Genomic DNA, 116,166 nt, shown 5'->3' with positions numbered 1-116,166 from the left:
GTCAGCAATAACAGTAAAAGTTTGATTGACTTGAGATAAGAAAATTTCGTCAGATCGACCGAAACATTAGAACTATAGAACACAGAAAATAAATCCTATGAGAGAACACAACTTTGAATTTTTACGATGCAAATTCAACTTTTATCGGGAAAATAATAAAATATATCACATAGATGTTTTTCAAGTTTCTCTACATCGAACTGATGGAATATAGATTTCCTCATGATCATCGAATTGCTGAAATCATTGAAAATTAATATACAGATCCAAATTTCTCGGTCTGGGTTGGTTTTATATTTACACCTACTTCACCTAAGATTGGAGTTGACAGAGCAACATTGATTTCATTTTTCTTTATTTTAGCATCTTTTCTTCTCAACAAAGAATAACAAGAGAGCATTATGAAAAGAACCAACTTATTGTTAAAAATTAATTACATTGAAAGGGGAGGTAGCACAATTGGCTAGGAAAATGTCCTAGAGTTGTTATACCCAAAGGTCGAGAGTTCGATTCCCCCTCACGAACCTTGGTAGCTACTACCAAGTTTTCAATAAAAATTAATTACATTAAAAATGAATAAACATTCAACAAGAATATGGGGGGACTTTTCCCTTCACAAACTTGCAGCCTGAGAAGTGGACCAGCAAGACTTGGTGCCACAGAAAAATTTTGGATCATCTCTTTCTGGACAATTTCTTCGGCATTTGGGCATGTCTTGCTGTAGTAATCAGTGCTCAATTGTGCACTTGATGTCCCCAAAATAAGAAAAAAGTGTGCAAAAAGAACCAAAAGCAGGGGATAAGCTCTTGATTCCATGTTAAGAAGGATCTGTTGTTTGTACTGGATGAAAGAGGCAGGGTACTAATGGTGCTTATATAGTGGCAAAGGGAATTGCTCAAGTTGTGATTGACTGGGATACCACAATATTACTTCAGTTTTTCTCCTTCCTTGATTAGTTTAATAATATATAGAATGATTAGTGAGGTGATATGTAGGAGGAATGTTTCAACCATGCATGTGCACCTTAATTGAAAAAAATGTATAATAACATTGAGTTCCTGTTTTGGCTCTAGAGAATAATTGTTTTTCTTGTAGCTATGCATGGATATATATGAAACATTTTTCAATATCTTGCGGAAGGTCAGAATTTGTAGATACAAAACCCAAAATAATGTAGAAAGTTTTTATATACTTCCAAACCTATAGTTTTACTTATTCAGTAAAGTTAACTTAAATTTTCATATATCAGTAAAAATATGGGGTAAACATATTATATTTGTAGGGTATAAATTAGTTTTAGGATTCACATATAAATAACTTTTGTGGCAAGTATAAATACTTCTGAGATGCAGATAATCGGTACAAGAATAACTTTTTTTTCTTTAACTTAGCAGAGGCTGCTCTTTTATTTTTTTTTTTGACAAAGAAAAAAGGGTCTAGCCCTTGTTTCATTAATCATTTTTGAGTTACAAAAGATATGTAACTAAATAAGAAAAGCAATAAATTCTGCTCAAACATTTGAGCATAATGCAAATGAAAAGAAACTAAAGAAAACATAATGAAATAGAAAATAAATTTAAAAAACCAAAATTTAAGTATTAAGTCAAATAAGCTAATTTATTCTTGGTGAGCTCCTGTTAATAAACTATATCTCCATTGTGCTTCCACTTGTTGGGATAGTTGCAGTAAATTGCAGTATTCTTCTCTAAAAGTTCTGCTACAGCGTTCCCTCCATATTACAAATTGTGTGATTAACAGGATGGATCTTTCTTTCTTGCTGAACTTTGATTCCTTGAGACTCACTACAGTGTTTTCATTTCCATATGTTATTCCTCCAGGTATTTTAACCTTCATCCTTAATTCTATTATCCTGTATAATAGCTTTGCTTGCACACATTCACTGAATAAATGTGAAACCGATTCAGATTGTACCTTGCACATGATACATCTGTTAGTGAGACACCATCCCCGTCTATTTAAATTATCGACCGTCAGTATTTTATTGAAGCACAATAACCATGCAAAAACCTTGAACCTTGGAGGCGCCTTCAATTTCCATATTCTATGGACCGTTTCCTTTCTACTCGGTCTGTTCATTATCGCTTGATATGCTGATTTCACTGTAAAAATTCCTCCTTCTGTCCATCTCCATTTAATTCCATCTTCTGTTTGTGATAACTGCACCATTGATGTAGTGATTGCATTCTCTAAGTTTATCATTTCACTTGTTGCTTCCTCTGAAAGGTTATGTATGAAGCAATTTTGAAAAGAACCCGAATTGAAAACTTCTTGCAGTGTTGTTTCGTTATCCAATGCATATGTATATAAGTTTGGATAATCTTGGCATAGTAATCCTAAACCCCAGTTCTCCATCCAGAATCGTATGGTAGAACCATCTCCTGGCAATCTTATCATTGATATGATAAACTTGGAATATATACCCTTCAGAGTTTTATTGAAGAAGTATGAGTTCGGATAAGGCCTTTGCAAACCATTTGTGATCTTGAATATTGTCTTCCACAATCTCTGTTTCGGTTCAATCCATTGCCATAACCATTTCATTAGCAATGCCTCATTAAACATGGCCAGATCCATCACACCTAAACCGCCCATCTTCTTTGGTTTGCATACCATTTCCCAATTCGCTAAGTTCAATTTTTTTGTTGTTGGACTTGCACCATGCCACAAGAAACGCCTCCTTATCTTATCAATTTCTTTTAAAACCCATTTTGGTAATACAAAAACCGTCATGTAATATATTGGCAGAGAGGAGAGCACATTATTAAGAAGCACCAATCTTCCGGCAATTGACAATTGCTTTGCTGACCATCCCGCTAATCTTCTCTGAAATCTGTTTATTAAGGGAAGAAATGCTTGTTTATTTAATGATTTGTAGGATAGAGGAAGACCCAGATATGTGAATGGGAAGCTACCCAGTCTACATCCAATCGTTTGTGCCAAAACTGGTCCCTGTGTTTCTGAGTTTTGTGTGAGCAACAGTTCAGATTTTTGTAAGTTTACTTGAAGACCCGAGATATTTTTGAAGGCCGCAAAAGCAATTGCAAGTATCTGTAGTTGTTGAATCTCCGGTTTGACAAAAAACAATGCATCGTCAGCATATAATAGACACGGCTTCATTCCATGATATGGCAACCTTATCGCCCCATTATTTACCAATTTTTTAAACCACCTCGAGATAAAATCCATAGAAATAATAAACAAAAATGGCGACAATGGATCACCTTGTCTCACCCCTCTCTTGAGATTAATCTTCTTTCCTAATAAGCCATTAATAATAACTTGTGACGTGCCCTGAAGTACCGCTTCCTTAATTATTGTAAGCCATCTTAAAGGAAAGCCGAGATTGTGCATGACTTGTGCTAAAAAATTCCAGCTTATTGTGTCAAACGCCTTTTGGATATCTGCCTTGAAAATTGCAAGCGGTATATTCTGATCTTTGCAATTATGAAGAACTTGTTGTGCATATATAAACCCCTCTGTTATTTGGCGACCCTTCACAAAACCTGTTTGTGATATATCCACGATGTTGTGTATATGCTGTTGAACTCTATTTGCAAGTATCTTCGAGAAAATTTTTTGAACAGCATGTATCAAGCTAATTGGCCGAAAAGCCTCTGGTCTAACCGCATGCTCTTTTTTCGGTATAAGAACTATATAAGATGTGTTGAGAGGCCTGAGAGATATTCCTTCATGAATTACTCTTTTGAAAACTTGATGAATATCTTTTATTATAACATCACAAAATCTTTTGAAAAATTCTCCCGTGAATCCATCCGGACCCGGGCTTTTATTCGATGGCCATTGATGTATGACATCCTTAATTTCCTGAGTTGATATCTCTTGTACCAAATGTTGTAGATTATGCTTACTTGGATACAAATTTGTCCAACAAATTTCTGGTACTGGGTTTGATTCGGCTCCCATTAATTTGATGTAGTGTTGAAAGAAGGCTTCTCCCTTAGCTCTTTGATCTGTATATTGAACACCATTATACTCAATCTGTGGTACTGCATTAATTCTCTTTGAGTTTGACGCAAAAGAATGGAAGTATTTTGTTCCCTTATCACCATGCAATTCCCACTTTGTTTTTGCTCTCTGTCTCCATAAATCTTCCTCATAAACGGCCAAGTCTGCATATCTTTTCTTGATTAAAGCTGTTACTAGCTTCTCTAAATTTGTTGCTGGTCTAATTTCTTTGACTCCATCCATCCATCCTAGAAAATTTCTGCAACTTCTGATTTGGTCCTTTATTTTCCCTGTTCTTGAATTTGCCCATCCTTTAATATCTTGCTGCAGCCTTTTTATTTTTTTGCTTAACTGATTCGGGTCTGTAGCAGTTCCTGTTGATTCCCACGATTGTTTAACCACTCCTTCTAGTTCATCAAACCTTAACCATACATTTTCAAATCTGAAAAAGTTGGTCTTCATAAAGTCTGTCTTTGCCGTGTAAAGAACAGGACAGTGATCCGAGGAGGTATTCGGCAAAGTTTTCTGAGTTGAATTTGGATATATGTTATTCCATTCTGTGGAGACTAGGAAACGATCTAGTCTCGCCATAGTTGCTTGATCCTGCCCATTTGACCATGTAAATTGTCCACCATGTAAAGTTGTGTTTAACAAGCCTAGTGAAGAGATGAAATTTGAGAACTGTAGAGGTAACCTCCAATTAGAACTGCTTGGATGATTTCTGTCATGTGCTTCAAGTGTCATGTTGAAGTCCCCACATAAAACCCAAGGAACATTGTTAGAGGGTTTTAGTGCCGCTAATTCTCGAAAAAAAATTTGTCGATTGCTGCCTGTTGAAGGTCCATACACTCCAGTGAACAAAAATTTTTTTCCATCACCATTACTTTGTAGTAAAACTGAGACAGAATGTTGTCCAATTTCTGTCTGTAGAATTGAGAACTTTCTTGATTGAACCGCCAAAATTATACCTCCTCTTGTGCCTATTGACTCCAGGACTCGATATGTATCAAGTCTATAACCACAAATTTCCCTAGTAATCTGATCAGAAATATGTTGCAATTTTGTTTCTTGAAAAACTACCACATCCGGATTCTCTAGTATTATTGTTTGTCTCACTGCCAATCTCTTGGTACGCTCATTAAGACCCCGAACATTCCAACTCAGAAAATTATATTTTTGTTTGTAATTCATGGAAACTTTAAATAACAACATCCTTTGACAAACTAAAAACATCTCATTAATACTTTCAGTGGCTGTGAAGCTAGTGCCACTATGATATAACTCAAGACTTTGACTTGAACCTGTTGACTACTCCCACCTTTCCCTTGCAACATCAGAAATTTTAAACCCTCTAAACAGATTCGGGTACAACCCAACTTGACATAATTTAAACTAATCATTTTAAACCTTAAAAAAACTCCAGACCCCACTAGACGGGTACTACCCGTTATTACAATTCTAAACCAATTATTAAGTGCCCTGATGAGCATCCTTCTTGAGAGCTTCCTCAATTTCCTTTTGCACTTCATCAGAAATTTGTATCCCAGCTGTAAAAACCACCGCTTCTGCATGTTCTATGGTTAAAGGATTGGAGGATTGCATATATTCTTCATTCTTCAAGTTGTTAGATTTTATCTTCCTCTTCTTACTTTGCTTTTGGCTTGAAGCATCACCAGCATATCCTTGAGTAATCTGCGCCTTTTGTATAGATGAAACATAAACACCTTTGTTCTTTGATGATAATCTTACAGACCTCCTTGGTTGATTGCAATCAGCTTGTCCTTCTTCAATTCGTGGTGATTGTTCCAGTAAATTTTCTTGCATGATCTCCTTGTTGCGGTTTTTCAAATCGGCTGTAGGCATTTGTATGTCGCCTCCTTCATCTCTATTTGAAATTTGTTCACCTTCATACCTGTTTGAGATTTGTTCATCTTGAGCTGATAGGATAGACCCCTCTTCCTCTCTATTTAACATTACCTGCTGCTGGACCGTTGCATTTTCAAAAGAGATTGATAAGCCTTTTCCCTCCTCATCCTTGTCATCAAGGCCCGCTGGGCTGCTGAGGTAAGAAAGCCATTCTTCTTCTTCAGCATTTAAAGTCTGCTCAACTGCTGGGTTTTCAGCCTGCTCGGCTGCTGGGTTAACTCGGCCTGTTGGGCTGTCAAACAACTCCTCAATAACTGGACCAGGTAGAGAGACATGGCCCAGCTGAGTAGATGCTCCTTCATTAATTGAATTTTGACTGTTGTAAAGTCTCGCCGCAGACCAAGAAATTCTTGCTAGTTCCCCAGAATTTCCAGCATCAACATTGACCCCTTGGTTGGTGGTTTGAATTTTTGCCTCTTTGTTGTAAAACATTGCGTTTAAGATCACACTTCCCAGAATTTCCAGCATCAACATTGACCCCTTGGTTGGTGGCTGCTCTTTTATTTTAATATCTGCCTTTCCGGGTTTCAACTTCCAAAAATTACCAGCTTTTCTTATGCGTATTGTATTTGATATGCATAATATTTTTTCGAAGGTTGATATGAATAATACAGTCACTATATAATATTAATTTTCCTTATTTTATTAGGTCAGAACACAACTAATTCATTTCATATCTGTTCCCTAATACGATAAATAAGATATATTTTTAAAATAATAACCCAAAACGATGCATGACATTTTGTTATATTTATGGTTGCATCAATTAAATAGTCAAATATTTTTTTGTCCTTTAGTATACTCGTTAATTAATTTCTTTGTTTTTAACTTTGTAGGATAATGCATACTTGTCTCTTCACTAGTACAAAAAACCCCTTCACCGACCCTTAATCACCGACTCTTTTAAGCAAAGCATCAGTGTTGCTCACACTATACTGACCCTTTTATTAAATAACAGTCAGCGTTGTTATTCAACACTGACACTTTATAAACAGTCAGTGTTGGTTATCAACACTGACTGTTTTTCAAAAAAGAGTCAGTGTTGAACACCAACACTGACTGTTTTTCAAGCGTCAGTGTTGATTACCAACTCTGACGCTCTAAAAACAGTCAGTATTGGTACTCAACACTGACTGTTTTTCAAAAGAGTCAGTGTTGAGCACCAACACTGACTCTTTTTCAAAAGAGTCAGTGTTTGTACTCAACACTGACTCTTTGTAAAGCGTCAGTGTTGAGTAGCAACACTGACTCTTTAAAAACAGTCAGTGTTGGTACTCAACACTGACTCTTTTGAAAAACAGTCAGTGTTGGTACTCAACACTGACTCTTTGTAAAGCGTCAGTGTTGAGTAGCAACACTGACTCTTTAAAAAGAGTCAGTGTTGGTACTCAACACTGACTCTTTTGAAAAACAGTCAGTGTTGAGTACCAACACTGACTCTTTTTCAAAAGAGTCAGTGTTGGTACTCAACACTGACTCTTTGTAAAGCGTCAGTGTTGGGTAACAATATCAGCAGATGATGAAATTTATGATTTTTGTATAGCAAATAATATGAATAAATTCCAAAAAAAATATTTCCTACTTTTATACATAACTTGTGACCAAATAATATTTGTAATTATCAATTTCATATAATTTCATCAATATTTGTTCAAACAAATTGAGCTAATAACTGTGGACCGTTCATTTTCTTATGAATAATCAACGGGTGATCTGCAATCAAATAATTCCTAATTTATTTTAAAATGATCATGTTAGTACCAGGAACCTTAAAAACAAAAAAAATAATTGGAGTTCCAACAATTGTAAGCTTCGATCCAATGTGTAATGTTTATAGCCTTACGATCTCGTTATATTCTGTCGCTTGGATGGATGTGTAAATGAACATCAAATTAGATAGCATTACATGCATGTTGCATATATGAATTTTGCATAAATTAAGGTGGGTTGTTCTAAATTCAATTTAATTCTAACTTCAAATTTTGCATAAAATTATTCTAATGTTGTGTATATATTTATTGCAGAAAAAATTGGATTCACCTCAAAGGGAAGCCAACAGTTGAAATTATGTCAAACACAAGCAAAACAGAGAGCATGCTAAAAGAATTACCATTCAAATTGGATTCACCCCAAATGTCGTCCGTGGGTCGATTGGAACCGTTTAAATTACTAGTACAATTGTTTAATTATTTAATTGTTTAAATTGTTTAAATTGATTAAGTAGTATGATCTTTCGTATAACACACTAAAAGAATTATATTAACATGAAATTTTGACTTTAATTATTAAGCTTTTTATCGTATACAATATGGTTTTTATTTTACATAATAAATTTGTATTTATAAATCTGTCTAAATTTGGAAGATATTTAACAATTATGTATATTTTTCATATTTTTGTTTGTTTCATTTTCCATTCTAATTTATATTTTTTCCTTAATTATTTTTTTTCAAATATAATAATTAAAAATATACTATTTTGGCTTGAACATTTCATTGAACACATGTAATACATTAAGTTACTTGAGAGGATATGGACTCCCACCCACAATCTCAAAAATGGTCACCTCCTTTGAAATCAAGACCATTCATCTCCTATCAAACGGATATAAATTTACAAATCTAAATTTAGGTAATAATTGTACAGAAAATAGTATGAAAAGAATTAAAAATAAATATTTTATACTCTTTTTACATCTTATATGTCAAATAATGCTTATAAATGTCAATTTTATATAATTTTATCGTTATTTGTCTCTTGAAATTGAGCCAATAATTTCATATCGTTCATTTTTACGTAATCAATCAACGGTTGATGTGCAATGAAATGAAATTTTATTTTCATTTACCTATCAATCAAGAGGATGAAATATTGAAACATCGAAGCACTATAAACACTTCTAGTTGGATTGAAGCTTAGACATGATCGAACTTCGAAAAATTTATTTTGGTTATGTTTAATATTTTTTATCTCATTTTAGTTGAAAAAAAAATACTTATTGTTTTTACAAAAAAAAAAAAAATATACTGACTGTTTTTGTAAAAACAGTCAGTATTAGCTGCCAACACTGACTTTTTTTGGCAAAAACCGTCAGTGTTGCTGCTAACATTGACTGTTTTGGCAAAAACCGTCAGTGTTGCACTCAAATACTGACTGTTTTAAAAAAAAAATAGTAGCCGTCGGTGATTTTCGCTGCTCTGAGTTTGATTTCCCGGGTTTGTAACTCAAAATTTCGATCAGCCGCGAACATTTCCTCTTCTAAAAAACTGCGAAGTTCTGAGAACCACGAAGCATACCTTCTAAATTTCCTCTTCTAATTGTGCTGTCTCTATCCCGCCTCAGCCTCTCTTTTGCTGTCCTCCTCCGCCTTGCTCTCCGCCTCCGCCTTGCTCTCTCCCTTGCTCTCCGCCTCCGCCTTGCACAAACCCTTGCTCTCTACCCCGCCTCAGCGCCCCTTTGAAGAGTTATTTCGTAAGTTCTGTCACACAGGTCTTGCAAAAACAACTCCAAAGCTTTAGTTATTCATCAATTTCGTTTGGGAGAAGGAGATGGAGCTCGTGCTCGTCGTTGATTGAATTTGGTTTGTTGAGTTGATTTGACCAATCAAAGATGGAGCTCGTGGTCCACCCACCCGATTCAAGCCCATGGTCTCTTTCCTAATTTATATTTATTTCTTACGGGTTTTTTTTTTCTTCTTTGTTTCAGTTGAAAGGTCTCAACTTTTGAGTTTATGTATATATCAGTACTAACGCTGACCTAAATATATACAAGGAATGTGCACTAGTTCAAATAGGCAAACTAATTTATCTACTATCATAACAAGAAACAGTTCATTATGAATTAATCTTAGTTCCAAAATTTCTGGATTATATTAGTGTGATTGGATTTAGACCAATTATTGTGCACTGCTTAATCAATGTTACAATTTTTTTTTTTTAATGTTGAAGCCTGGGAAAACACTAAGTGCGAGAAGATGGCATGCTTCATTCTCACCGGATGGTCACTTAGATACTCTTCTAAACAACGAAAGTGTTCCCCCTGGTAAGAGATACTCTTCTAAACAACTTATTACCAAACAAAAACAAGCAGGACATGAGGTGAGCATGTAACACAGTTGTAAAGTTCATCCATAGAAGACCCTTTGGGGATTTCTTTTTGAAAATTTGAACTAATCTTACGTTTTTGTGATCTTCATCCATCCTTACTGAACTGTTCTATAAGACAAGGTTTCATTATGGTATACTTATTGCTTTGTTTTTTCTTCTATTATTACCAGTGCTTATCGGACACCAAACACACACAAAAAGGATGTTTCTATCTATTTGGTACCTCCTGGTAACCAGCATCAATATTATGGCACCACTAAATCAGACCAAATTTTTGGTACTTTTAGCTTTCCTAAACTAAAATTTTTGGGGCTAGCAAGGGAACTTTACTCGGAGCCTCCTTATACTGAATATGTCTCTACGAGATGGTAAGTTCATTATTTTTGTTCACTAAATGCTTTAAAGTTTGACCCTTGAAATTCTACTGGTACCTCAAAAACCCCAAATGACCTTCTGTGACAGATCAGCCAGTGCAGGCTGAACAGGAGTCCAAACCAAAAATCCACATGAACAGTCAGATAGAGGACTCAAAAACACACACTTTAGACCCAAATTTTGCATTCATAGCATTTTTCTATGATTTACTAGCTATTTTTAAAGTTTGCTTTCTGAATCTCCAAAAAAATGCTGTTCTCTGCATCTTTTACCAATCTGCCCCTGCATTCAAGCATCTGTAAAAATAGTTAGAAAATTACTAAAATCCTGAAACTTGGCAAGCATGTAGTTTAGAATTTCCTTTACATTTCTATAAAAAGAACAAAAAATTTGACTTTGTAGATTGTCCAGAATGAATTTTTAAAGATTGGCTGACAGCAGCTAAACTCAGATCTGGGTTGGTTTTCTTTCCATTGATCTATCTCGATCTTCTCTTCCTACTTTAAATCTGTTTCTTTTCAATTGCTAAAACAACATTGCTTATGTTCTTAATTTTGCTTAATGGGTGAGCTTGCATTAATTTGAGAATAATTTGCAGAGTGAGTTTGCATGGAGTGAATACACTTCTACGGTATATTGTCATACACTTTATCATTGTGATATTAAATTTAAAGGCACAAATTCTAATTTTCACTAATTGCTATCCGTAGGTTGTACTAGGTGAAGTGGTAATGGGAGGTTGATTACGTTGAATAGGCCTCGTCAATTGAATGTCATCTCTTCTCGGGTGGTACTATCCTTTGTATTAGTTATGGGTTGCAAGAAAGAGAAACATTTTTTATTTAAGTCAAGTAAATAGATTTTTGATGGAAATTAACTTGGATAATTTGGTGTCTTTTGTGTGTTTTGTGGATATATGGCATGTAATTTGGATAACATGTAATTTGATAATTTTTAATGGCAATTAACTTTTTTGTTGTCTTTTGTTTGTGATTGTGGCATATTAATTTTTTAATGTCAATAAATGTTGAATGGTAATATATGGCTAGCAAAACAGAATCATGCCAACACAGAAAAACAGTCGGTGTTGATGCACAACACTGACTGTTTTGAAAAGAGTCGGTGTTGGTGCTTATCACTGACTCTTTTTGAAAAGAGTCGGTGTTGGTGCTCAACACTGACTGTTTTTCAAAAGAGTCGGTGTTGGTGTCAACACTGACTGTTTTTCAAAAGAGTCAGTGTTGGTGCTCAACACTGACTGTTTTAAAAACAGTCGGTGTTGGTGCTCAACACTGACGCTTTAAAACAGTCAGTGTTGAACCCAACACTGACTGTTTTTAGAGAGTCAGTAAAAGGTATTCTTTACTGGCGCTGGTTTTACTGACGCCGCTATAACAGTCGGTGTAGGGGTATTTTAACAGTCAGTGAAGGGATTTTTTGTACTAGTGCTTATATTGAATAATAATGTTATCTGATAACTAAGATTATTGCTCGCACTCCACTAAGTGTTGCAAATAACAGTATGCGTTTGTGGGATGGATAGGCTACTGTCAAACAATTAAGAAATTTTACAGATAATTTTGTGTTTTTATTAAAATTATGTATATATACTCATAATTTATTAAAAAAATCTAATAATTTAACTCATCAAACTTATATAAATTAACTTATTATAACTTAGTTTCCTTATTAATTAATAAAATTTCATCAAATTGCCATTTAGAAAAAGTACAGATAAGACAAGACAAAGCATGTAATGGAGTAATACAAACAAATCGGTCAATTTGATGGACTAAACATCCCAAAATATAATAGATCATGCCCAATAAATAACTGATTAAAAGGCCTATACTACTAATGTAAATAAAAAAAACTAAACGGAAAATAATAATCATGAATAATTAAGAATAATTGATCGTACTTGATGCTCATTTGTAAAAGAAGTATCCATTAAAATTGTTATTTACTTGTGAATTAATTGCCATGCGACTTATTCCTATCATGCATGATAGAGGCAGAAGATATGGCTAAAATGAGTTGTACGTACGTACCATGTTACTTCAACTAAACTACATGTTCTCTAGTTTCATTTTTAGTAAGGAAACAATCAAACAAATATTTTAAAATGGGGTTTTGTGCCTTCGAAGTTAGAAGTAGGAAAGTTTTTTTTTAATTAAAGAAATAGGTCAAGCCACACACAGTACAACTACACCAATAAGAACTTCTCTTATTAATTTCTTTGCGCCAGACATATTTCAATAGAGCACATATATTCTTCCACTTCATAACATGTTTGGTACATATATTCTAAAATAAGAACTTCTCCAAAGGTCAAAGTCGTCAGGATGACATAGTTAATTAATGTCCTGTACAAATTCTTTGAAATTTTTTTTTAAATCTTAGCAGTTGCTGCTAATTATGTAATCCTTTGAAGTTTCATTCTTAATTATATTTTTTTGAACATCAGTGACGGCTTAAATGAACAATGTAAGTGGAATTTCTTTTAACAGGAAAAATAAAATTATGAAATACGTACGAGGGAGTTTAAAAATGGAGTGTCTCATTTTTTATATATTGAAGAGAATTTTTGTATTAAAATAAGATATGTACATAGCAAGAAAAGTTATATATTTGTTCACAGAAGGAGAGATAGGATTTGATCAAGTGTGCCTGGGTTTGGTTGAACTAGTCATTTGAAAACGGGTCAGGTCAGGTAGGGTCGGTCCGGATCTGGCCAGGCCACGGTTCCCACGGTCATCGGGTCCAGCGGATCTAATTTGGAGGACTTGATTCAAACCCGTGCTAGATCCATGGTCCAAAATTCACACGCAGGTCGGGTCTGAATTTTGGTTCGACCTGATCCGAACTAACCCTAGGGATCGTGGTCCTACCAGGCCGAACCGTGGACCGGACCCAGACTGACCCGACTCTTGCTAGAGCCCTCCGGACCTGACCGGACTAACCCTAGGGTTTGGTCTAGCAAGGATTTGGACTGGTTTTTTCCACTAGACCCCCCCTCCCCCCCAAACTCGACCTGCCCAAACCTGAGACCCGCCTAGACTCGGACTAGACTAATCCGATACCCACCTAGACCCGGACCTGACTGGACTAAACAAAAACAGACCTGTTCCGGCCAGAAACATAACTGTTTCGGCCAGGAACAGGAACAGTCGACTGTTTTTTCTAAAAAAAAAAAACAGATCTGGTCTAGACCCGAACCAAGATCTGGATCCGACCCGGACCAACCCGTGTGAATTTTGGATCATGGGTCTAGCACGGATTTGGGCCAAGTCCTCCAAATTAGACCCACCAGACCTGACCCGTGCTAACCCATATAGACCCTATCTGACCCAATCCGTTTTCAAATGACTAATATAGAATGTGAGATAAATTACCTGAAACAAATTTATTTTAACTTTGTAAATAAATTTGCTGTCTTCAACATATACGAAGAACAATCTGGAGCAGAGCTTCATTGTGTTAGAGGAGGCATTATGGATCGATGTGCTTGTTCTTAACATTTATTAAGAAGAAAATATAATTTAGCTCTAATTAAATTTTCAAAGAGCACATCAATTGTATCCAAAAAATATAAATGACGAATTGATCCATAAAACGTATCGCCTATATATTTTAGGAAATTTATTAATCTCTGCCAGGGGAACAGAAATATATAGCTAATTAACCCTACCAACAGAGAGAAGGAGAACCACCGTTGTGGTAACACAGTTGGAAGTGGTACAGCTCTTCATTCAGAAGGGCATAGGATCGAATCCTGCAGTCCGCAGGTAATTACAAGGGAGTGAGTTGTGGGGTGAGTGTGTGTTGAAAGTTAATTCAAAATTATTTTTAGATAATCTCTGCATTGGTTTAGTTTAGTTAGAATCATTTTTTAGACGTATGAAAACTGCAATGACTATTTTAGGCATTGGTTATTTTAAGCATAGTTATTTTAGGACAGTAGGCATAGTGGGTGCTTAATTTAGGGAAGTTGTGGGTGCTTATTTTAGGAACATTGTATTGCTTTAAATACTGCATAACTTTATGTAATTGAGTAAGAGAGAAAGGAAATAAAGTGTTGTTTCTATTCAGAAAAATATTCTTCTCTCTTCAATCTTTTGCATACTGGCACAAAGCAGTGCAGTATTGCTGAGTTTATCCCAACAGTGTGTAGCCTGAAGGATGTGTGTTTTGAAAGTTATCTTTTAATAATAATTTATGTGTTGTTCATGATTTTATTACGAATATTATTATTCTTGTTCCTTGAGATTTATATGTTATATCTTTGGAAGTATTCAAGAAGATGCTCTTGGTATTGAATCATAGAACTCCTAAGATGAGAAACATTTAATCACTAAATAAGTTCACAATCGTGGTAATTAAGGAGGAACATTAATTACCGAGGAAGATTGTCATGTAGATTAAAGTACATTGAAGTTCTATAAATGTTGATAAAAGATTATCATTTAATTACATGAATATATAAAATGTGTATTTTATATATTGAACATGACCTAAATGAATGGAACATTATATGGATTGTGTTTTGTGTCATTAATGTTTCCATTGTGTCTTTAGAATCTTAGATATGAGAGGTGTAGGTTTTTCACATGAGAAACATATAATGTGATTGCTATTTAAATACTATCTTATGATAGGAATAAAATAGCAGTTCGTTGTGTACAACTTGTGCGGGAGAAATCTATATGTTAATATTATCATTGTCCCTCAATTTGAGTTATGATATTACTGGGCTCCTTGGTAAAGTGGAATTATATCGCATGCAATATAACTAATGTAGTTATAATTATAATTAACTTGAGAGACCAAGAAAACGAATATAATGCAAAAATGACACGATCCTATTTTGCATATTATTCATAATATCATGAGACAATGATAGACACAAAATTAGTGGATTGAGTAAATGATTACTATGTCGTTTGGATAACTATAATGTAATGATAGAACCTCTTATAGTCAATAATATAAAGTTTTATATTATTGCCAAGATGACATAGATCCTCTATACGGTCACACCAACTGAAGAGAAACAACAAGTATTTTACATTTCATAATGATGTATAAGATAAAATACATGTGATGAAATGCTAAAATAAAATGTCATAATATGACATGCTTAGACCATAAATAAATTTATGAAGTTATGCAAATATTATTTGGTATAATGTTTGAATACATTATAAGAATAATATAAATATTGTATAATAGAATAATATGAATAATATTATTTGTTCATAAATTAATTTATTGAACCAACCATAAGATGAGATTAAAGAAAGCATGAGATGGCTAAACAAGGCTAGTGGCATTTGTGTAATTGATTCAAACCTTACACAAAGGATTGCCCTAACCCTTGCCTATTTAAGGGGGCTCATTTGGGAGAAAAATAAGCTAATTTTCTGCCTATAATATTTGCCAAAATCAGCCCCTTTGAGCAGCCACGTTTTTCTTTCTTCTTGACCGAAAGTTGAGAAACTTGCTCTCTCATCTTCTCTTGTTAGGTTTAGCCACCAAGAAATCAAATAGTTTGTTGATTTAAAGATCAAGAGGTGGTTGTATCTAAGCCTTGAACTCCACATCCATCTATCTAAGAGGTGTGGTAGTTCGTTGTTTAGGTTTAAGGTGAACCAAGAGGTGCTTTCAAGAGAACGGCGGTTCCAAGAGATCTAGAAGGGAAATCGATTTCCCTCTAACAAGAGATTTGACAATCTCTTTAGGTATAAGTTATTATCTCCTCTTGTATAAGAAATAAATAAATTTATTTATTTTTATTTAGTACACATTAGGTGCTTAATGAAACTATTAAGAAGTTTCTTGTTTGCTATTGTCATATAAATAACGTCCTTTGTGTATTGAGCCAAGTGGTGATTGGAAAAATTTTAAATTCTCACCACATAGGCATACACATGAAATCCTTACATAGCCTACAGGCAGTGATAAAAAAAAAATTAAAAAAAAACAGAGAAAAGGAGAGAGATAAGCCTGCTGGAAAATGAATCCATGCATGTGAAAACATAAGTTAGCTAGGTAACGCCGCGTGATGTTTAGTTCATTAATATGAAATGAAATTTGAAGAAGATTAAGTAGTTTGTGATCTTCTATGGCACCCCACTCAGTAACTAATATCTCCATTTTTTTTTAGGAAAAATAATGGTCGTGCTCATATTTAATTGATGTTTGCGGTTACAGAGTGTGTATCCACGGTTTGTAAAAATTTAAATGCTCAAAACAAAATCAAAGAAAAATGCTAAGTTAAAAATGATTGAAAACTAAATATATGTAGCAAAAACTAACTAAAACAAAATACAAGAAATAAATGCCAGTGAGTCCTGTTTCTTCTTCCTTTGTGTAGTTTTTCTCTTGTATCAGTACCAGTATCGATCAGTAATTCCTTGTACCGGTCCATTGCCTTTTCCTTTTTGTCGTTGCCCTTCTCCTCCATGGTACTGAAAGAATTGAATTTGCCACCATATTTCATTAATCAATTCCTCCGTATCGTTTGTTGTTTCCTTGAATGAAATTGCGATCTCTCTCTCCAACTATGAAATTAATGCATGATCAGTAAAAGCACTCTCTGTCCCTTTGTGAGCAAACCCGCCTGATCCTTGTCAGTGATGATGAGTATCCGTCTTGCTGGCCAGTTAGGAGACGGCTGCCTTATTGTAATTAGTCTCCTATATGTATACTTCTCTGGTAAAAGCACAATTTCGGAATAAATGTTTTACCGATTCACCAGCTGCTTTACACAATGGGCACCTGGTTAGAATAATGCAACCTCTCTTCTTCAGATTATCCTGCACTAGGATTCTATTTCTTATTGCCAACTATCCAAAGATGATCATTCGTGGTGGTGCTTTTAATTTCCAAATGTGCTTGAGTCTGAAGTCATCACTGGTCCCCCTTTCATTCCCCTGTATGCTAACTGTACCGAAAATGTTCCCATACCAGTAGGCTTCCACAAAATATCATCCAGATGTCCCCATTTTATTTTTGTATACCATGTACAAATCTTCTAGTGAAGGATGACGAGATAAAGAATAGATGGAGAGCATACTTCAACAAGCTATTTAATGGAGAGGATGATAGCACCACGATCGAGTTGGATGACACTTTTGATGACACCAACAGAAGATTTGTTCGGAGAATTCAAGAGTCTGAGGTGAAGGAGGCGTTAAAAATGATGAAAGTAGGCAAGGCGTTGGGGCCTGATAACATCTCTATCGAGGCGTGGAGGTGCCTTGGAGACGTAGGAGTAGCTTGGCTAACTAAGTACCAATCTTCAAAAATAAGGGAGATATTCAAAGTTGTACAAATTATAGATGAATTAAGCTTATGAGCCATACAATGAAGCTTTGGGAGAGAGTCATCGAGCATCGCTTAAGAAAAGTTACAAGCATTACGAAGAACCAATTTGGTTTCATGCCTGGGAGGTCGACCACGGAGGCGATTTTCTTGACGAGACAACTTAATTGTTTCATGCCTGGGAGGTCGACCAAGAATGATTTACACATGGTATTTATCGACTTGGAGAAAGCGTACGACAAAGTACCGAGGAATGTTATGTGGTGGGCTCTTGAAAAGAATAAAGTTCCAACAAAGTAATCCTCATCAAGGATATGTACGATGACGTTGTGACTAGTATCAGAGCATGCAATAGCGAAACCAATGACTTTCCTCTTAAGATAGGACTACATCAAGGGTCAGCTTTGAGCCCCTATATTTTTGCTCTGGTGATGGACGAAGTTACAAGGGACATACAATGAGAGATCTCTTGGTGTATGCTCTTTGCTGATAATGTGGTGCTAATCGACGAGAGTAGGATAGGAGTTGATAGGCAACTAGAGTTGTGGAGACAAACTCTAGAATCGAAGGGTTTTAGACTTAGTAGGACTAAAACCGAGTATATGAGGTACGAGTTCACCGGTGTCCGGTCAGATGATGGAGATGTCACTTTGGCCGGACAAGTAGTGCCTAGGAAGGACACCTTTCGATATTTAGGGTCGATGTTGCAGAGTGATGGTGAGATTGATGAAGATGTTAGTCATAGGATTCAAGCGGGGTAGGTCAAATGGAGACAGGCATCTGTCATTCTATGTGACAGAAAAGTCCCCCAAAAGCTCAAAAGCAAGTTCTACAGGACGGCTATCAGACCTGCGATATTATATGGTGCAGAATGTTGGGCTACTAAAAGGTAACATGTTCAGAAGATATGTGTAGCAGAGATGCGTATGTTGCATTGGAGTTGTGGGCATACAAGACAGGATCGCATCAGAAATGATGATATACGTGACAGACTTGGGGTAGCACCGATTGAAGAGAAGATCATCCAAAATCGTTTGAGATGGTTTGGACATCTCCAAAGGAGGCCTCCTGAAGCACCGGTGCGTACTGGAATTATAAGGCGTATCGAAAACACAAGGAGAGGCAGAGGTCGGCCACGATTGACATGGGACGAAGCAGTAAAAAGAGACTTGAAGAAGTGAAATATAGCTAAGGAGTCGGCTTCGGACAGGAGCGCGTGGAAGCTAGCGATCCACGTACCAAAACCATGACCTAGTGCTGGTTAGGAATTATTTAGATATAGTATTATAGGTCTTAGGTCATAGGAGTAGGAAGTTGGAGTCTAGAATGTAAACTTAGAACTTTGACATCTACGATTAGGTAGAATATAGTTAACATTAGTATTAGTATTATTACTATCACTTTCACTTTCACTTTTATTTTTATTACTTTTATTTTATGACTACTTTATTATTACTTATCTTTATTGTTTGATTGTGATTAGGTTTCATTTCTAGCCTACCCCAACTCGTTTGGGACTAAAGACTTGGTTCTTGTTGTTGTTGTATTCGATCAGTTTATCGGATTCGAATCTGATCCAGAAAACACAAATAACACTATTGTTTCATTTGGTAAGATTTAAATTACAATTAACTTGTCAAATATATATTAGTTACAGATTTTAAAAATATTGGTAGAATCTAACTTAACTCACACGATAATGGCCTACGGACGTCTAAGAAAAAAAAGAGAAAAAAAAAAAAACTAACTCCCGTGATATTATTGAACCTAGATCTCTCAATAATTCTTAGGAGATTTAAATACACTGATTTAGTCAATATAATTCTAAAAATAAATTATGTAGATGCATCTATTTTATTATATTTACGTTCTTATGAAAGTTCGTACGTAGGTAATATTTGATGTTTGTTTCAGTGGTTCTTGCATTTATTACATTTTATATCATATATTAATTCCATGTAAAAAAAATTCTGACTCTGTGTGGCACTTAATACGATTTTGATTACACAACTATTTTATTCATTAATCAATTAATTAGTATTCTATTAACAGTAAGGATCCTAAAGGAAGTATATATATAGATGCATGAGGTGGCATTATGCAGCAATGACCATCCATTAATGATGATACAAGTAGATAATGTCAAGAATTAGCCTTTGTCTAGTGGCAAAGACAATATCTCCATATGAGAAGTTGCAAGTTCGAAACTCGGATAGTAGATCCTTAATTTGTGGATATTTAATAGTTGGATATATGACTTGATCTTCAACTTTGCTAATAAAATGTACACACGTAATGCCGCATAGGTTATGTATTAGAAAGACCAAGGCTAGCTACTTAACTGAGACATTATGCTCATAATCCAACTTGTAACGGTAGTTACCAAGGGTCGTTGAATGATACTTGCACCGCCAATACAAAACAGAACATGTTCAACCATGTCACAAGAGTGCAAAGACGATGCCAATACATTAATGCTAATTAAGTGTTTACCAAGTTAAACAAATGTTAGTTCTATATTACTTAATTTAACGTACAGTTTTAGACCAATCCTTCCACCCGGAGTGTGTGTGTGTTGTATTTCAGTCCATTGATTGTTTGAATATATGCACCAGCTATAGATTAAAACTGAAACAAAACTTCATAAAAGACAAGAGAAAAGAAGAAAGACACTACACTCTCAGAAATCTCCCTGTCCCTCCCAATTTTATTACTCATAAGAATTTAGTACATTGTATATCTTTTTACACAACCTAGGCATTCTTTTTTATACCCATCAGTATAGGTAAAATAAAAAAGTATCACAAGAATTTTTCTGTATATCTAGCATAATAATGTCCTAATACAAGAGAGCTAAAAACAAGAAATAAATCCAGAAGATGCCATATTTGAGAAAGATTTCATACCATTGTTGTTTCACACTAGCACATACTTGCCTTATAACAAATCTTGCCTTGTAATATACATAAATATAGTAAGCAATATTTACCATTCCTTAACAAAAACAACGGCAAATGGCTGTCAAAGAAAGGGAATGCTAGCTCACAAACAATTTCACTTTTGTTGGAAGATTAAAATTTTCCTTTGAATTGGTGTGAATTCCTTACAAGTTTTATGTAACACAGGTTCTAGTTTATTGAAGTGGAGAATTTAAAAAGCTCTATAAATATAGGTACAAAACTTGGGATATGCATTTTGTCCTTTTTATATATTCAAAGTACACAATCAACAATTAATTTGTTATTGGTATTGATAATTAAAGGTACAACAGCTAAAATTTGCTTATTAATTAATAGTCTAGTCAGTTAATGGAACAATAGGTTACGCGCGAGAAGAAAAACAGTAATCTTCCTAATATTATTTAGGCTGATAAACAAATGTCTTTAAAGAGGGACAATAATAATTTATCCTGTTAAGAGTTGGATACCCATTAATTTAGCGGCTCAGAAACAGACAGTACAGTAGGCCTTGTTTCAGGCTAGGATCACTGAAAATTAGTTCTGGTTAACAGCATAATTACAATTTACAGTATCTGATAGTTATCTGCCCCTGGTTCATGTTTGTCATGCCTGTCAATTAAAAGGCCACCAACCAGACATGAAAGTGCATATTAGAAAGCAAGGAAGCACATTTTATATACCTTTTATTAGGTTAGGTTCGTGCTTTTTCACATTTTTCTGATATCAATACACTGGCTAGAATATATATCATTTGCCAGGAAATGTATCCCTGATGTACTCTTTATGAAGTATCTATAAAATGTGCCTACGGACTTTCAAGCCAAAATAATAAAAAAAAGTTCGACAGACCCAAGCATAAGAAGAATAAACACAGTAGATAAATCCTACGAGAGAACGCAACATTGAATTTTTGTGATGTAAATCCAACTGTAATCTGGCAAATGCATCACAAATATTTTCATCAAATTTCTCTCCACTAAACTTAAAGGATGCTAGATTTCCTTGTGATCATCAAATTGATGAAATCTGTGAAAATTAGTACACAATACACATATTCAAATTAATTTTATAGGCCTGAGTTGGCTGTTATACTGATGTGAGTTTCAGGGCAGCGTCACTTGTTGCAGGAAACAGCAGAGGTATATATATTTATTTCTTTTTGTTTTATTTGTGGGTCTTTTGTTCTCAACTAAGAAAAATAAATTGCAGCATTACACAAAAGTACATATTTATTATTAAAATTAATTACATTAAAACTGAGTTAACATTCAACAATACCATGGGTCTGCTTTTCCCTTCACAAATCGATCAGTTTCCCTACAATTCAACACCTTGCAACTTGCAAGGAACACTATGAATATCAATAATTAATCCCGTACCAACCGACCAAATTTCTACAAAAGAAAATAAAATAATGAAATAAAACAGAACTAGAGGAAAAAATAAAGATAACCATTAACGATCAGTTAATAATAGAGCATGTCTTTCTGATTTCACCCTGGCTTCCGGTAAGCACACCAACATTTCCCATCTTGATCATCGACTCGGCAAAATCTTGGAAGAATTCATCCTCGTATCCATTGGCATGCTTCAGGACATAGTCTCTGGTAAACTTGTCTGTCAGTAGAGCCCAGTCAGAATGGAAGGCGGATCTTCTTTTAGCCACTTGTTTGAAATAGCTCATATCAAATGTCTTGTAACTGCCAGGATCCATCTCAATGAGTGTCGTGGTATCTGTCGGGCTACATTTCGATCTCAGTTTGGCTATGTAGTATGGGTCCAGAAATGGGTCGACATCATTCAAGTTGTTTTGGCCGGTGAAATTGTACAAACGATCTTTGATGGCTGCACAGTGCGCTGTTCCAATTGTGTGGCCAGCTAAATATAGAGATAAAATTAATTAAGTACCTTCTGTTAGAACTATACATTAGAAATGTAGACCTGACAGCTTCTGTCATGGAATTTCAAAAAAAAGAAATGTAGTCTTTCAAAAATATGTCATTAATTGAGCATGTAGGAACTAGGAAGGTTGTCATAGGTGTGGATTTGAGCACAGATTTGAATGACTGCATTTATTGGTCTTGCATTTAAAATGGATCAGGTTCTTCAAAGTCTAGTGACGTACAAAACAAATGATTGATCCAAGATAATTTTAATATTGAAAAATGTTGGAATAATGTATTTATTACCGGAAAGAACAACAAGGTCCTTGAGATCCAGGCCCTTGACAGCAAACATCTGAATCAATTGAGTGAGATTTGCTGTAGGTGGTGGAAGCTGCATGGTCTCATTTTTAATAGAGATCCTGCCATCTTTCCTTCCTAGCGACACCGGCCATGTGGGCCCCTTGCTCTGAAACAAGTAAATTCCATTTTTAGTCATCTTAAAAGCGTATTTATTATACTGCACTACCTAACTAATAACGTCACAAGTGCATAAAACAAAATTCAAACAGAAATAGGTAATTAGAAAGGCACTTACCAACCAGACAGAATCCCGGGCCATCAATGCGAGAACATCAGCACAGGAGACTGTGTTTGGGCAGGCCTTTTCCAACTTAGCTTTCACCCTCTCAACTGAACCAAATCCCCGAAGGCTGAGATTAGGAGGTGCAGCTTTCTCTGCTTCATTGTCCTTGGTTGAGTTCAATAGAACAGAGCCGTCGCAACCCTATGTCAGATGCATATTTAATGATTAATTTAGTCTCTATTTATTTATTATTTATATTGCAAGACAGTTTCTTCATTACTAGAAGCGTTGCCTCAGCCACTTTCCGGACATGATAAGTGATAACAACGTAATAGCAATGGCTATTGTCGTAGTAGGACTATCAAATAACAAGGTTTTAGTAACACCAGGAACAAATAGTATAAGTAAATAAATAAAAATAAAATGATACCCGAACAAAACAATCGTGGAAATGCAGCCTGAGAAATGGACCAGCAAGACTTGGTGCCACAGAGAGAATTTGGATCATCTCTTTCCGGACAATTTCTGCGGCATTTGGGCATGTCTTGCTATAGTAATCAGTGCTCAATTGGGCACTTGTTGTCCCCAATATAACAAAAAAGTGTGCCAAAAGAACCAAAAGCAGTGGATAAGTTCTTGATTCCATGTTAAAAAGGATCTGTTGTTTGTACACTGCATGAAAGAGGCAGGGGTACTACCTAGTGCTTATATAGTGGCAGAGGGAAGCTCAAGTTGTAATTAACTGGGGTGCCATGATTACTTCAGTTTTTCCCTGTCCTAGATTAGTTTAATGATGTATACTATGATTCGTTAGGTGGTATGAGATGAATGTTTCAACCATGCATGTTCATCGTAATTGAAAATATTAAAGAACATTGAGTGCCTGTTTTGGCCCCAGAGAATAATTGTTTTTCTTGAGGAAGGTCAGAATTTTGTAGATAGAAAACACAAAATGGTTTATAATGTGATATAAACCTGAAACGACTTTAATTTTGTAAATAAACTTGCTGTCTTCAACATATAAATGGAAAAATCAGGGCAGAGCTTTATTGTGCCTAAGGAGGCACTTCCCATCCCCTGCATCAAAAAAGTTGCAAAGAAGGCCTATAATTACATGTATTCATTGAAATTAACAAATTTATTAAAAATATAATTCTTGCTAAATAAATGTTGCTGTTTCTAGAGATATATTTTAGGAATGGAAAACCTATTTTAGAACTTGTTTGATATGGTCAACTTGTTAATTTGTGTATATAAAGAGGGCATCAACTTCAGCATTATGTATGTACATGTTCTTACCATTATTAAGAAGGAAATATCATTGAGCTCTCATTAAATTTTCTTGTAATTAAGTAGAAAACATTGAAAGAGCACATCTCCATTGCATCCAAAAAATATAAATGACGACATGACCCATAAAACGTATCACCTATAGTTCACCAATTTATTAATCTCAGTCAGAGGAACAGAAATATAGCTAATCCTGTCAGTAGAGAGAAATAAGCCTGCTGGATGAAGATTGAAGAATCCATGCATGTGAAATAATTAGTTAGGTACCGTGTGATTTTTAGTTTACTACTATGAAACGAAACTCTCAGAAGGTTAATTAACTTGTTAGGGTTCTTCTGTGGCACCCCACTCACTAACCAATATGTGCATATGATAATATACATTGGTGGATCTACACATAGTGACAAATTAATGAATTATTCGGGTTCGGTTCAACGAGGTCAAAAGTTCGTGATTCGGAAATAATTCGGATATAATTTGGGAATGATTCGGATTTATCCGGATCAGAGATCCGTCTTGCAAGAGACCCAACAAAAAAAATATTATGTGAAAAATTAGGAAAAAGTTTGTGAATAATTCGTAAAATTCGTGAAAAATTCATAAAATTTGTGAATTATTCGGATTTAATTCAGTCAAAGTTCAGTCAACCGAATAATTCGATATTCGGTTCGGCATCACAAAAAAAAAAACAAATATTATTCGCGAAACTTGTGACTATAGATCTACATGCATGCAGGTCAGTAATTGGATACCAATATATTTTCATATACTATGCACTTATATGTGATTTTTAATTGTACTATTATATATGTAGATATTTTAGGGATCGATGTACAAGCAATGTCGTTGATTCGATTGATCTATCGGATGCAAATCTGATCCAGAATACATGAACTTGTACTTGTACCTAGTTTCCTTGAGGTAAGATTTACACGGAAGAATAGCATAGTTTAAGTACTAGCTAGAGACCTAGCTAGTCTTATAACTGATATATTCTTCTCAAAATCCAACTTGTAACAGTAGTTCCCTTTTTATATAAATATGTGAATATGTACATACATACTGAAGTATCTTTATTGTATTTAATTATTAGAACAAAATTGAGCTTATCCAAATGATATATGTGATTAATTAGTGAAAACTAAGAAATGGGACGCCGTATTTTTGTCCATGAGAGATGTATAACTTAATAATTACATGACCTGCCCCATGTGATCTCAATCCCACTGTTGTTAGTTAATTTTATCTTTTGTTTTTGCCATGTACGATTGCTTGACCTTCAATTAACCTTATATTTTCCCCTTTTATTTTCTTTCCACCTGTTATTTCTTGTTTGGATATGGAATAACATGCGAGCTGCCATGACAGAGAACCGAAGTTCGGGCTATATTTGTGCAAACAAGTTTGAATAAACAGCAACGATCGATTGTCCAACTGTTACTGTTATTTTTTTTTATATTACACAATTTACAAGTGATATTTTACTTATACTTTGGAGCATTAGTTTTTGGTGGAATTTTCTCTTTTTATTTATCTTCTATTTTTCTTTTTCTACAACAGCTCCATTAATGATTTGTTCTTATTTGTACCAGACAATAATAACTATATATTGTCTCTATGGGCTAATAAAAAAAATTGAGATCGAGGGTCTGGAAAGTATTGATGAACAAAAAAAATTTAGTATTGACTATAAATTTATTTTATAATAAGGATAAAAAAATATTGATGCACAACAAAATTTAATAAACAAAATTATATAATTTTAATTTAAAGGTGATTTAGTACCACTGTTTCTCACACATAAATCCGTCAATGATTGACGGCTGTGATAATTCAGACGCTCCGTTTACGTTTTCTAAAAAATGTTGAGTGAGTCAATGGTACTATGCATATCACGATTTGGTCCGTGCTACGGCTCAATATTTGAGTTTTCAAAATTCTAATGGTCGATCTGAACCGTTCATCTTGTTCTCCATATTAATATGTGTTTGGAGACCAAATTTTACATTTTTTTTAAATTTTTTTACTATTTTTTTAGATTTTATTGAAAATCACTGTTTTTGGATGGTCCAGAATTTTCAATGATTTTCTAAATATCTAAAAAAATACTTAAAAAAATTTCAAAAAATATAAAATTTGGTCTCCAAACACATATTAATATGGAGAACAAGATGAACAGTTCGGATCGACTATTAGGATTTTAAAAACTCGAATATTGAGCCGTAGCACGGACCAACCCGTGATATGCATAGTACCATAGACTCACTCAAAAATGTTAGCAGCTCTATCGTGTAGGTTTTGGTGTGGTGGGTTATCATGACAGAAGGTGAGAAACTAAGAAGCATAGTAACAAACGAATAGTTCGGGTTCAGTTCGGCAGAATCACAAATTCGTTATTCGAGTATAATTCGGGTATAATTCGGAAATGATTCGGTACAATAACAAATAAAAAAAATCAAAAAAAAAAAACCAGCAAAAAATAAATTAAAAAAAATAAATAAAGAGAGAGTGATCCAAAGTCCAGAATAGTGCCTCACGTAAATCCTCTAGGGGCATTTCATTTTGAATCAAAACATAAAAGTTGAAACCAATTCCATATGAGTTTTACCGCTTCATTTTTAAGCTTAAACCAAAAATTTTAGTGGAAACTACTTTTCGCTTCCACACTGAACAAGAGAATGGTCCCACTACCATGTGCATAGACGGAGAAGTGACACTGCACAGCAGACAAGAAAAAAAGACACAACAACCAATTCTCTCTCAGTAGGAGCGACGAATTTTTAAGTAGAAAATGCAAATAAAACGGTAAACTCGCGAATAATTTGCGAATCATCGTATTAAATGCGGATTGATCCGCTGATAGCTAAAAAATGTTTAATTCGTGAATTAAACGCGTATTATGTTACTATGCTGAGAAGGGGAGTAAATAAACAGAAGGACACGATATGATGTACCAGCTGTGATGCGGCGGATCAACCCAAGTCACCTCACCCCACGTGGTAGGTCTAGAGGTTGAATAATACCCTTAACGGGTATACCCGCCCGTACCCGCCCGTACCCGCCAGCTAGGGTACCCGTGCCCGAGTCCGGGTATGGGTCGGGTACTCGGGTACGCGGGTACGGGCAAAAACCGGACCGGACCCGTTATTTTAGACCAATACCCGAGTTTACCCTACCCGAGTTAACCCGTACCCGACTAAACCCGTACCCGACTACCCGAGTACCCATACCCGTATACCCGAGTACTGTTCATCACAGTTCAAAATTCAAAAAATTTGATTTTTCCCCCCAAAAAAATCAGAAAAAAACCAGAAAAAATCAGGAAAAACCAGAAAAAACCAGAAAAAATCAGAAAAAACCAGAAAAAACCAGAAAAAACCAGAAAAAAAACAGCAAAAAAAAAAAATAAAAAAAAATACCCGTACCCGCCCTACCTGTACCCGTACCCGCCTTACCCATCAAGGGTACACGGGTAAGGGTATAGGACGGGTAGGGTATGGGTTTTGAAAATTATACCCGCCATACCCGTACCCGAATACTCTTGTACCCGAGTATACCCGTACCCGAGACGTACCCGTACCCGAGACGGGTATACCCGGGGTACCCGTACCCGCCCGAGTTGCAAACCACTAGGTAGGTCCCGGAAGCTCTTTTTGAGCTCTGACGTGTGTCACATATATAGAAATCCGCAACCGTTGGATATTCGTACTGAACAAAAGATTGAGATCACATTTCCTGACTGAGAAATCTTCACCGTTGACTTCATGCATCGCTTTTTAATTTCTTAAAATGTTTGTCGCACACTTCCTGTAGTAATTTGTGCAGCCTGCCATTTTCAGCAAAGAATAAGATATTCAAAAGTTACCCGCAGCATATTTTATAACATTGAGAACCACAGAGGATCGCCACAATTTATTACTTATTTAAGAAACCACAGCCACACAGGAAGGGCCTGTTCGTTTGTCAAGGAATTACGCGGGATGGGATTTGATGGGAATGAGAATTCATTTTTGAAAAAGTGGGAACCCATGTATATGGGATTGATTTTGGAAATTTGTTAAATTGAGTGTTCGGTTCTACCGTGGGATTAGTTGTGGAAAATCTTTATTTATTATAAAATATTATATTTGTATTTAAATTTTTCACTTGTTTAAAATAAGAAACTTTTTGTAAAATAATTGAATCAATAATGTGTTGTAAATTTAGTGTGACTTATTTTTTTATTAACCAAGTAAAATTAATTTAGTTGTGGGATTATTGTCACCTATACATTCTTAAAAAAATCATTGATTACAGAACCGACAAATTTATTTGTCAAATATAATACACAATGTATCTAAATTATAAAAATAATAAGTAATAATTTTAATAATTTCCTTATCGATTTGTCAATTATCAAATAAATTTGTTGTCAACGGTACTTATCTCTTGATTTATTGTAATTGATAGTCTAAAATAAAATAAAATAAGTTGCCTAATCTACCCAACGTGTGTATTAACTTTATTGACTAGTCTTAGTTGATGTACACCGTTCATTGCTTTAGAAATGGGGGACCCACTACACATGAGATCTAAGTGTTAATAAATAATAAGTGACACTCAAAAAAAAAAAAACCTAGGTCCGGATCTGATATAGTGGTTAGTCCCACAATATGTAGTGAGTAAAGAAAAATCTATATATATACACTGCTTTAATAATGTGTGTTATGAAGCTTAGTTAAAAGAAGTAAAAGAGGAGACAGCCACACGTGGATAGAGAGGGAGAGGCACGGGAAAAAAATAATTAAGTCTGAGTTCATTTTTTTTTTCCCATTAAATTACACAGGCTTCGGAACCTTTGGGAACTCTTTGGGAAAATATATGGGAAATAGCTGGGAGAAAACTGAGTCTCCGAACGGACTCAGGAAAAAGTTTAGGAATTAATTAAAATCCCATCAGTTCCTACTCTGCCGAACAGGGCCGAATGGAAGTTGATAGGCACCAAGTCCAACAGAGTATACTTTGAGAACTCCCTTAAATTTAAATGTCTCAATGCACCTATGCAATCTACATTTCATTATGCTTCAATCGGAACCATATCATATCCTCTTGAACAGTTGAACTTTGACTGGAGCTCCATTCCCTGGGTACAGGAGTCTGGTCGAGGCACATGGCGCCTTTCACACCTAATTTGTGACTAGGGGTGTTCATCGGTTCGGTTGAAACCGAACCAGGCCAACCAAAGTTATAATTCGGTTTAAAAAATATAACTAAACCGAACTGAACCGAATTAGCATTGCAACCGAACTGAACCGAACAAAAGTTTTATTTCGGTTTCTTCGGTTCAAACCGAAATATATATATTAATTTGTTTATTTAAAACAATTGATTTATAATAAACCGAAATATATTAAGAAACAAACCGGGATATTAAGAAATAAATTAAGATATTAAGAAATAAACCGAAGTATTTAAAGCAATTTATTAAGAAATAAACGGGAGTATTAAGAAATAAACCGAGGCGGTCCGGATCAAATTCATAATATATAAAAGTTCGGTCGGTTCGGTTATTTCGGATTTGAAAATTTTCAAACCGAACCGAACCGAAGTTATAATTCGGTTTTAAAAAAAAACCGAACTGAACCATTAAACCAAAAAAACGAACCGTTTGAACCGTACTAATTTGGTTCGGTTCAAAACCGAATAAACCGGACCCAATGAACACCCCTATTTGTGACCAACAAAAAAAAAATTTTATAGCAAATAGTATTCCCTACATCAATTTCAGGCCCAACAAGTAGCAACAATTACTTAGCCCATTTATGGATGTGACTAACAGGCTTCTTGATTTTTGTTTTTGCCATTTAGTCTTCTCAAATTTATATTTTTTTGGTTCTACCTCACAGAAAAAAGGAAGTAACTGGTGTCTGGTGCTATCTTACATAGAAATATTTATTTTTCAAATTCTGTATGCATATTTGTTTATTTAGTCCCAAGAAAGTTTGATAAACTGATAGCGAGCTGAATACTTGAAAGGATCTAGTAATGATTAATTAATTATAATGCACTTGCAGTTTTGCATAGTACAGCTATGCCCTTGTATCCTGCTGTAACATTTTTTTTCTCTCTCTTTGTTAATACGGTATATAATTAATGATTATTGATTGCGGATTTTTTTTGTTATGGCGGTCTAATATCCGTGAAAAATTAAATGAAATTATAGGTGCTATTATAAATGCAAAAGATGTGTTTGAGAAATTTACTAACTCAACCCTGATCATAGGTTAGTTAATATTCCCAACAAATATACTAGCATTATTTCCACCTATTATGTAGAAAAATGATATTTAGAGAACATTTGGAATATATGTGGCAGGAATGATCGATTTTTGTTAATAGTGCAATAGAGTGCATATAGAGATTTTTTTTATCATAAACGAGATAGGATGGCTGCAGTGTTTTTTTCTTTACTTTCAATTATTGTCGTCGTCTTATTAAAGTTTTGAATATTGTTTCTTCTTCTTTTTCTTCTTCCTCACCGTTTTATCTTTTTTTTCATACTAGAAAAATCACCAATAAAAGTAACTTTCAACCTCACTACACATTCGCAATCTCAAATTTATTATCTTTTGAACATGAGAAGAAAAATCCAATCGGCAATTAAAAAAAAAATGAACAAAAAGAACCCCAATTAATAGTTAACAATAGAACATGTCTTTCTGATCTCACCCTGGCTTCCTGTTAGCACACCAATATCTCCCATCTTAATCATCGACTCAGAAAAGTCTTGGAAGAATTCAGCCTCGAATCCGTTGGCATGCTTCAGGACATAGTCTCTGGTAAACTGGTCTGTCAGTAGAGCCCAGTCAGAGTGGAAGGCAGATCTTCTTTTAGCCACTTGTTTGTAATAACTCAGATCGAATGTCTTGTAACTGCCAGGATCCATCTCAATAAGTGTCGTGGTATCTGTCGGGCTACATTTTGATCTCAGTTTGGCTATGTAGTGCGGGTCCAAGAAGGGGTCGACATCGTTCAAGTTGTTTTTGCCGGTGAAATTGTACAAACGGTCTTGGATGCCTGCACAGTGTGCTGTTCCAATTGTGTGGGCACCTAAAATATATACAGAAGTGGAAATACATAAAGAACTTTTGTAAGTAACAGGTGATAAATGGGTTTTTCGTTTGAAATGGATCACCTTTGAAAGTCTCATCAAACAACTGTTCTTTATTGATTTTAAAAAAAAAATGGATCCAACCACAAATTTTGATGTTGAAAATTTTAAATTATGCATTATTTACCTGAAAGAACAACAAGGTCCTTGAGATCAAGGCCCTTGACAGCAAACATCTGAATCAATTGAGTGAGATTTGCTGTAGGTGGTGGTAGCTGATTGGTCTCATTTGCTATTGATATCCTGCCGTCTCTCCTTCCTAGCGAGACTGGCCATGTGGGCCCCTTGCTCTGAAAGATATTAAATTCGATATCAGATCCTCTATATTTTCTTCCCATATACATGGGGTAACTATTTCATAATCAAACTTCCTTCCCTATATATGCATTCATAAAGGTTGCAATTCAAATTGTTTAATCTTCTCAAAGATTGTCGACATTGATAGCCCGCTACAGTTTTAAAGGGGATTGTCTCTTGTAAAACAATTAAGCTGAACCAAAACAATTTGAAAACTGAAATCTATTTATTTTCACTTTATAGCTTTGACCTCTTAAACAATTTGGTTGATAAATTTAAATGCTGGCCCTGTTTTTCCGTTGATTCATTGAAGCTTAAATTTTCTTAAAAACTTATTTTATTGTTAGATATTGAAGTTGTCTAAATTTCATATTATATAACATTGATTCCTATACTTGCATGAGGAACAACGTACGCTTTGTTTATTCTTTTCATTATTTGTGTAATTTTGTGGCTAATGGATACAATTCACATAACACGTTTGCACACTTTGTTTTTTACCTTTATTATATCTTTCTTTTATTTTTTATTATATATTTTCATATTTATGTTTTAATGAAATTATCATGGTAGGCCAATTACCTACCACTTCAAAAAATTATTATAGAAGTATTGTATGAACATATTCTACATTTTTTTTTCAAAGGCAGTCATTTTACATTCAATACGAAGTCTTCACCCAAGATATATTGTAGTAATTTATGGTTAAATTTTAAATAGAAGTACATGAAAATTAACTGACAAGATTGCTGAAGATTACAGCTTCTGCTAAAGAAACCAGTATCTGTAATAGTCTAAATTGAGACCCCACTGTTGCAAACTGCTAATTGTTATTAATATAGTGCTTGTAGTAGGTATGAAATTAATTAATTTAAGAAACCCTCTTACCAACCAGACAGAATCCCGTGCCATCAGTGCGAGGACATCAGCACAAGAGACTGTGTTTGGGCATGCCTTCTCCAACTTAGCTTTCACCCTTTCAACTGAACCGAATCCTCGAACGCTAAGGTTCGGTGTTGCATCTTTCTCTGCTTTATTTCCAGATATTGCGTTCAGCAAAACAGAACCATCACAACCCTATACCACAAAAAAAATGACTTCAATTTCAATTGTGTTTTTGTAGGTATACTATGGTTAAACATGTTGCTGTTCTTTTTTAGTAATACATGATGAAAGCAAAAAGACATCAATGTAATAGCATCATAGTAATGGCAGCAACAAACCAAAACAAAAAATAAACAAGTAATCATGAAGACGATAGCATACCCTAACAAAACAATCGTGGAAATGCAGCCTGAGAAATGGACCAGCGAGACTTGGTGCAACAGAGAGTATTTGGATCATCTCTTTTCGCACAATTTCTTCGGCATTTGGACATGTCTTGCTATAGTAATCAACACTCAACTGTGCGCTTGTCAACCCCAAAACAAGAAGCAAAGTGGCCAACGGAACCAGGAGCACTTTAAGAGCTATTGATACCATTTTGAGAGGTATGGTATGATCAGTTGTTGTATGCTAGAACCAGACTACCTCTCCTTGTTACTTGTGTTGAGATGATCACTAGAGGTAGGCTAATGGTGCTTATATAGTAGCCATGAAAGCAAAAGTTGTTATTAATTGATGGGCCTTCCCATTATAGTAAATTTATTTTAATTTATGTATATAGTACAGCAAAGTCTGTGAGGTGGAATGTTCCAAACATGTTTATCTTTGTTTAAAAACATAAAAAAAAAGAACGAGATTGATATTAGCTCTTTTTTACAACATAAGAAAAAAAAAAAGGTCAAGCTTCATGTAACTTGAAGGAAAAATATTTGAACTTTTCTTTCAAGTTATGTATCTGACAAAACATTTCTTTGAAGTGTCCTGAATATAATATGAGTTTATTAAATGGAAAAAATTAATTCTCATGAAGAGACGGTAATAAAAGCTATCGTTGGAAACATATATTGTGTGTATATATTTGGAAACGTACATTAAAAAATTAACTCATTAAACTTATAAAATAAATATATTATAAATTAGTTTCCTTGTTATTTAATAAAGTTTCATTAAATTGCCATTTTGAAAAAGTTCAGATAAAACAAGACATCAAGTAATGGATTAATCGAACAAAATGACGACCCAAAATATAACATATCATGTCCAATAAATAACTGACTAAAAGGCCTATGGTTAATGTAATAAAAAAACTACTAAATGGAAAGAAACAATCGATTAAACGAGAATAATCAGGAATAATTGGAAATAATCGGTTCCACTTGATGCTCATTTGTAAAAGAAGCATCCATTAAAATTGTTATCTACTTGTGAATTAATTGTGATGCGACTTAGTCTTCTTTCATGCATGATGGAGGGAGAAGATATGGGCTAAAATGAGTTGTACCATGTTACTTCAACTAAATGCATGTTCTCTAGTTTCATTTCTAGCAAGGAAACAATTTGCCTTGAAAGTTAATAATTAGCTAGGAATTTTTTTTTTTAAATTTATTGAATAGATCAAGCCACAAACAAGTACAGTACGTCAACTACACCGATTATACTTATTTATTATCTTATTAATTTATTTGCGCCACACATATTCATTAGAGAACATATATTCTTCCACCTCATCACATGTTTGGTACATAGATTCTAAAATAAGGAACTTCTCCAAAGGTCAAAGTCGTTAGGCTAACATAGTTAATGTCCTGTACAAATCCTTTGTTGAATATAAGACATACAAGGGCCTGATTTATGTATGAAATATGATAGATAAATTACATACTAATATACTACTGAAGTAAGGAAAAGCTCAAAAGCTAGCAAAGAACAAAATATAAATGCTCTAAGTTTGACAGTCCACCAAAAAATAGTTATTGAAAAGAGTTACTAGATCTAAGCCTCCAACTTTGGAGCTGCCTGTACATTTTTTTAAAAATGTATATATATATATATATATATGGGATGGGCTATAAGTACTACTTCATGGAGTAAAACGCGTTTGTACTCCACGACGTATTTTCATTTTGAAAATCCAAACGACCGATCCGAACCGTTAGATGTGATCTCCATATTGAAATGTACTTGGAAACCAAAATTTACATTTTTTGGAATTTTTTTTACTATTTATTAAGCATTTTTCAAAATTTCTGTTTTGTTGTGAACAGTAAAAACAGTAAAATTTTCTGGACCATCGGATCAGCAATTTTAAAAAATGCTTAATAAATAGTAAACAAATTCCAAAAAATGTAAAATTTGGTCTCCAAGCACATTTCAATATGGAGATCATATCTAACGGTCGGATCGGTCGTTTGGATTTTCAAAATAAAAATATGGCGGCGTGGAGCACCAACTCATTTTACTCCATGGAGTAGCGTAGCTGATCCCTATATATATATATATATATATATATATATATAGAGTACGGCTAACGCGCTTCCTCTAGCATATGGGCCGAAATGCTTCCGGTGGAAATTTGAAATTTCAAAATCCAAAAAGTCGATCTGAACCGTTAATTTTCTTCTCCATATTAATATCTGCTTGGAGACCAAATTTTATATTTTTCTGAAATTTTTTACTATTTATTAAGCCACTTTGAAAATTGCTGATCCAACGGTGGCTTACCAAACAGTAAAAATCAGAAGCTACCGTTGGATCAGCGATTTTCAAAATGGCTTAATAAATAGTAAAAAATTTCAGAAAAATATAAAATTTGGTCTCCAAGCAGATATTAATATGGAGAAGAAGATGAACGGTTCAGATCGACTTTTTGGATTTTGAAATTTAAAATTTCCACCGGAAGCATTTCGGCCCATATGCTAGAGGAAGCGCGTTAGCCGTACTCTATATATATATATATATATATATTAAATCTTAGCAGCTGCTGTAAGGTAATCCTTTGAAATTTCATTCTAACATTTCAGTGGCGGCTTAAATGAACAATTTAATGTTCAATTTTTCCGTAAATGAACAATGTAATGGAATTTCTTTTAACAGGAAAAATAAAATTATGAAATACGAGGGGTTTAAAAATGTAGGAGTGTCTCATTTTTTTGTATGTGATTAAAATATGTCTCATTTAGAGATATGCACGTAGCAAGATAAGTTACCGAGAATTTTATTAATACTTTAAAAAATTATCAAATCTGCTCTCGCATTAAAATTAATTTTAAAAATACCTGATCGTCCAAACGTAGGGCGGTTAGAGCGGTCAGCTTTTTTCACCAAACCGCCTCATGTTTGGACAGTCAGCTTCTTTTTCTTTTGATCAAACCATCCAGCGCGGGACAGTCAGCTATAGTAAAAATATTACTGTAGCTGACTGCCTCGCCGCTGAGCGGTTTAGTAAAAAGAAAAAAAAGAAAAAAAAGAAAAAAAAAAAAGGTGACCGCTCAAATGCGGAGTGGTTTAGTGAAGAAAGCTGACTGGTCCACGTTTGGACGGTGAAGGCATTTCTAGAATTAATTTAAATACAAGGACATATTTTTTTTATAATTTAAATACGAGGACAAAATATATTTTATTTTTTAGGGTATTAATAAAAATCTCAGGAGAAGTTATATATATATGTAATATTTTTTTTTTTTTAAAGTTTGACAGCAGCTGTCAAGGATATATATGTAATATTTTCATATCATCAAAAATTGGATTTGATCGACTGTCTGAGACAAACTAGAGAATGCGCGTGGCTTTGCACCGCGGCTTTCGCAAACATTTGTCCATGCGCATGCACCTGTTTTGTTTGATATATACTTGTGCGCAACTGGTCCAGACTCTAGAGAGGTGAAATGATATCCTTAGCGGAGTTTTTAATCTGGTCCGTTCGTTTCGAATCGGACGGATCAGATTAAAAGTTTCGCAAATTTTGAGAAATTTTTTTAAAAAAATTCGGGCAAGATCTGATTTGATCCGTCCGATTCGAAACGAACGGATCAAATTAAAAGCTCTGCACGGAAAAACTCCGCAGAGGATACGCTTCCCCATAGAGGTGGTGGTACCAATGGATCTCGTATATACGTTTTGTTTGGTTTTTATTGGAATGAAAATCGGTGGACTTGTCACTTCTTTAAAGAAAAAGAAAAATAATAATCTTAAACAAATTACGTACATTATATAAATGAGTTAGGCTGGGGTGCTATGGATAGCATAGTGGCCTCTATGCTACGGCTCAATATTCGAGTTTTCAAAATCCAAACGGTCGATCCGAACCATTCATCTTATTCTCCATATTAATATCTGCTTGGAGACCAAATTTTACATTTTTCTGAATTTTTTTACTATTTATTAAGTATTTTACAAAATTGTTGATCCAACGGTGGCTGCACAAAACAGTAAAACCGTTGGATTAGCGATTTTCAAAGTGGCCTAATAAATAATTTTTAAAACCGCTATAGCGCCCGTAGCTCAAATAGCGTTTTGATACCATAGCGTAGCGTTTAGGGTCCAAAAACGCTAGCGACGCTATAGCGCGCTATTTAGAACACTGCTCATAACAAAGTAAGTATACTAACAGTAATTACTAATTAGTATAATAATAATGAAGTAGCAACAAAAATACTCAAGGAGTTTTATCCCATTTTGTAAACGGGAAATTTTAATTATGAAATACCCCACTTCTCAAAAAGTTTAATCAAAATACCTTCCCTTCAAATTTCTTGACAAAATACTAGGGCTGTCAACGAAATGGCTCAGCTCGTTAATTCTGGCCCGAGCCTGAACCAAGCGAGCTGGACCTAGGTCTCCCAAGCCAAAAGCCTTGGCTCAGCTTATGACAAGCCAGCCCAAGCTAGCTTACAAGCTAACAAGCTGGTTGACTGGGCTTTATTGGGCTACTGTTATACAAATTCAAAAATATAAAATAAGAAAACTCATTCATACATGCAACAGCCAAGCCCACTAAATATTATAAATACATGCAATAGCGAAGCCAATCCATGCAACAGCCCACTAAATATTATAAATTCATGCAACAACCAAACCAATTCATACAATTAAATTCATACAACGTATAAATTAATGCAACAGCCCACTAATGGGCCGAGTTGGTTATGGACCGAACTAGTTCGTTAACAGCTCAGTTCACTATCGAGCGAGCTGTTAGTGAGCAAACTAAATGCGAGTCACGAGCGATTCATGAGCTACAAGATTTTTTTGCCAGTCCTACAAAATACCCTTGTGAGACCCCAGATTAACCCCTCCTTACCCTCCCTCCTCTTTACTTTCACTGTTTTGACTTTTGACTGAGAAATTTTCTTTTTACCCCCGTTGTTAGCTGTGTTAATTCACCTATTTCAATTTGTTGGTTTTTTTTTCTCAATATTTCGTTCATTTATCAGGTTAACAATATGTAGACTTCTCTATGCATTAGAGTGATTGCTTTGAATAACAATTAAATAAAGCAAAAATTATATTCACATTATCGACCGTTAGGATTTTGAAAAGTCGAATATTGAGCCGTTGCACGGAGGCCCTCTATACTACGTGTAGCATATTAGCATATTCCTATATATATATATATATATAGTTAGGCTGGGGTGCTATGGATAGCATAGTGGCCTCCCGTGCTACGGCTCAATATTCAAGTTTTCAAAATCCAAACGGTCGATCCGAACCATTCATCTTATTCTCCATATTAATATCTGCTTGGAGACCAAATTTTATAATTTTCTGAATTTTTTTACTATTTATTAAGCCACTTTGAAAATCGCTAATCCAACGGTTTTACTGTTTTGTGCAACCACCGTTGGATCAACAATTTTGTAAAATACTTAATAAATAGTAAAAAAATTCAGAAAAATGTAAAATTTGGTGTCCAAGCAGATATTAATATGGAGAATAAGATGAACGGTTCGGATCGACCGTTTGGATTTTGAAAACCAGAATATTGAGCCGTAGCATAGAGGCCACTATGCTATCCATAGCACCCCAGCCTAACTCTCTCTATATATATATATATATATAGAGAGAGAGAGAGAGAGAGAGAGAGAGTCACTAATATGCATTCGGTAGCATATGGGCCGAAGTGCTACAGGTCCAAATTTGAAATTTCAAAATCCAAAAAGTCGATCTGAACCATTAGATGTGATATATATATTAAAATGTGCTTGGAGACTAAATTTTACATTTTTCTGAATATTTTTTACTATTTATTAAGTCACTTTGAAAATCGTTGATCCAACGGTGACTTCTGATTTTACTGTTTTGTTAAGCCACCGTTGGATCAGCGGTTTTCAAACCAGCTTAATAAATAGTAAACAAATTCCAAAAAATATAAAATTTAGTCTCCAAGTAGATTTTAATATTGATTAAATATCTAACGGTTAGAAGAGTGTCTCATTTTTTTTTGTTTTTTTTGTATGTGATTAAAATATGTCTCATTTAGAATGTTTGTATTAAAATAAGATATGCACATAGCGAGAGAAGTTATATATATGTAATACGTTCATATAATCAAAAATTGGATTTGATCAAACTGTCTGAAGGCTGCCATACTGTGACAAAGGGAAATTTTTTATCCATAAAAATTATAAAATTCGAACGTACAGAAATATAAAGAGTATCTCTTTTGTATCAAATATAGTAAGATCAGACTCATTAAATCTGATCTATAATTTTTTTTTGATCTGTGGTAGAGGTAAAAAGAAAAACAATTCCGATCCATAAATGAATTGATTTTCTACAGCACAAAATCATATGTAATCATTGATTTTCTACTAATACAATGAGTTTCGTGTCGTAGAAAATCAACCCCTTTATGGATCAAAATCATTGAGTCCGATCTATAATTTTCTAATTGATTTTCTGTGGTACAAAATCATTTGTATTCATAAATACAGAGAATTTTCTGCTACAGAAAATCAACCCATTTATGGATCGGATTCAATCCGATCCATAAAATTTTATATTTTTTTGTAAATTCTCTGTTCAGTTTTTTAAATGAGAAAAAAAAAATATAGATCGGACTCAAAAACGATCCCTATTCTGATATTTTTTTAATTTATTTTTTATTAATAAAAAAATCGGAGAGTGCGCGTGGCTTTGCACCGCGGCTTTCGCAAAGATTTGTCCATGCACCTGGTTTATCCGTTTACGACAGAATATGAAACAAAATTTCGACATAAACGGATAGATCCCGCACGGCCTTGTAAGGTTTATAAATTATTGGTGAACCGGTTATATGCCAATTTATGCGTTTTATTATGTAGCACTAACAGCTCAGCGGGTCACCTTTCTTGGTTTTCTTGCATATCCTCCAGTGCAGCTATCATGTGTCTTACTGATGTTCTACAGCATAGTGGCAAATGAATTATCCGGGTTCGGTTCGGAGAGGTAAAAAATTTGTGATTCGGAAATAATTCGGATATAATTTGAGAATGATTTAGAATTATCCGGCCAGAGATTTCAGTCCTACAAGAGAGGAAAAAAAAACAAAAAAAACAAAAGAAAAATATCGTGGAAATTAAAAATTCAAGAAAAATTCAGGAATAATTCGTATAATTCGGGAAAAGTTTGTAAAATTCACAAATCTTTTGGGTTTAATTATGCTAAAGTTCAGTTGACCGAATAATTCAGTGTTCGGTTCAGCATCACCAAAAAAATGAATTATTCAGGTCTAATTATCGAATCTTGTGACTAGGTTCTACATATATTTTTTTACCCGTTACATGTATGACTAGAGCTGTAAATCAGAAAAGTCAGAATGTTACTGTCCATCCGAGGAGTCTGAATTTAGCATAAAATTTATACGATCAAATTGATATTTCATGCATGGCTCGACTTCAAATTTTTGAAGACTATTCATATAATCAACTAAATCCTTCTAATTCAGAAAAAATAAGAGAAAAGATCGAGTTCTAGAGAACAATGATCCTCGGCCCCATTTCCTCACCCAAATTCAAATCTTGGTTTCGCATTTGGTTTTCCTCGGATCTACCAATTTGGACTCGTATTAACGCCCCAAATTTTGATTAAAATGTGACCTAAGGAACCACTTACGGTCAATGGGCCTGAGTTCAGGTACAAAGGGCTGAATTATAATTTATTTTTATATCGGCCCAAATTGTTATTTTTTTATTCAACAATTATACAATCTATGCCTAATGACACAAAAAAAAAAAGTGAGTTCATCTCCTCTACATCTTAAATCAGAAATAACAAAAACACTTTTGTTTAATTTTCTGACCTCCCTTTCTTTTAATATTTCCGTTCTAACCATACTCTTTAAGTGCAATAGACTCCGCTTTAAATATTTCAATTTTGACCCTTTTCTATTATTTAATTCGTAGAAAACATCAAACATGTCATTTGAAGACTTAACATAAGCAGTCAACTCTATACATGAATTTTGCTTAACAGCCTCTGCGGAAGTAGAATTTATTATAATGAGATTGAATTTGATAAAATAATAATAATAATTAAACAACAGTATATATAATAATATGTGAGTATCTGTAAGGGTAAAAATACTTAACAACATCGTTGTTCTCACAAATATCAATTTATGTCAGCTTACTCTCAACCATAGTTATTTTTTATACTCGTGAATATTTAGATTGATGCATATTTGTTGGTTAATTTAAACAAATATTTTATTAATTGACAACAAACTATAGAATTTTATTAAAAATAACAGAAATTACAGGTAAAATTTATTACATGTTGAACTTAAAGGTAGTTTAGCTCTCCTTTATCTCACTTAAATCCGCCTCTACTTTACTTGCAATTTCTGTTTGTTTGCTAATTAAATCTGAGCAGGTACAAGTCTGAGCATGATAAGTTGATAACATATAAAAGGAGGCAGTTTCATTTCATTAAAAAATAAAATTCATTATGCAATTTTAAGGCCAAGTGGCTTACAAACCAACGTCCATGTGTTTATTTTCATGATCATCATTAATTAGTTGGAACATAGATTTCTCATCTTAGCTTACTCATCAGCTTGAATAATTTAAAAAAAAAAAATAAGCTGGACCATGTGGCCATCTAAGCAAATTTTAAAGAGGCTTAAACCACTACGGCAACAAACCTCTTTGTCTATTAGCTCATAATAATGCAAAACAGATTAAAAGATGCAACGGATTACTGATTAGAGCTGTAATCCTAATTAACGATGGCTTAGCGACCTAATTCCTGGCCGCCGACACCATCTGCTTTTTTGTTTCATTGTTTGATTGTCATCAAATTTAAATACCAATGGATATCTATCATGTTTGTTTCTATATGTAAAAAGTACATATGGTTTAGTTTTGTTATACAGAGTTAGACGTAACCTAATTAGAATTTGATAGCTGTATACCAACAAACAAATACGCACACTACCCATCCACGACCTAGGCAAGTACACTTTTTTTAATCAGATATTTTGTTTTCATGCATAAGTTAGGGTGTAACTTTGTTTGGGTTTTGGTTTCAATGTTTTTCTATTCCATGACACATAATTTGCAGTATACATTAATTAATATATGTCCGCGTAAATTTATATTAAGTTTAGTTCATAAATTTGTACTTGTCAGAAATTGATATAATATATATATATATATATTTTTTTTTTTTTTGGAATTTTGCATAGAAATCCAAAAGTATTAAATATAACCATGCTTGTTGCGAAGGATACTAATAGGACATAAAATTAGAGTTAGTTGATATTATATTAGTACCTGAAGAAAATTCAAGACATTATTCCTTTGTTACTGCATTAATTGTAGACATTGTGGATGCAAATATTCAAATAAAAGTAAATTATTATCACTTTCAGATTTATAGCACTTATATTTATGTCATTGCACTAATATAAAATCAAGCTTGGTATATATAGAAAATAATTTATTAAGTTTTGACCTTCAATAGCTAATTAATTAATTAAGCATTCAGATGTCTGTATACTGCATAAAATTAATACTTGGTTAACAGTGTTAACTTAACACTTAACATTTTTAGTATACACTAAGACAAGGGTTCTCCTATATTATATTTTTCTTGAGAGAAAATATATGTTGAGTGTAATAGTAGTTCCTACTGGTGGTATAAAACATTCTTCAATAAACCCTGCAGATCATTGAATTCATATCACCTGAGTTAATGCAAATTTTGAGTTTAGATCCGGACCTTCCAATCTGCTTTAGCGCAAATATTAAAGGGCCCTCGGGCCGTATTGGACCGAAATTCTGAACAGACGGTATGGATCTAATCTCAAAATTTGAGTTACTTCAGAGGATTCGGACTCCTCACCATTTAGCTAACGTCCAGTAAAATAATTTTTTTTTACTAGGCATCAATTTAACAATATTTTCTAATTAATTAATGAGTGTGTTAGTTCTTATATTTATTAGACATTGATTAGTTATTAGTTAATTAATATCAAGAATTAATTGTTACTATAGTGGATAAATAAATAATGCTCTGGATTTGTGAGGTCGAAGGTTTATAATTCGATTGGAAAATTCTTATAAAATTATTAAAATTACAAAACTTGACTCATATTCTTAATTCCGAGTCAAGAAAAAAGAACCAAAACTAATATTAATTGTTAATATGGAACACCACAAAAGACCCAACTAATTATTCTTGCTTGAGGTTCCTTTCCGTAGTGGTTGCCAATATATAACTAAATAAACATCACGAGTTTACCAAACCTATCAGTGCACATGCAAAGGATTCTTCTTCTTGGTATCTATCCTGTTGTTTATGCATAACTATCTATCTGTCTATTGAATTGATTTGTTTTTTTTTATTAGCTTCTTTACTATATACTCATCCGACAGAGGTAAATAAACTTGTGGACTGTGCAGACCCTATGTTTTCTAGGTCAAGTAGTTAATAATATTTTTTTTGAAGACGCCATATTCCTCAGATTACTTATGTAAAACAAAATTGATTAGAATCTCCGAAATTTGAGCTTCAAACATTTCAAACACAATACATTATGCAAACTTTCTGGCTTTATGCTAGTTCAGCCAAAAGAGGTTTTATAACATATTGCCATTAAATAAATTGTACAAAAGATAAGATACTAAATGCATGTTCTTCTACATTATAAATGTCACTAATGATGATCCATCAAGTCGTGCATCACCCCGGTGCACACCTCCAGGCGGAATGAATCACGATGAAATGCAAATTTTATGAAATTCTATCCCTTTACAATAAAATTTTATCAGCGATGTCAAACATATGAACTCCAGCAATAACACCTCACTTTCTTTTATATGGACTTTTCCCATTTAAAATTACACACATCTTCCACACTTAGTACTTCAGAAGGAATATGTATATAAGCTTTCTTCAAGTTAGATGAAAATGATATATGAACCATTCAATTTTCTATGTTAAAATCCACTTTTTTGGAACATTCCACCTCACAGAGCCTGCTGGTACCACTTTAAACTAATCATGGGGCAGATAAGTTGCAGTTTATTACAAATTGAATACCTACCAATTGGTCACTATATAAGCAGCATTAGGCCACTTCACTTCCATCTCAAACCAAGTAACAGAGAGCTCTTTGTTCAAGTATACCTAAACAGGTTCCTTATATCTCATCATGGGATCAAGTACCCTTCAACTGCAACTGGTACTTCTTGCGACTTCTCTTCTTCTTTTGGGGTCAACGAGTGCGCAATTGAGTGTTGATTACTATAGCAAGACATGCCCAAAGGCTGAAGAAATTGTCCAGAATGAAATGAAACAGATTCTCTCTATTGCACCAAGCCTTGCGGGTCCATTGCTCAGGATGCATTTCCACGATTGTTTTGTTAGGGTATGCTGTTACCTTCATGATTACTTGTCTATTATTTGTTTCAGTGTCATGTTGTTGCTAGAGCTACCGCTACTATGATGTTTCAACATTGGTGCCTATTTGCTTTCATATCATGTTTAACCATAGTACCAATAAAAACACAATTTAAGTCAATACTTTCTTGTATAGGGTTGTGATGGCTCAGTTCTGCTTGACACGACACCTGGAAATAAAGCAGAGAAAGATGGAAGACCGAATCTCACCCTTCGAGGATTTGGTTCAGTCGAAAGGATTAAAGCTAAGTTGGAAAAGGCATGCCCAAACACAGTCTCTTGTGCTGATGTTCTTGCACTGATAGCAAGGGATTCTGTCTTGTTGGTAAGTAATTAAATTTCTTAACATAATTCTTCTGTGATTGGGCCTGAGTATAATTTACCTTAAAAAAGACGTTAGTTGAACCTGTTCTTCATACTTATGCATGCAGTGCATTTAAGAGCTAGCTCATGAATTTGTTGTTGAGTGGTTGTATCTTAGTCTACTATAGAAAACATCTGTCGGTATAGCAAACGCTATCACCAGACATTTTGCTTGTTAATTATTTTTAATAATGAATTAAGATGTTGTGGTACAGAAATAAACCTGCTAATTATGTTACCATAGGAATCCATAAAGCCCAAATTTACTAACACAAAGGAAAGGAGACAAAGTCTCACTTACAATACAGAAAACATATCTCCTCCAAATAAAAAACTACCACTTGACAGCCACTGTGTCAAGTTTCTCAAAAAAATAAAAATAAAAGAAAGAAGTGAAATCGATGCCTAAAAAATATGAAAGTCCAGTGTACAAATGAAAAACTGGCCTCAGCATTGAAAGCATTGCCGTAAATAACAACACTAAATGAATTTTTATCACAAGTTGCATGAAGATAAGGTTGGCACTTAATTAAGAAATAGCACACTATTTTATGTTAAAAAAATTATATGTGAAGAGATTTTTGATTGTTTCAGAGCAAGGGGCCTACATGGCCGGTATGGCTAGGAAGGAAAGACGGCATAATATCAATAGCAAATGAGACCAAGCAGCTACCACCACCTACATCAAATCTCACTCAATTGATTCAGATGTTTGCTGTCAAGGGTCTTGATATCAAGGACCTTGTTGTTCTTTCTGGTAATGAATACATTATTACAAAATTCTCATGATCAAAATTTATTCTTGGATCCATCATTGCTTTGTACTTAATTAGACTCTGAAAGGTGCTGATCCATTTCAATCCCAAGCCCATTAAATGCTTACTGTTTAGTGTTTAGGTATTTGCGTAGTATTTATAATTGGACCAGTCAAGTACATATCTAAGCCCAAATCCACACCTATGACAATTTTCACTACTCGGTATCAATAATTGACATATTTCTCGAAAAACTATATTTCTAAAGTATACTTCTAACAGAAGGTACTTACTTTTTTCTATATATTTAGGTGCCCACACAATTGGAACAGCGCATTGCTCAGGCATCAATGACCGTTTGTACAATTTCACGGGTAAAAACAACTTGAATGATGTTGACCCCTTCTTGGATACGAACTACATAGCCAAACTGAGATCAAAGTGTAGCCCAACAGATACCACAACACTCATTGAGATGGATCCCGGCAGTTACAAGACATTCGATACGAGTTATTACAAATATGTGGCTAAAATAAGATCTGCCTTCCACTCTGACTGGGCACTACTGACAGATAAGTTTACCAGAGACTATGTCCTGAAGCATGCGAACGGATTCGAGTCTGAATTCTTTCAAGATTTTGCCGAGTCGATGATCAAGATGGGAAATATTGGTGTGCTAACAGGAAGCCAGGGTGAGATCAGAAAGAAATGTTCTATTGTTAATTATTAATAGAAGTGTTTTTTGTTCTGGATTTGGCTTTATTTCTTTTTTTCCTTTTGAGAAAATAATTTATTTGCCGCTATCAGTACTTTCAAAAAAGAGAAAATAATTTATTTGAGATTGTGAATGTGTAATGAAGTTGAGAAATGTTATTAGGGAGGTTGTCAATAATTTGTTTCTTCTGTTTTCTCCTACTTGCAACAAAAAACTCTTTGATTCGTTTCCTTAATCTTCCTTTTTTTCAAAGTTAGAACAAAACTTAAACATTTTTGTTTAACCAAACTGACAAAAAAAATTGTGGTTTTCACTTGTCGTTCACATATCAAAGAAAAGATCATGCTTGATGGTTTGCATTTGTGGTTTGAATTTCAGATTTTAATAAACATTAATTTGACAGAAAAATATTATAATTTTTTATTTGTTGCATCATAAACAAATTACATTACTGAGAAACCTCGTTTATGTTTAGTACTTCACAGCATATATACAGACATATATAAGTAGTCATTTAACTTTTTGCTAGATTAATACCATTCAAAATGAACAATTTTGCAAAGAAACCCAAAAACTTACAATATAATCATGCTTGTTTTGAAGGATACTATAATCGGACATAAAAATATAATATTACAGTTTAGTCACCAAATCACGGAAAATAATTGATTTGCTATAAAATATATATAGCAGTGTTTTCTTTTTTCCTAATTAATTGATATTATATAATTACCTGACGAAAATTCTAGACATTATTCTTTTGTTACTTCACATTCATTCCTTGCATCGATCGAGATGCTGGATTCTAATTGCCTCCTACATAAAAAATAAAAGATAATTGATCACTTTCTGATTTATAACACTCATTTGTAATAATTTATATGTCATTGCACCAATAGAAAATCAAGCTTGGCAGTTAGACATTAAAGTAATTAATTAAATCCTGATCTATAGCTAAACGATCCGATGTCTGTATCACTTGAAAATGACTTAGTTAACAGTGTTAACTTAACATTAATTTAACAATTTTTAGTATCCACTAAGACATGTTTTCTCCTACATTATTTTTTTTTTTTTGAGATAATATGGTTGAGAGTGTAACAGCACCTATTGGTGGTGAAAAACATTCTTCAACAAACCCTGATTATTAATTTAGCTCACATGTCCCCTAAAATGAAAAATTATTTACCTAGCATCAATTAATTAACAATATTATATTAATTAACGAGTACGATAGTTCTTAAATTTATCAGACATTGATTAATTATTAGTTAATGGTATGAAGAATTAATTGTTAGTATAGTGGAAAAGATAATGCTCACTATGCCTGATGCTGAGTTCCGTAATTCGATCGGAAAGTTAATTTTTATGAATTTTTCAAAATTAACAAAACTTGATTCTCATCTTTTGAGTCAAGAAAAAAGAACCAACTAATAAAATTAAATATGGAACACCACAAAAGACCCAACTAATTATTCTTCCTTAAGGTTCCTTTCCATAGTGGTTGTCAATATATATATAACTAATTATTAAACACCACGAGTTTACCAAACCTATGTACATGCAAGGATTCTTCTTCTTGTTATCTATCCTGTTTATTTAATTATTTTATTAGCTTCATTACTATATACTCCTCCGGCAGAGGTAAATAAATTCACGAACCGTGTAGACCCTATATATGTTTTCTGGGTCAAGTAAATAATTTTTTGAAGACGCAATATTCCCCAGATTAGTTATGTAAAACAAAATTGATTAGAATCTTCAAAATTTGAGCTTCAAGTATTTTAATCACAATACATTAATTGTGCAAACTTTCTGGCTTTCTGGTAATTCAGCCAAAAGGGGTTTAATTATACTTTTCCATTAGACTCATTTAAAAAAAATACTTTGCCATCCAGTAGATAAATTGCACCAAAGATAAGATGCTTAATGATCTTGTACATTCTAAATGTCACTAATGATGTATCCATCTCTTCGCCTAGTGTATCCTCCTCGGGCGGCATAAAATCACAAATTCAAATTTTGAAGAAAATCTGTTCGATTTTTATGTTAGAATTTTATCAGCCATGTCGAACATATGAATTCCAGCAATAACACCTCACTATTATTTTTTTATGTGTACTTTTCCCATTTAAAATTGAACATATTTTCCACACTTAGGACTTAGGAGTAATTCGAAAGGAAGATTTATATAATATTTCTTTGAGTTAGATGAAAATGATAGGCGAACCTTTCAATTTTCTTTGTTAAAATTCAACTTGTTTGGTACATTCCACCTCACAGAGCCTGCAGGTACCACTTTAAACTAATCAAGGGACAGATAAGTTGCAGTTTTCCTACAAATTGAATACCCACCAAGTACAACTTAAGCAACTATTGGCCACTATATAAGCAAAATTACCACTTCACTTCCATCTCAAACTAAGTAACAGAGAGCTCTTTGTTCAAGTATATACCTAAACAGGTTCCATATATCTCATCATGGGATCAAGTACCCTTCAAATGCATCTGGTACTTCTCGCGACTTCTCTTCTTCTTTTGGGGTCAACGACTGCACAATTGAGTGTTGATTACTATAGCAAGACATGCCCAAATGCTGCAGAAATTGTCCAGAATGAGATGAAACAGATTCTCTCTGTTGCACCAAGCCTTGCGGGTCCATTGCTCAGGATGCATTTCCACGATTGTTTTGTTAGAGTATGCTGTTACCTTCATGATTACTTGTCTATTATTTGTTTCAGTGCCATATTGTTGCTAGAGCTACCGCTACTATGATGTTTCAACGTTGGTGCCTATTTGCTTTCATATCATGTTTCACTAAAAAGATACAGCCAAATGTTTAACCATAGTACCAAACTACCAATAAAATACAATTGAAGCCATTTCTTTCTTGTATAGGGTTGTGACAGCTCTGTTTTGCTGGACACGACACCTGGAAACACAGCAGAGAAAGATGGAAAACCGAACCTCACCCTTCGAGGATTTGGTTCAGTTGAAAGGGTGAAAGCTAAGTTGGAGAAGGCCTGCCCAAACACAGTCTCTTGTGCTGATGTTCTTGCACTGATGGCACGGGATTCCGTCTTGTTGGTAAGTAATTATATTTCTTGACATAATTCTTCTGTGTTTGGACCTGAGTATAATTAACCTTAAGACGTTAGTTTAACCTGTTCTTTTCATACTTGTCTACACATGCATTTAAGAGCTAGCAATTTGTGGTTTAGCAGTTATATCTCGATTGGTTTTAAACTATAGAAAATATGGGTTTCATACAGCAGAAGCTGTCACCTGCAATTTGGCTAGAAATTGGTTTATTTTTAATAATGAATTAACATGTTGTGGTACCAAAATAAAACTTCTAATTTAGCTATCATAGAAATCCATAAACCCCACATTTACAAACACAAAGGAAAGGAGTAAACAAAGTCTCAGTTATAATATAAAAAACATGTCTACGACAAATAAGAAGCTTTGACAACTGGAAAGTTAAATCAATGCTAAGAACTATGAAGGTCCAGTGTACAAATTAAAGACTGGCCTAAGCATTGAAAACATTGCAGTAAATAACAACATTAAAAGATTATTTATCACAAGTTGTATGAATATAAGGTAGGCACTAAATTAAGAAATGATTAACTATTTTACGTTTAAAAAATTATATATGAAGAGATAGTTTGATTGTTTCAGAGCAAGGGGCCCACATGGCCGGTATGGCTAGGAAGGAAAGATGGCAGGATATCAATAGCAAATGAGACCAAGCAGCTACCACCACCTACAGCAAATCTCACTCAATTGATTCAGATGTTTTCTGTCAAGGGCCTTGATCTCAAGGACCTTGTTGTTCTTTCTGGTAATGAATACATTATTACAAAATTCTCATGATCAAAATTTATTCTTGGATCCATCATTGCTTTGTACTTAATTAGACTCTGAAAGGTTCTGATCCATTTCAATCCCAAGCCCATTAAATGCTTACTGTTTAGGTATTTGCGTAGTATTTATAATTGGACCAGTCAAGTACATATCTAAGCCCAAATCCACACCTATGACAGTTTTCACTACTCGGTATCAATAACTGACATATTTCTCGAAAAACTATATTTCTAAAGTATACTTCTAACAGAAGGTACTTACTTTTTTCTCTATATTTAGGTGCCCACACAATTGGAACAGCGCATTGCTCAGGCATCAATGACCGTTTGTACAATTTCACGGGTAAAAACAACTTGAATGATGTTGACCCCTTCTTGGATACGAACTACATAGCCAAACTGAGATCAAAGTGTAGCCCAACAGATACCACAACACTCATTGAGATGGATCCCGGCAGTTACAAGACATTCGATACGAGTTATTACAAATATGTGGCTAAAATAAGATCTGCCTTCCACTCTGACTGGGCTCTACTGACAGATAAGTTTACCAGAGACTATGTCCTGAAGCATGCGAACGGATTCGAGTCTGAATTCTTTCAAGATTTTGCCGAGTCGATGATCAAGATGGGAAATATTGGTGTGCTAACAGGAAGCCAGGGTGAGATCAGAAAGAAATGTTCTATTGTTAACTGATAATTGAGGTCATTGTTTTTTGTTCTGGATTTGGCTTTACTTCTTTCTTTTTTTTTTTTGAGAAAATAATTTATTTGAAATTGTGAATGTGTAGTGAGGTTGAGAGGTGTTATTAGCGTGAGGTTGTCAATAATTTATTTGTTCTGTTTTCTCCTTCATTCAACAAGAAACTCTTTGATTCATCTGCTTATCAATCTTCTTTTTCTGAAAGTTAGAACAAAAATTTTAACATTTTTGTTTAACCAAACCGACAAAAAAATTTGAATATACAATCTTAAGGAAAGGAAAAAAAGTAATGTCAACATCCATTCTTGGTGTTTGACATTTTTTAAAATTTGAAGATATAATCTTTACATATTAATCTCTTTACTAAACTAATCTGATAATAAACCAAAAAAGCAAGTTGAACTGCCCTATTATTTTAAGTTTTCATCATACGTCACTCAGACCAAACTTTGTGAACTCAGCAAAAGTTATTAATGTTTGTTACCTTGTACATTCCATCTCCTTTTAGCCTAAAATATGAAAAAGAATAATTGAGGGTTGAGCATCAAATTATTAAGGCGAACCATATGATCTGTCTAATTGATCAAGTGAAAAAAGTATAGAAAATAAGGAGAGACAGCAAATAATCATACTTATTTTCTAGCTAGTCATTTCCTTTTTCTAAAATGCACAATAATTCCATTGACGACTTGACTCTCTATTCCTTGAAAAGCTGGTAAAGACAGCCAAAGTTTTATGTTAATCCTTCCCCCTTGTCTTGTTCTTCATTATTAATTTGTTTGTGGAAATAGATTAGTTAAGCAATTCTAGCTGTTCAAGGAACGTGCTAGCTGACAATATTCTCTTGTCCATTTTATGAAGCAATTTCCTTATTTTCAATTGAAATATATTAATGAGTTAATCAACATATATGGCCTCACATCAGATTAGTCTTCCAAAATAATGTACACATTTTATATATGTCAAAAAAAAAAATTCATTACAATTATTTTTAATTATAAAGATTTTAATTGAAGCAATGAACGATGCAGAAAGTTCAGTTTTTCTGTGCAAAAAGAGATTTTTTTTTTCCTTACGCAAACAATTAATGAATTACTTGATAGTTGATACTTAATAATTACTAAATTAATTGTAGTTCCTGAAATTTATTAAAGTAAAACTTGTGAAAATTTGAAACTGTTTCCTCACATTAATTATAATAATAAAAAATTCGACCAGATGAATTGCGAATTAGATAAATACATATTATTCAAAGAAAATTGATGTTTAATTGAACTGATAGGGTTTTTTATTAATTTGTATTCACTAATATAACCATTTTTGTTGAACAAATTGTCAACCAAGGACATTCCCTCCAATTACACTTCATGATCCTTTTTTTTTTATGGTTCACGGCAAAGCCGTCAACGAATATATATTAAAACAAAGATCAATTCATGCTCTTGCACCTGATATAATTGAATATGTGTTGTAAATTAAAAGTTAATATTGCTTATGTTGATCCCTGCATTCTGATTATTGTAGTTTAGCTTCATCAAAATTGATAGTTTCTTGTGTAGATTACTTCTATATATAGTAAGAGGAGGGATCCACTTGCACCTTTTTTTTGTGACACCGGATTATACTTATATTTTTAAAGTTTAAACAGTTGATCCAAACTGTTCAACATGATGGATATATTAAAATGTGCTTGCAGATCAAATTTTATATATATTTTTTAATTGTTTTATTATTTATTAAGATGGGTACAAGAAAATGAATGGTCTGAAAACAACGATTTTGTAAAATACTTAATAAATAGTCAAAAAAAATCAAAAAAATATAAAATTTGATTTGCAAGCACATTTTAATATATCTATCATGTTAAATGGTATAAATCAACTGTTTGGAATTTGAAAATTTTGAAAATATAAGGTGTAATTTGGTGTCACCAAAAAATGATGTAATTAATTAGTGAATCCCTCCTCATATATAGTAATGTGTCTCATCTCCTTAATTAAATAGGAAATTGAAAGAACTCAAACAGATCTTGCATCAGAAATCCTTATGTAATGGACATTGTTTTTCGTGCTAAAAAAGTAATTAAATATTATTGGGGCCAAGAGAAATTATAGCAAGGCCCAATTTGAAATACAAAATAAGATGGAGTGCACTAAACATTTATGTAATGGACTCCAATTACTTCTCCATCAGGTCCCAGTCTTTAACACTATAAAATTGTAACAAAAGCTTGAAATTTGAACGTGTTTGCAGGTTTAACTGATCAATAAGGAAACTTTGAAAAATTCTTTAGTCAACAATTCCTGTATCTATATAAAGCTCCTGATGAAGAAAGAACATATACAAGTTTAAACTTAAAACCATTGAAACAGTGTCTTACCACTCCTTACATATTAATTGCAACGTCTAACATGGCAATTAAGTTTCTATTTTGTATTGCACTTGTGTCGACAATTGTCATCATTTCAAATGCAAACCTTGTTATTGACTACTACTACGACACATGCCCTGGCGCAGAGGATTTAGTTCGTGAGGAAATGGAGGCGATTAAAATTGAAGATGCATCCTTAATGCCCGCATTGCTCAGATTGCATTTCCATGACTGCTTTGTTAGGGTAAAGTACATTTATATTTGTATTTACAATTGTTTAATTACTAACTAAATAACTCATTTATTTTTGTATAAAAACAATGCTTAATTGTTACTGCTGGCTAGCTATTTATGAATTTCAATAATATAGGTCATGTAAATTTTTTTGTCATATAATTGATGCATAGTTTTGTTTTCCTAACATTCTTATTTTAGGGATGCGATGCATCGGTTCTATTGAACTCATTGAATGGAACAGCTGAAAAGGATGCTCCACCTAACCTTAGCAGCGCGTGAATTGTATCATGTGCAGATAGATATCCTTGCTATAGCAGCGCGTGATGCTGTTTATCTGGTATGAATCAATTTTCTTGTTAATTTCAAGTTGTAGCAGCTTTTTAAGCTACAAACAAAATTTACAACATTGGGTTTGTTTGTGCGATTTCAGAGTAATGGACCCAACTACTTTGTCGAAACTGGAAGAAGAGATGGAAATGATTCCTCAGCTGATGAAGCTTTGGTTAATCTGCCGCCGGCATATGGAAACATCACTGAACTGATTGAGCTCTATGCAGAGAACTTGACAGCCAAGGACCTTGTTGTTTTATCAGGTGAAAAAAACAAAAGACCCATGAAATCTACCAATTTCATAATTCTGTAAACATATGAACTAAGTTCTTGGATATGCATAACCCTTATATATATGTTGTATATTTCATTTTAGGGGCACACACATTTGGTGCGTCACATTGTTCGACCATCTTAGTTCGCTTGTACAACTTCACTGGAAAAGGCGACCAAGATCCCTCGTTAGACAGCACATATGCAGAGGAACTGAAGCAGAAATGCCCAATTGGCGATAACACCACAATAGTCCCAATGGTCCCAGGGAACCTGCTAAATTTCGATGGAAGCTACTACGGAGGAGTATGGAAGAACCAAGGCTTGTTCGTAGCTGATGCAGCACTCCTTGATAATAGTACCACAAAAGCTTATGTAGAAGCAATATCTAAAGCAAATTCAATGGAAGAATTTTTTGTCGATTTTGGAGAGTCAATGATCCATATGGGAAGGATCGAGCCTCTTACCGGAACCAACGGAACGATCAGGGCCATTTGCGGTTCATATGTTGCATAAACAGAGGTGCAATGCACACTAAAGTCGAGCAACTCTAGCAACAGATAAGGAAGGCTTTTGAATTTTATTTTTGACCTGGCTGTATTTTTTTGTCATTTTTTTTTTTTTTTTCCATATATAGTCTACATTTTATTTGTTGTTTCATGATATTGTATTTCATGACTGTGTTAAAGGGTAAGTTATTGTTGGAATAATAGGTGGATTTGTTTTATTTATACTCTATTAGACAATAGTTATTTAAGTGCTTTAATGCGATATTTAATAAAAAGATAAGGTCGGTACTTCTAAATGGCTCATATTCATGCAATTATTATAATAGGTGTAAACATCTAGATAATTGTGACCTCAGCGCCCTTTGGTAGCCTTTTCCATAGGGTGTCAACAGCTAGATACGGATCGGGTGGAAGTACAGCTTTCACCATACATACATACATATATACATACATACATACATATATACATACATACATATATATATATATAGATGGGCTACAGTGAGCCATGGAGTAAAATGAGTTGGTGTTCCATAGCACTATATTTTCATTTTGAAAATCCAAACGACCGATCCGAACTGCTCAACATGATCTCCATATTGAAATGTGCTTGGAGACCAAATTTTACATTTTTTTGGAATTTTTTTACTATTTATTAAGCAATTTTGAAAATCGCTGATTCGATGGTCTAAAATTTTTTACTGTTCACATCAAAACAGCAATTTTCTAAATTGCTTAATAAATAGTAAAAAAGTTCCAAAAAATGTAAAATTTGGTCTCCAAGCACATTTCAATATGAAGATCACATCTAACGGTTTAGATCGGTCGTTTGGACTTTCAAAATGAAAATACAGCGTGGAATACAAACGCGTTTTACTCCACGGCTCACCGTAGCTCATCTCTCTCTATATATATACACACACACATATACATAGGAGTTGGCTACGGTGTTACGCGTAGCATAGAGTGCCTCCATGCAACGGCTCAATATTTGATTTTTCAAAATCCTAACGGTTGAGCCAAACCATTCAACATGATCTCCATATGAATATGTACCAAAAATTGATGTTGAATTCAAACCGAATTAAGTAAATTAATTCTTTTTTTTCTAAAGAGCAGGCTCTGTATTAGTAGTAAAAATAAATAAAAAAATGAAATCAAATATAATTTCAAACACTCGCTCTATATATTCAAATTAAAAACCTGCTACAAAACATCAAGCATTTTGAACTTGCTTTAGAACTTTATAATATATATATATGTAGTGCTTCAAATATAATTTTATCCAATACATTTATGCATATCATATAAGAAATAAAAAGAATTAGAATAACTATTAATTATCTTCCCTTGCTTGCTCTATTAATATGTGTAGCTAGATTTTTTCAACAAGGTATATAATTTATAATTTCCATCTATGTAATAACATATAAATTTATATGTTGTGCGAGAATGAACAATAAACGTGGGCCCACGCAGGTTGTGTCTTCCTGTCTCCAATTGGATTCGTATCCTCTCAGGCATTGTAAAGGATTATTCTCACTTTACTGTTTGAAATTAAATCTCAGTTAGTTTGGGATATATTCGGGCTAGCATAGAGACAGTATTATTGAGCTTTGAAATTCGTGCCAAGTTAAAAAGAATGGTACAGATCTACTAATTGTAAAAGATTCCCTTATCAGGATGTGAATTCTCTCCAATTAGTATCAAATTTTGAGTCACTCCCGTAAAAAATCCTGACCGTATGTTCTAAATTGACACGAATCTTAAAACTGACTTGTAAAATTTCAAATTAATATTGATTAATTGCTGTACATTATACAGACGACTGCTTCTTTCTTTTGGATAAAATTGGTCCGTCAACGAAAAAATGAAACATGGGTCATGAACGTAACATAATTTAAAGTCAAGTCACATGCAGTTTGAAGCATAGTAACATGATACGCATTTTATTCGCGAATAAAACGCGAATAAAATGTTTTTCAGAGGTTACCGAACCGAACAGCGAATAAAATGGTTGACCGAACTTTTACCGATTTATTCGCGAAAAACGCGTATAATACGTATTTTGCGAATTATTTGCGTTTTAATCTGAAAGTTCGTCGCGTTTTTCTCTCCGTAATCCGTGCAATGCAGCTATTTCACACTTCACAGTTCCCAGTTCACACGACAAAGCAACACGTGGGTGAAGCTGTGCCACTTGTTTTTGAGAGAAACACAATTTTAAATTTTGAAAGGACTAAGTGGGCCCTCCCCCCCACGTGACCACTATCTTACATCAAAATTTTAATTTTTTAGCAGATTTTGAATGTCAAAAAGAGGCACAGCTTCTTATTGCCTCCAATTTTTTTTTTTTTAATATTGAAAATTAAAAAAATTAAAATATATAAACCGAATCATTCCCGAATTATACCCGAATCACGAATTTTTGATTTCGCCAAACCGAACCCGAATAATTCATTTGTCACTATGGTTTGAAGTAGATATAAAAAGCAACCTTTTATGAAGATCTTAAAAAAAAAAGGTACATTTATTCATTTTCCTATTAGTTCCATATTATGTGGATCCTGCTGTGGAGCAGCTACAAGACTTCTGTCGGATGAGATAAAGTGTATTAATACTGGTACTATGGGAACAACAACCTGAAATTCCGGCCCACAGATAAAACGAAAAAATATAATTATAATAATTCCTGGGTCTATTGCAGGAGGCCTAATTTTCAATTTACCTTTAGTCTAATCGAAATATTCATGGTTTCATCCGGCCCAAATTCAAACCCGGCCCGATAATCTCAGGCTTAATTATTAATTTTTTTTTTTTTTTTGTATAAATTGAGGGTTGAGGTGTTAGATTTGTTTAATGTTATATTAATTATATGGTATATTCTGAAACAACTATTGGTATATAATACGCACAGATAATTGTAATTTCAAATTCTACTTAATTTAATTGTTCTTATTATATATTTCAGTGAGGACGTATACATCAAATATATCACATAATTCTTAATGTCTTCAAAGATACTTATTTTTTTTAAATCAATAAAATTTAATGCACTAATATATATTATCTAGGCTTAAAAATCTAGAAAAGAACATGTACTTATATATTATCTTGTGTGCATGCTCTTGTCTGAATATGTATTTGGCCAATGTAATTACACATACGTAGGTGAAACTAACGTAACGGTTGGCATGCATAGACAAAGTTGTGTTCAAATTAAGTACTTATTTTAACTTGGTGTATGGCTGTGTTTAATTAAAGATGAGCAGGTGTTAACATGCATGATAAGTTGATAACATATAAAAGGTGTCATTTTTGTTGTCAAATGACATTAATAAAATGAGATATGCCTATTTCGATCAAAGCCAAGTGGCCAACTAATTCCCATGTTTCATTAACATTTTCTAATTATGAAAGCAAACCTGTTCCTTGACATGCATGCATGTAATGTAGAGATCATTAGTTGGTACGTATTAGTTAGATTTTTTTTTGTACATCGCTTATAATTTCTCTTGAACTATACGCTGGCCCATGTGCCCATCTCTAAAGCCTTTTGAACAAGTCTCAAATTAACCACTACGGCACCAAACCTCTTGTCTATTTGTTACTTGGATCAAAAGAACAAGACAAATAATGAAGTCAGATTACAAAATGTGTAACCGATTTTAACTTGAAACTAGTTAGGGATATATAGTACCTATAGTATTCTTCGTCAAGTGACCTAATTCACGGCCGATCATATATTTTTTTGGGTGGGGGTTTTCTTCAAAGGGTTTTGTAAACAATAATATTTAAATTAAGTCAGGTCTAAATCATCCGATCAGTGTCAATATTCGCACGGATAGTTCGCGAGATCGACCACTTAAATTTAGTTTTGAATTGTTCACATGATTTTAACACAGATCGAACAGTGTGGATTAGACAGACACATTTTCTCGGACGAGCAAAAACCGGTCGGGTTCCTCATCAATGACACGATGGCGGAAGTTGTAAGATGGATGGAGGGATGTTAGGAAGAGGAGATAACTAGGTTAATTTATGATTAATGTAAATTAAATTGGTGGTAGCATGAGATGTAAATAAACTTTTTTTTCTATTAATACAAAAACGTTAAAGGCTAAGCCTTTAATAACCTTCAAAAAAAAATTTGTCCGAAACCCTTTGGACAAAACCTAACTCCATATTCTTTTGAGTTTTTATTATCTTGTTGGCAATGCATATCTATCAATTTTGTTTCTATTTATAATTATATGGTTTTTGTCATGCTAACAAATTTAAAATATGTATATATAGTGATTGTTGCCTCAGTCAGACGTAACTTAAGAATTCAAGCTATCTATACATCGACCCACAAAATCACAACACTTCACCCACCCAGCCACCCATACACACACAGACCTAGCTTGTTAATAAAATATTTGGCTTTTTATGCATAAGTTGATAAGTGCGTCTTAACATGTTTCGCTTTTCAAGCAGTGTTTTCTGCTGGCCTCATAATATGTTAATATTTGTACGTAGTTATGTAAAATTAGGTTACTACAGTAAATCATTAATTGATTGTATATTACTTAGCCTTACCCTAAAACATATCTTTAATTTATATCAAAGCAAAGATTTAAATATCATTTATCAAGTCACAGTGGAATGGCTAAAAAACGACGTTATTGTCATATTGCGCCGCTATATAGTGCTATAGCTTTTTTGTGGTCCAAAAACACTATAGCGTACTATTTAGAACCCTAATTTATATTGCCGTTATATGTTTAATTTTTTAGGCTAAGAAATTGGATCTTGGCCTGGAAACATTTTTGAAGTACAGAATAACAATAAAAATTATAATAAATAAGAATAAGAAAAAAAGTTTAATAAGAGGACAGTTGTACACATGCAGTAACACAGAAGCATAAGCTGTTAGAAGTTGACTTGCTTAAGAAGCACTCATTGCACCAATAATATCTATTATATTTATTGGAAATTTGGTGTAGAGATATGGCTGTATAAAATTGCTTCTTTCCGAAATAATGGCTCAAATTTTGCATTTGTTTGACTTGGTTGGTAACGACAATTTATACATATCCATCATTTAATTGGGAAAGCAAAAATATAAAAGAAAAAGGAAGTTAGCATACTGATATGTTTGATTGGAGTCACATGGCACAGGTCATGTGACCCATATAGATTTGGCATTGAACTGTTAGCCGCCTAATTACAACTAGGACTTAGGGGTTTACATATTAATCATTTATGATTCATATTACCTCAATTTATTTAACTTATTTATGGTTTAGTGAATGATGAATAAGCTTGGCTTGACACATCTCACAACAAGAATGCAATTTTAAATAGAAACTTGCTAGCTCCTGCACATCAATTTTTGATTGATTTGTTTCCGGCTTTTAAAAAAATTAGAATTTATTTTTTAACTTCACTTTGAAATAAAACTATATAAATATTTACTGCTAAAATATATTTAATTTTTATGAAAAAAAATCTATGTATAGTCAAGTGAATTTTGGAAGTAAATAAATTAATTTTCAAATCTCTAAAAGTTTATATAATAAAATCTGTAATATATTTTCCCATAGATTCTCTCTACTCCTATTATACCTCTGTAAATTCTCCATACTTCCTGCAATTTTGCACAGGAATCCATGCATGGTCTATAATTACATAGGCCTTACGTTTAACTAACCGTATGTACTGCATATATATCGGCGCTATCATTCACTATTATTGAGCTAAACATTTTGGAGGTTAAATATAATTACCTCATTCAACATATATATATGTTAAAAGCACCATATAATCGACATATTTTCTTAAACACTCCTTCGCAGAATCAAATTAATCTATTAGAAAATACACATGCATGTCAAAAGCCCAATGAGAATAATCAAGCTTGGCAGTTATTAATTAATTACTTAATTACTACTAATGCTAAGCATCCGGTACATGGATATATATAGGATTTTTTTTTATTACGAACTAAGACATTAGTGATCATATATATACTCCAATTTAAATTCTGATATTTCATGCTAAAAACAGCTACAAATAGCATCCTATATCTCAGTTAGGTTTGGTTCTTCTGTTACAAAAAACTATGTGGCGCTTTATGTATGCAGTTCTGTAATTAATTAGAAGTTGGTATACATTGTCGTCTAGTAGAGTAATCATGTAATTGATTAGAAGTTTGGCTGCATGGTGTTCTAGCTATTAGCGATATACCATGTTATTTTATAGAAAATCTATTGAATAAGCTGCAAATGACAATATAAATTAGTGAAACAAATCTTTATTGTCCGAACTCATTTAGTACATAATCAAAAGGTCAAAAAAATGATTGAAATAAATGCAATAGATTTAACTTGTAAATCTTTATTTTTTGACCGTTTGATTTTATTCTAAATGAATTCAAAAATTTAAAAATTTTATACGTAAACACATCACTTATGAATAAATCGGTTTCAATGGTTTTCATTCATCGTGTTAAGTCTATCCGATAAGTTTTCGAGTAGAAAGCACAAGACGACTTATACTATCGATAGCACGCTAGCCAAACTTATCATTATATATATATATATATGTCATGCTTGAATGGAACAAGATATGGATAATCCATTAATACAATATATAGTTGTGAAATATGTCATATATATGGCTTGATATTGTTAGCGAATAAGGAATATATGTTCATAGAAAACCTAATTAATTAATCTTCTTTGAGGTTCTTTTTTGGTAGTGGTTGTCAATATATATAACTAAACATCACGCGCTTACCTAATTACTTATCCGTGCACATGCAAGTACTCTTCTTTGCAATTACTATCAATTGTTTTTGCAAGAATGATAATTAATTACTTCTAATTATATTGGAAGCGTCTAATTGTCCACAGCCTTTTGTCCACCATTTGTCCACAGTTTTGACTTGCGCGAATACTGTAAAATTACTTCTACATGTTGTATAATTATACAATATATCACATAAAATATATCACTTAATCACAAAACATCCAGCAACTATTTGAAGTGGTCCCATGATAGTTAGAAAAAGATTGCAACTTGCACAACAGGACAAAATAAATGTACTTTCAAACTGTACTTTCGGAAATTACAGTTATAGGAAGTTATTGGCAGTTAGAGTTAGTTATTAGCGGTTATTAGCACTGGGTTAAATCTTGTATACTGTAAAATTGAATATTGTATACTGTAAAATTGAATATTGTATACTGTAAAATTGAACCTTGTATACTGTAAAATTGAATCTTGTATACAGTAAAATTTCCAATTGAATCTTCTACACAGTAAAAATTACAATTGAATCTTGTATACTGTAAAATTGAATTAGCAGAACTGTAAAATTGAATCTTGTATACAGTAGAATTTTCAATTAAATATATTTTGGATGAGTAAGAAGCATTTCTATCATCTTTTTCTTCCAGATTTTCACAAAATGAATACTGTAAAATTACAATATGAATACTGTGAAATTACAAGATAAATACTGTAAAATTAACAAATAAATACTCCATATCGCCTTTCTATCATCTCTTTCCTTCAGATTTCCACAAGATAAATACTATAAATTGACAAGATGAATACTGTAAAATTAACGGGGCAATACTATAAAATTAACAGATCAATACTCCATATCGTCTCTCTATCATCTCTTTCTTCCATATTTCCACAAGATGAATACTGTAAAATGACAAGATGAATACTGTAAAATTAACAAGGAAATACTGTAAAATTAACAGATTAATACTTCATATCGCCTCTCTATCATCTATTTCCTCCAGATTTTCACAAGATGAATACTGTAAAATGACAAATGAATACTGTAAAATTAACGGGGCAATACAGTAAAATTAATAGATCAATACTCCATATCGCCTCTCTATCATCTCTTTTCTCCAGATTTCATTTGAAATGCTAGATCTGTTACTGCACACAACGAAAACAACAAATTCAACAAAAAAAACTTACTAGATTTGAATTTTTTGCCGTGCTCTTCAACAAAAACAACTTCTATTCGATCGCGCTCCATGATTGAAGGTTTAACCCGCGTATGTCCACAGCCTTCAACAAGGATTGGTGATTGCACAACTTCTATTCGTCTAATGAAATCTGGAGTTAGGCCGATGATTGCACGCCTCCAACTCAGTAGTGATTGCACGCCTCCAATAGAAGTTAGACCGATGATTGAGATGGATCAGATTCCTTCTTGCCTTTAACCCGCGATAGTAATAGAAAGTAGGGTGAAAGGAAAATCGCTGCTATGGGCCAATCCCACGTAGCTGCTCTTCCCTCGGTTGATTTTGGTCAGAACTTATTATTTCGTATATACTCTACTAAAGAAAGCATGTCCGACGTGTGGAGGAATCTATGTTCCTGTAATCAAGCTCTGGGCGAGAGTACCTCACCAAAAGGCCTTGTTCAATGGTGATCGAAAGAGGTCAAAAAAGAGGTGAAAGCTGTTTCAAAAGAAGTTGATTCACCCAAAAGTATTGCGTCTCAGAAAAGAGAAGTCTGGATTTCAAACCAAAGACTTATGGGAAGGGGTTGGCTAAGCAGTACGCCAATCGTTTGAATGAAAGAGCAAAGAGGAAGTCAATCGCGAATGAAAAATTGAATGAATCTGACATCGCGCAAAAGAGGAAGGCAATCACCAAATGCGGAGAAAATCAGATCGGATTTGAAAATATCGGAAATGAAATTCAAAAAAAAGAAAGGTTCCGTCGTCCGTCGGTGTTTAAATAGGCCGTTATAAAGTGGATAGCGGAGAGACGGTAAATCGGAATGGATAGTGTAGTGGACAGATGGTGGACAAAACTTAGTGGACAAAAACATTTTCTCTAATTAGTTATGTAAAAGAATTTGATACATGTTATATCTTATATATATATATACACACACACACACAATATATGTTTCTAACGATAGCTTTTATTACCTTCTCTTCATGAAAATTAATTTTTTCCATTTAATATACTCATATTATATTCAGGACACTTCAAATAAATGTTTTGTCAGATATATAACTTCAAAGAAAAGTTCAAATATTTTTCCTTCAAGTTACATGAAGCTTGACCTTTTTTTTTTTCTTATGTTGTCAAAAAGAGCTAATATCAATCTCGTTGTTCTTTTTTTTATTTTTTTAAACAAAGATAAACATGTTTCGAACATTCCACCTCACAGACTTTGCTGTACTATATACATTAATTAAAATAAATTTACTATAAAAATGAGAAGGCCCACCAATTAACAACTTATGCTTTCATGGCAACTATATAAGAACCATTAGCCTACCTCTAGTGATCATCTCAACACAAGTAACAAGAAGAGGTAGTCTGGTTCTAGCATACAACAACTGATCATACCATACCTCTCAAAATGGTATCAATAGCTCTTAAAGTGCTCCTGGTTCCATTGGCCACTTTGCTTCTTGTTTTGGGGTCGACAAGCGCACAGTTGAGTGTTGATTACTATAGCAAAACATGTCCAAATGCCGAAGAAATTGTGCGAAAAGAGATGATCCAAATACTCTCTGTTGCACCAAGTCTCGCTGGTCCATTTCTCAGACTGCATTTCCACGATTGTTTTGTTAGGGTATGCTATCATCTTCTTGATTACTTGTTTATTATTTGTTTCGGTGCGATGTTGTTGCTGCCATTACTATGATGCTATTACATTGATGTCTTTTTGCTTTCATCATGTTTTACTAAAAAAGAACAGCAACATGTTTAACCATAGTATACCTACAAAAACACAATTGAAATTGAAGTCATTTTTTTGTGGTATAGGGTTGTGATGGTTCTGTTTTGCTGAATGCAACATCCGGAAATACAGCAGAGAAAGATGCAAAACCAAACCTGAGCCTTCGAGGATTCGGTTCAGTTGAAAGGGTGAAAGCTAAGTTGGAGAAGGCATGCCCAAACACAGTCTCTTGCGCTGATGTCCTCGCACTGATGGCACGGGATTCTGTCTGGTTGGTAAGTGGGTTTCTTAAATTAATTAATTTCATACCTATTACAAGCACTATATTAATAACAATTAGCAGTTTGCAACAGTGGGGTCTCAAGTTAGACTATGACAAATACTGGTTTCTTTAGCGGAAGCTGTAATCTTCAGCAATCTTGTCAGTTAATTTTCATTTACTTCTATTTAAAATTTAAACCATAAATTACTACAATATATCTTGGGTGAAGACTAAAATGTAGAATGACTTCCTTTGAAAAAAATGTAGAATATGTTCATACAATACTTCTATAATAATTTTTTGAAGTGGTAGGTAATTGGCCTACAATGATAATTTCATTAAAACATAAATATGAAAATATATAATAAAAAATAAAAGAAAGATATAATAAAGGTAAAAAACAAAGTGTGCAAACGTGTTATGTGAATTGTACCCATTAACAAAAAAATTACACAAATAATGAAAAGAATAAACAAAGCGTACGTAGCACCCTCATGCAATTATGGGAATCAATATTATATAATATGAAATTTAGACAACTTCAATATCTAACAATAGAGTAAGTTTTTAAGAAAATGTAAGGTTCAATGAATCAACGGAAAAACTGTAAAGTGAAAATAAATAGGTTTCAGTTTTCAAATTGTTTTGCTTCTGCCTAATTTTTTTTCAAATCTTAAAAATAAAAAAAAAAGACAATCTCCTTTGAAACTGTAGCGGGCTATCAATGTTGAAAATCTTTGAGAAGATTAAACAATTTGAATTGCAACCTTTATGAATGCATATATAGGAAAGGAAGTTTGATTATGAAATAGTTAATCAATTATGGGAAGAAAATATAGAGGATCTGATATCGAATTTGATATCTTTCAGAGCAAGGGGCCCACATGGCCAGTCTCGCTAGGAAGGAGAGACGGCAGGATTTCAATAGCAAATGAGACCAAGCAGCTTCCACCACCTACAGCAAATCTCACTCAATTGATTCAGATGTTTGCTATCAAGGGCCTTGATCTCAAGGACCTTGTTGTTCTTTCAGGTAAATAATGCATAATTCAAAATTTTCAACATCAAAATTTGTGGTTGGATCCATTATCTTTTTTTTTCTTTTTTTCAAATCAATAAAGAACAGTTGTTTGATGAGACTTTCAAAGGTGATCCATTTCAAACGAAAAACCAATTTATCACCTGTTACTTACAAAAGTTCTTTATGTATTTCCACTTCTGTATATATTTTAGGTGCCCACACAATTGGAACAGCACACTGTGCAGGCATCAAAGACCGTTTGTACAATTTCACCGGCAAAAACAACTTGAACGATGTCGATCCCTTCTTGGACCCGCACTACATTGCGAAACTGAGATCAAAATGTAGCTCGACAGATACCACGACACTTATTGAGATGGATCCTGGCAGTTACAAGACATTCGATCTGAGTTATTACAAACAAGTGGCTAAAAGAAGATCTGCCTTCCACTCTGACTGGGCTCTACTGACAGACCAGTTTACCAGAGACTATGTCCTGAAGCATGCCAACGGATTCGAGGCTGAATTCTTCCAAGACTTTTCTGAGTCGATGATTAAGATGGGAGATATTGGTGTGCTAACAGGAAGCCAGGGTGAGATCAGAAAGACATGTTCTATTGTTAACTATTAATTGGGGTTCTTTTTGTTCATTTTTTTTTTAATTGCCGATTGGATTTTTCTTCTCATGTTCAAAAGATAATAAATTTGAGATTGTGAATGTGTAGTGAGGTTGAAAGTTACTTTTATTGGTGATTTTTCTAGTAAGAACAAAAAGAAGAATAAACAATGTTCAAAACTTTAATAAGACGACGACGACAATAATTGAAAGTAAAGAAAAAAACACTGTAACAATAATGATAAAAAAATTGCTTTTTCAAAAAGATTAATTCTTGCCATAAAAAGTTGTTACCGGAAATAAGTGGAGTACCGCCTCTTGTTGATTTTTCTGCAAGTATATGAAAGCTGGAAAATGTTCTATGTCCAATATTAACAAAGATCGATACCTGCCAATTTCCAAATGTTCTCCAAATATCATTTTTATACATAATAGGTGGAATTAATGCTAGTATATTTGTCGGGAAAATAACCTATGAAAGGGTTGAGTTAATTAATTTCTCAAACACCTCTTGTGCATTTAAACTATCACCTATAATTTCAGTTGATTTTTCACGGATTTTAAACCGCCACAATCAAGAATCAATAGTTATATGCCGTATTAACAAAGAAATTAAAAAAAAATTAAATTTATCACCTCAAACTATCAAATTCACATAGAAGAGAGAGAACTAAAAAAATGTTACCGCAGGATAAGGGCATAGCTGTTATGCAAAACTGCAAGTGCGTAATAATTAATTAATCATTACTAGATCCTTTCAAGTATTCAGCTCGCTTTCAGTTTATCAACTTTTTGGGATGAAATTACAAATATGCATACATAATTTGAAAAATAAATATTTCGAAGTAAGATAGCACCAGACACCAGTTACTTCCTCTCTGTTTTGTGAAGAAGGCCGAAAAAAGGTAGAACCAAAAATATAAATTTGAGAAAGACTAAATGGCAAAAACAAAAATCAAGAAGCCTGTTAGTCACATCCATAAATGGGCTAAGTAATTGTTGATACTTGTTGGGCCTGGAATTGGTGTGAAAGGCGCCATGTTCCCCGACTAGACTCCTGTGCCCAGGGAATGGAGCTCCAGTCAAATTCAACTGTTCAAGAGGATATGATATAGTTCCGATTGAAGCATAATGAAATGTAGATTGCATGGGTGCATTGAGACATTTAAATTTAAGGGAGTTCTCAAAGTAGGAAGCGTATCCTCTGTGGAGTTTTTCCTTGCGGAGCTTTTAATCTGGTCTGTTTGTTTCGGATCGGACGGACCCAATTAAAAGTTCCGCAAATTTTGATGTTTTTTTTTCCAATTCAAACAAGATCTAATCTGGGCTGTCCGATCCAAAACAAACGGACCAGATTAAAAGCTTCGCACGGAAAAACTCCGCAGAGGATGGAAGCAGATCACCTGCCCCCCGGGGTGCAGAAAAATTATGCCCCCTCAGTCACTGTGGGGTGGGGCCGGATTTAGAGTTTAGAGGTTTAGAATTTAGGGTTTAGGGTTTAGAGGGTCCACCAACAGTGACTCCAGAGGCAGACGATTCAATCCCGCAGAGGATAACGCTTCCCTCAAAGTATACTCTATTGGACTTGGTCCCAATCAACTTCCATTCCTGTGTGGCTGTGGTTTCTTAAATAAGTAATAAATTGTGGCGATCCTCTGTGGTTCTCAATGTTATAAAATATGCTGCGGGGAACTTTTGAATATCTTATTCTGTGCTGAAAATGGCAGGCTGCACAAATTACTACAGGAAGTGTGCGACAAACATTTAAAAAAATTAAAATGCGATGCATAAAGTCAACGTTGAAGATTTCTCAGTCAGTAAATGTGATCTCAAATTCTCAATCTTTTATTCAGTACGAATATCCAACGGTTGCGGAGCTCAAAAAGAGCTTCCGGGACCCGCCACGTGGGGTGAGGTGACATGGTTTGATCCGCCGCATCACAGCTGGTACAGCATATCGTGTCCTTCTGTTTATTTACTCCCCTTCTCCTTCTGTCATGATAACCCACCACACCAAAACCTACACGATAGAATTGCTAACATTTTTTAGAAAACGTAAATGGAGCGTCTGAATCACAGCCGTCAACGGATTTCTGTGTAAGAAACAGGACTAAATCACCTTTAAATTAAAATTATATAATTTTGTATATTAAATTTTGTAACTTTTCTGTGCATCAATATTTTCTTATCCTTATTATAAAATAAATTTATTGTCAATACTAATATTTTTTTTTGTTCATCAATACTTTCCAGACCCTCAAATCTCAATTTTTTTGATTCGCCATTAGAGGCAATATATAGTTATTATTGTCTGGTACAAATAAGAACAAATAAAAAGTAAAAGTATAATATCACTTGTAAATTGTGTAATATAAAAAAATTTAACAGTAACAATTGGACAATCGTTGCTGTTTATTCAAACTTGTTTGCTTAATTGTTTGCACAAAAATAGCCCCAACAATTCGGTTCTCTGTCATGGCAGCTGGCTTCTTATCCCATATCCATCAAGAAACAGGTGGAAGAAGGAAAATATAAGGTTAATTGAAGGTCAAGCAATTGTACATTGCAAAAACAAAAGATAAAACCAACAACAGTGTGATTGAGATCACATGGGGCAGGTCATGTAATTATTAAGTTATACATCTTTAATTGACAAATACGCAGTCCCATTTCTTAGTTTTCACTAATTAATCACATATATCATTTCGATAAGCTCAACTTTGTTCTAATAATTAAATACAATAAAGATATATACTTCAGTATGTACATATGCACATATTTATATAAAAAATATATAAGTTCATATATATACCTCCAAAACAAAAAAAAATTAAAGTTTGTTCGGCGTCTTTGATTTTTCACATTATAAACTCATGATCATGTCAACTATATATTTTGTCTTCATGCATTAAGTGATGGGCCTTTAATTTTCAATAGGAATAACAAAGTGGTTGTTCATTTTGTAGGTTGAGTCTGTACGAAAGGAAAAAAATGCATGTCCCCAGTTTAATTTGTACCTATTTTATTGATATTTCTAAATTCGCCATTTTAAATAAATTTGAACATGTCACAGACATAGTTACAAGATTCGCGAATTAAATCCGAATAATTTTTTTTTTTTTTGTGATACCTATTCGAACATTGAATTATTCGGTTGACCAAACTTTGACCAAATTAAACCCGAATAATTCACAAATTTTACAATTTTTTTCCGAATTTTCCGAATTATTCGCAAATTTTTCTTATGACATTTTTTTTTTTTGCTCTCTTATAGGACTGAGATTTCTGATTTGGATAATTCCAAATCACTCCCAAATTATATCTAAATTATTCCCGAATTACAAATTTTTGACCTCGCCGAACCGAACCTGAATAATTCATTTGTCACTATGATCACAGAATTAGGCGTACTTCAAAGAATTCACACCAAATTAAAGGAAAATTGTATTCTTCTAACAATAGTGAAATTGTTTGTGAGCATTCCCTTTCTTAAGCAGCCATTTGTATTTGTTTTAATCTAGTGAAATACACAGGTGGAAGGAATGGCGAAAAACCGAACGTTAAATAATATGTATATCAAATAGGTGGCTGGAAACTCACATTAGTATACAAATTGTATACTTTGGTAAACACTTGATTAGCATTTAAGTATTGGCATTGTCCTTGCACTCCTGTGACATTGTTGAACATGTTCTGATTTTCTATTGGCGGTGCAATCATCCTTCAACAACCCATAATAAAGGGAACTACTGTTACAAGTTGGATTTTGAGAAGAATATATCAGTTATAAGACTATAGCTAGGTCTCTATCTAGTACTATACTTCCGTGTAAATCTTACCTAATGAAACTAGGTACAAGTTCATGTATTCTGGATCAGATTTGCATCTGATAGATCAATCGAATCAACTCGATTGCTTGTACATCCCTAAAATATCTACATATATAATAGTATAAAAATCACATATAAGTGCATAGTATATGAAAATATATTGGTATCCAATTCCTTACCTGCATGCATGCATGTAGATCCATAGTCACAAGATTCGTGAATAATTTGGTTTTTTTTTTGTGATGCCGAACCGAATGTCAAATTATTAGGTTGACCGAACTTTGACCGAATTAAATCCGAATAATTCGCAAATTTTATGATATTTTTCAAATTTTTCAAATTATTGGCGAATTTTTTCCATAATATATATATATATAGGGTCTGTCTAAATTGCTGCTGGCAGCATTTCGGCAGAGGTGCTGCCGGGGCTATATTTAGCCGTGTGATGTCCAAACAACAAATCCAAACCGTTAGATGTTTAATCTATATTATAATCTACTTGGAGACCAAATTTTATATTTTTTGGAATTTTTTTACTATATATTAAGCTGGTTTGAAAACCGCTGATTTCAGTAAATTTCTGCAGCATTGAAATCAGCGGTTTTCAAACCAGCTTAATATATAGTAAAAAAATTCCAAAAAATGTAAAATTTGGTCTCCAAGTAGATTATAATATAGATTAAACATCTAACGGTTTAGATTTGTCGTTTGAACATCAAAAAATAGAAAAAACAGTGGCAGCACCGCCGGCAGAAATGCTGCCGGCAGCAAATTAGCCACAGCCTATATATATATATATTTTGGCTCTCTTGCATAACTAAAATCTCTGGTCCAGATAATTCTGAATCATTCCCAAATTATACCCGAATTAATTTTTGACCACGCCGAACCAAACCTGAATAATTCATTTGTCACTATGTGTAGATCCACCAATGTATATTATCATATGCACACATTGGTTAGTGAGTGGGGTGCCACAGAAGATCCCTAACAAGTTATTTAATCTTCTTAGAGTTCCGTTTCGTAGTAGTAAACTAAACATCACACGGTACCTATTTCACATGCATGGATTCTTCAATCTTCATCCAGCAGGCTTATTTCTCTCTTCTGACAGGGTTATTAGCTATATTTCTGTTCCTCTGACTGAGATGTGCTCTTTCAACATTTTCTACTTAATAATGGTAAGAACATGTACATACATAATGCTGAAGTTGATGCCCTCTGTATATACACAAATTAACTAGTTGACCATATCAAACAAGTTCTAAAGTAGGTTTCCATTCCTAAAATATATCTCTAGAAACAGCAACATTTATTTAGCAAGAATTATATTTTTAATAAATTTGTTATTTTCAACGAATAGATGTAATTATAGGCCTTCTTTGCAACTTTTTTGATGCAGGGGGTGGCAAGTGCCTCCTTAAGCACAATAAAGCTATGCCCTGATTTTTCCATGTATATGTTGAAGACAGCAAGCTTATTTACAAAGTTAAACTAAAGTTGTTTCAGGTTTATATCACATTATATATCATTTTGAGTCTTCTATCTACAAAATTCTGAACTTCCTCGAGAAATATAGAATTGTGTCATATATATTTATGGCAGCAAGAGAAACAATTATTCTCTGGGGCCAAAACAGGCACTCAATGTTCTTTAATATTTTTAATTAAGATGAACATGCATGGTTGAAACATTCCACTTACATATCACCTAACGAATCATTCTATATATACATCATTAAACTAATCTAGAACAGGGAAAAACTGAAGTAATCATGGAACCCCAGTTAATTACAACTTGAGCTTTCCTTTGCCACTATATAAGCACCATTAGTACCCCTGCCTCTTTCATGCAGTGTACAAACAACAGATCATTTTTGAACATGGAATCAAGAGCTTATCCACTGCTTTTGGTTCTTTTGGCACACTTTTTTCTTATATTGAGGACAACAAGTGCCCAATTGAGCACTGATTACTATAGCAAGACATGCCCAAATGCCGCAGAAATTGTCCGGAAAGAGATGATCCAAATTCTCTCTGTGGCACCAAGTCTTGCTGGTCCATTTCTCAGGCTGCATTTCCACGATTGTTTTGTTCGGGTATCATTTTACTTTTATTTATTTACTTATACTATTTGTTCCTGGTGTTATTAAAACCTTGTTATTTGGTACGTTCTACTAGGACAATAGCCATTGCAATTACATTGTTATCACTTATCATGTCCGGAAAGTGGCTGAGGCAACGCTTATAGTAATGACAAAACTGTCTTGCATTATAAATATTAAATAAATAAAGACTAAATTAATCATTAAATATGCATCTGACATAGGGTTGCGACGGCTCTGTTCTATTGGACTCAACCAAGGACAATGAAGCAGAGAAAGCTGCACCTCCTAATCTCAGCCTTCGGGGATTTGGTTCAGTTGAGAGGGTGAAAGCTAAGTTGGAAAAGGCCTGCCCTAACACAGTCTCCTGTGCTGATGTTCTCGCATTGATGGCACGGGATTCTGTCTGGTTGGTAAGTGCCTTTCCAATTACCTATTTCTGTTTGAATTTTGAAATATGAATTTTGTTTTATGCACTTGTAACTTCATTGAGAAAATGAAAACATATTTATAAGTTATTAGTTAGGTAGTGCATTATAATAAATATGCTTTTAAGATGACTGAAAATGTAATTTACTTGTTTCAGAGCAAGGGGCCCACATGGCCGGTAGTACTAGGAAGGAGAGATGGAAGGATGTCAATAGCAAATGAGACCAAGCAGCTTCCACCACCTACAGCAGATCTCACTCAATTGATTCAGATGTTTGCTGTCAAGGGCCTTGATCTCAAGGACCTTGTTGTTCTTTCTGGTAATAAATAAATTATTCCTACATTTTTCAATATGAAAATTATTCTTGGATCAATCATTTGTTTTGTACGTCACTAGACTTTGAAGGATGTGATCCATTTTAAAAGCATGCCCATTAAATGCAGTCATACAAATCTCTGCCCAAATCCACACCTATGACAACCTTCTACACGCTCAATTAATGACATATTTTTGAAAGACAACATTTCTAATGTATAATTCTAACAGAGGGTACTGAATTAATTTTATCTCTATATTTAGCTGGCCACACAATTGGAACAGCACACTGTGCAGCCATCAAAGATCGTTTGTACAATTTCACCGGCCAAAACAACTTGAATGATGTCGACCCATTCCTGGACCCACACTACATAGCCAAACTGAGATCGAAATGTAGCCCGACAGATACCACGACACTCATTGAGATGGATCCTGGCAGTTACAAGACATTCGATCTGAGTTATTTCAAACAAGTGGCTAAAAGAAGATCCGCCTTCCATTCTGACTGGGCTCTACTGACAGACAAGTTTACGAGAGACTATGTCCTGAAACATGCCAATGGATACGAGGCTGAATTCTTCCAAGATTTTGCCGAGTCGATGATCAAGATGGGAAATGTTGGTGTGCTTACCGGAAGCCAGGGTGAAATCAGAAAGACATGCTCTATTATTAACTGATCGTTAATGGTTATCTTTATATTTTCCAATGGATCTGTTTTATTTTATTAATTTATTTCCTTTTGTAGAAAATTGGTCGGTTGGGTGGGATTAATTATTGATATTCATAGTGTTCCTTGCAAGTTGCAAGGTGTTGAATTGTAGGGAAACTGATCAATTTGTGAAGGGAAAAGCAGACCCATGGTATTGTTGAATGTTAAGTTGTTAACTCAGCTTTAATGTAATTAATTTTAAAAATAAATCTGCACTTTTGTGTCATGCTGTCAATTTATTTTTTTTAGTTGAGAACAAAAGACCCTCAAATAAAACAAAAAGAAATGAATATATATACCTCTGTTGTTTCCAGCAACAAGTGATGCTGCTCTGTAAATCAAATCAGTATAACAGCCAACTCAGGCCTATAAAATTTGAATATGTGTATTGTGTACTAATTTTCACAGATTTCATCAATTTGATGATCACAAGGAAATCTAGCATCCTTTAAGTTTAGTGGAGAGAAATTTGATGAAAATATTTGTGATGCATTTTCCATATAAAGTTGGATTTACATCGCAAAAATTCAATGTTGGACTGAAATACAACACACACACACTTAATTAGCATTTGTTTCAAAATTGTAGACTTGGTAAACACTTAATTAGCATTAAAGTATTTGCATGTCTTTGCACCCCTGTGACATGGTTGAACATGTTTTGTTTTGTATTGGCGGTGCAAGTATCATTCAACAACCCTTAATATAGGTAACTACCGTTACAATAAGTTGGATTATGAGCATAATATCTCAGTTAAATAGCTAGCCTTGGTCTTTCTAATACATAACCTATGCGGCATTACGTGTGTACATTTTTTTAGTAAAGTAAAGTTGAAGATCGAGGCATCCAACTATTATATATCCACAAATTAGGGATCTTCTATCCGAGTTTCAAACTTGCGACCTCTCATATGGAGGTATTGCCTTTGCCACTAGACTAAAGGCTAATGCTTGACATTATCTACTTGTATCATCAACGTCTGGTCATTGCTGCATAATGCCACCTCATGCATCTATATACTTTAATTAATTAGGATCCTTACTGTTAATAGAATACTAATTAATTGATTATTGAATAAAATAGTTATGTAATCAAAATCGTATTAAGTGGCACGCAGAGTCAGAATTTTTTGACTTAAGCTTGGAATTAAAATATCATACAAAATGTAATAAAGGCAAGAACCACTGAACAAACATTAAATATTACCTACGTAGGAACTTTCATAAGAACGTAACTATAATAAAATAGATACATCTACATAATTTATTTTTAGAATTATATTGACTAAATCAGTGTATTTAAATCTCCTAAGAATTATTGAGAGATCTAGGTTCAATAATATCTCGCGAGTTAGTTTTTTTTTTTTTCTCTCTCTCTCTCTTTTCGTAGACTTCTGTAGGCCAATATGGTGTGAGTTAAGTTAGATTCTGCCAATATTTTTAAAATCTGTAACTAATATATATTTGAAAAGTTAATTGAAATTTAAGTCTTACCAAATGAAACAATAGTTTTATTTGTGTTTTGTGGATCAGATTCGAATCCGATAAACTGATCGAATCAACTAGATTACTTGTACATCCCTAAAATATCAATTCAATAGTAAGAATCACATACAAGTACATGGTATACAAAAATAAAATGGGGACATCCGGATGACATTTTGTGGAAGGCTACTGGTACGGGGACATTTTCAGTACAGTCGGCATACAGGGGAATGACAAGGGAACCAGTGATGGCTTCAAACCTCAAGCACATTTAGAAATTAAAAGCACAACCACGAATGATCATCTTTAGATGGCTGGCAATAAGAAATAGAATCCTAACGCATGATAATCTGAGGAAGAGAGGTTGCATTATAGTAAGTTAGTAACCAGGTGCCATTGTGTAAAGCAGCTGGTGAATCAGGCGGGCTTGCTAACAAAGGGACAGAGAGCGCTTTTACGGATCATGCATTTCATAGTTTGGAGAGAGATATGCGCAAGGTCAATCAGGGAAACAATAGAAGATCCTGAAATTGATTAATGAAATATGGTGGTAAATTTAATTATTTCAGTAGGATGGAGGAGAAGGGCAACGACAAAAAGGAAAAGAGAATGGAGCTGTACAAGGAATTACTGGTACTAGTACTGATACAAGAGAAAAACTACACCACAAAGGAAAAAGAAACAGGACACACTGGCATTTATTTCTTGTATTTTGTTTTAGTTAGTGTTTGCTACATAGCTTTAGTTTTCAATCATTTTTAGCTTAGCATTTTTCTTTGATTTTGTTTGGAGCATTTAAATTTTTACAAACCGTGGATACACACTCTCTAACCGCAAACATCAATTAAATATGGGCACGACCATTATTTTTCCTAAAAAAAATGGAGATATTAGTTACTGAGTGGGATGCCATAGAAGATCACAAACTACTTAATCTTCTTCAAGTTTCATTTCATATTAGTGAACTAAACATCACACGGTGTTACCTAGCTAACTAATGATTTCACATGCATGGATTCATTTTCCAGCAGGCTTATCTCTCTCCTTCTCTCCTTCTTAATAAATGTTAAGAACATGCACATCGATCCATAATGCCTCCTCTAGCACAATGAAGCTCTGCCCCTGATTTTTCTTTGTATGTGTTGAAGACAGCAAACTTATTTACAATGTTAAAATAAATTTGTTTCAGGTAATTTATCTCACATTCTATATCATTTTGGATTTTGTATACCTACCAAAATTTTGAATTCCGCAAGAAATATAGAATTGCTTCATATATATATATTTATGGCAACAAGAAAACAATCATTCTTTGGGGTCAAAACCGGTACTCAATGTTCTATTATTATTTTTAATTGAGATGAACATGTTGAAACAAACATTCCTCATATGTCATTAAACTAATCAAGGACAGGGAAAAAGCTGGAGTAATTATGGCAACCCTGTCAATTACAACCTAAGCTTCCCTTTGCCACTATATAAGCACCGTTAGTACCATGCCTCTTTCATCCGAGTCCGTTTCCCCCCAGGTACCTGAGGTGCAATTGAAAAAATTGGATGGTCCAGATTAATCTCAGCTGGACTAAACTCAATCCGGTGCCTATTGAGGCTGTAGGGAGCCTTCTTTAAGATTCGTACTAAGTGAGATGAACGGCCCGAGTTTACCACTTGCATCTCAGGTACCTGGGGTGATACGGATTCCTTTCATCCAGTGTACAAACAAGGTAATCCAACTTGGTCCCAACTCCCAAGCAATGGTAGAAGAGGGAAATTTTATAAAATATCTCACTTCTCAAAAATATCAAACAAAATACCCCTCTAAATGTCTTGACAAAATACTCTTGTGGGACCCACATTTAACTCTTCTTTCCTTCCCTCTACTTTCACTGTTTTGACCCAGAAATTTTCTTTTCACCCCCGCTGTTAGTTCTGTTAATTCACCTATTTCAGTTTGTTGGTTTCGTCCTTTTTTTTCTTTTTTTTCAATACTTCCTTCATTTCTGAGGTTAACAACATGTAGCATGTAGATTCTCTATGCATTAGAGTGATTGTATATTTGTATTGAATAGCAATTAAATGAAGCAAAAATTATATTCACATAAAAAACAATGTAAAGATACATAAATGCCATCCATCTAACATTTAAAGATTCATTGGTTCAAAGATTCAAATTTGACCTGAAATTGACCACCCCAAACAAGTACAGAATTAAATTTGCAACCAAGCCTGACATGACCTGAGCTTAATTTGACATGCATGACCAGTACCCAACCCTAACAAGTCAATTTGCTTCCTCCACGGGTCAGCAAAAAAAAAAAAAAGGAACGAGAGAGATATATTGATTAATATAATCCTTGACAGCCCCGTCAATATTTCAAAGAAAAACAAACAGAAAAAATATATATATCAAATTTTATCATTTTTTTATGGTGGGAGAGAACAATTTTTAAATCTGTTTGGGCTTGTTTATCTTTGTATGATTGTATCACCATGCTGACCATATTGCCACTTTCTTGAAGCTGTCATGGTGTTTTTTTTTTTTTTTTTTTTTGGTGAAATACGTGAAGAAGTAGATCCTCTGTTTTTTAATGTCGAATATAATTTTGACTTTAAATTCTCTCCCGAAAATCTTATACAGACACTACCACAAAGTAAAACCGTACATCTACAGCGGGTACCTTTACTACAGGAGTCCCAACTTTTAAATAGTATGTATCTACGAATTTTTTTTTAAAACCATAGACAAGAAAAACGAATTTACCAAGCCAATTTGTTTGTTTTGGTTTTTACAAAAATTATAAGAACCGAGATGTTATTTCAGGCTGAAGTGTTTTTTCTCGTATCGAATTACCATTTTAGTCTGAACTATTTTCACATATTTCGAAAAAATGTAGTTGTTGGTGTAAAACTTGTGAAGAAATCTCAGATTGAAATGACAATTCAGTATGAGAAAAAAAAACACTTTAGACATAAATGACATCTCGGTTCTTATGATGACATAAGTTATTTGTTTCAAGTTATGAGGGCATAAAATATTCTTGTTTAGTTGTGGATTAAAGTTAAGTCATGGATTAAATCTAAATAGGTGGGTTAATTTAAGAAGAGAGACACAGCATAAGCTAGTTATGCAATCTAAATATGTAGGTTAATTTATGACAACATAAGTGATTTATTATACTATACTATTCCATTACACTTTATTCATATTTGACAGTGTAAGTACAGAATAAGATACTTATTCCGTGACTTATGCCGCAACTAAACATGACCTAAATGTATAACTTGAATATAAATTCGCGTACATATTGAAGCAATGTATGGCATGCCCTCCACAAACCAAGGCCATGAAAAATATTTAATGTTTTGATAACTTACATGTAGTTCAATTTTACCTTTTTTTCTGTCTTCATCAGGCCTCTAGAAATTTGATATATCATTTGGTGATAATTGTGAAGGTTCTGGTGCTTTGAAGATGGAATGTAATTAATTCGTAATATCAATAAATTTTCATATTATTTACTGTGATAATTAATCCTCTCGAATGCAAATTCATTATCCTTTCACACTGTTTCATTCCACCAACCAATTCAAAGGGCATCCCAGAGAGCTTTGAGAAATATGCATATTTTTGCATTGTTTATACTCAAATTTAATTAGTTGTAAGGACATACACAAAATAGAATCTCAAACTCAGATTATAAACTTAAAATATGAAATTATATTATATTCATCCCTTCTTGTTGTTCCCAGATGGAAATTATTCTTGGATTTCTATAATAAAGGTCATATTAAAATGTACAAGAGAGCTAAAAAACAGTAAATTATGATTCTAATGTCTGAGTTTTCTGTACCAGTCGACCTAGGTCATGATGATCAGTGTTTGTTGAAAGGGTAAAATCTTAGGATTCAAATCTGCTCCTCTTATTCTTCAATTTGAACCGTTCAAAATCGATCAAACGGCTCTAATTAGTTTTTTTTTTCTTTTATATCAGTATGATCTATTAAAATGAATCAGATCTAATTGGAGCCGTTTGATCGATTTTGAACGGTTCGGATTGAAAAATAGGAGGGTGCTCCTTTTCTTAAGAAAAGGAGCAGATTTGAATCCAAAATCTTACATCCTGAAGCATGTCTTTCCTATTCTCATATATGGCCAACAAAATTCATCTCTTGTAAAAATGATTGGGGTTGCTCTGATATTTTTCTCTTTTGTTATTCTTCAAAAAAATCAGGAGTATATTTCATAACTCCATTTATTTCCACATACATTTCACAGAAAAAGAAAAATTAGTAAGACAGGTGCCAAGGAATATTAAACCCCTTAGCATATGTTGAAAAATGATTCCATCCATAGTCAACAGAAATATTCCCAATCAAATGAAGCCCAAAATACTATTGGTCTAAATCAGGTACATTATGTAGCCCAATAACTGTAGATAAATATCATTTCTCTTACAAGAGGCCTGTAAAGTCATAGACAATTAAATGAATCTTCCTTTGGGTCTATTTGTACTTCTCTTTTTTTAAGAAAGGCCCATTTTCTTTTACAAATCTAAATCATAATCTGTATTTTGCGCCTTTTGTATAAACAATTTAAATAACCTTAAAAAATGTAATGAAACATAAAATGCACAACTGAATACTTCCTGGATGTAAGAAGAAATTGTGTGTAGAAAAATGGAAGAATAAATAACTATTTACTAATGTAGAGCATAGAATTATTTCCATATTGAAAAGAATATTAAAGTAAAAGATTGTTACCAAAAGAGTTTAGAAAAGTTTAAAAATAAAACTGTAAAATGGTTGAAAACATTAAAATTTTAACCAATTTCTGCTCATATGAGGACAAAAACAAAGGAATTAAATAAAAAGAAAGAACATGATAGATTTGTGTAAATAATTTTAATTACTGGGGCAAATTTAAATAACATGGCCCATTTCTCCGCCACTAATTTTGCAACCGTTTTTGACCTGTACAGCTTGATTTCATATGGACTAAACGCCGTTTAGTCAAACCTGTATTTTAATATGCATTTCTAGACCTGAAAATATTTTATTTTCCGAATTTTATGGATATGGACTTTCAAACCTCTCCAATAGATTTAGGTTTTTCCCTATTTATTTTTTTATTATTATTATGGGTGTTCATAAATTAAAAAAAAAAAAAGATCTCAACAATTAATAAATAATGGGATATATTATAATATCATTGGTATGCACCAAAAATTACCTTGCTGAAATTTATAATTATTGTAGTTCTCCAAAAAAAAGGAAAATATCATGTGGGTCTGTATAAATATTGGTAATCATGTGGCCTCACTTGGTCAAATAAACGACAGCCTGCTGTTTTCAGTGCAAAGTGATTATAGGGGTGCAAACGGGTTGGATATTATCCGACTATATTTGGATCTGTATTCGAAAATTAAATATAGATATCTGATATCTAAATATCCGTGCTAATACGGATACGGATATAATTTTAAATTTTAATTATCCATATTCAAATAGAAGATATATATCATATAGTTTAATATATATTATGAAAAAATTTATATAATTCACTATTATAAAAGGCGGATATCCGTATCCGTATTTGTTTAATATCTGATCCGTACCCGTATCCGTCTAATATCCAATCCGTACCCGTATCCGTCTAATATCCGATCCGTATCTGGAAAATAAAAGCGGATACAGATATAGTTTTACTATTATCTGATCCGTATCCGATCCGTTTGCACCCCTAAAAGTGAACATTTCATTGCTTATAAAATTGATGTATATTTGTTCATCCTTAAATTGAGATTAAATTACATTTTAGTTGGTTTCTACACAAATGAAGAAGAAAAGGAAGACAAGAAGAGGTATTTTTCCTTCTTCTAAGAGATAATATCTCTTATGTCAACAAATTCCATGATAATTGAATAATTTTTTTTTCAATTAATTAAGCTTCAAAATATTTTAACAAAGATAACATAGAATCTAATTTTACAAAGGTACTTTTACACAGCGAGTTAATTCGAGTTATTTGATGGGAAACAAAAATGTAAATATTGCAAATATTCAAATTATTACTGGATCGAGCCTTAAACTTCTGACATCACAAAGTTAGGGAAAACAAAATTTCCTAGTGATAACAAGGAGTCCATCATTTTAAGTATCCACCTTGAAGAATGGACTCAATTTTATTTTCTGTTTTTTCTTTTTTTGTTAGCCTTGCTAGCCATATATTGTCATGTACATATCTTATCATAAAATGCCACATGTCCCTAACGTAATTTTTTAGTATATCTGATTTTTTAAATTTAATCTTGAAAACCACTCAAAAACTGTGAAATTACATATTTACCATCCAAATTTCTATAATTACGTATTCACCATCTAAAAATCTAATAACTCGCATATTTACCCAATATAACTTTAGTATATATCAAATATACCCAAAACTCATATTAATTATGTTTAATATTTTTAAAATTATAATTAATCAAGGATTAACTTAACACCCTATATTTTTTTCCTTAGATCTGTTCTCCTTTAGGGCGTGTTCGGCCGAATCACTATTCACGTGGGAAAAAAAAATTCAGTTCAACTGAATTTTTTTTTTCCCACGGGAACAGTGATTTTCAGTTTAATTCCCGTGCCCGTGCCCATTCCCATTTGTCGGCCGAACAGGCCCTTATATCCAATATAATAGATTAAAAATAGATAATCCAAACTGAGCCAATAACAAAACACAAATTCCCAAACTCAGTTGCTTCTTTGATAACGGGTTGCGATATCAACATCGAATTCAGTTAGAGTTGTTATGATGGAAAAGGTGGAGTGGTTAAATTATTTTTAAATGATTAAGCTGGAGCTGAAATTGTAATCTTTGAGTCTATGGCCCTCTTCTCTCCGAGTTTCAGCGGTAGAGACGAGATGAGGAGAGAGTTTCAGTGGAAAAGGGAAAGTTACATAAAAAAACGGGAGGTAAATATATGCACAGAAGAGGAAGGGGTCGAGAAGGGGAAGAGGCTAAATAAACATTTTTTTTTATATAACATTAAACTTATTTAATCTCATTTTTTGATTAATCAGGTAAATATATGAGTTATTAGATTTTTAGATGGTAAATATGTAATTACAGAAATTTGGATGATAAATACATAATTTTCACAGTTTTTGAGTGGTATAAAGCAATGAAAAATCAAACAGTTTGGAGATCTAAGATTTTTGAGAAATTAATTCATAGAATTATGATACAAATTTTGGTTACATAAAAGACAATTAATGTGATATTATTTTTATTATAAATAACTTTACTATTTTAAGAATAGTGATTATAATTCCTTTTCAAAATATTTTCCTATTAAAAATATAGCTTGCTTGAAACGGTGAATCCAAAATTTATAACAATTTATCTTATATTGACAATTTAAATTTTGTTATAATAAAAGTTTTTCTATGATACAATAAACATAGCTCATTAGATAGGCTTGATAAGGATCTAAGGTGGAAAATAATGTTATTATGTTATTATAGTATCCACTGTGAATACAATATTAAACAAATTAGATGGTCAATGGACATCTTGAGAAATAAATGTTCTATCACATGCACAAAGAGTCAAAGATCATATAATTAACACACAAAAATACCATGCTCCAATAGTATTTTCTACATCATCTACAATATGTTAACCTACGTTATCAATAAAAAAAATATAGATGATGTAGAAATGTTGATATGGATTATTTTTGCAGTCTTTCTAATAAATTAAATTATATAGTATTTCATTTATTTTTGAAAAAATATATAAAATATTTTTAATAATTCAATACAAAAAACAAATAGATTATAAACATTTTGTTTAATTAAAAAAATAAGAAAAACTTAAACAAAGAGGTTTTGGAATTCTAAAGTCTAAAACCACAAAATTAGTTTGTAGCTTAACTTTGCAGTTTTAGGCTGAATTTTTGCAATTTTTATTTTTTTGTGGATTGAACAGATTTTGAAACTTAATGTTTTTTTTTTTTGGATATTAATAAAAATTTTGGGAAAAAAAAATGACAGCTGGCAAATAGGGCTAGAAGTGAATTTACATTAGGCTTTTTTTTTCTTTTTTAAATTTATGAGAATATTACACATGCTAAGAAGCATACGGAACAGTATATTAATTGATATAATATTTTTGTAATCCTTTTTTAATGTTAAATGACTAGCCTTAGTAGCCTACAGGCAAATTGACCGAAAGAAAAACATAAAAAAAAAAAAAAAATTTCAGCTACAAATCTCAATAACATATTATTTAGCAATACACTTCCTAATAAACCAATTTATGAAAATATATAATTTTTTTTTAAATAAACTGGATTAATTTACACAAACATGTCAAACACGTAACTGCATATATTTAATTAGACTATAACAAATAAGAGTCTGTGTATTCAAAAATATATTTTTCACATGGAAATCCAATCTTAATGATGTCTTCTTTTTATATACCTTTATTTAATAGTTTTGAATTTGTTTTTATACTATTAATTATTTTATTTTTAGAGATTTTTTTCACTGCAGTCCGTATATATTTTATCAAATTAATCATTATGAAATGGATATTCAAACTTTTCGGATCTTACGTACATATATATATTTTTCAAAAGCTAAACTATGACTATTTTAATTTACTCCTATATATAATTGCCCGAAATTTTTATAAATACCCAAAAAAAATATAAAATTACAGAATCTACCCACTATTTGAATGAAATTCGAAAAATACCCAATCCGGTTATCCAATAACCGGATTTGTGACAAATTTCCGGTCAATGAATTGCCGGACTCAAAACAATATATCCGGTTAACAATTCACAGGAAAATTGTATTTTTTTTAAAACAAAATTTTTTTGTATTAAAATATTAAAAATGTTGAATATATTTCTTTAAAAATAGATGAAATACAATATAATTTGATTTATTAGTGTTACGTTATGAAATTTTTACAATTAAATTCGAATGATTTAAAAGAAAGAATCGATAAACCATGTTAATAAAATGGAAGTTTAAACCTTAATTAAGGTTCCCCTAAATAAGTAAGTTAATTGTGAATTGAAACCGCGTCGAAATTTCGAGATTTCGGAATTTTATAGCCCCAGTGCGGATTAGGTTGACCGCAGTGCGGGTGGAAGCCATCCGCAGTGGCTCAGGCTTTTTCTGGAATTTTGCCAAAAAAATGACTAAGTAGTGAGTGCGGGTGAGGGATCCGCAGTGCGGATGAGTTTAGCCGCACTCATGAATTTCTGTATTGCACTGAATTTTCCTGAAATCGGCTAAGTAGTGAGTGCGGATGAGGGTGAATCGCAGTGCGGATCAGGTTCATCCGCAGTAGGCTCGGACTTTTCCTGGATTCGGCTAACAACCGACTAAGTCTCGAGTGCGGATTAGGTAACCCGCAGTGCGGATTGGCTAATCCGCATTCAGGGAAATTTTAACCCTAAAACCCAAATTAAACCTTCTCTCTCTCTCTCTTCCACCATTCCCCATTTCTAAGTGAAATTCGTCCAAGAGAGAAGGAAAAGATCCCGTGAGTTTCCGTTTCGTTCAGACTCCCGATTGTTGCGAGAAATCGAGTTTGGAACCGAGAAAGCAGCCGAGGATCTCTCAGAACCCTTCTATTTGGTATTTCTTTCTCTCCTTTTTACTTTCGAAACCTCGAATTTTCTCGATTTCTCGGATTCTCGTTTTAAACCCGAGATTTGTGCTCGAATTGCTCGAGGACTAGTTCCTCTACACTTCTTACTAGTTTGTTTGTCATTCTTTTTCCCGATTTCTTCCGATTTATGAAATCTGATTTCTAGGGTTTCGTGCCAAAATTGAAAGTTGGCATAATCGTGATTTGATTTGCTTAACCCGACCAATTAGACTTGTAATCGGTAGGGTTGCCTCCTGATCGTGAATTTTTAGAACATTTAACGGCTGATTTGAGGTTTTGACCAAATTAGGGTTAACCAAATGGTAAATTGAAATGAACCGAGAACCAAAGTAGTGAAACGGTGATTGATGGTCACCAAATGGAGAGTGGTATGGTCCAGAGGACCTAAATGAGATTTTGTGTAGTTTTAGAGGATTTTGGTAAGAAAGAAGGAACCGAAAAGAATTGATTTGGGACTGTACCAACCCTAAGTAAACGTATGGACCACTGAACCCGAATTAAACCAAGTAAACGTATAATATAGGTGTAGGCTCGGTCGAGCAAGAACTTGCTAGACAATACGAGACGTCCGATCCTTAAGCTAAGCGGTACGCTCGTCATAATAAGGTGCGGGATTCTTGGACTTGTTTGATACTTTATTTTCAGGAATTAAACTGTTTATTCGTTTGTCATGTTGAATGATTAATTGTTGCATACTTTGGAATTCATACTGCATATTGATTCTTGCATAAATGAGAATGATTGAATTGTTTTAGTTAAGGTTGATTTGCATGTTGGTACGGTTATTAATTGTTTAGTTCTATGAATTGTGCTTGTTGTGAATGAATCTGCCAGGCCGACCTGTTTAGGTGGCTGGATAAGGTAACGGTGACCTATCCGTTGACCTGTGTTTATGAATTTGCCAGGCCGACCTGTTTAGGTGGCTGGATAAGGTGACGCTGCTGACTTATGCGTTGACCTGTGAGAATTTGCCAGACCGACCTGTTTAGGTGGCTGGATAAGGTGACGCTGCTGACTTATGCGTTGACCTGTTAGAATTTGCCAGACCGACCTGTTTAGGTGGCTGGATAAGGTGACGCTGCTGACTTATGCGTTGACCTGTTATGATTTTGCGAGACTGACCTATATGTGTGGCTTTGATAAATATATTTGTTGAGATTAAGCAAAGTTGACCTGTATAGGTAACTTTGATTTCCGTGTGTTGCATTGTGTCAAGTTGACCTGCATTGGTGACTTGTAACCGGACCTTAGGAAATGGTTAAGCCAAACAGCAATTGCAGATGGGTGTCTGATAAAGGGTCCAGCGGTTGGCCATCTGTAGGCGTCTGTAACCCTACAGATGTGGGTTTGATAACGGTTCAGCTCGAGAGAACATTTGTAATTGCTACAAGCCCAATTGAACTGAGTTAGGAATCGAGTTAAGCCAAAATATAGGTTGTGTTTGAAATCCATATTGTAAATTCCGTAAACTGTGTTTCAGGTTGATTAACTGTTGTCGAGTAGTGGCATTCTGTTATTTATGTTTCTTATATAACTGTTGCATTGTTATTGTTTGGGTTTCATCTTTGAATATAGAGTTTGATTGCAAGTCCAATAATTCAAACTGTGGCAAATTCGCACTGAGAATTTATTCTCACTCCCACCTTCCCCGTTATGTTACAGGTACTGGTGCGACGGATTCCGGAGAGGCACGAGAGTAGTAGGCCTTAGTAGCTTACCAGTATATGGCCCTAGATATCTTTTGTTGTATAGATTTAGGGTAGGCCTCGTGGTTGGTATCCGGATGAGATACTTTTGTTGTATTATATGCTGACCAGACTGTGTACTCTGATATATATATATATTAGAAACTTGTTTGAATTGCTTGTTGTTTGGTTTGAAATGTGAGTAGCCTTGTAAGCATACACGGCGTTGTATGCTTACGGCGGGGGACTGTTACGACCCGTGGCCGCGGGGTGTGACAGCTCTCTTCGGTGGTATCAGAGCTCAAGGTTTAAACCCTAACCGGACTGATAGGATACGTGAGTGGGGTACGTTATACTTGGGGTCGCACGGCTAACGACTCGTTCGTTCTATGAGATAAGTATATGCAAACCTAATGACTATTTTCTTCTTATTTAAGAACTATGGAAGGACGCCGAGGTAGGGGACGACCTAGAACTAGGAACCCACTGAACGAACCGATCGTTCATGCGAGCGAGGCCGGATCTGCAGGGCCTGAGGTCCAGAGAGTTGATCTTGGACCTGTAGGTGCGCAGAACCGGGATCGAGATTTAGACGAGAGGTTGATCGCGGCTTACGAGAGAGGTCGCCAAGCAGAAAGACGTGAGGTGGCACCGGAGGCTCCCCGAGGAGGTCCGGAAGATTTTAGGAGGTTGTACGACTCCTTCATGCGCCTTAATCCACCTCGGTTTAATGGCACTGGTGAGTATGCTGCTGCTGAAGAATGGCTCGCGAGCGTGAGTGCGAAGCTAGTTCTATGTAGAGCACCAGAACAAGATATGGTGGAGCTGGCAGAGCAAATGGTGGAGCTGGCAGAACAACAGTTGGAAGAGGGTGCTAGGTTCTGGTGGGATGGAGCCCGACGTAGCTATGTCGGGGAGGAGGCCAAGATTCCGTGGGAGTGGTTTGAATTGCAATTCACTCGACGGTTTCTGAGTAACATCCAGCGAGAGGCGCTGCGGAGGAAGTTCCTAGACTTAAAGCAGAGTGGGCGAGCAGTGGCGGAGTATAACAACGAGTTCCTTGCCTTGTCCAGGTACGCGATTGATATACAGACTGATGTGGTGAGATACCATAGGTAGTACCTGGATGGACTGGATGGGGGGATATCGATGATTGTAGATACCCCTATGGCTACTGAGTTGCAGGCCATGATGGATCACGCTGAGCAAGTGGAGTTGCACAGCAAGAGAAGGAGGTCGGAGATGACAGAGAGGAATGTCAAGCAGAGGGAGGGCCAAAACCGACAATTTAGGTCAAGGGGAGGACCGTCGACAGTTAGACCACCCCTGAGACAGTTCATGGCACCTAGACCCCCTCCGAGGCAGATAGCAGCACCGGTACTCCGGCCGGGTTTTGTTTCTGTGTGGTGCCGTTCATGCAACCAGGCACACTCTGAGAGCGATTGCAGACGCCACAACCAAGCGTGTTACACCTGCGGCAGCATGGAGCATTGGGCAAGAGAGTGCCCGAATGCGGCACTAGGGTTCCAGAGGAGCGGCGGTGGCAGAGGGCCCATGGGACGTGGATCTGGTAGACCACCATTCCGTGGTCGAGGTGCTTCCCAAACCAGCGGAGGCAGGATTGGAGGTCGAGTGGCTGCCCACGCACTCGGCATAGCAGATGTTGCATATGACGCAACGAGGGCTCTGGAGGAAGGTGAAGGCTCGCAACCATCTGATTCTCGAGCTGATGTGATGACAGGTATACTTTCTATCTCGGATGAGAGTGCCTATTGTTTGATAGATACTGGGTGTAGCCATTCCATTGTATCGAAGGCTTGGGTAGAAAAGTATAACTGGTCAACTGAAACCAATAACCAAGTCCTGAGTGTCCAAACCCCTTTCGGTTCGACTGACCGAAAAATAACCATATGCCGAAACTGAAAAGTCAGAGTTGATGGAAGGGATCTCGAGATAGACCTGTTGGTTATGGAGATCACGGGTTACGACGTTCTATTGGGGATGGATTGGTTAACAAGACATGCCGCAACGATCGACTGTCCGCACCGCAGGATTTGTTTTGTGACCGCAAAAGGTGGTATGTCGTGCATGCTGAACTGTAGGAAGGTTGGAGGGTTGATACCGTGCATCTCGGCTGTGGAAGTTAGGCACCTGATCGATTCAGGGTGCACTGCATATCTGGCAGCAATAGTGTACACTGATACGGAAGTTCCTGAGATGAATACGATTCCAGTGGTGTCGGAGTTCGTGGATGTGTTTCCGGAAGAAATAGTCGGATTACCACCGGAACGAGAAGTGGAGTTTGGCATAGAAGTGGTACCAGGTACGACACCAATTTCAAAGAGTCCGTATCGTATGGCTCCTGCAGAATTGAAGGAACTCAAGGCCCAATTAGAAGAGATGCTGGAAAGCGGGTTTATTAGACCGAGCACATCTCCATGGGGTGCTCCGGTGCTGTTTGTGAAGAAGAAGGATGGTACCTTGCGGTTATGTATCGACTACCGTGAATTGAACAAGGTGACCGTCAAGAATAGATACCCGTTACCCCGAATCGATGACTTGTTTGATCAGCTGCAAGGATCTTCGATCTACTCCAAGATAGACTTGAGAACGGGGTACCACCAGCTGAGAATACGTCCGACTGATGTGGAAAAGACAGCCTTCCGAACGCGCTATGGGCATTACGAATATATGGTGATGCCGTTCGGGCTAACGAACGCTCCGGCTGCATTTATGGACATGATGCAGCGAGTGTTTCACGACCTATTGGATTCAACTGTGGTGGTGTTCATCGATGACATCCTGATATATTCAAGGTCACGTGAGGAGCATGAGGTACATCTGCGGATAGTGTTACAGAGATTGAGGGATCATCAACTATTCGCAAAGTTTTCGAAGTGTGAGTTCTAGCTTGAGAAAGTGGCCTTCCTTGGGCACGTGATATCAGGTGAAGGGTTGGCCGTGGATTCAGAAAAGATTCGGGCGGTGACCGATTGGAAGAGGCCAGAAACAGTTACGGAGATTCGCAGTTTTCTGGGGCTAGCCGGATATTATAGAAGGTTCGTACTGGGATTCTCACAGTTAGCTGCTCCCCTTACGAAGCTTTTGCATAAAGGTGTGAAGTTCGAGTGGGGTGCCACTCAAGATCAAAGTTTTGAGAAGTTGAAGAGTCGGTTGGTAACTGCACCGGTTATTGCCATGCCCATCACCGACGAGGAGTATACCGTCTACACCGACGCATCCGGATCTGGTTTGGGATGTGTATTGATGCAGAAGGACCATGTTATAGCATATGCTTCTCGGCAGTTACGATCACACGAACAGAATTATCCGACCCATGATCTGGAGCTAGCTGCAGTGATCTTCGCTTTAAAAATTTGGCGGCATTACCTGTATGGAGTGAAGTGCCGTATCTTCACGGATCACCAAAGTTTGAAGTATATCTTCACTCAAAGGGAGTTAAATTTGAGGCAGAGGAGATGGTTGGAACTGATGAAGGACTACGATCTGGATATCCAGTATCATGCCGGGAAGGCAAACGTGGTAGCAGATGCGCTAAGCCGGAAGAGTCAGATCAATCTGGCATCGATTATCACCAGCGAGACACACATTCTCGAAGAAATGAGAAGAATGAATCTGCACGTGGGTGCATCCCGTGAGTTTGCATTGGAAACCTCATCTCGATTGATTGGAGCGAGCAATAGTGCAGGTACAGCTACAGTTGCCTCGATTATCTTGGCCGCGGTCGAGGTTCGACCAGAGTTACACGAACAGATTCGAGCAGCACAACAAGGGGACCCAAAGTGCCAGAAGTTCCGACAACATTTCGAGTCAAATGCAGACTCGCCATTTCAACTCCACGAAGATGGTATTCTGCGGTTCCATAACCGCATATGCGTTCCGAATGACTCAGAACTGAAGAATCTGATTCTGTCAGAAGCACATGACTCGGGGTATACCATTCACCCTGGTGAAGTCAAGATGTATCAAGATCTAAAGCGATATTTCTGGTGGCCAAAGATGAAAAGGAACGTACAAGGCTATGTTGAGAAATGTCAGATCTGTCAGCAAGTCAAAGCGGATAGACGAAAGAGGGCGGGACTGCTCAGACCTTTGGAGATACCCATGCGGAAATTCGAGTCGATCACTATGGACTTCGTGACTGGATTTCCGAGAACCGTTGGACGATATGATGCCATATGGGTGATAGTGGATCGGCTAACGAAGATTGCACACTTCATTCCACTCCGGATCGAGACATCCGGAAGAGAGTTGGCTGACCTGTTCTTGCAATACCAATTTAAATACCATGGATGTTCACGGCACATTGTCTCTGACCGAGACACTCGATTTACGTCTCACTTTTGGGGAAGCTTTCAAGAAGCCATGGGCACGAAACTGAGATTCAGTACAGCCCATCATCCGCAAACCGACGGTCAATCCGAACGAACAATCCAAACATTGGAGGACATGCTTCGATCCTGTGCTTTAAGTTTCCGAGAATCTTGGATCAACCACTTGTACTTGGTAGAGTTTGCGTACAACAATAGCTACCATTCGAGTATCGGAATGTCACCACAAGAGGCACTTACAGGACAGCAGTGTCGCACACCGCTGTGGTGGGGACCCGCAGGTACGTATTCACCTACCGGGCCTCAGATGTTAGAAGAGATTGCTGAAACGACGAAAGTCGTTTTGAGTCGGCTTAAGTCGGCCCAAGAGCGACAAAAGAAATATGCGGATGTGCATAGAAGACCGTTGGAGTTTCAAGAAGGGGATCACGTGTGGCTTCGAGTTTCACCCGTCAGGGGTGTACACCGATTTGGCGTATCAGGCAAGTTAAGTCCTAGATATATTGGACCGTTTCAGATTTTGAGGCGAATGGGACCGGTGGCATATGAGCTTGCATTGCCACCAGCATTGGACCGGGTTCATCCGGTGTTTCATGTGTCACAATTGCGCCGATACGTACGAGATCCGTCTCATTGCATTGATCACTCGGACCTGCATGTCCAAGGTGACTTGTCCTATCAAGAAGAGCCAATGCAGATATTGGATCGAAAAGAACAGCAACTTCGGAGCAAGACGATTAAACTTGTCCTGGTTAAATGGGGACGCCATTCGACTAAAGAAGCAACATGGGAACATGAGGAAACCATTCGTGAGAAGTACCCGGAACTATTCAACGAATCAGGTGCGCAATTTAGTTCAGAGGACTGAACTCTATTTTAAGGGGGGGAGAAATGTTACGTTATGAAATTTTTACAATTAAATTCGAATGATTTAAAAGAAAGAATCGATAAACCATGTTAATAAAATGGAAGTTTAAACCTTAATTAAGGTTCCCCTAAATAAGTAAGTTAATTGTGAATTGAAACCGCGTCGAAATTTCGAGATTTCGGAATTTTATAGCCCCAGTGCGGATTAGGTTGACCGAAGTGCGAGTGGAAGCCATCCGCAGTGGCTCAGGCTTTTTCTGGAATTTTGCCAAAAAAATGACTAAGTAGTGAGTGCGGGTGAGGGATCCGCAGTGCGGATGAGTTTAGCCGCACTCATGAATTTCTGTATTGCACTGAATTTTCCTGAAATCGGCTAAGTAGTGAGTGCGGATGAGGGTGAACCGCAGTGCGGATCAGGTTCATCCGCAGTAGGCTCGGACTTTTCCTGGATTCGGCTAACAACCGACTAAGTCTCGAGTGCGGATTAGGTAACCCGCAGTGCGGATTGGCTAATCCGCATTCAGGGAAATTTTAACCCTAAAACCCAAATTAAACCTTCTCTCTCTCTCTCTTCCACCATTCCCCATTTCTAAGTGAAATTCGTCCAAGAGAGAAGGAAAAGATCCCGTGAGTTTCCGTTTCGTTCAGACTCCCGATTGTTGCGAGAAATCGAGTTTGGAACCGAGAAAGCAGCCGAGGATCTCTCAGAACCCTTCTATTTGGTATTTCTTTCTCTCCTTTTTACTTTCGAAACCTCGAATTTTCTTGATTTCTCGGATTCTCGTTTTAAACCCGAGATTTGTGCTCGAATTGCTCGAGGACTAGTTCCTCTACACTTCTTACTAGTTTGTTTGTCATTCTTTTTCCCGATTTCTTCTGATTTATGAAATCTGATTTCTAGGGTTTCGTGCCAAAATTGAAAGTTGGCATAATCGTGATTTGATTTGCTTAACCCGACCAATTAGACTTGTAATCGGTAGGGTTGCCTCCTGATCGTGAATTTTTAGAACATTTAACGGCTGATTTGAGGTTTTGACCAAATTAGGGTTAACCAAATGGTAAATTGAAATGAACCGAGAACCAAAGTAGTGAAACGGTGATTGATGGTCACCAAATGGAGAGTGGTATGGTCCAGAGGACCTAAATGAGATTTTGTGTAGTTTTAGAGGATTTTGGTAAGAAAGAAGGAACCGAAAAGAATTGATTTGGGACTGTACCAACCCTAAGTAAACGTATGGACCACTGAACCCGAATTAAACCAAGTAAACGTATAATATAGGTGTAGGCTCGGTCGAGCAAGAACTTGCTAGACAATACGAGACGTCCGATCCTTAAGCTAAGCGGTACGCTCGTCATAATAAGGTGCGGGATTCTTGGACTTGTTTGATACTTTATTTTCAGGAATTAAACTGTTTATTCGTTTGTCATGTTGAATGATTAATTGTTGCATACTTTGGAATTCATACTGCATATTGATTCTTGCATAAATGAGAATGATTGAATTGTTTTAGTTAAGGTTGATTTGCATGTTGGTACGGTTATTAATTGTTTAGTTCTATGAATTGTGCTTGTTGTGAATGAATCTGCCAGGCCGACCTGTTTAGGTGGCTGGATAAGGTAACGGTGACCTATCCGTTGACCTGTGTTTATGAATTTGCCAGGCCGACCTGTTTAGGTGGCTGGATAAGGTGACGCTGCTGACTTATGCGTTGACCTGTGAGAATTTGCCAGACCGACCTGTTTAGGTGGCTGGATAAGGTGACGCTGCTGACTTATGCGTTGACCTGTTAGAATTTGCCAGACCGACCTGTTTAGGTGGCTGGATAAGGTGACGCTGCTGACTTATGCGTTGACCTGTTATGATTTTGCGAGACTGACCTATATGTGTGGCTTTGATAAATATATTTGTTGAGATTAAGCAAAGTTGACCTGTATAGGTAACTTTGATTTCCGTGTGTTGCATTGTGTCAAGTTGACCTGTATTGGTGACTTGTAACCGGACCTTAGGAAATGGTTAAGCCAAACAGCAATTGCAGATGGGTGTCTGATAAAGGGTCCAGCGGTTGGCCATCTGTAGGCGTCTGTAACCCTACAGATGTGGGTTTGATAACGGTTCAGCTCGAGAGAACATTTGTAATTGCTACAAGCCCAATTGAACTGAGTTAGGAATCGAGTTAAGCCAAAATATAGGTTGTGTTTGAAATCCATATTGTAAATTCCGTAAACTGTGTTTCAGGTTGATTAACTGTTGTCGAGTAGTGGCATTCTGTTATTTATGTTTCTTATATAACTGTTGCATTGTTATTGTTTGGGTTTCATCTTTGAATATAGAGTTTGATTGCAAGTCCAATAATTCAAACTGTGGCAAATTCGCACTGAGAATTTATTCTCACTCCCACCTTCCCCGTTATGTTACAGGTACTGGTGCGACGGATTCCGGAGAGGCACGAGAGTAGTAGGCCTTAGTAGCTTACCAGTATATGGCCCTAGATATCTTTTGTTGTATAGATTTAGGGTAGGCCTCGTGGTTGGTATCCGGATGAGATACTTTTGTTGTATTATATGCTGACCAGACTGTGTACTCTGATATATATATATTAGAAACTTGTTTGAATTGCTTGTTGTTTGGTTTGAAATGTGAGTAGCCTTGTAAGCATACACGGCGTTGTATGCTTACGGCGGGGGACTGTTACGACCCGTGGCCGCGGGGTGTGACAATTAGAAAGACTGCAACAAATAACCCGGATCAATATTTTTCAGGCCGGATTTTTTGCAGTTGTAAGAAAAATTAATATATTTCTTTATGTGTTATTGGAAAAAAAAATGCTTAGATTCTGAGTTATTGATCTCCGTTCAAAAATCACTTCTATGTAATCTAGAAAATATTGTGATCCTTCTAGGACATTTAATTTATAAAAAGTTGTATCTATTTTGAAAATTCTTTTTGAATAACAATTATTAAATAACTTAAAGTTTTTATTTTTTTTTCAAAAATAGATACAACTTTTCACTGCAGTCCGTATTTCTTTCGTCGAAGGTCCAACAAATTTTATCAAATTAATCATTATGAAATGGATATTCAATATTTTTCAAAAGCTAAACTATGACTATTTTAATTTACTCCTATATATAATTGCTAATTACAACTAAATATAATAAACTTAATCTCCTGATGATAAATCAAGCTACATTAACATTTCTGCCATTTATCTTGATAAGACGCACAATAGTACAACAAAAAGTAACTAAACTGAGCTGTCTACATTTGTACTACCATAATGTTCTCAGAATCTTTAATTTTTTGCAGTACCAGTATGTTTCTGACATCAATTTATTATTCACGAAACCCTCTGTACTGGATTCACTCAAAATGTGCATACAGGCACCAGATGCATATATGAATTTTTTTTATAAACCATAATTAGAAAATTGATTTTTATCAAACCAGCATGATTATTTTATTTTTATTTTTTACAAAAATCATAAGAACCGAAATGCCATTTCGATTCATTTTTTTTTTACCGAATTGACATTTCAGTTCCAACCGTTTTTACATATTTTGAGAAAAAAATACGTTAAAAAATTGTAACAAAACCTGAGACCGAATTGTCATTTCAGTCTCAAAAAAAAGGGAAAAAAATTCGAGACCAAAATGACATTTCATTTCTTATGATTTTTGTAAAAATAATAATAATAATCATGCTGGTTTTATAAAAATCATTTTTCTAATTATGATTTATAAAAAAAATTATGCATATATGGTCTCATTATAGGCATTGACAAATTAACGCTGAAGCAAGATTCCTAACATATTTTTATGATTGATAAATGCGCCATTGATGCTGAGTCCAGTGGAAATGTCACATGGATAGTGTGGCCATGGCATTACATGTAAGCAAAGATAATCCAAAGGTTCATCTCCTTCTTCTTAATTAACACATGCACACAGATTGAAATTCAAATTTTTAAAATAAAAAAAATAGGTGGCTACCACCAGCAAAGTCACTGGATCTTACCTAATCTCATTAGATCCGATCCGTTAGTCTATTAAATATATATCATTATTGCTATCCTGAGTACAATGATTATAAAATTGTTGTCCATATCCACCTTCTTTCCAATGGAATAATTTAATTCGAATTCAGATCTGTTGTTTGTTTGTTTTTGTGTGTTCAATATTTACCAATGCTGAGAGCACTAAATTCCTTAAACGTTCACATTGCAATCTCTTGTAGATGGTGAAATAATTAATTTTTTAATAGATATTTTATATTTGTAAATACTTTATTAGTTACTTTAATACTAAAGTAGTTCCTTTTAAACATTAGACATTATTTTAACAAATATATATATTATTGATGCAAAAAAAAAATGCTATGTTATATGCATATATATAGTTCTCTTTGAATTTATATAGTTACAATTGTAAGTGACTTTTGGAAGATTACGAGACACATTTTAATAATTGTCATTCTAAAATATCAAAATAAAGTACTGAATATTGAAGAGAAACTCGCCAAGTATTTTGTTATAAAAAAAAAGTTTAATGTTATATAGTCATAATTTTATAAATATATGGTAAAAGACACAAACTCAATATATATATGTTAAAGATAACTAGATATATATTTACAAATATATATAGCATATTTATTAAATGAACTAGCAAGCTAGCTAGTGAAGACATTTAAAGGTAATTAAACACAAAGTGAATATATATTTGAAGGATAGAATATTTTCCTATTTAGCATAAGGTATATACTCACAAACAATTACTAGCTTCTTGGACCATTTGCATGATATAATTGAGAAAAATTCCAACGAAACATGTTGTTTTTCACTGTAATATATGTGTAGACTATATAAACATTAAGTGTATATACGACCTGATCTAGATATATATGAAGTCGCCATTTTTTTTTTTTTTTTTTTTTTTTGGCATGGTGTAAATGGATCTCAACTCTTTGAGACAAATATCAGCACTGTACCCGATATTAAACCATACCTTTATCCAAGTTCCACAAGTATATAAAATTGCATCAATCTCAAGAGCCGTTTACCACATTTTTGTTTCTCTCAGTCTTGTTTGGTTCTCTCCAAATCTTTTCAGTTTTAGTACTACCCAGTAACCACCATAGTTATCTCAATATAGAACCAAGAATATGGAAAAGAGACTTCCCTCTAGTCTCCTTTTGTCACTTGCTCTAGCTTTCTTCTTCCTTTTCTTGGCCAAAAGAAGTGATGCTTTACAAGTAGGGTTTTATAACAAAATATGTCCAGATGTAGAAAAGATCGTTCGCAAAACCGTTATAGCTTTCTACAAGAACGATTCGACTATCACGGCCCCGTTACTCCGGCTGCATTTTCATGACTGTTTTGTTGAGGTAAGTTGCTTGTATATATGTCAACTTTTTATTGGGTTAGTGGGTTTTTTTTTTTTCTTACATTTAAGAGTAATTTTATCACCCTGGCATAAGAAATGAAACATTTCATACATTGCTGAATAGTTTTGCTCTGGCAAAATATTCTGCGTAATGTCTTCATGATTTTTATTTTGTATAGGGTTGTGATGGATCGGTGTTGCTAAATTCTACCGCGACAAGTCGAGCAGAGAAGGCTGCCAAACCTAACCTAAGCTTGGATGGTTTTTACGTCATAGACACAGCTAAAGCAGAGTTAGAAGCGAAATGTCCGGGAGTCGTCTCCTGTGCTGATATCTTAGCACTGGTTGCAAGAGATGCAGTTTCTCTGGTAATTATTGGCAAATTCATCATTTAGTAATGTTAGCCTAAATCTGAAATCTCATTTTATGTTCTTTTTGTCATACTAATTAAAGAAGAAAAATGTTAATAACAATTATGGAATGATATATTAAATATTTAATTAAATTATGACTTATAGAGAAATATTTTCCTTGTTTCAGGCTACAAATTTAGTAAGCAGTGGACGTTGGTCAAAAGATTACAACATGTACGAAGTCGAGACCGGTCGACGCGACGGCAATGTATCGTCGGAATCTGACGCCTTAAACAATCTGCCCTCATCATTTTGGGGGATCTATCAGCTCAAAAGAAACTTCGCTTCCAAGGGTCTCAATTTGAAAGATCTAGCTGTTCTATCTGGTACAAACCATATATATTATTCTGATCTCATTTACAAGCATATAAAATGTTCTTAAATTTAGAAAATATATTCATGAAAATGAGAAGATGTCTCAATCTATTATCATTTCATATGAAAAAAGTGTTGAAACATAATAAATTTTTACGGTTATTTGTTTAATTAGGTGCTCACACGATTGGAAACTCGCATTGCAACTCGTTCGCCAAACGGATGTATAACTACACTGGAAAGGGTGACATGGATCCCCTCATGGATAAATCCTATGCTGAAAGGTTGAAGAAGCAATGCACAGCCACCGACACCACCACAATTGTTGAAATGGTGCCGGGCAGCTCTACGACCTTCGACCCGACATATTTCAAGCTTGTAATTGACAGGAAAGCACTCTTTCATTCTGATGAGGCTCTTTTGAGAAGCCAGGTGACTAGAGACTATGTATTTTCTCATGCTAACAATAACACAGGATTTTTCCATGATTTTGGGGTTTCAATGGTGAAAATGGGAAGGAATCAGGTGCTTGAAGGACAAAAGGGAGAAATTAGAAAGATTTGTGCTTTACGTAATTAATTAATTATTAGTATCACGATTATTTGGTGAGAAATTGTATTGTAACGATATTATTTTTTGAAATCTTAAGCTGTTAATGAAAAGGTCTCCATTGCATTAATTGAGGGATGCTGTCGTGATATTAATTGGTTTACTTAATAATTATAATTTAATGGTTACTTTACTTTACGAGTTTTCCAAGTAAGTCTCGTAAAATGTGATTTTTTATAATCAGCAAAGAGCCAAAGATAATGTGTGCATCGAATAATGTGCATGCACCAAATTTTATTGTTTTGGTACATTAACCAACCACGCTAAGGCATCAAACCCAATACCGACAAGTTGTAAGCGACGTGCATGTTGGGTTTCAAAGCTCCATAAAGTTTGTATGCATGGTTTGGTTATTTTAGTAGATCTCTGCTATGCGTATAGGGGTGTCAATGGTACCTTTTTAGCCGTTTATCCGACCCGTATCGTATTCGATAAGGCGGGTATGGGTAAGGATTTTTTTTCGTTAGCTTATTGGGTATTGGTATGGGTAAGAATTTTTTTTCGTTAAATAAATGGATAAGGGTATAGGTAATGACTATTTCGTACCCGTTACCCTATAGGGTAATTATAAAATTCAAATATATATTCAATTCAATTTTCAACCCACTTAAATGTATACTCAATTCAATTTTCAACCCACTTAAATGTATATTTGTGTTTTTGAATTTCTATTCTTTATAAAAAATAAATTAGTTGGAATTGATTGCACATTTATTTTATTTTTTATTACAAAAATACAATTATATATGTGTTAAAATGAATGAGTTTTTGATGTTTAATTTGTAAAATACAATAAAACTAATTATTATACTAGTATTATCCGTTATTCACCCGCTACCGTTTCGTTACCCGATAATATTAACGGGTAAGGGTAGGGTAGGGTAAGATCAATTTTTAATGGGTATGGATAGGATATGGGTAAGGTAAATTATAATGGGTATGGGTATGAAAATATCTCCACCCGACCCGTACCGTACCCATTGACACCCCTATATGCGTACTTCCATCCCTACACTAAAGTTCTACTATCTAACTACATAAAATAGTCACAATCGGCCAAAATAAATTCGATATCTATTTAAAATATAGGAGGGTTCATTTTGAAATTTGTATCAGGCTGAAACGGAGGACTCAGATCTCATTCTATACAGTCAGGTATTGCACCGGATCTGATTCGAAGTTTGTATGGTTTTGTTATTTTTAGGAGGTCTCTGCTATGCGTACTTCTATTAGTACACTAAGTTCTACTTCACGAAGAAAAAAAAGGAAAAAAAAAAAGATGTAGTTGATTCTTACACTGTTACACATGGTTCATAGGAGTGTTGTAAATAACAGCATGTGTTCATCGGACAGATAGAGTACTGTCAGGCGATTAATAAAAAATAATTGAGAATAAATAGCTATAATTGGAAAAAATTGTCCGATTAGTGTAGAAAATCCTTGGCTATTTAGTTACCGCAAACAACTAATTGGCCAATTAATCGATCTAAATAGCTACACTGGTTCATAGATCTTTGATAAATGGGATCCGATGGATATCAAATTAAATTCAATCTGATGTTCAATCTTGACCGTTTGATTTATGTTGAAATTTACATGTCCATTTAGATTTACTGGACGGTTTAAAATTTAATTTTTCGCATAAATTTCGATGCAAATTAATCATTTAATTTGGTCTGATGCCAATTAAAGTATCATCGTAAATGGAATATTTTTCTGTTGTGTTCAATTCATTTATGACTCCATTTGAGATTCATATGATGATGAAATATTAAAAATATATATCATGCTTGAAACAGTTAATAATAAATTGAATAAACAGATTGCAATCATTGCACGTTCAAACCCATAATCAGTGAAACTAATTCAGATTCTTAAGCTTACTTTTACTTTTAGTACATCTAAATTAATATGCTGACAGATGACGTATAAATATATATGACAGTTAACTAATGGATCTTATAAATATCATGATAATAAGATAGATTCATATAGAACATGTATAATGAATAATGGTGTTGACCAAAACTAGCCATAACTCAATCGCTCAAGTTTAAATGGTTATACAACCATACAAGATTGACTAATTTAATCAAGAGGAGGGTTAAAATGCATCCTCCTTTTTGTGCTCCTAATTAACGTGCACCTTCTCCTCATATCTTCATTTTCAAAGTTTAAATAGTCGATTTGAACCTTTCAACGTGTTCTTCATATTAAAATGTGCTTGGAGACCAAATTTTACATTTTTTGGAAATTTTGTACTATTTTTTCAGAATTTTTGATTAAACTAAAAATAATAAAAAATTGGAGACCAAAGTGATGATTTTCAAAAATTCTGAAAAAATAGTAAAAAATTTCCATAAAAATGTAAAATTTGGTCTCTAAGCACATTTTAATATGAAGAACACGTTGGAAGGTCAGAATCGATTTTTTGAACTTAGAAAATGAAGATATGAGGGAAGGAGTGCACGTTAATTAGGAGCACAAAAGGAAGGGTGCATTTTAACCATCCTCTTTAATCAATATCATAATATATGCATTTAATTATAATATCGGAATAGGACCGAATTCCATCCAATGCTTTGTAGGAGCTGTCCAATATGCATTAAGATTCGTGCAAATAACATCAAGATTGATATGGATCAAATGCACAAGAAATATTAATGGTGATTAAATAGCTCAGACATGATATTGTATTGAATTTAGCCATCCAACCGCCCCAATCCGTTTAATTAGAGTTTCTAATTAATGCGCGCCGAACAAAAATAGTGTATCATTAAAGCTTTGATTTTGGGTTAATTAAATAATATAACCACACAACTACACAAGTACACAACACAATACAGAGAGCAAGTCCCTCATTTTATGGAGGCTGTTTCCTTTACCACATGATCAACTTCAATTATTCTTTCATTTTTTTTTAATTGCATAAAGAGAAGTTTTGATTTGACAAATGATATTAATTGCCACTTGCAACGATTGGCTACTCTATGGGGTTCATCCACCAATGACGAAATGACACGTGGAGTATAATAATCTTGATGGTATTGCTCATCATGCTAGTACAATCTTAAGAAAGACAAAACATAATTATTTTCTTTGGGTTAATAAGAAAATAAGAGTACAATTAGGATGTCTTTGAGCTGATCAAGTTTTATAGTAAATTTAACTCTAAAACCTATTGAAATGATTTTAAATAGTGAATTCTAGTGATGCGTTTACATGAGTAGAACTAGGGTGTTCTTAAGCTCACCAAAGTGTTTGGTGAGCTTGACTCCAAAATCTATCAAATTAGTTTCAAATGACGAATCCGAACCGTTGGAACCCGCCTATTTTACGTGTGATGCGTTTACATGTGAAATTTTGGAACTTTCGAATTAGTTTAGTATAAAGTCAAGCGGTCAAAACATGTTCAAAAAATGAATGCACTAAAATTAATTTATTAACCTTCTAATTTTGACCAATTGACTTTATACTAAACTAATTTGAAAGTTAAAAAATTTCACATGTAGACGCATCACACGTAAAATAGACGGGTTCCAACGGTTTGGATTCGTCATTTGAAACCGATTTGACGGGTTTTGGAGTCAAGCTCCCCAAACACTTTGGTGAGCTTAAGAACACCCTAGTTCTACTCCGTTTACATATCAAATTTTTATGAAATCTTGATATAATTTGATATAAAGTCAAGTGATAAAAACAAAGAAGATTTATAAGTTAATTTTAATTTGTTTATTTATTATTATTTTTTCACAGTTTGACTTTACTCTAATGAGTAAGGCTTGGGTGCTATGAATAGCACAAGGCTATTTGTGCTACGGTCTCAAATAGCTATCGTATAAATTTCAAATTTCGATCTAAGTAGCTCAGTAAATTGGTTATATAATAAACCTATAGAATACTAATTTTTATTATATATAGAACTTTTTTTTTACGATTTATGAAAGATAGCAAAATATGACTTAATAATAAAAGAAAATGGCCAATATTTTAGACCATCTTTTGCCATTTTTTATATGTCATAAAAAATAGTAAAATTTTTTCTAAACATATTAAAAATTGGCATTCTACAAGTTCATTATATAACCAATTTACTGAGCTACTTAAATCGAAGTTTGAAATTTATATAATGGGTATTTGAAGCCGTAACACGGATAACATTATGCTATCCATAGCACCCAAGCCTTACTCTTATACTAAATTAATATGTATATGCATAACTTGTGAAGTAGATTAATTTTAAAATTTTGAATTCGTCATTTGAAATCAACCCAATAAATTATGAAATCAAGCTCACAAATAGCTTGGTGAGCTTAAAAATCATGTAAGCTAAGCTAGATATATAAGGCTTAAAAATGAGTCCTTTCGTTAACTCAAAACGAAAAAAAAAAACAATGATTTAGGAATAAGAGCCATTCAAACTTGTGACAGATGCAAATCAAACATACATTTCATGCTGGATGAAATGAGCAAGATTCTTGGCTCGCTCATTTTAGGGAAAAATTAGAGAACTGGTAAAATAATAATTGCACGGCGCTCATACTTTAATTATGTGGCAAAAGCTATTAACAGCTAATTAAAGATTAAAATGATAATTTCCATAGAAATTATGTTAGACTATTATTATTTTGTGTGACAGATTAATAGCACAATTTTGTTTATAAAGTCCTAAAATAAAATTATTTCAGACGATTGTTAGCATCTCTATGTAATTAGGCAAATCAGTAGAAATGCATTAATGTGAACATTAATTGTAGCTCTGCCAATTCTTTTCTTCCCCTCTTCCAATAAACAGTCAACTTTGTTTTCTAGTTTTTAGCTGTACTGGTAGTCTGGTACTGGTATGAGATGAACTAAGTTTTTTCAACTATAGTCTATAGATCTATATTTTCAGAGCTTTCAGACAGACAGAAAGATATTGCTTATAGCTGTGGAGAAGATCATCTGTGCAATTGTCAGAAATTTTTTAATTCATAGAAATTATAAAATTCGGAATTACATAAATAGAAAGAAAACATTGTTTGTATCAAATATAGTAAAATCGGACTCATTTAGTCCGATCCATAATTTTTTTTATTTTTTTTGCAAATTCTTTGTCCGATTTAGAAAAAAATTATGTCCGATTCATAAAAGAGTTGATTTTATGTGGTACAAAACTCTCTGTATCCGTAAATAAGAGAGTTTTGTGCCGCAGAAAATCAATTAGAAAATTTATGAATCTCACTCAATGGTTCCGATCCATAAAGTGGTTAGTTTTCTGCAGCACAAAACCCTATGTATCTATAGAAAATCAATTGTTACGGAGAGTTTTCTGCCGCAAAAAATCAACTCCTATATGAATCAGAATTGTTGAGTCCGATTCATAAATTTTTCTTTTTTTCCTCTGCCACAGTTAAAAAAAAAAAAAACTATGGATCAGACTCAACTTACTATATTTGATATAAATGAGATACTCTTTCTATTTCTGTATGTTCAAAATTTTATAATTTCTATTATTTTTTGGGCAAACCCAAGAACAAAAAAAGTAGAGGGGATGTGGATGGTTTTGGGCCAGTATTGAACTATTGTGGGCTTATTTGGATATTATTATTAATTAATTGGACTAAAGACTTCTTGTTAAGTACAATCTGTTTTAAGGAAATAGTATGGGTTTTTATGCAAGTTTACTAGAAAAGGAAAAGAAAAAAAAATAATGAAATCTGGTTTTGGGCGTTTTCTATATCTAGAAAAACTGAACGTGCAATTCAGATTGATCCACACTGCTTTTAAATTTTATGAGAAATCTAAAAGGATGCAAATCCGACGGTCCAAATATTTTTGTGATTCATTATTTATCCTATTCTCCGGTTAAGAAGCAGAGTAAAATTAATCCTGAATGCCTAACAATTAAAAGAAAATGTGATTCTAATTCGCATGATGTGTTTATCTTTAATTTAAAATGTCACGTCATGTAAACTAATCCGGTCATGTCATGTGACACATTACGTGGTCATTTTCCCCAATTTTCTTATTATAATTTATTTTCGTAACAATTTTTTATTTTCTAGTCTTTTGTTATTATTTTTTATGAACTAATTGAAAATTTGAAAATAATAATTAACACAATTAGTTACAACTAGAGGCAGATCTATTGCATTCAAACGGTAACTAAGCCACCCTTAAATTCTATCAATTTTTTTGGACCTTAGTTAAGGATGATCTTATGACTCTCACTCATTTTTTCTATGAAAACAAATTAAATCTACATAGCATTAATAAGTCCTGTATATGTCTCATACCTAAGGAAAAAGATGCCAATAATGTTAAGAAATTTAGACCTATTAGTCTAGTTAATTGTAGTTTTAAGATTCTATCTAAATTACTCACAAATAGGCTAGAAATAGTTATGGATAGATTAATAGATCATAGTCAATCTGCCTTTATTAAGAATAGGTACATCCTAGACAATGTCATACTGAGTCAGGAAATCTTGCATTCTTGTCATGCTAATAAGCAAGCTGGGGTAGTTATTAAAATCGACTTTGAAAAAGCTTATGATAAGATTAATTGGGAATATCTGTTAGAAATATTATATGGTAGGAATTTTGGTAATAGATGGATCCAATGGATTACCCAATGGCTTCATAGCTCTCAATCATGTCTGAATATTAATGGGGAACTTAGTCAATATTTCTATTGCAAAAGAGGAGTTAGACAAGGGGATCCTTTATCTCCCTTTTTATATATCTTAGCTGCAGATACATTGAGTAAAATATTCTCTAAAGGTAGAATTGCTAATGTTATTCAAGGTTTAGGACCACAATGTATAGACGGTAGAGCCATTACTAATTGCCACTATGCAGATGACACAATTCTCTTTCTGGCAGCTCAAGAAAATAATGTGGAAGCTGCATGGTGGGCCATGCTAGCATTTGAATCTTTCTCTGGGATCAAAGTTAACTATGATAAAACAGAGATGTTCCCATTAAATATAGACCGTAATTCATCTCTTAATCACCTGTTTAGATGCTCCTGGGGGGAATTTCCAATGAAATATTTAGGACTTCCATTACATTATAAAAAACTACAAATTTCTGATTGGTCTTTCCTAGTTGATAAGGTAGAAAGTAGGCTACAATTGTGGAAAAACACTATGCTATCTATAGGTGGTAGACTTACATTGTTAAATTCAGTACTTACTGCTATTCCATTTTATGCTCTTTCGGTGTATAAGATACCTCTCACTGTTATTAAAATGATAGACAAAATTAGGCGAAGGTTTCTGTGGCAAGGTAACCCTAGGAAAAAAAAATACATCCTTTTAGACTGGTATACATCTAGGTTAGCCAAAAATTTTGGAGGATTAGGCATACTAGACCTTAGACAAATGAACATTTCCCTTATGCTTAAATGGTGGTGGAAACTTAAAAATACTGAATATATTGGCCTTTGGAAAACACTTGTTATAAACAAATACATGAGTAATCATTCCCATTTTCTTTCTCCATTCTGGTCTACTATGAACAAAATTAGTCATATTGGGGATATGAGTTCTACTTATACTCCTGGTATACAAACTCAAGTTAGGTTCTGGTTAGATCAGTGGTACCAAAATTGTTCCCTCTCTATTAAATACTATTCCTTGTTCTCTAAATGCACTAATAAAACAGTAATGTTAGCTGATGTCATCCACACTCAAGGACAAGTCTTGAAATTTAGAATAGAATTGTTAGGTGTAGATTATAGAGAATGGTTAGAATTGCTTGCTATTGTTAGCTCTACTTCATTCACTTTGCCGCATGACAAGATAGGTTGGCGATGGGATAATTCAGGGAAGTTCTCAACTCACTCTATTTACACTATTCTGAATTTTGGTGGATACCAACCAACTCATGCTATGATTTGGTGGCATTTACCAGTTCCTCCTAAAATAAGAATATTCATGTGGTTAGTGATACATAATCTCATCCTGACCAAAGATAATCTTTCTAAAAAAGGCTGGATAGGTAACACCCAATGTCACATTTGTGGTCAACATGAAACAGTAGATCATTTGTTCCTAATGTGTAACTTAGCTCAACAGGTTTGGTTTTGGTTAGGGAAAAGTCAAGAAGTAATGCATCTTTGGCATAATTGGGATAGTCTGGTTCAGTTTGCTTATTCTCTTAAAAATGAAGATCGAACAGGTTTTCTAATTGTTCTAAGTGCTGTCACGTGGACACTTTGGAAAAATCGAAATGATATGTGTTTTAATAATGCTCAAGTTAAAACAGCTAGAACTTTGATTATTATGATAAAATCTCTTTGTTTGTATTGGATAGGTGTGTTGAAGAAGAAGACCAAGGAATCTGTTGGAGAGTGGATGCCAGTAGTGGAGGATGCGATTCCTATTAGCCAGTTCATGCCTTTACCTATGGTGACACACCAGCATACTGACAGAGATGTGGACTTTTGATGATGATGAAGAAAGCCTTAACATTTTGCTCTAACTATATAGTTTACCCTAGCCCCATTAGAAGTGGCTTAGTTTTAGCTAATATGGATTACTTTTGGGACTTAGCTCTAGTTTTATTATGGCTGATGTATGAACTTATTGCTATTTTTGTGGTTTGAGATTTTATGACTCCTAGTCAAGGTGTTTGATGCACTGAGACTAGTTTTTTGTAATTATCCAATTTCAGTAATATGAAATGGGCTTATGCCTCTTTTAAAAAAAAAAAAAAAAAAAAAAAACTAAGCTACCCTTATGAATTTTAAATTTTAGTTATATATATTGATTTTATTTTATTTTATTTTATTAGACGTTTTTATATTACATGTTTACTTGTAACTAGTGGTTAGAGTGTTTGTGATTGTGGAAAAAAATTATGTATTACATTTTAAATTTTAACTCTTTTTGTCAAAATTTTCTAGTTCCACTCTGATTACAGCATGACAATTCTCACTACTTCAAATTGAATGGTCTAGAATTTTTAGATCAAGTTATTTTTTTGTCTATCTAAAATAATAGTAAAGAGATTAAAATTTTATTTATATTTTCATACTAAAATCAGGTTGAATGATTTAGAATGATTGTTTGAATTTTAAAAACAAAGATATAGATTCACAATACGGACCAATATGCATTATGCATAGTATCATAGCCTTACTCTTGTAACAGTACAAACAAAAATTTTTAACTTTTAAAAAAATTTCACATTATCTGTTTTTCTAATATTTTTCGTTCCTTAATTTAAAAAAAAAATATTATTCATTGTAAGTATATCGTTTGGTGCTGTAAATGGAATGCTTCATTAAATCATTCGAGTTAGACTCTGGGTCAAAGGGAAACTTAAAAATACTCATTTTCTTGGTCAAAAGAAGTCAACATTATAAAGAGCCTCTCAGATTCGAACACGTGTCCTTACCAGTTCTGCTCATGCAGACCAGTCACGATATGATATCTTCTCTTCCTCTCTTTGCTCTTTGGAACTTTTCGAGAGAGAGGGAGTATTTATTCAAAAAAAAAAAAGACTGATATAAAGAGAATCACCAAGTTCTCTGTTTTTGCTTCGTTCTTGGCATCTTTCTTTCCTCAGAAATAACTATAATTTATTTCTTTTGGGAAAGCCATGAATCCATTTCGCTTGTTTCGCCTCCTTTATTCCTCATCAACTCGTAACCTTTCAGCACAGGGATCTCAACTTAACTGCAAGTCCACTTCCCGTAAAACGAAATCCGTGACAATATTACTTCTCAAACTGGATAAGTTCTAGTTTGTAGCTCTTCATTTAGAAAATTAATTTTATTTTCTAGAGAAAGGTATGAAAATCCATGACATATTGACATAACACTAGTGAGGAAAATAAAACTGAGAAAAGATATATGCAAAGCACTAATATAACTTGGAAAGCCTATTATGACAAAAACAATATATATATTTTCTTGATTCATAGGAATCTTGCAAGAAAGTGAAAGCTGTCATGAAGTACATTAAGCCTCAGGTAGATTCTTAAATCTTTTTTCCCTTTTAATTTTGTTCTTGAAAATCTTTGCCAGTGATACTTTAAAGTAGTTTCCATTTCCTTTTTTTTATTTTTTAAATTGCAATTATTTAGGCACTTTTCTTGGAGCTATGTGAAAGCAGTGCAGGTGAAGAAATGTTTCCCCAAAAAGTTCAGGTGCTCAAAGAAATACATTCTGTACTCTGTAAACTTTGCTAATATGTGAGGCTTTTTAACTATATAAAAATAATAATATTGTTCCAAGGTGCACATTGGTGAAATGCTTCAAAAGAAATATGCCATTTTAGGTTACATAGCATTGGTAAATTAGTTGGGAGACTGGGAGTTGTATGCTTTTGTGAAATATTTTACAAAAGATGTATGTATTTTATGGATTTTGTTAAACATTTCACAGAAATTGTTTTCTTTAATTTTTAGGTTGCAACCATAGGTCACATGGTTGATATGTGGAAGGGCCATTATATTCTACCTGCAGACATATGCTCTATTTGGTCCTCGGAAAAGGTTCTCTATCCCTTTTTTTCTCAGTCTCTATGTGTGTTTGTGTGTGTGTTTTGCTCCCTACTAATTGGCTATCTACCTAGTACCTGTATTGAGCACCATCAGTTTGTTATGTGGCCTTTCTTGCCTTGAATTTTCATCTGCTTGTCTGAGTTGAACTGAAATTTTCATAGAATACAAAGAGTATGGAAACCCAGCACAATTGCTGTCTTAACATCATCTATTTTAGTTAATGAATTCTGCAAGAAGCTACAACATTTTTGAGTTAAATCTGGCTTATCCTTTCTAGGATAATTTGTTAGTCTTTAAGTTTGCTATATTGTTCATCACCTCTAACCCAGTAATTATTTTGATTTTGGATAAAAATTCAATTTTGAAGAATTTACCTCAGCAAGGTGCTGCACCAAAGTCTGAGTTTCGAATTGCTTATGAAGAGGCCATTAGTCACGGTGCTACAGTTTATCTTGGCGATCGTCCCGTTCACGTAAGTAAAAAAAAATGGGTCCTGTCTTTGTTACTTTTCTCAAATAAAGGTTACTGCATTTTATAGAAAAAAGAACACTTCATTTTTTTTTTTTTGTATAGCACTGAGTTTCAAGAAGAATAGCATAACTACTGGAGTTATATTTTAGATCTTTACATTTTAAGGAATCCTTATTTGTCACTGTATTCTATTTCTGATTCATTTAACAGATCACTAATAGTAGAGTAAAAGCAATCCAAAGCAGAATTCCACTGTGGTCCTATGCAAAGTTCTGGTATTGTATAAGTTTGCTGGGAATTGAAGATATTACAAAGCCAAGAAATTTTATTAAATATGTAAGTCCCTTCCTCCTTTCATGTTTCAGATGTATTTCTTTTGCTTTTTTGGTGAAATTCTAATGTTATGTCTGTCTATTTTTTCCTATTTTCAGGTTAAAAGAATAGTAACATGGAGTATTAGTGCCGAGCTTAAGACAAGACCTGATCTGTCTGCCGGTGCTCTTGAGGAGCATAAAATAGCTTTTCCTTTTATATGGGAAACCATTCTCACTGAGCGCGACATGTTTGTTTTCCTTCTCAATTTCACTTATCTTGTCCATTTTCTATAAAATAAAATGAATTGTATATTCAGTCTATTTAGTAAAACATCAAACTAATACAATATTATATCTGTTATATGTAAATGGAACAAGAGTGAAGGAAGTAAAACTTTAATAGTTGCCTCTGCTAGTGACTTGACACAACGAAATGGCTTTTTAATTGCTTTTATTGAGTAAAAAACCTCCCCACAGAGGATGTTAATCACCCTTTTCTCATTTCACCCTAGTTTGCACTTAAAAAAAATACATAATAGAAGAAATGCAAAATCATCATGCTAGTGCTATGTCTTTTTGCATATTTAGGAGAAGTTATCAGTTGAAGTAAATATAAAGCATGAACAAATTTGGATTTCAGTATCTTATTCCTTACAATTATTATAATTTTAAAATATAGGTTTATGTCAAGAAAACTATGGGATGCCGCAAGGGAGCATTCTTTGGTTGTTGCTGTGGTAGGCCAGGCACATTTACCTGGAATAAAGAAATACTGGGCACAACCAATTGAGGTTACCATTTTACTAATCCATTTGTGTTTTCATACTTCCTGCTATTGTGCTGTACCAAATAGAACTTGGACCAGTTGCATTATGTCTTTTCTGTAATTTTGTACAGGTGGAGCATTTGCTTGAAATTCCAAAGACGAGGGAGGGTACATCAAATGCAAAGATTTTGGTCGCTGTTGGGGCCTTAATTGGTATTTTGATTTGGGCAAGGAATTGAAATTAATATAACAACTCTGACCCATTGACTTGATCCTTAACTCCTTTTCCTTCAGAATATATATATTTTTTGTAATGATGGAAATATTCATTGTATGGATCTTTACATGTATATTGTTTTTAGGATATGGCTTGTAAGCTTAAAAGATGTACATATGGTATGATATATAATGTTGGCTTACTGCTTGTACCTTCTTCTATTTTCTTTTTTTGGTATAGCACGTAACTTTGTCTGGTTTTTTATTTTTAAAAACCAGATAGAGGCTATCAGTTTAGTACAGATAAATAAAGTAGTAATTACATCAAGAACTGTCTGAAGGACATCGTCTGTTTTGAAGCCACAGCCTGAATCTAATTTGGAGCAGTGTTCATACTGAACCTTCACCTCAGAATACCCGACTGGGTTGAGCGCAACTTGGGCTTAGGAATTAGGCTGCATGTCCTCCTTGTTTAAGTGTATTTTTATCGGTCGAGAAGGCCCAGGCGTAGAAGGCTTCCTCTTCTGGCGGATGGAACTTCTAATTTCACTTAGCGTACCTTAGTTGGTTCTGGCCCGTGATCCTTTGCCTGATTCTTAATTAAGGGGCTGCATAATTGAGCCTTTAGCTTTCGTAGCCGTTAGGATACGAATCGGCATGCCTGCGCGGCTGCGCCACATGTCCTCTTCTGCAGTTCTGCTGACCTCTGCCATGTCATTCCCCTTTCCAGAAGAATCTCCGTATTTGTTTTTTGTCTTCAAGTTGATCTCCTGCAATTTCCTTTCGTGAGCCCAGGCATGTTGCGATTCGATGTTAGGGTCCTGATGACCCGTTTCACTAAATCCTTTTTTCCTTTGGCCTAGTTAATCTGATTCCCTTTCCAAATTGTTGGATGCATTGTATCCGAATTCGCATTCTCTGAGATATCTCATATTTTGCGTGACTTTTGCAAAATCTCAACCGTTCAAATACGTTCTACACGAATATCAAAGCTAAAATTATACGGCCCCGCAATCCTGCGCTATTCACCCCCCTGAACTGCTGCGCAGCTGTTTGGTTGATCTTCTGAGGTGCTGCTACTTGACCCAGCTCCTGCAAATGGGTTGTGGAATGAGTTCCACTTCGATTCACCACACGGTTCAGCAATTCAACTTGGCCCTGAAAACCCAGCCGTCTCTGTGATAGAAGCTTTTTTTCTTTCAGCACTGTGATAGCACCTCTTATGCGTTCTCTCATCTTGTTGTTTAGTAAAATTATATAAAGTTGTTGTAAGCTTCAAAATTTCACAAAGTGTCTACTATCAATCTTTCGCTGTTCTTTCAATATGGAAGTCGACACCATTACTAACCAACCTTTAACTGGGGAAGAAATCGTGCAAGTGGGGAACACCGGGGAAGATATCGTGCAAGTGGGGAATGCCGGAGAAGACATCGTGCAAGGAGAGGATGCTGCAGATGCTGGGGATCAAACCGGGCATGTGGAGGATGCTGCAGATGCCGGGAAGCAAACTGGGCAAGTGGAGGGTGCCCAGAATGCCGGAGAAGCACAAGCCGGGCAAGCAGAGGACGCCGGGGACGCCGGGGACAACAACGATCTACAATGTGTGAATCTCTCAACTTCGTCTGGAGTCTGCCGTGTGTATCTCATTGGAGTCACCCACCGTACTCAGGTAACTATTGTATTTCTACACGTTCAATTAATTGGCACTTTTGATTTTTCATACATTAACATCAAGACACGTTCAACACTGCATGCATTTTAAGTTGTCGTTTGTTAGATGAGCCTTCTTTAAATTTGACCATTTTCTTGGTTTCTTGAAGTAAGTTGATGCATAACGGGTTTTATGAGCCTTCTTTAAATTTGACCATTTTCTTGGTTTCTTGAAGTAAGTTGATGCATAACGGGTTTTATACCTTTCTGGCACTTGATGAATTTCAAAAATATAAAGTTTATCACAAATATTTTTCATACCCGGCATAAAACTATATATATTAACATGCAGTTTATTAAAAAAACTCATTGGCTGCATATATATATAATTTGAAGAAAAATAAGGATGTAAATTCCATAATAAATTAATGTGTGTTATTTTCCTTTTATGTTTCTAGCTTTCTAAGTAGAAATGCTAGATAGAATTTGTTTCAGAAACGGTAAGCAATGTTTACAACTTTTTAAGTTGACCGGTTTTGGCAATAACTTTCTAAGTAGAAATGCTAGATAGAATTTCTAGCTCCCTTGTAATAACTTGACCGGTTTTGGCAATTTACAACTTTTTAAGTTGTAGCAATGTTTTCAATTCGAAATAGAGAAAATGCAAATTCCCAATTCCCACCTTCAAATAAATTCCTAAAATTGTTAATAACAATTATAGAAAATGCATGGGTTTTTTAATTTAAAGTTTTTTGTAGTTAAATTGATATTAGCATCGTGGTTTTATATTTTGAGCAATTTATTAATTTTACCTTTTGTTGGTTTCATTGAATTTACTTTAATTAAATTTTTGCCATTTAATTTTCTGGATTACTGTCTTCATGAATCAATACTACTGACATGTAGCTGTTTAAATTCTTATATTTAAAAACTCCTTGACAGCAATTTAAGAAAATTAAAGGAAGTCAATTGGATAATAAATTGAATATTTGTTTTCTTTTATGTTTGTAGCTTTTTAAGTAGGTGCAATTTGTTTCAAAAACCAGTTGCATTGAGCAATTCCTTGCAACCTGACCATATCTTATTTTTATGAATGTTCCCTCATATATTTATTTTTTTATCAGGATTCTTGTTATTCAGTGAGGTCTGCTATTCAGAATAGAAAACCTCAGGTTTGTTATTTTTTTCTTTTTTTTTAATTAATTAAAGATAGTATTTTTTTCAAATATGTGTAGTGTATTTATTATTATTATTTTTTAATTAGGTTGTATTTCTAGAGCTATGTGACCCACGATTAAAGCACATATTGGAAGAATCCATGCCGGTAACATCAAATTGAACTTAATTTTTATTTTTTTTTTAATTTTTTTTTTAATTTTTCAAAATTTTCAATTTTGATCTCAGGATACTACATGGAAGGATGTGGTGTGGTGCACAATTAGCGGACAATTTTTTATAAAAATAGTCATGTGGTTTCTATCCAAGGTAATTAGATTAAAATTTTTTTTAATCCCCTCCAAATAATTAATTAGATGTGATTGTTTAATATTGATTTCTGGATCCGAAATTAACATTATTTAATGGTATTTCAAATTATTTAGATGGTGGCAGATATTGATGCCAAGGAATCAGAATTTAAGGTGGCACATGAGGAGGCTAAAAGGTTGGGATCTAAAGTAGTTGCTGGTGATATTCCGATCGGGGTAAGTAAAATTACTTGCTGTATTTAATACAGGTTCTCTGGTAGTCGGGTTTCATATATATATATTGCTTGTGATATATAATCAATCTTTCTATTAATTATTATTGGGATTATTGGCCTTATTAATGTGTTAATGTGACAGCTTACATATGAGAGAATCTGGAAAGCCACGTCACTAAAACAGAAAATTATAATTGTACGCAATGTAAGTATTCATATATGTATTAATTGTTCTAAATTCTTAATTCACTGTTATTTTTTCAAGTTGTTAACATTCTATTTTTTTTTTTTTTTTAATTCTTTATAGTATAGGAAAGTTTATGCTGGGGATGTGCAAGAAATGGAAAATCTCTATGATGCTTGTCCGTCTTTGTACAAGATACTGGTAGAAGATCGTGACAAGTAATTAATTATTTATTATTTTAATATTTATGCCTTATTTTGAAATTTCGTGTTCTAAATGTAAATTTTTTGTTATTTTTTTTTTTAATATATATAGGTATATGACGCTTTACTTGCGTGACTTATCAAACAAGTGGTCTTCTATACTAGCAGTTGTTGGTAAAGACCACGTGGAGGGAATTCATAAGAATTTATCGGAAAATATTGAAGTAATATATGAATTTGTTTTAATTAAAATGAACAAATAATATTATTTTGCAACTTGATTAATTGTAATTTAAATGTGCAGATCAATGAGGGCGAGTTGTATGAAGATATGATTCGGTCTACAAAGTTGTCAACGGTTAACAATATTGTTGTTTCCGTAGGAATTGTCGGTATTTTAGTTGCATGTTATTTTTGGAAGAAGAACTAAATGTTGTTTGTCATAAGTTGCTTTTAGAAATTTGTTTGGATTAGTAATAGACAAGTTTCTTCTCTTAGTTCATGTGGCATGGTCACTATATGTCTAACATGAATTGATATGTTGTGATCTTTTTAGTGAGTATATTTTTTGTATCTGAATTGAATCTGGATTGATGGCTCTGTTCAATGTTAGTAATTAAATGTGAAATCTTAAATTTATTATTCTAGTTCTATTACAAAATGAGATGGCTTTATAATGTTTTGCAAAGCACAAATTTTTCAGTGCTTCAATTTTATATTCAAAATTAACATCACCCAACGTTTTTATTACTGTGAAATCTTAAATTTATTATTTAGTTCTATTACAAAATGAGATGGCTTGTGATGTTTTTCAAATCACTAATTTTTCAGTGTTTCAATTTTGAATTCAAAATTAACATGATCTGTCAACGTTTTTTAAAGTGAAATCTTGTTTAAGTATTCGTATCCATTTTATTGAACATGTTATTCTACAAAAAGAATAGGGTTAAAATGAGACTTCAAATCACTAATTTTTCAGTGTTTCAATTTTGAATTCAAAATTAACATCTGTCAACGTTTTATAAAGTGAAATATTGTTTAAGTATTCCTATCCATTTTATTGAACATGTTATTCTACAAAAAGAATACGGCCTTTTTTTTTAATACCCAAAAAAAAAATTATAAAATAACCTCCGATTTTTTTTTATATATGCCCTGACCGTTGGGCTGTGGGGCGGGCGAAAATTCAAGCGAGCCGCTTCATGGCTGGGCGGTCCAACTCAATACCAACCCGCCCCACCTATGGGCGGTCTGCGTGTTTTTTTTTTGTTTTTTTTTTTAAAATGCCCCACCTCTGGGCGGTCCACCCCGTTTTTTTTTTTTTTTTTTTTTTAGAGATCTCACTATTTTGATTTAAATAATTTTGTGAAAAAAAGTTGTTTAGAGTGTATGCCAAAAAATAAAACATTTGATATATTTATGAAGTGATGTCGTAATTCTTTATATACATATACATATATACATATATACATATATACATATATACATATATACATATATACATATATACATATATACATATACATATATACATATACATATATACATATACATATATACATATATACACATATACA

The 116,166-nt window shown here is 34.1% G+C and overlaps 9 protein-coding genes across 9 annotated transcripts; 7 read left to right on the top strand and 2 right to left on the bottom strand.

The window, feature by feature from the left end:
* Positions 1-17,252: 17,252 nt before the first annotated feature.
* On the top strand, positions 17,253-18,020 carry LOC144544079 (uncharacterized). Its single transcript, XM_078292497.1, has 3 exons — positions 17,253-17,331; positions 17,435-17,670; positions 17,769-18,020. The coding sequence occupies exons 1-3, from the start codon at positions 17,253-17,255 to the stop codon at positions 18,018-18,020; spliced, it is 567 nt and encodes a 188-aa protein (XP_078148623.1).
* Positions 18,021-21,911: 3,891 nt separating this feature from the next.
* Positions 21,912-23,821, bottom strand: LOC144544185 (peroxidase 1-like). The gene is made up of 4 exons (XM_078292604.1): positions 23,580-23,821; positions 23,162-23,350; positions 22,870-23,032; positions 21,912-22,558 (listed from the first exon to the last, which is right to left on the bottom strand). Exons 1-4 carry the CDS (start codon positions 23,793-23,795, stop codon positions 22,143-22,145), a joined length of 984 nt encoding a protein of 327 aa, XP_078148730.1. The 5' UTR covers positions 23,796-23,821; the 3' UTR covers positions 21,912-22,142.
* A 7,106-nt stretch (positions 23,822-30,927) lies between these two features.
* Positions 30,928-33,445, bottom strand: LOC144544184 (peroxidase 1-like). The gene is made up of 4 exons (XM_078292602.1): positions 33,153-33,445; positions 32,775-32,963; positions 31,717-31,879; positions 30,928-31,528 (listed from the first exon to the last, which is right to left on the bottom strand). The coding sequence occupies exons 1-4, from the start codon at positions 33,366-33,368 to the stop codon at positions 31,110-31,112; spliced, it is 987 nt and encodes a 328-aa protein (XP_078148728.1). The 5' UTR covers positions 33,369-33,445; the 3' UTR covers positions 30,928-31,109.
* A 10,895-nt stretch (positions 33,446-44,340) lies between these two features.
* LOC144544182 (peroxidase 1-like) lies at positions 44,341-46,714 on the top strand. The gene is made up of 4 exons (XM_078292600.1): positions 44,341-44,622; positions 44,791-44,979; positions 45,612-45,774; positions 46,084-46,714. The coding sequence occupies exons 1-4, from the start codon at positions 44,407-44,409 to the stop codon at positions 46,500-46,502; spliced, it is 987 nt and encodes a 328-aa protein (XP_078148726.1). The 5' UTR covers positions 44,341-44,406; the 3' UTR covers positions 46,503-46,714.
* A 2,182-nt stretch (positions 46,715-48,896) lies between these two features.
* Positions 48,897-51,237, top strand: LOC144544183 (peroxidase 1-like). The gene is made up of 4 exons (XM_078292601.1): positions 48,897-49,184; positions 49,386-49,574; positions 50,172-50,334; positions 50,637-51,237. Exons 1-4 carry the CDS (start codon positions 48,969-48,971, stop codon positions 51,050-51,052), a joined length of 984 nt encoding a protein of 327 aa, XP_078148727.1. The 5' UTR covers positions 48,897-48,968; the 3' UTR covers positions 51,053-51,237.
* Positions 51,238-64,097: 12,860 nt separating this feature from the next.
* On the top strand, positions 64,098-66,499 carry LOC144544179 (peroxidase 1-like). Its single transcript, XM_078292598.1, has 4 exons — positions 64,098-64,390; positions 64,585-64,773; positions 65,631-65,793; positions 65,994-66,499. Exons 1-4 carry the CDS (start codon positions 64,175-64,177, stop codon positions 66,410-66,412), a joined length of 987 nt encoding a protein of 328 aa, XP_078148724.1. The 5' UTR covers positions 64,098-64,174; the 3' UTR covers positions 66,413-66,499.
* A 5,582-nt stretch (positions 66,500-72,081) lies between these two features.
* LOC144544180 (peroxidase 1-like) lies at positions 72,082-74,012 on the top strand. The gene is made up of 4 exons (XM_078292599.1): positions 72,082-72,325; positions 72,556-72,744; positions 72,918-73,080; positions 73,341-74,012. The coding sequence occupies exons 1-4, from the start codon at positions 72,110-72,112 to the stop codon at positions 73,754-73,756; spliced, it is 984 nt and encodes a 327-aa protein (XP_078148725.1). The 5' UTR covers positions 72,082-72,109; the 3' UTR covers positions 73,757-74,012.
* Positions 74,013-96,921: 22,909 nt separating this feature from the next.
* Positions 96,922-98,655, top strand: LOC144544178 (peroxidase 56-like). The gene is made up of 4 exons (XM_078292597.1): positions 96,922-97,251; positions 97,430-97,618; positions 97,791-97,989; positions 98,154-98,655. Exons 1-4 carry the CDS (start codon positions 97,030-97,032, stop codon positions 98,555-98,557), a joined length of 1,014 nt encoding a protein of 337 aa, XP_078148723.1. The 5' UTR covers positions 96,922-97,029; the 3' UTR covers positions 98,558-98,655.
* Positions 98,656-108,485: 9,830 nt separating this feature from the next.
* On the top strand, positions 108,486-110,914 carry LOC144544549 (uncharacterized). The gene is made up of 8 exons (XM_078293077.1): positions 108,486-108,549; positions 108,664-108,726; positions 108,988-109,074; positions 109,451-109,555; positions 109,765-109,890; positions 109,986-110,116; positions 110,548-110,659; positions 110,766-110,914. The coding sequence occupies exons 1-8, from the start codon at positions 108,529-108,531 to the stop codon at positions 110,871-110,873; spliced, it is 753 nt and encodes a 250-aa protein (XP_078149203.1). The 5' UTR covers positions 108,486-108,528; the 3' UTR covers positions 110,874-110,914.
* Positions 110,915-116,166: the final 5,252 nt, after the last annotated feature.

Source organism: Carex rostrata, chromosome 26 (genome assembly GCF_964058835.1).
Source record: "Carex rostrata chromosome 26, lpCarRost1.2, whole genome shotgun sequence".
In the NCBI taxonomy this organism is placed as follows: domain Eukaryota; kingdom Viridiplantae; phylum Streptophyta; class Magnoliopsida; order Poales; family Cyperaceae; genus Carex; species Carex rostrata.
This window is presented reverse-complemented; position numbering and strand designations above follow the sequence as displayed.

Bases quoted from the DNA above. Each gene is read 5' to 3' on its own strand.
- LOC144544178 (XM_078292597.1), top strand. From the start codon at position 97,030: ATGGAAAAGAGACTTCCCTCTAGTCTCCTTTTGTCACTTGCTCTAGCT. The intron at 97,619-97,790 runs GTAATTATTGGC...TCCTTGTTTCAG, and splicing joins CAAGAGATGCAGTTTCTCTG to GCTACAAATTTAGTAAGCAG. The intron at 97,990-98,153 runs GTACAAACCATA...TTGTTTAATTAG, and splicing joins AGATCTAGCTGTTCTATCTG to GTGCTCACACGATTGGAAAC.
- LOC144544184 (XM_078292602.1), bottom strand. From the start codon at position 33,368: ATGGTATCAATAGCTCTTAAAGTGCTCCTGGTTCCGTTGGCCACTTTG. The intron at 32,964-33,152 runs GTATGCTATCGT...TTTGTGGTATAG, and splicing joins TCCACGATTGTTTTGTTAGG to GGTTGTGATGGTTCTGTTTT. The intron at 31,529-31,716 runs GTAAATAATGCA...TATATATTTTAG, and splicing joins GGACCTTGTTGTTCTTTCAG to GTGCCCACACAATTGGAACA.
- LOC144544183 (XM_078292601.1), top strand. From the start codon at position 48,969: ATGGGATCAAGTACCCTTCAAATGCATCTGGTACTTCTCGCGACTTCT. The intron at 49,575-50,171 runs GTAAGTAATTAT...TGATTGTTTCAG, and splicing joins CACGGGATTCCGTCTTGTTG to AGCAAGGGGCCCACATGGCC. The intron at 50,335-50,636 runs GTAATGAATACA...CTCTATATTTAG, and splicing joins GGACCTTGTTGTTCTTTCTG to GTGCCCACACAATTGGAACA.
- LOC144544079 (XM_078292497.1), top strand. From the start codon at position 17,253: ATGATCATTCGTGGTGGTGCTTTTAATTTCCAAATGTGCTTGAGTCTG. The intron at 17,332-17,434 runs GTATGCTAACTG...CAAATCTTCTAG, and splicing joins GGTCCCCCTTTCATTCCCCT to TGAAGGATGACGAGATAAAG. The intron at 17,671-17,768 runs GTAGCTTGGCTA...CATACAATGAAG, and splicing joins GGTGCCTTGGAGACGTAGGA to CTTTGGGAGAGAGTCATCGA.
- LOC144544185 (XM_078292604.1), bottom strand. From the start codon at position 23,795: ATGGAATCAAGAACTTATCCACTGCTTTTGGTTCTTTTGGCACACTTT. The intron at 23,351-23,579 runs GTATCATTTTAT...CATCTGACATAG, and splicing joins TCCACGATTGTTTTGTTCGG to GGTTGCGACGGCTCTGTTCT. The intron at 23,033-23,161 runs GTAAGTGCCTTT...TACTTGTTTCAG, and splicing joins CCCGGGATTCTGTCTGGTTG to AGCAAGGGGCCCACATGGCC.
- LOC144544182 (XM_078292600.1), top strand. From the start codon at position 44,407: ATGGGATCAAGTACCCTTCAACTGCAACTGGTACTTCTTGCGACTTCT. The intron at 44,623-44,790 runs GTATGCTGTTAC...TTTCTTGTATAG, and splicing joins TCCACGATTGTTTTGTTAGG to GGTTGTGATGGCTCAGTTCT. The intron at 44,980-45,611 runs GTAAGTAATTAA...TGATTGTTTCAG, and splicing joins CAAGGGATTCTGTCTTGTTG to AGCAAGGGGCCTACATGGCC.
- LOC144544549 (XM_078293077.1), top strand. From the start codon at position 108,529: ATGAAGTACATTAAGCCTCAG. The intron at 108,727-108,987 runs GTGCTCAAAGAA...TTTAATTTTTAG, and splicing joins TGTTTCCCCAAAAAGTTCAG to GTTGCAACCATAGGTCACAT. The intron at 109,891-109,985 runs GTAAGTCCCTTC...TCCTATTTTCAG, and splicing joins CAAGAAATTTTATTAAATAT to GTTAAAAGAATAGTAACATG.
- LOC144544179 (XM_078292598.1), top strand. From the start codon at position 64,175: ATGGTATCAATAGCTCTTAAAGTGCTCCTGGTTCCATTGGCCACTTTG. The intron at 64,774-65,630 runs GTAAGTGGGTTT...GATATCTTTCAG, and splicing joins CACGGGATTCTGTCTGGTTG to AGCAAGGGGCCCACATGGCC. The intron at 65,794-65,993 runs GTAAATAATGCA...TATATATTTTAG, and splicing joins GGACCTTGTTGTTCTTTCAG to GTGCCCACACAATTGGAACA.
- LOC144544180 (XM_078292599.1), top strand. From the start codon at position 72,110: ATGGAATCAAGAGCTTATCCACTGCTTTTGGTTCTTTTGGCACACTTT. The intron at 72,326-72,555 runs GTATCATTTTAC...CATCTGACATAG, and splicing joins TCCACGATTGTTTTGTTCGG to GGTTGCGACGGCTCTGTTCT. The intron at 72,745-72,917 runs GTAAGTGCCTTT...TACTTGTTTCAG, and splicing joins CACGGGATTCTGTCTGGTTG to AGCAAGGGGCCCACATGGCC.